General features: G+C 45.0%; 1 protein-coding gene across 1 annotated transcript; it reads right to left on the reverse strand.

The window, feature by feature from the left end:
* Positions 1-11,881: 11,881 nt before the first annotated feature.
* Positions 11,882-115,562, reverse strand: CLIC5 (chloride intracellular channel 5; the record flags this gene model as incomplete). The annotated part of the gene is made up of 6 exons (XM_079713171.1): positions 11,882-12,049; positions 19,747-19,931; positions 47,611-47,717; positions 55,735-55,860; positions 59,665-59,774; positions 115,500-115,562. 6 exons carry the CDS (start codon positions 115,560-115,562, stop codon positions 11,882-11,884), a joined length of 759 nt encoding a protein of 252 aa, XP_079569297.1.
* Between the last annotated feature and the right edge of the window lie 15,902 nt (positions 115,563-131,464).

The following is a 131,464-nucleotide window of genomic DNA, read 5'->3' on the forward strand; positions in this document are numbered from 1 at the left end:
GAACAGTTTCCAAGATATGTTAAACAATATATTTTTAAATTTTAGCTGCTTCAGGGTTTCCCATACTATGTGTTACTTGGTTGACACTTCTACCTGGTGTTCAACCCACACCAATTTTCTTTGCTTGGGATATGAACATGTCACATCCCTGCCTTTCAGATCAAAGATGACTATTTTTTGTTCTGGTATGTCTTCCTCACCTCTAAGACTTGATACCAGTCTTTTGGGTTGAAATCCTAGCTCCTACTGGCTTGTGAACACAAGCAACTTAACTGCTGTGGGCCTCAGATTCCCCATCCGTCAAAAAAAAAAAAAAAATAGAATACATTACAGGAATGCTGTAAGAAATTGCAATAACTATTTAGCACATAAGGACCCAAGGGTAAGCATTTTTCAAGATGGTGGCTGTTACCATCATTAATATTCCTTGGGATGTGGCCATCGGAAGTGTAGACAGGAGGGACCACACCCTGGTTTTGTACCAGGGTAGGCAAGGCTTTGTGTGTCATGGCCAAGGCTGTTCCAGAGGAAGTCTAGCATTTGGCTAGTCTTTTTGGCCACAGTAGCCTTGGGCCTGTATCTCAGAGAAGCAGCTACTAATAATAGTTCAGAATTCAATATTCTCTGGGTGCAACTGGGGCTTTTTTTTTTTTTTTGCTTATACGGTGCATTCAGAGCCCCTCTTAGGGAAGCTTATTCTCATCTTTTAAGCATGAATTGTATCTAGTGGCTCCTCCCCACCCCCGCAAGATGCCTCTTGTTGGCTTCTGTTGCCCTAGGTCCATTAGTCCTATTTGTGTTTGAGTCTCTGTTTATAACAATGTCTTTCAGAAGAGGAAGTGAGGATGCCGATGTTGTCTTTCTTCACTTTTACAGAGTTAAAAAGAAAAAGAACTGCCTCTCTTCTGTCTCTCCGTTTCATCTCCCAGGGCAGCTCTGGGTCAATTGGTCTCACTGATTTTCTAGTAGGCTTTCTGCCTTGATGCACTGACCAGGGTCTTTTATTATTGACTTTGGAGCTCCTTGTAAGGTACTCCAAAAAAGCATTTTAAAATAGTGTCTAGTGGGCAATTTACATTTTAACTGCTCCTTTCACTACCCCTCACAACACCCTCACGTAGTTCCCTTTTCTAGAATTAAATAACCACATCATAGCTTTTGGGCTCCATGTCTCTTTTAGATGTTGAACTTGGCCCTGTTATGGTCTTTATTTATATAGTGGTTCAGTTAGAGTCTCATGCTTGTTCCCATTCCTCATCTTTCTCCTAGAATGTGATGGGTGTGAAAGGAAAGACTGAAAACCACCGTTTTCCAAAAGTCCTTTGGTTCCGGGTGAATGTCAAGTGTCTTTTCCCCATTCATTAATCTAGGATTTAAGGTCGAAGATCTGTCTGTCTCTTGGGTTTTATTTTAGATGTCACAGTACTTTGGACACCATTACCCTAGAAATACAGACCTGGATTTCAGGTTCTCTCTCGTCACTTTCCTACCACACTTTTACAAATCCCAGTGGGGGACCTGCCAACTTGCCATTTTCCCTTCTCTTTACTTTATCCACACTCATCTTCCCTAAGGGTGAGCCCAACCTTATTCTGAAGGTCAAAAGCTCAATGGATGGTGAGAATTTCTTGTGGAAATTTCTAGAGAAAATAACACTTCACAAGCCCAATACTAATGTTTCCAAGGCTGTAAGCCAGCGAGGACCCCCTGTCTTTCCCCACCACCAACACACAAATACACCTTCCCATATTATGTTCCCAATACCCTGAAGACGATACTGGCAGGGTGTACATACACTTGGCTTAATCTTATGTGGCCTCAAGTAAGGATGTGTTTTTTATTTTTTAATTTTCTTTTGTTTAAAGGAGGAATTCTACATTTTTTCCCCTTCTACTTTAAAACTATACCAAGAAGTCACAAGGGTATCAGCAACTTCCTCAAGAAACAGTTTATACTCAAATCATTCCATGATATGGCAGCCTCATGGGTATATGTAGCAACTGAATTACAGAGGAAGAAATGAGCACAGTTTCTTGTGCTCTCCAAGAGAGAGAAAACCTAAAGTCAGTAAAGAAAATGGAATTGTGCACTTGGGAGAGATCTTCAACAAGTAGACAAATAGATAGCAGTCAGATATATTTCACTTCTCAAATTGAGAAGAATTGAAAAATAATACAACCCAATACTGGCAATGATGTGAAAATATAAGCACTCATATTCTTCTGGTGAGAGAATAAGTTGGAACAATCTGGAGGCAAAGTTAGCAATAGTATATTTCAGGAGCCTTAAAATCTGCATGCCTTTTGATTTGGCAATTCCACCTCCAGAAATCTATTCCAAGGAAAAAATAGAGGTAACAGAGAATCTCGCCAACTGGAACTTCATTATAGCATTGATTATAAGAGTAATAAATTAGTAATACCCTAAGGACCAAGTAATAGGGAATTGGTTAAATGGATTATGATACATAAGAATGATGTCATAGATGAAAAGGGGCTTGGAAAGATGTTCTTGATATATAAGCAAGAAAAAAAACATTAGAAAAACAGTATAAAGAGTGTTAGCTGACAATTACACTCCCCCCCCCAAAAAAAACCCCAAACCAAACTAAACCAAAACAAAACAAAAAACACACTAGAAAAACTTGATTAAGAAAAGCTAAGTTTATTAGATTTATTTCAATAAAGAAGAATACAGAGTCTTAGCAGTAGAGCAGAAAGGGGAAGCTGCAGGAGGAGATTTACAGGGCTTTATGCCAGAGCTGAGTTATTGATTATAAGGTGGGTCTTACCAGGTGGGGAACTGGTGGGGATTGAACGATTTATGACATAACAGCTTTGGATTGATGGACACAGTAAGGTACTGTCTTGAAACAAACATTGTTGAGCAAACTGTTGATCTTGATAAGTAAACAAGTATTTTCTGGAGCAAATAGCAGGTTATTTGTGCCTAGTCCTGGTATAGTTTGGTGCAGAAACAAGAATATATGTTTTGCTCATAATTGTTTACCATAGAGACAAGAAAGTACTTTGATTTCAGTTGTCAATAATAGCTCTTTTGTTAAAAAAATTGTTTATATTTATATTTCAATCTCACTAGAAAATGCCTAGAAAGATAATTATGTGTAAATTAAATGTGGTTACCTCCTGGTGGAGGGGTTACAAGTATTCTTTTAGTTTCTTCTTTTTTGCTAGGTTGTATTTTCTAAGTTTTCTCTAATGAACATATATTCAGAAAAAAAAAGATGCATTCGTTTAACTCATATTGAGCCAGATAATGGCAGGACTATAGCATCCATAGTCACTCTCATTTCAAAACTTCGAATCCATTTCTAAGTACACCAAATCGAGCAGAATTTTGTGGCCAACTTGGGAAACTGGCTAGATCATTACCTAATCACAACCATGCGATTCAATGTGCATTAGACAGCTTTTCACCTTTTCAGACAGATAAGCACTGTACAGACTGTATTAGAAGGGTCCATTCTTCACATGTATAATGAAAGCATACTTAACAAACACAGACATGCATTTCTGTCCTGGACTCTGTTATCATTCTACTTTCAGAATTACGATACAGTGGGGATCAGAGACTCCAGGGAAGAGAGGGGTAAGATCCAAGGTGAACCAGAAGTCTTGAATACTGTCTCACGACTCTCCAATCAACCACTGATAAATATTTTTGAGCATCTGATATTTGCTGAGTGTTGGACAGGTGAGGCATGGCACAAAAATTGGATAACCTACGTTCCAGTCCTTAAAGGAGCTTAGTTTTTCATTGGGGAAGGGGCTATGAGGAGTGATTGACACACAGGGAACAATTCCAAGTAGCTGCAAAATGGCATATAACCACAGGTGGATCAGGACTTGATTCTATGCTGGTCTCTATTATGACATCTGTATTATGCTTCTTGTGTGGTCTAGACTCCAAGTCCTATACAAATTCACTGGTTTGAAGGTTTGGGACATTGAGATATTCTAGTTAAAGACGGATTAAACTCAAATTTTAAAAAATATCCTTTCTTTATATTGAAAACCTTTCCAAAACTTGAGTCTGCTTTACTTTCTGCATAAATAACTGTAGCTCAGTGAACCTAATTGCAGGGCCCACAGTCATTCTCATTGCATCTAGATGTAGATTTCATTCAGTGTAGATGAGAAAGATAGGAGGCTGATGTGGATGTGAACTAACTCCAAAATAGCCTGAAATTTACTTTAAAAGACACCCCCCAACACACACACACACACACACACACACACACACACATTCCTAGTATCCATGTGTTTTCTGGTGATCATCTCTTTCCATTAAAGACTACAGTGAGACCTTCCAACAGATTGAAGATTCCAATTGGCCAAAATGTCATTCCACTTGAAATAACCCTTTATTATTCATAAATACTCTGCATCAGGGATTTCATCATCTCATAGGCAAGAGGCCTTAATAACCCCTGGGGGAAACTGAGACTCAGAAAGGGACTTTATTCCAAGTCACATAGTAACTAAGTGATGGACCTACGATTAATATCCTGATCTCCTTGTTTTTAATCCTCAGCCTCCTACCTCTCTAGTCTGATACGCCATGCCTTTCCCCACAAGGCAAAACTTACTGGGGACTCTGGCGATCTTAAGCTACTAGACATAAGAGTAAAAACGACACGGCTCACAACACCTTTGAGTATATGAGATGCTCCCATCTCCAAGTCCACCTTTTGGAAGCTTCTCTGGAACAAGGCACAGTTCTCCTCAATGCCAAGCACAGTGATTGCCACTTGCATGCCCCTTGGTTTTGTCATAGCATAGGGAAGGAAACGAGATGCAGAGAGATGAAGACCCATGTTCCCAGACCTTGGTCAGCCTGTAGAACAGACCCTCTGCATGCAAACAATAGAAACACAGAACACCTCCTGGGTGAACAAACTGATGATCTAACTGGCTATTAACAGCAACAACAAACTTGGCTAATATACCACTTAGGATGTTTTGGCCACTCATAATAATAAACAAATAAGCAATAAACATCCTCAAACAGTCTAGGATGTATTACAGGACAGGAAGTGCAGAGGTAGAACCAGTCTCAAGATTTGACATTTCAGCGGCTCAGGGTCCCATCAAGGACCCAGGCTCTCTCCACTCTTGTTGCATTTTGCAGTGTATTAGTGCCTTTGCCTGAGGCTTGCCCCTCATGGTCTCCAGAGGGTGGCAGCACTTCCAGACCTCACATCCACATTCCAAGGGAGCACCAGAGGCAGTGACTTAGGGAGTCACTTTCTGAAAAACAAGGAAATCTTTCTCAGCGGTTCCTGAACAAACCTCCCCTCAGAACACTGGGTGAAACTTGATCAAGGGTCCACTCTGAAACCAACCACAGCCAGGAGGACAGGCTCAGACCATTCATGATTCACCCCTGAACCTGGGGCTGGAACCATTCTCACCTGAGTCACAGGAGGGTGGGGAGAGAGTGGGCAGGTGGGGAGAAGGGAGGAATGGGGAAGTGGACTCCGACCCCATCAGAGATCGCCAGAGGAAGATAGGGGTGGTCGGGATGGAGAGATGACCACCAGCAGTATCTGCTCTGAGCTGCCGGCTGCCTCTCCCACCAGGACTTATTCCCTGAGTCAAGGGTCTGATCTCTTCCAAGGGATGAGAAGCTGTTCTGACAGAGCACGGGGAGCACAGAGGACTGCCAGGACCTTTTCACCTTTCAGCAGTGTGACTGCTCACAGAGGTCCTCCTCAGGTGCTACATTGACTACAGGTAAATTCTTTTTTTTTTTAATTTTATTTTAATAAATTAATTAATTTATTTTTTGGCTGCGTTGGGTCTTCGTTGCTGTGTGTGTGGGCTTTCTCTAGTTGCGGCAAGCAGGGGCTACTCTTCATTGTGGTGCAAGGGCTTCTCATTGCGGTGGTTTCTCTTGTTGCGGAGCACAGGCTCTAGGCACGCAGGCTTCAGTAGGTGTGGCTAGTGGGCTCTAGAGTGCAGGCTCAGTAGTTGTGGCACACGGGCTTAGTTGCTCCGTGGCATGTGGGATCTTCCCAGACCAGGGCTTGAACCCATGTCCCCTGCATTGGCAGGCGGATTCTTAACCACTGAGCCACCAGGGAAGCCCCTACAGGTAAATTCTTACTGAGGATTCTGGGGACCTTAATCCAGACTCAGTGACATGATGCTAAGGGCGGGAATTTCAGGCCAGGAAAGCTGATAGGGCGAGGCCACCGAGGGCCAAGAGAGAGCTTTGGGTGCAGATAGACCAGTCTTTTAAGGTGTTCCTTAAATCGCACCTACACTGTCACTGCTGGCCCACCCCCAGGTACAATACACATAGGAAATTGAAATAAGACCCATGAAGGAACATCAGTATATTTTTTTCACCTGGGCCATGTACCATGATAGATTTTTAGCCTTGTTAAAATAAAAATCTGTTTTTGGATGGCTGAGTCACAAGCTTTTTGCTTTTCTTTCTGTTCTTCTTCCTCCTTTTTTTTTCTTTTCTTTTTTAAATTGAAGTATAGTTGATTTACAATGTCGTGTTAGTTTCAGGTGTACAGCACAGTGCTTCAGTTTTATATATATATATATATATATATATATATTCATTCTTTTCCAGATTCTTTTCCCTTATAGGTTATGACAAAATACTGAGTATAGTTCTCTGTGCTATAGAGTAGGTCCTTGTTGGTTATCTATTTTATAAACAGTAGTGTGTATCTGTTAATCCCATCCTCCTAATTTATCCCACCCCCCCTACCCCTTTGGTAATCATAAATTTGTTTTCTATGTCTCTGGGTCTATTTCTGTTTTGTAAATAAGTTCATTTGTATCTTTTATTTTTCAGATTCTACATAGAAGCGATATCGTATGATATTTGTCTTTGTCTAGCTTACTTCACTCAGTATGATAATCTTTCGGTCCATCCATGTTGCTGCAAATGGCATTATTTCATTCCTTTTATTACTTTTTTTTTTTTTTTGGCTGCACCGTGGGGCTTGCGGGATCTTAGTTCTCCAACCGGGGACTGAACCCAGGGCCTCGGCAGTGAAAGCGCCAAATCCTAACCACTGTACCACCAGGGAATTCCCTATTTCATTCTTTTTTATTGCTGTGTAATTTTTATTCGCTTTTGATTTTTAAGAAGAATGAACATATTTTCTTTTATAATGGGAAAATAAAATAACGTTTGGGAAAAAAGAGGTATTTCATACACATTTCAAACAGCATAGGAAATCCCCACCTCCAGTAAGAAGTCTGATGATCGCCTTTGTATTATTTGAAAATAAACCAACTTTATTTGAATCAGTCAATATCAATCAAGACTGGAAAACAAATTTATAACTGGTTCAGATTCATGAGGAAGACACTCAGTAGTATCTTCATTAAAAGGCATTTTACATTATTAAGGCTTGAAAGCAAGACCTATTATTTTATCACCACAGTTAAAGGTCTTGAGAAAATCAAGTTACCATCATTGGGAGTGTCTTTATAAAATGATATGTTTGATCTTTTATAAAAGCTAGGCTTCTTTTGCTAAATTAGTTAGCTCTCCAGCTTATAAAATGGGATAGGCAGGTGGTCAGGAAAGATAGACAAATTCAAACATCAGCTGGATATTTTATATTTTAAATATATGCATAGTCAATATTGCAAAATCTCTAATTATACATAAATACCTTAGACAACTGTATCCTTTAAATTGCATTTTGCCAAAAAACAGATTGCTTTTATAGAAACACAGATTAGCCCAAACCCTACAATGAGGCAATTTTTAATTTTATTTTTGGTTGCAGAGGGTAGCATTGGATCCATTTCCTTGAGTAACATTAAGTAAGATTACGCACACTTTGGATCATATCTAATTATGAAATGAAAGTATCCTGAAACTAAACTGGGAGGAGAATATTGACAAAGGGAGAGGAAGATGCATTCATAGGAGGGCACGTGTCGTTTGGATTAAATGCCAAGAGCAGCGGATAGAAGATAATGGGCCTTGTGTGCTAGAAGGGCCCCAAAGCCAATGATGTGATCTCTTCTGTCCTAACATCAGAACCAGGATGCTTCACAGGCACACTCCTTTCTCTAATGCTTTAGGTTCTTTTTAATGTTACATAAAAAACAAGAAAGTGATCCCTTGTGAATCATCGAGCTTAGTTTTAACCATGAGTTAATGCTTCATCTTTCCAAGGAGGAAGACACCAGCATCTTGATTTCCTCTGCTGTTGAACTGGCTCCTGGGTCAGTGGAAATTGGAGCCACAGACATACCTACTGGATGTCGGCTGTCCCTAGACCAACTTAAATTCAGACAGACTCTCCCTGTTTCCTCCGGATGGAAAACTTCCTAGGTAGACTTGCACTTTCCTGACTCTGCCTCCCTTTTCATTCTATTTGTCCAGACCTTGCTGATTTCTAAGACTCTTAGATCCTCAGGGTCCCTTCTGGGCGTGACGCATTTTGCAACAATTCTAAGATGCTTGGTCTTGTCTTTCTGCAGAGTGGCCACTGGGCACCAGGTGTTGTGAGCTTCAATTATTTCATTCAGTGCTAGAAAATTCAGCCCAGGAAACCTCACTCTTGCCATGGCCCCTTTCTAATGAAAAGATCAAACTCCTCAATGGCCCCACCAGCACGAGAAGTGAACGCTGAAGATAGTGCCATTTCCTAGGAAGCTGAAACTGGTTTGAGATCCTGTGGTCCAATAACCCAGTGGAGTGTGGGTTTCACTTTTCAACTCATGAGCTTGGTGCCAGGTAGTTGTATCCTTGTTCAAAACAAGACAGCCATACTCATGCCTGTGATTCTGAATTGTCAGGTGATGAGGGCGTGCAATAGAAGGAACTCTGCTCTGGACCAATCCAGATTTTACTGACCCAGCTCATCTTTCATAGCTATTAAAATCTTATCCCATACCCTCTTGGGGACACTTGAGAGGCAGGCAGGACTGAGAAGATGGGTAAATTCAACACAGTCATTCTGAGTATGATTCTTATTTCTCCCCCACTATGCTACTCCACCAAAAAAGCCACAGTGATGTGAAAGTCGAAGGAGAGAATTAAATCCAGAGTAAAACAGGATCTTAACCCAAATAAATCCCCTTTCAGCGTCACTGAAATGCTTTCTGAGGCATCAATATGCATTCCAGAACAGTGACAAAGGTCACCTCCCATCTTAACACTCTGGAGTTCAGGGTCAAAGTGCAGACCATCAATACTCCCTGAGTTGGTTCTGGGGACACCTAAGGACCTCTCCACACTGTTGCTGGGAGATGATAAGCTGTGTACGTGACAAGGTCATGGCCAAAACCCGGGGAGGCTGAAAGATCTGGAGAAAAATCTCTTTGGAAAAAAATAATCATAAGGCAGTATTATTATGCTTTAAAAATATTCTGATAAATCTGGTCATAGACATTAAAGCTTTAAATCAATAGTCAGTTGCATCACATGATAATCTCCTGTTGCAATAAAAAGATAGTCCTGGATTGAGTACCAGGAAGCGCCGTCCATCTGTAACTCCTCTCCCTCTTCTAAGTGGTTACGATGGATCATATAACTGTCCCAACCTCACCCCTGTGCCTTAATATTGTTATTTATATAAAACTAAGTCAACCACAGAAAGAACATCTAGAACCAACAATGCTGATTTGGTTTGGCTTGTTTGTTTTTAAAGGCTGTGTTTAAAGACTCACCAGTTGCTGAATTCTGAATATCAAAGCAGAGTCTTGGTGTGCAAAAACTCCCCTGGGGGAGCTACTCCACTTGAGCTCCTCCTGTTTTCTCTGTCGCCGGTTGGCTATGCTTCTCGGATGTGCTTTAAGAAGAGCGCCTCCCTGGGTCTCAGGAAAGTAAATTGCCTCTTAGATCATCAAGCCTGTGCTGTGACATTGAGGGAAGGATCTCTGGGACAACAGGATTTCACACTACTTAAAAGGCCTTTGGGATCATTCAAGCTTTCACCTCCCAGGAGGCCAGTTTGGGGTTTTTCCCTACAGTCAAAAGGACTGTTTCCTTACCAGTTCTTTTCAAACATCTCCAGGGACAAAATTACCAGGGAGTCTGTGGAAAGGTTCCCTTAGAGGTGAAAATGCATCAATTCCTTCTGCTTTTTGAAAGGTCTCAGGCTTATAGGATGTCTTGCTGAGAAACGTCGTCTTCCTCCCTGGGCTAAAGGAGACCGTCCTGCTGCTTCTCCTTGGCTCTGATCAGGGGTCTCTTTTATCTCCAGAGATCCCTGGAGGCAGGTAGGTCCGGGGATGGCTTGGGTTAGAATCTGGTGATGTTTCTACAGGAAGGCCCTGTGCCGTCCTGCCCTCACTGAGCAGTGAGCCAAGTCCTGGGGCTTTCGGGCACTTGGGAGCCTCTCTCTCCACCAACAGGCAGCACAGAAGGAAGGATTGTTGGAGGTGAGGGTCGGTGGCGGGTGGACTTTCTCCCAGGGTGTTCACAGGAAGAGGGAGCTGATGACTAGCTCATTTTTCTTTGGTTCCTCTGCACAGGTCCCCGTGCTCAAGCAGGGTGAGATTTTAAGGAGGTGAAATTCAAGGAGAATGACTACAGAGCGAAATATTAGCTAAAAAATTTCTTCTTTTTCATCTGGCAGTTGAGTCAGATGGTAGGAAAATTTACCCAGATGTGTATGTACTTTCTGTTCGAGTTTAAACCACATGGTTTCCCAATCAGAAAGGCCCATGAACTTTATTCCTAAGGCTCCGTGATCAAGCCACCTCCTAAATGTATTCTCACCCATCAGAGGCTACAGTTGATTCAGAGAGCACCCGGCTCAGCAGACTCACATCCAGGAACAATTTGAAGAGACCGGACAGTCATTTTTGGCCAATTCTTGGATTTTTGTTATAAGGTGTGTAGTTACATGACATCACCAGTTCAAGACTTAGTTAGATCATAAGAGAGAAGACCTATCTAAAAGATTCCCGGGAAACATTGAGCCTCCTAAAGAACTTTTCTGATCTTCACCCATCCCTCCACCCCCGACTCCCATCTGCTTTCTCAGAGACCAAAATTCACTCGTGGATAAACACAGTCAAACCCAGGCATGTAATCTCCAATGAAACCACTCCTGTAAGCAAGCAAACCCCATGGCTGGTAGACCCCTTGGGCCTTTTGGCATTAACACTGTTCCCCTCCCCTCCCCTTCCCAGTCACCCCAGCTTGGAATTACATGCCAATTTCCCTTCCTGGCAAGGCCTGGACAGATAAAAATGGAGATCAGCATCAAGCCAGGTACTTGATAGCATCAGACTGTGCCTGGCACTGCAGCGAACTGAGACTGTGTCTGAAATAGTTTTCCAATCTGGTCTTCAGTGCCCGAAGTGACAGGAGTGCCAGAAAGTGCTGAGTGACTGGAGGTGTGTCTGCCGGATGCCCAAATCCACACCTGCTCCATTCTTTCCATTCACTCTCTGTCTCCCCCTAACAAAGCACTGCATCTCTTTCTAATGAGAACTAAGATGGCGTTTGGCCTTGGCCTTGGAGTTACTGACAAAGAGGTGAGTGGATGAGGACCGGGTGTTGCACGTGTCTAACGCAGCCTAGGAGATATTTTGATATTGGCAAAAGGGGCCAGTGACAATCCCACAGACGGGTTCGTTCTCCCGCACCGACCCCAAATACACTGAACCCAGCCCAGGCCTGAAAGGCTGAGAGCTTGACCGTTTCTCTCATTTCTGCTTGCAGATTCCTGCCTGATCAGATGGGGATGGTGCCGACCTTCATCAAAGACAGCAGGCTGGGGTTCCAATGATGCCAGCAAGATGTGGCCTGATAAAAACAGAAGTTTCTGGAGGTGACGTGGAAAAGGAGTCCGTGAAGCTGGAGTCCTTGGGGAGATGGTGAGTCTTTCTGCAGCAGTGATGGGGCAAGACGGCCAAGTTCAGGATCGGCTGAGGCGCTTGGCCACATCCGCATAGGCCAACTCAATCTCACTGTCGGCCGCGCAGGTGTTGGTGAACTCGTCCCGGGCGTAGGCATTCTTAAGGTACCGCCACAAGCCCGTCATCTCAGCCGGGAAATCGTAGTTGCGGTATTTCTTGGCCACAGTCTACAACAGAGATGGCAGGATGGAGATGGTGTTAAAGCATGAAACAAACCACTGGGAAGGTGTTAGTGGTGTGACCGAGTGTGTGCACAGCGGGAAGACCCTCCATGCATCCTAAGGGGCCAGCAGCAAGATGCTTGTCATGCAAGGTGGCAGTGCTGCCTTTTTAATGCAATTTTGTTTATTTTATTTTATTTATTTTATATTTTATTTATTTTTATTTTATTGTATTTTCTCAAGCAAATATAATTTGCCCTTTGACTTAGTAATTCTGCTTCCAGGGATTTTTTTCCTTAGGAAATACCATGGGTGTACAAGAAGATTTAGCTACACACATAGGGCCGTAGGACTATTTGGAATAGCAAAAAATGGTATCCAACACAAATGTCCAACAACACGTGAATGGATAAATAAGTTATCATACATATCTGGAGAGCCATGAAAAATGATGCTGCAGAGGAAATCCCAGTGACTTGGAAAACGCTTCAAGAGAGGCCATGAAGTTTCAAGTGTAGTATAAGGCATTTGGAGAAATATGTAGGATGACTAGAAGTGTATACACCAATCTATTACCCGTGGTTATGTCTGCTTGACAGAATTATAGACAACCTTTTTTTTTCTTTTTTCCCTATCCACTTTGTTTTACTCAGCATCCTTATTTACAGAAGAGAATACAAAGCATAAAACGTAAGTTAGGTATAGGAATGTATCTGTAGGTTCAGGGTATGTGGGAGTGAACAGACAGTGATTTCCGTTCTCTCCTTAGTTTACCACACTCGGGGCTGTGGACTTGGGCCTCTGGGGAAGTGGTGTTTGTGTTGAGAGACACAGTAGCATAGTGGTTAAAGCGTGGGCTCTGGATCCCAGCTGACTGGATCTGCAATCCTGACCCCACTGCTTGACAGCTGTGTGACCTTGGACTAGTTACTTAACTTCTCTGAGCCCCAAATTCTTTTCCTCTAAAATGGAGGTAATAAGACGAGCTACCTTGGAGTAATAAATCAGTTAATACACATAAAATGATTGGGGGTGTGGGGGGGCTGGCTCATACTAAGTGCTCAAGAAAGATTACCTGTTGTCAGAATTCACTGAGACCCACCTTTTGCCCATTGCATGCATTCCTCCCTAGGTAGGGGCTGCGTGGTCTCTTTAATAAGGTCTCTCTAGCCAGGGAGGGCTTCAAAGACGTGAGACCCGTGAGTCACAGGGGGTCTCACACTCAGAAGGGCCCTGCTCTTGGTTTAACACTCTGCTGTCAACATCTGGAAACTGAAGACTTTTTTAACAGGCACCCTTTTAGTTTCGCTGGGCACTGGGACCTGCACATTGGCTAGTCTTGCCTCTACCCCTCGGGAACTGGGGAGGAGAGAGCAAAGAGTAGCCTCTCTCCTGCAGCACTGACTTCTGACTCCTTTCCTTGCTTTCTTTTTAAACAGGTCACCAGATCACTGGCCCAGGGATCCTCCCACTCAGGGGACCCCCCAGACCAGCCACTCCGGGCTTTCATCTTCATCTGGGCGCCAGTGCTGTGCAGGATTCCCCAGAAAGCAGTTCTGAGTGAGGGACACCGATGACCTATTGTATGAACAGCTCAGTTGCGTAGACACGACCACGTTCCAGGGAGGATGCATTTCCCCGCTCCGATCTCCTACATGGGTTTTGAACTTCCATTACGGCCCTAAGCTCTATTCTACTCCGAATCACAGACAGTTCATAATCTCCCTCTCTTCCCTAGCTCGTGAGCAGTATGAGGACAGGAACCGCAGCTTCTTCATTTCTGTCCCCCTTGATAACCTCAATAATGCTGCTGATAAGAGTAACAACAATAGCAAACATCTATTCCCTCCGCACTCTGCACCGGGCACTGCCTTAAGCACTTGGCAAGCTACTGAAATCTCTAAATAACTCTACAAGGAAGAGTGTGTTATATTCCCATTTTACAGATGAGAAAAATAAGGCAGAGAGAGGTTAAACAAGCAGGGAGGGATTCAATAAAAAGTTGTATTTAATCTTTACCATCTTGTTATCCGAACATCAGACAGAGTGCCTCTAGTGTCAAACGTATATGACCACTTAACTTTAAAGCTTGCAGATCCTTTGCCATGAGCAAACTGGAGTCACAAGAGATTCAGTGGTTGATACAATGTTACACAGGAAAATAATTCAACCAGGATCTGTTATCTATAATTTTCTATTAATCACTAATATTTATTACAGTCTCTGCTGTCTAATCCAATTCTTTCCACTTTGCCACTCAGCCTTATGTAAATGATAAAGGAAGAGCTCTACTCAGAATCTCTCCTGTGCCAATGATTCAGCTACTGTTGCTTTATCTCCAGACCTACCGGTGTAGCTGTACCGGCTTCTTGGTGATGCTGGGACTGGGACTGCAAACCTTACCTCTGCTTTGCCGGCAACTCCCCTGAGGCTCTAACAGGGGATGCTAGACAGAGGCTTCGAGACTGGAGGAGGGAGCAGGGACTGGCCCCTTCCTGTGGGTTTCCTGTTCCTATGAGAGTCTCCTTTTCTCCAGTAGCAGCAGCTGAATCCAGTTTGCCATTCTGCAAACGCTCACAGGACCCGTGTCCTCACACCAGCTCAGAGAGGCCGGCACACAGCAGTGAGCCCCCCACTGAGCTTGTGTCCCAGCCCCACGGGCCTCTCTGAACTCAGCCCTCAGCCCCAGCTAAGCGGCACCCCACCCCGGAGGTCCAAGGTGTAGCTCTGTGGGATCCCTCACGGAGTTCAAGGTTTTTTGTTTTTTGTTTTTAATTTATTTTGTTTAAGTGTAGTTGATTTACAATGTCGTGTTGATTTCTGCTGTGACTCAGTTATACATATATATTACAGCAAAGTGACTCAGTTATACATATATATTACACATTCTTTTTCATATTCTTTTCCATTATGGTTTATCCCAGGATATTGAATAAAGTTCCCTGTGCTGTACAGTAGGACCTTGTTGCTTATGCAGTCTATGTACACTAGTTTGCATTTGTTCATCCCAAACTCCCAGTCCGTCCCTCCCCCACCCCTGCCCTTGGCAACCACATGTCTGTTCTCTCTGTCTGTGACTCTGTTTCATAGATAAGTTCATTTGGGTCATAGTTTAGATTCCACATATAAGGGATATCATATGGTATTTGTCTTTCTCTTTCTGACTTGCTTCACTTAGTATGATCATCTCTAGATCCATCCATATTGCTGCAAATGGCATTGTTTCATTCTTTTTTATGGCTGAGTAGTATTCCATTGCATATATAGATGTACATATATGTATACATGCATATATATATATATATATTACATCTTCTTATCCATTCATCTGTCAATGGACATTTAGGTTGTTTCCATGTGTTGGCTATTGTATAGTTCAAGTTTGGATCATTCCACCCTCTTCCCTCTGCCCTGATGCCCTGAAGGAGGGACCTCAAGGAACATTTTGGCTTCCTAGTTCTCAGTACTTAGTACTTCTTCATATGAAATTATCTCAGTTAAAATAACTGGTTTGGGGTGGTCACTACAGAAGCCACCTGGCACTGTGTGTCTAGCGTAGGTGTGGCTGATAACACAGGTGATGGAATCAGGGTCCTTCGACAGAGCCCTCTGCTCACTGAAAGACGGCGGCTCCTTGGGTTTGCTCGCGAACCTTTAGAAAAGGTTGTCTTGGGTAATGAGAAAATCCATGCAGGGGTGGAGGCTCCACCAAGGGAAGCAGCTGGAAATTGCCAGAATGAACGAAAAAGGCCCACACAATGTAAAGTGATGCAGCCCCTGTGGAAAACAGTATGAAGTTTTCGCAAAAAAACTAGAAATAGAATTACCATATGATCCAGTAATTCCATTCCTGTTTATACCCTAAAATAACGAGAACTGTATTTCAAAAAGATACATGCACTCCAGTGTTCATAGCAGCACTCTTTACAGTAGCCAAGATATGGAAGCAACCCAAGTGCCCATCAACAGATGAATGGATAAAGAAGATGGGGTCGGGCTTCCCTGGTGGCGCAGTGGTTGAGAGTCTGCCTGCCGATGCAGGGGACACGGGTTCGTGCCCCAGTCCGGGAAGATCCCACATGCCGCGGAGTGGCTGGGCCCATGAGCCATGGCTGCTGAGCCTGCGTGTCCGGAGCCTGTGCTCCGCAACAGGAGAGGCCACAGCAGTGAGAGGCCCACGTATTGGAAAAAAAAACAAAAAAAAACAAAGAAGATGTGGTCTATATGCAATGGAATATTACTCAGCCTTAAAAAAGAATGAAATAATGCTATTTGCAGCAACATGGATGGCCTTGGAGGGCATTATGCTAAATGGAAGAAGTCACACAGAGAGAGACAAATAATGCATGTTATCATTTATATGTGGAATCTAAAAAAGAAAACAAACTAGTGAAGCTAACAGAAACCGATTCATAGATACAGAGAACAGACTAGTGGTTACCAGAGGGAAGGAGCAAAATAGGGGGTAGGAGATCAAGAGGCACAAACTACTATGTATAAAGTAAGCTACAAAGATGTACAATATGGGGAATATAGCCAGTATTTTATAGTTAACTATAAGTGGAGTATAACCTTTAAAAATCATGAATCACTATGTTGTACACCTGTAACTTATATTGTACATGAACTATACTTCAGTTTAAAAAATGGAAAAAAAAAAAAACAGAAAGAAGAAGGCCCACAATAAGGTCAAGGCATAGATCAAAAAATATTTTTCAAAATTATAAACTGATCCATGGGGCAGCCTCAAGTCTCTACATGCTGGAATGTATTTTCAAGCTTTTAAAGGATATATATAATATGAGCTTGAAAACGGCAGAGATGCAACTTATGAATATATATTTGTATTTATATATATAGCTCCCTTCCTGTTTGCTTCAGCAGCAGAACAGGTCCCTGTGCCACTAGAGGGTCCAGGGGCTGAGGGTCCCAGGGGCAGCCACAAGAGTCCTGTGTGTCCCTCCCTGCCTGGATCCGCGCACCATGACCTTGGCCAGAGCTGGTTCTTTCCTCACACGTTGACTTGTGTGGGGAGATGAGAATAGAAGGCAGCCAGGCAATGAAAGTTCAAACCAGGCTGTCCGTGAGCAGCGGGGCCAGAGCAACTCAGCCCCCAAGGATGCAGACACACTGAAGGAGAGCCAATGAAACAGAGAGGGAGAGGATGCGCACGGCAGAAGCTCTGACGTCCGCAGGAACGTCCATGCTCATGTTCTGAATTTGCTTTCATATGAAAACAGTTAGCTCCCCCAGCCCGGATTAAGTCTCGGCGTCTGAAGCCAAAATGGAGGTCTGACTTGGCTTCCCCTTCGCGCTTTCCACACCTTAGAGGTTTGCCAGGGCTCTGGGATCTGATAAGCTGGATCAGCAGAAATCCAAGAAGACGGGAGGTGAGGCCCAGCCTTTGTCCCCTCGCAGGCCATCCTCCCTCTGATCCCCAGCTCCTCCAAGTAAATGACACACTGCACTTCATCCCAGGACAGGAGTGTAACTTAGTCGTCCAGGGCTGGAAGGGACTGGAGAAACCAGAGGATGAAGCACGGGGCCTGGAAGATCCATTTGTTCACCTGATCAGACACATGCTTCTTGAGTGGGTGGTCAACCCACGTGTGAGTGAGAGGAGGAGGGACGGAAGTGAGGGGGAGAGGCGAGAAGGAATGTAATCCACATCTCTTCTTTTGGGCATGAGAGAAAGGATTCCCCAGAAGAGTAAAAGGCCTGGCCCAACTCCTGCTGCCAGTTGGTGGCCCCCACGGGACCAGAACTTGGGTCTCCGGACTTCTAGAACGGGTTTCTTTCCATTACCTCACTCTGACAGTGTGACTGATAGAATCAGATCACCCCTAATGGTGCCACTGGTTCCTCAGGAAATGAGAATAAAAGATGTTTTGGAGGTGGGGTGGGCATGCAGTAATTAATAACTTCAAAGGCATAGCTTGGCTGGACCTACCAGTGACCACTGGCTTGGCCCAAACCCAAAGTGTCTTCCTACTAATAGACTGAATTTGCTCTGCCCATCAGCCCCAGCAAGCAGGATGCTCTCCCAGCCTCCAGCCCTGATGTGTCCCACAGGAGCACTGGTGGGTGCACAGCTAACATTTCAACTCAAGCTGGCATGTGCTCTGATTGGAGGGCTCTGATTTCCAGCTCAGGACATCAGCTGAAAACCAGTAGGCAGATATCCAGCTGATAAATGATTGAATCTGGTTCTCCTTAGTGACAGGTGGAAAGAAACTGGGGATCACACGCTAGGTGATCAAATGGTCCATCAATGAGTATTTATTAAAGGGCCACCATGTACCCACCATCGTGCTTGGAGAAGACCTGTCCTCACAGAGCTTTTTGTCTGAGACAATAAGATATTAGCACATGTAAAAGTAGAGAGCAGTCTAGCTCTACGATCACACTGTAATTTTCTCTGGTCTGGTGAGGGTCAGAAAAGCATGGGATAGAAAACAAACTTATGGTTACCAATGGGGATAGTTGAGGAGCAAGGGGTGGAGATAAATTAGGAGTTTGGGATTAACATGTACACACTACTACATATAACATAGATAGACCACAGCAGTATAGCACAGGGAACTATAGTCAATATCTCGTCATAACCTATAATGGAAAAGAATCCGAAAAAGAATCTATATATAACTGAATCACTTTGCTGAACACCTGAAACTAACACAACATTGTAAATCAACTAGACTCCAAGAAAGATGATGTTAAAACAAACAAATAAAATGGTTAAAAAAATAAAAATGAAAAAAAGGATGTGAGAAGAAGTATTAGTGTAGAGAAATGTGGGAGACACAACTGCTGTCTTCAAACGAGATGAAGAAAGCAGCCTTGTTTCATGCTGCTCCAGAGAACCAAGGGGAGCAGGGAGGCATGTCTGGACTCCATGTAAAGAAGGATGGTTTAATAACTGGAACCGTCCAAAATGGTAGGGCTGGCTCGGTAGGCAGAGGGCTCTTGGTCATCAGAAACGTGCAGTCACAGCTGCACAGAAGCCTGTCACAGACACACAGGAAGGGGTCCGCTTTGGGGTGCGAGATGAGGGTGACCTCAGAATCTCCCCTTTCTTTCCAATTCTCAGGTCCTAAGGCTGGGATAGGAAGGGATTACCCTGCAGGTTAACCGTGATCAGTAAGTGCAGCAGTAGCAAGAAAATGCTGTCACGTCTTGCAGCCTCCAGTTCTTCAACTGGTAGATGAGGAAGATGCCTGCCTGCCCCAGAGAGTGGCTACAGGGAATCAGAAGGTGCATCTGCCCACAAAGAAAAACATGCATATGAGGCCACGCTTAATAGAGATGTCGGGGTGGAGGTGTGGCCCGTGAAAACCCATGAGGAAGAGGTAAGGAAGAGGCCTGTGGAGTGACAGGACTATATATAACTATATATAACAGGACCATAATAGCAACTATTATCTATTGAGCCCTTACAATATGGCAGGCACTTTCAGGCCACACTTAGTCTCCCAACAGCCCTAAATAATATATGCCTATGTGACAGGTGTAACCTGGAGCTCAGAGAGGCTATACAGCCAGCACGCAGCGGAGGCTGACTTGGGGTCCCGGTTCGCGTGACTTCCGAGCTCTGACTCTCCATCAGCAGGCGGCACTGTCCTCGCCTCACCTCCATAGGTGACCCGGGCCCTTTGACGGAGCTGGATCTGGGGAGCACCTGCGGATAGATAGAGCGTTTTTACCTTGACCACATGGAGCTTGGGCAGCAGGTTGCAGTCGGCCAGGGTCAGCTCGTCGCCATCCAGGAACTTGCGCCGGGAGCCCTTGTCTTCATCCCCGCGAGTGTTGGAGTCGATCTCCTCCGGCAGAGGGGTGTTCAGGTAGTCATCCAGTTTCTTCAGTGCCTTGGTCAGGCCTCGCTCTAGGGCTGGCGTGGAACAGCAAAAGAAGTGTCTTTAGTCAACCTTCCTGCCGCTGGATACAGCCACGGGGTCTTCAGAGCAAAGGAGCTTATCCAGAATCCTGTCCCCCTCATCATAGTGGCTTCCCCCACACTACAGAGTACCTGACAGCCAGGTACACGCTGCCATAGAAGAGTATTAAACAGCCTGAAAAAGCAAACCTTAACCAAACAATAAACATTTGCTAATCCTTTTTTTTGGGAAAAGATCATATAAATACAGAAATACAACCATCAGGATATCTATCAAAGCTTGTACAGTACTCCTCTCCAACAGATGCAATAATAATTGTCAGTTTTCATTTTCTTCTTTTGCTCATCTAAATTTTGCCGATATTCTGCAATTAACCCGCATACTAATTTTGTAGAAAGAAAGAACTATTAAATAAGTAAATAACAACTGCATAGAGGTCCTAGGAAAGAGATAGTCACCAGATTTGAGGGCAGCCTTAGCTATGGCTAACCCAACCTCAGAAGGAGAGGTGTGAAGGCTTCCAGGAAGACGTGACATAGGACAGTGAGCACCCGTGTCTGGGGCTCCCCCCAGGGAACCAGTGGGTATCAAGGAGGCATCCCTGACTTTAATCTAGAGGGGTTGTTCTAAAAATCAGAGCGGTCCAAAATGGGACGCCCAACGCACCGGGCAGCAGGCTCCACCAGAAACGTGCAACCTGCCTTCGTGGAAACCTGTCATGGATACAGCTCAAAGAGTGAAAATCCGAGGGAAGACAATGTGGCAGAAGATTTTTCCAGTCTTGCCCCAGTGATTATCTATCAAAGAATTCATGTACGTATAAGAACAGAACAAAATACTCAAAAGAGCAGCTATAGAAAATCACTATCACTCAGAGTCATTCCACCCGAAATCTCGCCGACCATTCCAGTCAGAGAACCCTAATCTAGAAACTGTCCACCTGACCGCTGGAGGAGATGGCTGGCCAGGTCATTGGCCAATGCACCTGTCATCAGCCCACCCCCCAATGACTGTTTTTTCCAGACTCTGGTTTAGAGAATGACACCGAGATGATGGGAATCAGTCTGGATGTTAATTTCAGCAGCTAAAAGGAGGGAGCTGCCTCTGGAGGAAGAGCCCAGAGGACTGTGCTCTTGCTCAGATTTTCCCCAAATGTGCCTTCTGTTAGCTCCGCCTCCTCACATAACCCGTGTTTGTCTTTTCATAGAAAGACTTTGTCTGAGACAATGAAACGACACCAGCCCACGATACATCAACTGAACGCTTACTGGAACATGTGAAAACAGGCTGGAGGTTGGATGTGGTTTCTCAACACTTCCTTCTCCCTGGCATTTGAACTTGGACTTCATCATCTGCTTTGTGTTTCCAGTTTGGGAGAATAGAGTGAGCGGGGCTGGGAAAAAATGCTTGTGTTCCCCTTAGTAATTGTCTAGACTGGGATGGGACTGCAAGCCTATTCAAGAGCACCAGCAGAGGGCGCCAACAATACTTCTTAGCACCCCAGCTCAGCCCCACTGAAGCAGCTGTGATTTATATCGGGTCTGTTTGCTTCCACAAATCCCGCTACCCTTTCAGTGATGGAGATGATGACAAAATCTTGATTCTAATGGAGAAAGGAAAACTCAGATAGAATGCCTGCTGAAATTTGATGAGCTGATATCATCCGAGGGAAAGAGACATTGATGGGATACGAGACATTGCAGGTTCTAACTCCAAATGCCCCCCAGACACCTGAGCAGGTCCCTGCCCGAGTGCCCAGTCTTGGAAACGTGAAATTTGGTAAGAGAGGCCTAGAACAGCAACTGAAGCTCTTTGGGAGGATAGCTCTGGAGAAATTTCAACTATCGCTCCAGCCGTCTCTTAAGGTGGAAGGGTAAAGTTTGGCAATCAGCAGGGTCATTGCCTTAGGTCACAACTACGACATGCCATGTAACATACCAAGTCAGGATGTTCTGAGGACATCTTCTGAGTGTCAGTGGCATCACTCGTGTTTGTGCATTTTTGATCAGGAACGTGAAGGCCAGAGTTGGCGATAATCACGGTAGAGAAAAGAGGAGACGAGGCAGCAGGGAAGGGCCCATGTGACAGAGCTAACCCTGTGTTTAAATTTTGACCCCTCCCAGGGTGAATTTACTGTGATGCTGCTGAGGCTTACACTCCAAGGCCTTGAACTTGACTTTTCAAATTCCCTATTTATTGTATTGGCTTCCGATTCCACAAATCCTGGAAATGACCCTGATCCTGGCACTTATAAAGTGTGACCGTGGGCAAGTTCCTCAATCTCTCTGAGCATCGCTTTCCTCATTTCAACTGCAGGATTAAACATCCCTAACTCTCGGGCTTCCCTGGTGGCGCAGTGGTTGAGAGTCCGCCTGCCGATGCAGGGGACACGGGTTCGTGCCCCGGTCCGCGAAGATCCCACATGCCACGGAGCGGCTGGGCCCGTGAGCCATGGCTGCTGAGCCTGCGTGTCTGGAGCCTGTGCTCAGCAACGGGAGAGGCCACAGCAGTGAGAGGCCCGCGTACCAAAAAAAAAAAAAAAAAAAAATCCCTAACTCTCATAAGGCCACTGGGAGGATTAACTCAGCCAATGCAGGGAAAGCGCGTCACGCAGTGCCTGGCTCCTATTAGGACATCAGTTAATGACACTTACTGCCATTGTGTTACCAAACGTGGCAGTCATCCTGCTCTCTGTCCCTCACCCCACACTCTTGGTCAGTATATTCCTCAAAAAATCCAAGGTACGGCAGAGCACGAGAGATTCTAAGCTCCGATTCTGAAGCCCAGTCCCTAGAGGAGGAAATTCAATGGCCTGCAGCTTGGCTTCTCTTACTGACTGAATGTCCAGCCACAGTCCTGTCCCTTACCCTCCCTCGGGATCCTTCTCGGTGACAAGCTGTGCTGAGAGGCAGGGCCAGAGGGAGATAGACGTGCCTGTGTGCTGACACACTGCTGTGTTGTTGAATGACAAAGACCAGCACCAATACATTCTCTGCTGGTTCTTTCCCCCCTACCTGCCAACTCATTCATTCTTCTGACCCCCCGGCTCAATCTGGCATCCATAGAATTTAATGATCTCTTTTGGCTAATGGTACCCAGGTCATGAAACCGTTGCTGTTAAACTTTCTGCTCTGCTGAGAGTGAAGGGGATGTGAAAGAAACCAGAACGACAAGAAGATGTTAATTCCTTCTGTGTTGGCATTTGAAACCCTCCCTCCTAAAGACTTCCTCTGAGTAGCAGGACGGCGTTGGGTGGGGGGTGGGGTGGGGGAAACCTCAGAGAGCAGCAAGCAAGCCTGAGGCCAGGGGACCCCGAGACCCGGGACCACTAACGTCCCAGGCACTTGATGGATCCCCAGTCCTTGAACTGCTGTCTTCCCCTTTCCACCCCACCCTTCCCGTAAAGGTTTATTCCGTACCACACACAAACACACTGGGTAAAATATGTGATGAGGAAACAAGGGGAATAGTTCATAAATATTCTCAGCCATATGCAAACAATCTCAAATTTATTTTTCTCTTTTTTAAGGAGGGAAAAAAAAAATCCACCCATTCCATGATCACTTCCAGATTCACTGAGGTTGATATTACATAAGACCCAATATTGTTTTCTCTTGGTAGAGAAATAATGACTTGGAAACGGCAATTTGAGCTAAGAAAATAATATACTCTTACCCGGGCATGGAGGCTGAATGGGGACCAGGGAGCCAAGACCCAGCCTCCAACAAGCTCTTGCAAGCAGGGCTCAGCCCTGGTTTGCTGGCATGCTTTGTGCAGCGGGGATATCAAGCAGCAAAGAGCCATGCAGACCCCTGGGGGCTCAAAATTCACTTGGAGCTGAGCGATGTCACAGGTGGCCTTTGAAAGGACAGGAGCAGCCCTGGGGGCCCAGGTTGCTATGTTCTCAGTTTCTCGTATGTTATTTTTCTCTGGCACGTGAACTTGCAGACAGATAAGAACCAGGGGTCCACCTCTGATCAGGGTCCGCGGCCTGGATGGGGGTCTGTTCACCTCCCCCGTGGAGAAGGAGATGGTGGGGAAGGGAGCCTACCCCAGAGCGGGCACCCTGTCCGCTGCTGTGTTCCTTTCCCTGCTTGAATCCTGTTCCTCAGCACTGGCACGAAATACACTTACTGATGTTCTGAAGTGGACCAGGGGTGTTTACGCCACTGATCATTTAAATACACAACGAAGCTATTGAGATGAGAGTTATTATTCATCCCCATTGAACAGATAAAGACATTGAGTCTTAGTCCCATCCAAGGCACACAGGCCTGTGCCAGCAGGCTGTTCAAATGACTCCTGGGACGTACCATGAAAAACGTACCTTGTTTTTTGTGTTTTTTTTTTGTTTTTTTTGTTTTTGTGGTACGCGGGCCTCTCACTGCTGTGGCCTCTCCCGTTGTGGAGCACAGGCTCCAGACGCGCAGGCTCAGCGGCCATGGCTCACGGGCCCAGCGGCTCCGCGGCATGAGGGATCCTCCCGGACCGGGGCACGAACCTGAGTCCCCTGCATCGGCAGGCGGACTCTCAACCACTGCGCCACCAGGGAAGCCCCCCCTTGTTTTGTTTTTAACCGCTTTGCTCTTCCTGACAAGCTCCCAATGCGTGGGTTATGGGAAAACAACAACTTTAATTTAGTCCATTCTGGATTAGAATCTAGTTGATGTAATAATCTACATAGTCCCTCTAGGGAATTCTCAGTCTCTTTTGCATAAAAATGCTCAGTTACTCAGAGAACCTGCTCTCCCCTGCACTTCCCCCTGAGTAAATGGGGAGTGGGTAGGTGAGGAGGACCCTGGGACCTCCTGGCACTGGGGAGATGGGAATCCTGAGGTCTGTCGGGTGGGCGGCTTGGGGAGGCTACCACAGGGGTTCTGTCTCTTCTCAGCGATGCTGACCCTCCACATCCTTCCAGAGTAACCGTGGGGATGTTGACCCTTGGGTGGTGGTCAGAGGTGGGATGCTGCTTGCCTTTGTCCAAAACTTTGATTGGGAAGAATACCCAAGCAAAGCATCCCATGGGGCTCCCCAGACACGTCTCTAGTTCCCTTTCTCCCTGCCTCTCTCTCCTCCTTCATCCCCAAAACCCCTGTTTCAGTTTCCTACGTCAAAGATTCCATCAACCACAGAGCAGCTATCCTCCCTGTGAGCTGAGTCCTCCAGGCCTGGTTCCTGATATGCTAAAATTGAGAGAAAAAGGCATCTAGGACATTTTAAGACAATAGCTTGGCTTGCAAGGCTACTGTCTTGTTGAAAATGCTATTTTGAATATCAGAAGCTAAATATTAAAGTCTTTTTTCTTTCTTAGAATTCCTTCTATAGAAACCCTCATCTCTCATGGAGTTGATGGAGGCATAGGACAGATTAGAGTTAGGTACTCAGGAAAATATTTTCAAAATAGTAATCCTATCCTACGAGTTAAAAGCAAAAGGAGGAGTTAAAACCAGGGCTGCTGGATTCTAAAACTTAAACTTCTTCTACTCTGCAAGGCCATGTCTGGATGCTGAGGACCGGCCCACTCACTGTTCCTTGGGGGTCCACCCAGCCTGCCATCTTCCTTCCATACTGCAGACCTTTCTCACGTATCCCTTTCCTCTGACAAGAGTGTGGCTGTCAGGATACCATTCCTCATGTCCTAGCTTCCAGCTATTTGATAACATATTTGTACTCTGCTATTAATGGGTTGATTTTAGCTATAATCCGTGGTGCTCTCAGTAACCATGATTGGCTCTAGAAGGAGTGATCTATGAACAGAGAGCCCACCAGGGCCCTTTACATCATTCCTCAGTAACAAATAGCAACTCTGCCTGTACTCGGGGCCAGTGCTGTCCCATTGCCTCAGGTGATAGCAAAACATCTGGGTGAAGAAAGAAATCCATTTGGGTTTTGCCTATGAAGGAAGAAATATCTAGATATTGAGAAATACCTGGCTGACTGAATGAAGTTTTTATTTTCATCTTCTCATGTGAGACCATGTCAATATAAAGGATGCAAAAACAATAAATGCTGCTGTGGTTTGAGGGAGACCACAACAGAGATGTTTCTGGCCATCACATATCCTTGGAGGGAAAATACAAAGATGGCCTCACCTTGTTGATATTCGATAGCTTTAAGCATGAATGAAAATGTGATGGGAACAAAAAAGAAAATCAAATAGTCAGAATTTACTATCACTTCTTCCTCACCTTTTGGAGAAAGAAGGCTTTCTTTAGAAACCAAGAGAGGTCAAATTGTTCTTCCGTGAGATGCCCAGGGCCAAAGATCCAGGAGACAGGAGGGGGGCGGGGGCAGCAGAAAGGCCCAGGAGAGTTATGGGAGGCGGGGGAAGAGAAGCGGTGGGCCAGGTGAGCAGAAACGTAGATGCTGTCATAAAGAATACAGTTTTGAGGAGAGAAAAAGGTGTTCTAAGGGCATATCTAGGACTTTCAGCTTTGTGACGGGCAGTGTAATTTCCTCTCACTAAACATCCTCTGTAAAGATCTGAATTCCTCTTCCAGGTTTTGGAATTAGAGTCATGTAGCTTTTCTCTGTTGCAAGAGTCCTTAAAGAGAGGAAGGTGGCCCAGTTATATTTGGGTTACATGAGTATGAATGACCACATAGAGGGAAAATTATGAAGCAGGTAGAAACTGGGGGCCACACCCACTCTGATTCACAGTGACCCTTCTAGAACACAAAGCAGGTAAGGGGTGGCTGATCCCCACGGTCCCTTCACTCTTAAAGCAGTGTCTCTGCCGGGTCCTTAGACCCCAGTGAGGCAGAAATGGTAGCAGGGTTGTAGGAGATGGGAATGGCTTTCCTTCTGGTTTGGTGGGCCCTTCTCTGCTGTGCCTGGGTCCTCTGGCTATGTTGGCATATCACTGGTATCATCAGGGAAGGGACGGAGAGAGCCTGGGTCGGGGGTGTCACACAGCCCTGGACTAGGCTGCCAGAGAAGGCCTGTGATAACAGCCATGATACCAGGCAAGGTGGTCCAGAGCTCCGGTGTTCAGGAGACCTGGGTTTGAATCCTACCACTGGCCCTACAGAGTCCGGTGGGACTTAATGAAACATCATTGTTATTATACTAATTATTATCATTATTATGGCTGTAGAATGTAAGTTTGAGGATGGAGCAAGGACAGAGTGGGTAAAAGATGAGAGCAAGAGATAAACTCAAGGCAGAAGCTGGCTGTCTGAAGTGAGGCTTATCCCATCACTCCAGAACTTTGCAGGTCCAAGGAGAATCGAGGGAGCTCAGAGGGTGAAGCCCACTCCTGCATTCCCCAACATGCTCGGGACCCCAAGTCTCCTGGAATCATCTCTTTGGGTTGAGCGTTTTTCTCTCTGGGCTATTTGGGTGTGTCAAATATTCTTGGTTTGATGGTTTGGAGAATTCACGTCCACTTTGGCATCAGACCAGGAATGGAGGATGCTGTCAAATGGACTCTGTCTGTGACGGGCTCATATGTGGGAAGCAGTCCCCGGGTCCCCATTTCTAGGCACTGGTGAAAACAGGAAAGGCAGAAAAACAGTGGTTTATGAGAAAGCAGAAAGCGGTGACAATTTCAGCAGACCCCCCCCCCGCAGTGTTCCCTTGTGTGGCGTCACCTGGTCTTGAGAAGAGTCTGCAGCTCATGCTGCCATGAGTATTATTCCCTCCATTCTAGAAGGGATTTTGGCCTTGAACGAGAAGGATTTTAAATGGCAAATTCTTGTGGTTCTTCCAATAAGAGCCCAGTAGATAATTCTCTACTCCCAAGGCAGGATTCAACTCTGACAACTATGGTGGATTGGGATCTAGGACATCGTTGGATGCCTCCTTATCCCCCTTTCGTGGAGAGAATCATCGAGTGAATGGGGCACTCTCTGACAGATTTCCAAAGAATTCCAAAGGATTTTCCTTGAGGAAGAGACAGATCCTCTGCATAGCTTCCTCCTCAAGCCCTGTAGGGCATCATTGTGAATAATCATCTTACTTATACAGCTCCACAAATCAACTTCATATTTGCCCTTTGTTCAGAAGTATTATTCCCAACAACAACAAACAACGATAACAAAGATTTTTCTTTAAGAAAGATGAGTCTTTGGCAATTATCTGGCTGTGTTTAAAACACCAGCGTGGTAAAGAATTTAGGACAATCCAACATGCCTTTCATAAGCTATGATTTTAAAGTATGAGGGGAGGTATGGATCACATAGACAATTCCAGATTCAGATAATTTGCTAAATCTCCTAAAAGCCACAGTAAATTTGAAGAGAAAGATTATCACTTAGCTCTTCACATGTAGGTTTCCTTTTGTGGACACAGTCTGTACCATGTAAACGCCCCAAATGTTTATTTATGAACAGGAGGAGAAAGAGACAGAGAGACACTGAATGCAGCCAGCTAAAGAGGAAAATGCAGAAACTCACCAGGGAGGGTAAAAACTAGCTGGAGCCGCCAGGAGGGAATGTGGTCCCCATTAGGGAGCCTGGCCCCGACTTTTGTGACGGGGAGGTGGCGCCCCCTACTGGCTGAAGGAGATTCAAAAAAAAAACAAAAACACAAAAAAAAACTCTTCTGCAACTTCCACAGCGAACACGTATGTGTGTTTTCTATTAGGCTTTCCAGAAACTCATAAATGGTTGTAAAACCCATTGTGCTAATAGGAAGAGCGACATAAATGCTGACTAAAGCTATTAATGTTGGTTGTAGTTTATGCAGCGGACTGAATCAGGCTGAAAACTGGGAGTTTTTTTACAGTGATTTTCCAACAGGTTATTTTTAAGTATCAGGCCATAGATTAGCTGGAGTGCTGATGTTCAAACATTTGGAAGGAGCTGGTCAAGGGAGATTCTGACTTCCTCAGTCATCTGTTCCAGCGTTTAGACCTAGAGACTTTCATTCTCAACTCTCAACCCTTCCAAACAGGCTGAAATGATTTAACCACATTCTGCCTTGCTTCATCCTCAAATGGCCACATCTTTTATGTAAGAGCTATTAACAGCTTTAAAAACGGCCACCCTGCTGTCACAGCTCTGTATTTAAATGATTACTGGTTCTAGTCGTTTTGTGATTATAAATTCCTTTCCAGTTGGCCCGTTCTTTCATTTGTTAAACGGGTATCTATGGAGCGCCCTCTATGGGCCAGGTTTGGGACTCCTAGCTCCCCACGGATTGCTGAGTTAGGACTCTAGAGGTGAAACTGGGAGGGTTGGGTACATATAGCGAAACATACGTGGTAGTTGTTCAATCAGTATTTGTTGTTTTATGAGTTGATTTGATCCCAGTTTCCGAAATGACCTACCTACTCTTGTTCAAAAACTCCATACCACATGCATTTTCAATAATGAACTGTATTAAATGTAGACTGTGCCCAGATCAAGTGCACAGACCATGGGACCAGCTGCTTGGGTTGAGATCCCAGCTCTGCCACATACTACCTTAACCTCTGGTGTCTCAGTTTCCTCATGTGCAAAATAGACATCATAGCACAGCACACCTTTTAAGAGGGCCGTGAATAATGCCTGCAGAGGGCTTGGGACAGCGCCTGGTCGTTATGTGTAGTGTGTGATGATGCTGGTGTATAAGGATCAAAGCTACAAAACAGCTAATAAATTCTTAGAGTTGCGAGGAAAAGGACTGCTTGATAAATATTGTGCTTGACTGGTCGTCTGCCTCGAGGAAGTCACCCCGGATGAATAAGGCAGAGTCTTTTTTTCGTGTGTTCAGCTGGTCCTTTCACTCTGACTCTGCTGCCGTGACCACAGTCCCACCAGAGTGGACCTTTGTCCTAACAGTCATGCAATGAGGCAAACTTAGAGGCTAAGATGAGCGGGGGTTGGGGGTGACCGACACTTTTGCAGAATTTCCCAGATAGGCCACAATTACACCCGCCCCCTCCCTTGCTCAGAGCAGATCTCTGGGTGCCCGCTCTTGCCCCCCCATGGATTACAGTCTGGGGGGGGGAAACTCTCCACTGTGTATTATAACTTTTACTAAACAGCTTTTGCTATGTGAGTCTTGTATCTTCTAAAGTTTGAAGTAAGAGTACTGCAGATTAAGTGTGCAATTTTATATTTCTGTTGCCTAAAATCTAGGTGGGGTAATGATTCAGAATTGGTCAACCCCAAGGGAGAATTTGAAATAGTATGCCTTTTTTTGGCATGGTTAGCTGAGATACTTTCACTGCAGTTTTTTTAAAAAATCATACTAAATTGAAAGTGAATTATATGCAAGAATTCACTCTTACCTTCTTTGTTACCAAGAGAACCCAGATTTTTTCAGAGTAGCAACATGCTGGGTCACAAATACTTATTTTCCCAGACTCCCAGACTAGAGGAGGCCAAATGATCAAGTTCTTGCCAATGAAATGTTAAGTGGAAATTGATGGATACGCTTCTGGGAAAGAAAAGACAAGATATAGCTGGCAGTGCCTGAACTCAGATGTAATGTCTGGAAGTGGAGGAACTATCTTGTGACATGAGAATGGGAGTCACACACTCAAGATGGAGAATCAGGTGCTCTAAGGAGCTGGATCCATGACTTCTTGAAGAACTACAACTGCATGGAATTCTCTCTTCTCTGGACTTCTTGTGATGTGAGAAAAACAAACTCCTATTAAGAAGTAAACGTTTATAAAGATAAAGAATAAAATACCTAGGAATAAACCTACCTAGGGAGACAAAAGACCTGTATGCAGAAAACTATAAGACACTAAAGAAATTAAAGATGATACCAACAGATGGAGAGATATACCATGTTCTTGGATTGGAAGAATCAATATTGTGAAAATGACTATACTACCCAAAGCAATCTACACATTCAATGCAATCCCTGTCAAATTACCAATGGCATTTTTTATGGAACTAGAACAAATAATCTTAAAATTTGTATGGAGACACAAAAGACCCCGAATAGCCAAAGCAGTCTTGAGGGAAAAAAACGGAGCTGGAGGAATCAGACTCCCTGACTTCAGACTATACTACAAAGCTACAGTAATCAAGACAATATGGTACTGGCACAAAAACAGAAACATAGATCAATGGAACAAGATAGAAAGCCCAGAGATAAACCCACGCACCTATGGTCAACTAATCTATGACAAAGGAGGCAAAGATATAAAATGGAGAAAAGACAGTCTCTTCAGTAAGTGGTGCTGGGAAAACTGGACAGCTACATGTAAAAGAATGATATTAGAACACTCCCTAACACCATACACAAAAATAAACTCAAAATGGATTCGAGACCTAAATGTAGGACCGGACATTATAAAACTCTTAGAGGAAAACATAGGAAGAACACTCTTTGACATAAATCACAGCAAGATCTTTTTTGATCCACCTCCTAGAGTACTGGAAATAAAAGCAAAAATAAACAAATGGGACCTAATGAAACTTCAAAGCTTTTGCACAGCAAAGGAAACCATAAACAAGACAAAACGACAGCCCTCAGAATGGGAGAAAATATTTGCAAATGAATCAACAGACAAAGGATTAATCTCCAAAATATATAAACAGCTCATGCAGCTCAATATTAAAGAAACAAACAACCCAATCAAAAAATGGGCAGAAGACCTAAATAGACATTTCTCCAAAGAAGACATACAGATGGCCAAGAAGCACATGAAAAGCTGCTCAACATCACTAATTATTAGAGAAATGCAAATCAAAACTACAATGAGGTATCACCTCAAAACAGTTAGAATGGGCATCATCAGAAAATCTACAAACAACAAATGCTGGAGAGGGTGTGGAGAAAAGGGAACCCTCTTGCACTATTGGTGGGAATGTAAACTGATACAGCCACTATGGAGAAAAGTATGGTGGTTCTATGAAAAACTAAAAATAGAATTACCATATGATCCAGCAATCCCACTACTGGGCATATACCCAGAGAAAACCATAATTCAAAAAAACACATGCACCCCAATGTTCATTGCAGCACTATTTACAATAGCCAGGTCATGGAAGCAACCTAAATGCCCATCAACAGATGAATGGATAAAGAAGATATGGTACATATATACAATGGAATATTACTCAGCCATAAAAAGGAATGAAATTGAGTCATTTGTTGAGACGTGGATGGATCTAGAGACTGTCATACAGAGTGAAGTAAGTTAGAAAGAGAAAAACAAATATCGCATATTAATGCATGTATGTGGAACCTAGAAAAATGGTACAGATGAACCAGTTTGCAGGGCAGAAGTTGAGACACAGATGTAGAGAACAAACGTATGGACACCAAGGGGGGAAAACGGTGGGGGCCTGGGGATGGTGGTGTGCTGAATTGGGCGATTGGGATTGACATGTATACACTGATGTGTAGAAAATTGATGACTAATAAGAACCTGCTGTATAAAAAATAATAATAATAAATTTTAAAAAAGAAGTAAACATTTATAAAGAGTGCTTAGAGCAGGGCATGGCACATAGTACTGATAAAATGCTACATAGGTTTGCTAAGTAAAATTAAATAAATATGTGCTTTAGGTTCTGTGATCAGGTTTGTATCATATGCAGCCAAACACAACCTTTGCCAGTACCCATAGATATTGCCAATATTTCATTATTACATTATAATGCTAGCACCTTGGGCAGTGTCTGGTACTGACTACGTATTTGTTGAAAGACTGAGCTATTCAGTGGGGTTTGAGGAAAGATGAGAGGCCCTAAAATGTAACTCCATGTCTCCCTATGTTTATGCAACAGGCTTCCTGTCCTTAGAGGACCTAGGATGGCTCCTTTCTTTGTGTGCTGAGAGCCCTTGGTTTCTGGGGGATGGATGCAGGGATTCCATTTGTTTGGCCTGGCATGCCCTCTTGCAGGGTCATCAGAGCCAAATGAGATGCAAAGGCCATCACCAATCTGCAGCCCCCTGCCAAGTGACGCAAGCAGTATGGAGGCCAGGGCCAGACCTGGGCAGAGTGTTGAGGAAGCTTGCTTTGAGGTCTCCACCATGGAAACAAAACATGGGTAACTGTCAGTGCAAACGCCAGCAGGCATGTGACCATCAGAGTTAGAGCTGGGCGGGGTGGGGGGGTGGGGGGATGCTGAGAAATCATTGGGTGGGACCCTCTTCCCTGGAATATTCAGGAATGGAAGGCGTTCTGGACATGCGCACAGAGAAACGCATTTCTTACTATAATCCAGATCATTAAATGCTTCTTCAACTAGGAGTTCCTAGAAAAATAATTTGACCCCTGGCTTCTGGCTGGAAGAACACTAGAATTTAGTCTTGGGTGCTTACTTTCCCCGCTCTTGGTGATGTTTCACCTTTAACACCGAATATAATGTTCCTTGAATGTAGTTATAAAAATGAGGGTGACAAGAAAAATACCATTTAAGCCAACACCACCACCCACACTGACAGTCTTCGTGGGGGGAACTGTTCAGATTTTTACACTTTTATTGATTTTTTTTTTTTTTGCGGTACGCGGGCCTCTCACTGCTGTGGCCTCTCCCATTGCTGAGCACAGGCTCCAGACGCACAGGCTCAGCGGCCATGGCTCATGGGCCCAGCCGCTCCGTGGCATGTGGGATCCTCCCGGACTGGGGCACGAACCCATGTCCCCTGCATCGGCAGGCGGATTCTCAACCACTGCGCCACCAGGGAAGCCCTACTGATTGGTTTTAAATGAGGTTTTTCTTTTTCTTTTCCTACCATGATACTGGATTTAATATAACAGAGGTTATATAAGCATGACATGTTCTCAGCTGAGAGACAGTTCTAGCAATAGAGTATCATAAAATTTAAAAGGAGACTGGGAAGTGTCAGGGGTAACCAAGAGAATGGAAGGGGCTGTACAGTGGGACAGGCTTAAAGGTGAGTGCAGGACAGGCTGGAACAGGAAACATCCTGGAGGAAATGCTCCTGACATGGGTGAAGCAGGGTCAGCCCTTCCATCCTCTCTCAGTAAATGAGCAGAGAGGGTTGGGGCATCTTGAGGTGTTTGGGATATGGTTCGTTCATTCATTTAGCAAATGTTTATTGAGCACCTGTTCTGGGCTAGATGATGAGCTGGGCTCTGGGGATGAGGATGATGAACGAGACCCTACTTCCCAAAGCTCCGTCCTGGACCAGCAGCATCAGGACCACCTGGGGGCCCTCAGGCCCCACCCTAGACCCATCAATATCTGCATTGTCACAAGACCCCTGGGGGATTCAAATGTACGTTCAAGTTGGATAATGGTCTGGATCACAAGGCAGAGTGAAGTGCCACTAGAGCCTTAAGTCCTGAACTTATGTGTCTCTTTAGTTCATGAGGCTTCTCAGGCTGAACTCACCAATAGGCCAGAGGTGGGTTGGGATGCCTTCCAGAAAGACAGTTCTAGAGCAGGGTTTTAAAGAAAGCTAGAGGTTTTAAAGTCAATATTCTGTGTAGCAACTTTGTTTTTCAATAAATTATCCTCAGGACTTCCCTGGTGGTCCAGCCAGTGGTAAAGAATCTGCCTTCCAATGCAGGGGAAGCGGGTTCCATCCTTGGTAGGGAACTAAGATCCCATATGCCGCAGGGCAACTAAGCTTGCATGCCACAACTACTGAGCTCGGGCGCCTCAACGAGAGAACCCGCATGCTGCAAAACTACAGAGCCCACGCTCTCTGGAACCCACGCAACACAACTACAGAGCCCAGACGCTCTGGAGCTTGCGCACTACAACTAGAGACAAGCCTGCACGCCACAACGAAAGATCCCTCATGCCTCAACAAAGATCCTGTGTGCCGCAACTAAGACCCGACGCAGCCAAAAAGATAAAGAAAATAATAAAAAAAGAAGGAAGAAAATAAAATATTTTAAATAAGTGAATAAATAAATAATCCTCTCTAAGTTGCTGATAAATACCAGACTGGATTTAACCCCTGGTTTCAATTCTTATGTTTTAGTATTACTAGTTTGTTAGCAAAAGAGTTTAAAAGTTGAGAAATGCCTGGTTTGCCCTGCGTCCATCTCTGGCTCCATCATGTCTTCTGAACAGTTTATCCACGCTTCAGCTTTCCTCGTGTGAAATGGAGAGAATGTTGCCCATCCTGCCTGGATAAGATCGCGACAGATTTGACAAGGAGGATTCATAATTGGGGTGAATCTGAAGTTTTGGTTAGAAGGTTCAACCCACTACCTGGATTTCACATCTTGTCATTTTCAGCCCCAGCTCCACCACAAATGGGGAACCCAATTCTCCGTGCTCATTTCCCCAGAGCCATTCTCCACCGAGAGTCAACAGAGAAGAGGGGGACTTTTCCCTCAAAGCTACATTCTAATCACAGATGAGGGACTATGAGTGCAGTCACCGTATAAACCAACTACAGCCCTCCAGACCGGTACGGGCACAACGACATGTAGACACCTGCACCCACACGCATCCCACGCTTCTGTGGTCTGAACACCATGGGGCTTAATGGCAAAGCTACCCCATCATGTCCTGGCACTAATACAACTTCACACGCAAGCACTTTTTTTTTTTCAGATTAATTGATCGATGACCCTGTTTATTTAAAGAGCTATGTAATGGCCTCAGCTGGCACATAGAAACATCAGAACACACACTAGCTGTTTGTGTGTGTGTATGTCTGCATTGGAAGGGGAGAGAGAGAGAAAGGTAGAGATTGAGTTCCCACGTACAGACTGTATAAGAGTCTGTATCTGTTGCACAGGATAAAGTAACGGTAGCCCGAGGTGCAAGAGTACTGAACTCGTGTTCGAATTAGTCATTTAATGTTCCTTATTCCCCAGGCCTTGATCCGAGGCCAGGCCAGGCGAGGCGAGCTCGTTCTGGTCAGACGGCGGGAAATTCCAGCACGTGGAATGGTGTTGGTGGTCTCAGCTCTGCTGCCGGGAGCCCACACAGCTAACGGCGGCTCTCTCCACTAATGAATGCGCCCACCCACGCAGGACCCTGCTTGCCATCCCCCTTCCCCCTCCTCCCTCCCCAGGCCCGCCGCCTTCAACAGCCCAATGCCACCAACCGCCTTCCTGAAGACTTCATTTCAGGAGCAACATCTGTGAAATTAGACATGGCCAGCAACGGCCTTGATCGTAAACCAAATCAAAGACCCTCTGGAGGGATGCTCTGGGCAACCACTGGTAGGTGCCAAAAGGAATGGTTCGACCCTTCCCCTCCCTCCGGCTCTTAGCCTCAAGGACCCTCCGTGGGTGTGAAGACAGCCGAGCACCTCTGCAGGGCGCTCCATACCTCAGAGGTGGGTCCCCCCGAGCCTAGGTTATTTTTCTTCGTAAGACTGTTAATCAAAGCAAAACGGTAACCCAACAAACAAACAAACAAAATACCCCAAGTTGGCCCTGGGCACGCAAGGGTGGCCAAGGAAGGCAGCCTGAAGGGCTCCTTTATGACTAGAGGCGTTTTTGAAATGAGACAGCAGTGGCTGCTTTGTGAGGAAGTGGGAAGACAGTCCCCCTCGTTACCCTCCGCACTGTGGTAGTCCAGGGACCACCCCGGAGATGCCCTCGTGATAACAGCCTGGGCTCGGGCCTCCTTCCAGGGAACCCGTTGTCCCGAGCTGGACACAGCTATCTTCCTCCAAAAGAAAACGTTGGGGTTTCTTATAGAATAGATCTGGAAGCCCACGCCACCTCAGGACCTCTGTCTCTGAGCAGCGCGATTACAGCACACGTTCCTTCCCCTTTTGACATATTGCCTTAGCTTTCATCTCTGAGCATGAGGCTGAATAAGGGAGGGTCGTGCCCATCCCCTTGGGAAGGCCTGGCCTCCAGCCTGGGCCCACCGTGACCTGGGGCTGAGGGCAGGAGGGAGGAAGAGGTGAAGGAAGGAAGTTCCTGGGATGGAAACGGTTGGCTTGGAATAATAAATGCACACACTGGCTTCTGAACGCGGCTTGCCACATCCTGGGGAATCTGGAGAAACGCTCCACCACTGCCCCCCACAGAAGTTGGCTTTCACGAGGCTTCAGGAAAAAGCACAGGGGGCTTTGATAGTAAGGGGCTTGTTAGTTCTGGGCTAACGGCCCTCCCAGGCCGCTCTGACTCCTTTCAAATACTTTCCTATTTTAGGTCAAGGAAGTTCATAAAAGCAAAGACTGGAGGTGATGGAGTGGGGAGAGGCAAGGGAGAAAGAAGTAGTTGATGGAGGACAGATTATCACCAGGCAGCCAGCGACCTCTGGAGGATCCATCAGGCCTGGGACACATGCCTCACCCTGGGTGCAGGGGACAGAGAAAGCAAGATGGCTTCGAGCCCCCGAAGGAGACCTGGCCTCTTCTGGAACTCCCAACAAAAGCTCAGGATAACCGAGTCCCTGAACGCAGAAGATGCTTAAAAGTCCATAGGTTTCCTTACACTAAAACATGATGAGCTGTCCCTCACGCTGATTCCTCCACCTGCCAGAAGAGGGCAGCACATACTTCTACATTACCGGGAAAGCTGGACTGCCCAGTCCAAAGGGTGGGTACCATGGAACCTGGGGCAGGATTCATGAAATGAATAGCAGAAGCAGTAATAGCCATCACCTATTGGTGCCTACTGGCTGAAGTGCTTTAATGTATTCATTCGTTTAATTAACATGACAATGCAAAAAAGGACACTATTATAGTCTCTATACTAGAGATGAGGAGGATGAGAGGCATAGAAATTAAGAGAATCTGCTATTGTAGCCCTGGACTGCCTAAGGCAGAGCTCAGCAAATTATAGTCCAAGGGCCAAATCCAGCCTACTGCCTATTTTTGCACTGCCCTGAAGCTACGAATGGTTTTTACATTTTTGGATGGTTGAAAAAAAGTCAAAAGAGAATAATACTTTGTGATCCCTGAAAATGTTGTGAAATTCAAATTTCAGTGCCATAAATGAAGTTGTATCGGAGCACAGCCACACCCATTGGTTTACATATTGTCCGTGGCCACTTTATTCTTCCAGCAGCAGAGTTGAGCAGTGGCGACATCCTGCAGAGCCTGAAAAGTCTAAAAGTTTGCCAAACCCTGAGCTAAGAGATAAGCACTACTTGTTTCCAGGCAGGAGAGACAAAGGGATATGGGGTTAGGACAGCCATCCCAGAGGGATCTGGAAGCAGTATTGACCTCAATTTGCTTTCCTTCCAACAGGGTAGCTCAAGGTCAAGCAGAAGGGAGGGTTTGACATTTCATGCTTAGCCTCTAGGAAGTAACGGAATGTTAGACTTAAAAAGGGCTATGGGAATTGCCTTCCATATTTCATTGAGACTAAGATGCACATTTTTTCACATTTGACATCTTCGAAATCAGACTGCGTCTTACCATGAAAATCTTAGAGTTTAAGTGAAAGCATTTTTGTTTACTTGAAGGCACTTTTTGTTTCTTAGTGGTACTTAAAATAAGTGTCTTATAATAGTCGACCACTTAGGTTAGGCAAAGGTCCAACCTCTGAAGGTCCAGTCTCTTTTTGTACCCTTCCATTGACGGGACCCTCTCTTCTTTAGTTAGTGGCCCATTCTGCAGATTTAATTGTAAACTTCTTAATATTGAGCTGAAGTCTTGTGATCCTCAATTTTCTATACATCCAATGGGGATTGTCTTGTTTAATATATGTACTTAAGGGGTCTTACAGATCTTATTAAAAGGGAGTGAGGGGCTGTGCTAGGGAAGAGGCACTTTGACGCAGGGGCAAGCATGTGCAGAGCTGGACGCAGGAGGAATCTGTGTGTTGGTCTGATGGAGCCAGGCAGGCTGCGGTCAGGGGTGAGCTCATGCAGACATGAGCCTTGGAGAACATGGCAGGGAAAGAAAGATTGCCAGTGCTACAGGCAGATTGTTTTTCTACTAGCATCCGCCCGGAGCATGGCCCACTTCGGGGGGCACCTCTTAGAAGAGAAGACAGGAGTGATTTGAAGATTCGGGCCTGAATGGAGGAGGGAGACAAGGAAGGAGTAAGGAATTCAGCTGTGGCTGGTTTGCTCAAGCTGCCTTTCCTGAGGGCTCCGGGAGATGCTGGGGGCGAGAGAGGCAGGATGAGAGTAATTGATATTGTGTTGATAACCATGATGTAGGCCTTCAGTCACATGTCCATCTGGAGAGAATGACCAGCCCAATGATGAGATGAGCTCACCGAGGTTTCTAGATACCCTGAGGGTCTTCTTCAGGATACCTGGCTGTGACTATCAATTTTCTCAGAATAAACCCAGGGCGCCTGCTACCTGCTTCCAGGTCCCAGGAAGTGAAGCTGCTGACACAAGCCTCAGGAAGGGAGGAAACCTTGATCCTTATTTGGAAACAGAACCAAGACTGCTCAGAGAAGCTCATGGCTAATGGACACTCATTTGTCTGGTCAAGGATGTGGGGCCAGGAGGTGGCAGGAAATGTGATGCACTTGCCTTCCCCCCCACAGTGGCAGCCAGGTGTGGATTTGGACTGGGGACCAAAAAGCCAGGTGCTTTTCATTTGGAGACATATGTCCTGGATTTTCTGGGACAGTACTGATTTCTTATAATTTGATTATTTTCAATGAAGGCAATTTGTTAGACATGCGATTTTTCAGTTTGAAAAATATGGCCACTGCACTTACAACTAATAAAGGTCAACAGCTAGAGAGACAATTCAGTGCAAGCATGGGACACTAAATACATAGCACTGGGGCCAGCACATCACGGGTGTCCAAGGAAGGGGCTTTAGGACTTTATTTAGGAAGTTAGAAGTATCTTACTAGGGCAAATATTTTAGCAGGAGTATGTTAGGATATCCCAGTGTCTTCCATAGCTAGAAAGGGGGATATCTTTGCAAACACAGCACAGGGGGCCATCAGTCATAATAAAAAGAGACAGGCATGATCCAGCAATTCCACTTCTGGGTATTTATCCAAAGAAACAAAAACACTAACTTAAAAAGATATCTACACTCCCACGTATACTGCAGCATGATTTACAATAGCCAAGACACGGACACAACCTAGGTGTCCATCAGTGGATGAATGGATAAAGAAAATGTGATATATATGTGTATACACACACACGCTGGAATATTATTCAGCCATAAAAGGAGGAAATCCTGTCATGTGCAACAACATGGATGGACCTAGAGGGCATTATGCTAAGTGAAATGAGTCAGAGAAAGACAAATACTGTATGATCTCACTTATATGTGGAATCTAAAAACAAAACAAACAAAAAACAGAGCTCACAGATAACAGGGAACAGATTGGTGGTTGCCTAAGGCAGGGGTTGGGGAGCAAGCAAAATGGGTGAAGGTGGTCTAAAGCTATAAACTTCCAGTTATAAAATAAATAAGCCCTGGGAATGTAATGTACAACATGGCGACTCTAGCTAATAATACACCGTATTGCATATTTGAAAGTTGCTAAAAGAGTAGATCTTAAAAGTTCTCATCACAAGAAAAAAATTTTGTAACTGTGTGTAGTGATGGATGTTAACTAGACTTATGGTGGTGACCATTTTGCAATGAATACAAATATTGAATGATTATGTTGTCTACCTGAAACTAATACAAGGTTATGTGTCAATTAAAAAAAAGGGAGGGGGGCTTCCCTGGTGGCGCAGTGGTTGGGAGTCCGCCTGCCGATGCAGGGGACACGGGTTCGTGCCCCGGTCCGGGAAGATCCCACATGCCGCGGAGCGGCTGGGCCCGTGAGCCATGGCCGCTGAGCCTGCGCATCCGGAGCCTGTGCTCCGCAACGGGAGAGGCCACAACAGTGAGAGGCTCTCGTACTGCAAAAAAAAGGGGGGGGAGGGGGAGGGCTAAATTGGGAGTTCAGGATTAACAAGGACACACTACTATATATAAAATAGATAACCAGGACCTACAGGGAACTATATTCAACGTCTTGTAATAACCTACAATGGAAAAGAATCTGAAAAAGAATAGATATATATATATATGAATCACTTTGCTGTACACCAGACACTAACACAATATTGTAAATCAACTATACTAAAAATAAATTAATAAATAAACTAATTAATTAGTTAATTAATTAATTAAATGCCTGTTGGATTTAGCCCCACGTGCACCACTGATGACACTTACGAAGGTTGGTCTAGGCCATCCCTGATTGGGTTGCATGGAAACTGAATAAATGGAGATACAGAGTGTGGATTTAAGAATCTGTCTATGGGGGACTTCCCTGGTTGTCCACTGGTTAAGACTTCACCATCCAGTGCAGGGGGTGAGGGTTTGATCCCTGTTCGAAGAGCTAAGATCCACATGCCTCGTGGCCAAAAAACCAAAACAGAAAACAGAAGGGGGGCTTCCCTGGTGGCGCAGTGGTTGAGAGTCCGCCTGCCAATGCAGGGGACACGGGTTCGTGCCCCGGTCCGGGAAGATCCCACATGCCGCCGAGCGGCTAGGCCCGTGAGCCATGGCCGCTGAGCCTGTGCGTCCGGAGCCTGTGCTCCGCAACGGGAGAGGCCACAACAGTGAGAGGCCCGCGTACCGCCAAAAAAAAAAAAAAAAAAAAAGAAAACAGAAGGAATATTGTAACAAATTCAATAAACACTTTAAAATTCGTCCACATCAAAGAAAAAAAAACTTAAAAAGAAACTTAAAAAAAAAAGACTCTGTCTATGAAGGAGATTAAAAAAGACAGAGAGAGAAACAGGCCTAGGCAGGAAAAAGAAGAACATGGATGTCAGGTGTAGTGAGGACTGAAGAGGAGACGGACGGGGAGGGGTGCAGCCACAGGGCGGGGTGAAGACGGAGAAGTCATACTGGCATGAAGTCAGTGGGCCTGGGCTCCAAGAGAACAGGAAGGGGAGTCACAGGAGGAAATGGACAAAGAAGATGACAATAACAGCTCCTCTATGACTACGACTCAAGCCCCAGTTCAGGAATACTCGTCATTCTCCTGGGAGGCTGGTTTGCTTTCATCTTGACCAGGGTCTCGTGGTCTGCCGTCTGCATTCAGCACAGGGGCTCTGGGAGCTGCCTTTCCTGTCTTGCTCGCCCTGAGCTCATTTTATGACCCGCCTTGTTTCTCTTTCTCACCTCCTTCTAGGGTATGTTGCTTTGCAGAGCTTTACGTGTCCCTGTGGGTGGCTATAAAGACGTTCTGGGACAAGTGGAGTATACATTTTAAAATTAGAAAGAAAGCCCCCAAGACGGGCGCATACAGAGGCGGAAATAAGAGAGAAAGCCAGACTTGAGGGGGGATGAGATGAGGGAATTTCGAGGGAGCATTGAAAGACCAAAGTCATCCGAATTGGGAAAAACACCACTTAGCACAGAAATAGGTGGTACAGGCAGCCTATGTCAGATGTGTGAAAAAGGAATATGTAAATGTAGGAAGGAAAAGCCACGAGGCTGCATATGATCTATGGATTAGATACAAACAGAGGGGTTAGGGACTTTTTAGACCTCTTGGCAGGGGAAGAGAGCCCCGTGGACATGGGCTTGTGCAAAGGATAAAGGAATGGTGATGGAAAATGGGGGAAAGTACATGAGAATGAGACACAAGCCAAAAATGAGATGGTCACGTGGGCAGGGATATTAACTATATCTAGGGACACGTGATAGGGCTGGAGGAATTAAAAAAGGACTTTTAAAATAGCGAATAAGAATAGAGAACTAGGGGCTTCCCTGGTGGCACAGTGGTTGAGAGTCCGCCTGCCGATGCAGGGGACATGGGTTCATGCCCCGGTCTGGGAAGATCCCACATGCCGCGGAGCGGCTGGGCCCGTGAGCCATGGCCACTGAGCCTGTGCGTCCGGAGCTTGTGCTCCGCAACGGGAGAGGCCACAACAGTGAGAGGCCCGCATACCACAAAAAAAAAAAAAAATAGAGAACTAAAAACACACATGAGATCCATTTGTTAACTGCCTGGACCCTGCAGTATGTACAAAAAGTGAAATAAACCAGTAGAATGGATAGGATTGAAGCAGAAGGAAAAAGAGAGGTGGGGGAAAAGAAAGTAAAGTATAGTAATTTATGCGCAGATTAGAATAAATAGCTAAAATGAGTTTCTTGAAAGCCGAGGGGTTTGGCAGAGGTTTTTAAGAGTCTGTTCAAACAGCAGCTTGAGGGTAAAAAATGCAAAATACAAGATGGATATTCAGAGAGAAAAGCCGAGGTCCTCTTACAAGACGACAGAGAAGAGTGGGAGTGACAGGGTAAAGCAGGGTGTCAAAGAAACCCCTCGAGGGAAGGGATACACCAAACTGACATCCCAGTGGGCAGAGCGCTGAGCAAGTTGTGGGGCTGGGAAGCGAGAGGAGCCGGAACTGCTGAGTCTGGGGGCTGCTGCCTGGTCTTGGGTCGCCTGGGGTCTGTGTGTCATGGTGGCATCTCTGAGGAAGGTGAACGGAGAAGTGCCAGGATGGGTACTCGCAGAGAGAGAGGGAGGACATTAGAGATGGGGCCACCAGCATGGCTGAAAGTGGCCTCTGCCAGGCAGAGGTAGGATGCAGGGCAGAGCTGAGCACGGCTAACTCCAAGCTTGTCACCGGACATGCCAAAGGTGGGATGGATGATGCTCGCGCCCTCCCCACCATCCTTCTGCTTCAGAATTCTATAAACCTTCAAGACTCAACAAATGACAAAACCTTTCCTTGTAAGATTGAAACACGAATGAGCGGGGCCCAGGGCAGGGACTCCTGCAGCCAATTCTAAATGCAGGGCTGCTCTCTCCCATCTCCAAGACGCCCTTCCTCGGGCCATGTGGTTTCTTGGTCTCTCGCTGCACCTCCGAGTTCCAAGGGAGAAGGGCCTGTGCTCCTGGGTCAGCCTGACTCTCCCGTTGAGTAGGGTCTGAGTTATGGGCTGATGCAGACGAGAGAAGCAGTCGGAGAAGGATGCCTGAGGACAACTCCAGAAAGCTGAACACAGAAGGCAAAGCTGGGCGTCCCTGGTGGCGCAGCAGTTGAGAGTCCGCCTGCCAATGCAGGGGACACGGGTTCGTGCCCCGGTCCGGGAAGATCCCACATGCCGCGGAGCGGCTGGGCCCGTGAGCCATGGCCGCTGAGCCTGCGTGTCCGGAGCCTGTGCTCCGCAACGGGAGAGGCCACAACAGTGAGAGGCCTGCGTACCCCACCCCAAAAAAAAAAAAAAAAAGGCAAAGCCTCCCATGACCTGGGCAGTGTCTTATATCATAGATCGATCTTTTCCGTAAAGTTTTTCTTCCTCATCTTCACGACCCCCCGACCCCCTGCCCCCTTCCTCACTTGCTACTGCTTCTTTATCTTCCTCCCTGGCTCCGCTTCCTCAGACCCTTCTGACCCCACAGCTGTGGGTGGTCCTTGGGTGTCATCCCTAGAACTCTTCTCACTCACGAACTCCCTCGGGTATCAAAAGTCCACAGATATTCAAGTCCGTTTTATAAAGTGGCACAGGACAGTCAGCCCTCTGAATCTGCAGATTCCACATCCATGGACCAAGGGAGCAACTGTATACTTTGGAGAGGAGGAAAATGCACCAAGAAAATGGGAAACAAAATTAAACAAGTAGAAAAGAGAGACTAAATGAGTGGAAGATTTGGAAGTGCTGGTTAGGGGTCAAAAAGTAAGAGCTGAAGCAGCAGTTTCTGATGCCAGTATTCGTGTTTGTCTCATGTTTGCTCTAGTAATAATCAAAGTTAACATTTGAAAAGCATTTATGATGTGTCAGGCAGTGTGCTAAAAGATTTACATGCATTAACTTATAAATAAATGACTCTGCATGACAGACCTTGGCTATGCTATTAATGGCCTTATTTGTCAGATTGATGAAATTGAAAGCATTATGAAGTATGTTTTACAGATGCAGAAACGGAGGCTCAAGAGAGAAGCCTCTCAGGCAAAGTGGTACAGCTGTAAGTGGCAGATCTGGGACTCAAACCCAGGTCAGTAACTGCATGTTTGTATGTTTCACGGGCCCCTGTGGATGGTTAGTTTATAGAGGACAATGATGTTGTCTCATTTGTCTTGGCAAGTCCAGAACACAGCCCGGTGCCTGGCACACAAGAACCACCCTTTATACATTAGCTCAGACTTGGATCCACTTCGTGTAATCTGTATTTGTTGAATGAATAAATGAATGACTGAACGTCCTAACTAACGGACAACTCCCTTGGGGGCTAGCTGTGGATGGCTCCTCCAGGATGGGGCCTTGAGTTCCAGTAGCTGGGGTCTTTTTTGAGGATTTGTGAACAACAGGGAAATGTTGAATGGTGGTTTCTGTAGCCACCACGGGAGTGGAGAACTGATCCATCATGTAGAACCAGGTCACAGTGTGGGGTGTTTTCACGCTTTGTTGTTGAAAGGGCAGAAAAGGACCAAGAAGACAGTCAGTGTGTTGGGGGGCTGGGTGGAGGGTGCTGGGGTATAAGGTGGAGAGAGGGCTCTGCTCAAGAGAAAAAAAAAATGAAAACACAAAAGGGACAGTCTGAAGAAAGGACGTTGGAAAAACAAACGCAGAGCTGAAGATGCAGACGGCTGTCAGGGGAAGCCTGGGGGCTGAGGTTGATGCCCTTGCAGAGACCTGTGAGTACAGAGCTCGGACAAAGCAGAGACAGGGTGTGGATGGTCTCCCGGGCCAGCGGCTGGGTGGGGTGGGGCCATGGTGCCAGCTCTCGAAGCCCAGCGCGAGAGGGATGCTGCTCTCTGCGCAAGGACGGGCCCACCAGAGCTCCGGGTGCTGGGTGGCTGAGCCTAAGAACTTGTGGAGCCAGCTGACCAGCTGACCAGCTGACCAGGACTGAGGGTGTGGGCTTGGGGAAGAAAAGTGAAGGGGGCGGGAGGGGAAGCTATAGTCACACTGAAGGAAGAACTTGGTGTCTTGTTAAAAGGCAGGAGAGAACAGCACAGAGGACTGTGATCTGGGGGACAGGCAACTGGGGACAAGAGAAACACTGGTGCTTTGAAATGTGCAAATGAGGTTTAGGGGAGAAGGAGTCACAAGTGCAAGACCCATCACAGAGAAAAACAGGGTGAAACAGAAGAAGCGGAAACAATGAAAATTGGAGAGTGCTCAGTTTATGAGATTGATACAGGATGTTCAGTGGTTGCTTTGGCTTTGGGGGCAGGAGAACTGTAAATACGGCTCATATGTAAATACCACTCAGGACCTGAGAAGTCTGGAAGACTCGGCTAAGACAATCTGTCTGCTGGCGCTTCAACGACTATGAAGGAAGATATTTGCGGCTGAAAGGACGCTGGATGTGGAATCTGAAAATTGGAGTTGAGAGCCAGCTTAGCCCCTGGGGGTGAGGACAAGCCACTGTCGTCCCAGTGCTTCTGCGTCTGCAGCAGGGCAAGGGCAGGGGCTGCCTTTCACCCGATCGATGGCTGTGAGGGCTGCATTAGCCACCCAGGGCTCCCACCACAAAGGACCACAAACCGGGTGGCTTAAAACAACAGAAATCTCTCCTCTCCCAGTTCTGGAGACCAGAAATCCAAGTCAAGGTGTCACAGGGCTACGTACCCTCCCAAGGCTCTGGGGGGATGCTTCCTTGCCCCTTTCAGCTTCTGGTGGCCCCAAGCGGTCCTTGGCTTGTGGCTGCAGCACTGTAAGCCCTGCTCTGTCTTCACGTGCCCCCACCTCCATCTCTGTGTGTCCTCTTTTCTTCTTCTAAGGACACCAGTCACTGGATTTAGGGACCACACGAAATCAGTATCATCTCATCTCGAGACCATTACCTAATTACATCTGCAAAGACTCGATTTCCAAATAACAGGATCCAGGTCCACAGCAGCTGTTCCTGAATCATTTACTTCCCACCACACCACTGTTCCTGCCAAAAGTTCATCCTGGCTGCCTTGCCTGGTCACTTTGGTCCAAAGAGATGCCTTTCTCTTCTGAGCTCCTGCAGCAGTTAGCTCCAAGGGGGTCCAAACAAATGGACCACCTTGTTTCAGGATCCATTGTGTGTTCATGTGATATACATTCAGTTCCTGGTTCATTCATGAAGACTCAAGAAGTGCTGTTCAGCCAATCACCATTCATTCACTCACTCATTCATGAAGTGTTCGTGAGGCCCTTGCTCTGCACTGGGCTCCATCCTCCTATTCGGAGGGCAAGCAAACTTCCTCATCCTTCTTCCTTCTCCTCACAGGAACTAACACGGTTCTAAAGTTACACATGCTCAATGTGACAGTTCTATTCAAATTGCTTCAGCTCATGCTTAAAGGACCAAGTCAAGTGAGGGACTAAAAGTGCTATCCGCTTAAATGAGGAGCTCAAACCCCTCTGAGAAGGCACCACAAGAGAACCAAGTCCGAGTTCTATGGCCAATGCTAGAAATTAAGGGCCGGGTGGAGGATGAGCCGGGCTTGGAGAAGAGGCTTCCCAGCACCTTCTGCGCTTGCCGTTGGGGGGAATGCAGAGGGCCGGGCTCTGCCTTGAGCATTTACCACCATGGTGACTGCCCTGTCCCACCATGGGCTCTGGTCAACCCCCTGAGAAGTCTTTCAGGGACCAGAAGGAAGCTGCAATGTGTCGTTCCAAACAGGACTTCCTGTGAGCGCAGCAGGGTCATGAACTGGGGACAAACAGACAGTAGTACGGCCGAGGCAGGACCCCGTGTGCAGTGTATCATGATGTGGACTAAGGCAGGCTCAGAACACAAACTGCATCTCTCCTCCAATTCCACAGTAAGGCTCACTGGCCGTTTCTCCTGCACTGGCCAGAAAGCAAGATCTACCACCCACTCTCCTGCATCAAGGGGGCCTCAGGGTGAGTGAATAAAAGCACTGATTCCAGGTGCTTCTCTGGTCTGAGTGTCTGAAGATGCCCTGGGCAGGGGACAGTGCCACCAGGAGCTCTGGGTAGAAGGGAACCACTTACCAGCGTTGTTCTGCTGCTTTGTGTTTTTGATGTAGGCGGAGAACTTGGAGAAGATGTCGATGCCCGCTGTGTTGGATTCCCGGTGCTTCGCAGCCAGTTTGGGGTACCTGGAATGCAAGACCAGTGTTCTAGGGTCAGTGAGAACTCGGAGGTCCTTTAAGGGAGAGCCCCTTCCCACCACCTCACGATGAGTTTCTAGCAGGAAACACTCTTGTTTCTAGCAGGATCTACAAATCTTTTGGGGTTTTTCCATCCCATCCTCTAGGGAGCGTGGGCACTTGCATCTCTGGTTCAATGATAGAGGAAACTAGAGTCCAGTGAGGTGTGGAGAACTGCCCAGGAATGCAGTCTGTGGGCAGAGAAGCACAACACCACTCAGAGGGTCCAGGGTGTGTTCTCTTCCTGGGACCACCAACAATAATGCAGCAATGCCCAGGCCTTAGTCAAAATTCTCAATGAGTTCTCCTCTGCATCAGGTGGGGTCCCAGACTTTTCCCAACCCATGTTAAAATAACTATCCACTGCCAGGCCTGCGATTATAATCCTAGCTGCATGGAGCTAATTCTGGGGGCAAGGAGGTGCTAGGCACCTTGGCACTGAGGCCTCGAAATCATCTCTTGAAAGGAATGCTACCCATGGTCCCCTTCTGAAATATTCTTCTCATTTGTGTGCAGGAATAAGATGCAGAAACTACCAGGCTACGTCAGTGGGACAAGCATTTACAATTGTTTTATTTCCAGGCGTGGAGATATATTTGCAATGACCCAGTGCCTCTCCCTCACGCATTCTTCCATTTTGAAGCCAGAAGAGTATAAGTGGCAAACTGGGGTTAGGGCTCTTTCCTACTGGCCTTGAGGCCAAATGAGGCAAACTTGCTTTGACCCCACTGGCACCATCAAAACAAGCCATTCTAATTTTCAAAAAATATTATTTCACAAACATTTTACATGGATGGCCAGGCAAGGGTGGAAGGAGAGGGGGGACAATTGCTTGGTCATCATTATCACCAAGTATGTGGACCTTTGTGATCTCTGGGTGAATAGTGTGAACTGCGAACTATTTGGCTACTTTATATGTTTAAAATGCAAAATCGTTGTTGTTGTTGTTGTTGTTGTTGTTTTTGGTTTAATGTTTTAAATAACTTGAACCAAAATGCCTGTAACAAGTATTTGTGTTCTTTCATTTTTTGGCTTCTCCACTGACCATTAGCTAGGACCGCCCACTCTTGGGCCATATTAGGTGGCTGTTAAATTTCAGATACTGCCATTGGACGAGTCCACGGAAAGTCACTGGGTCCAGTCCTCTGGCAAGAGTCAGATACAGAGGCATTATCGTCCTCATTTTATGGAGAAGCAACTGGAGACCAGAGAGGTTAAATGGCTATTTGAGGGCTCATGGGAAATAAATAGTGGAGGAACCCTGAGAACCCAGTTTTTGGGCACTGAAGCAGTGACCCTTCTCCAATATCAGCAAAAGCTAACTTGTACTGTGTCCACTACGTGCCAGACACTGTTCTAACCCCTTCGCAGTTTCATCATTTACTCCTCACAATTTCATTGGTATTGTCATTAGCCTCATTTCCCACAGAAGACAAACGAGACACACAGAAGCTAAGCAATGCATCCAAGTTCACGTGGCCAGGTGGCAGACCCAGGAGCCCAACCCAGGCAGTTTCACTCTGGAAGCCCAGATCTTAAGTTCCGTGTCTTGTGGCCTCTCACCGACTCTGCTGTTTACCCTCCAAGCTCCCAAACACCCTCTGGAGCTGGGCTGAGCACCATGGAGGAACTCCCCTCAACCACCAGGAGGGGGCGCTCTGCACAGGTTCTGCACACATATTTTCCTGAATACCCTGGGAATCATCCATTCATCTGCTCTGACTTGGGGTATAAAGCAATTGTTCCTGCAGGATGCTAGGTTAATCTTCCAAGACAAGGGAATTTAGGATCATCCATCCCTATTTTGGCTTTCTCACATAGAATTAGGCATGCTCTTAAAATGGAATGTCTTAAATTATTTTAATATATACCAAGTGCTCCTTGTTTTTGCTTGATAAGGTAATCATACAAAGAGAGAAGAGCCTAGATAATACATTTTTCCTTTGGGTTTGTTGGGGTTTGTTTAATTTATGCCATCATTTGATCAGACTTCCACTAATCTGACCATTTCTTCATGGCCGGTGTGGGCCAAACATGATTGGGTGGTAGCAAATCCAAGACAGGTGAAAAAAGGGCCATGTGCTCAGGGAGACCATGCGAGTGTCATCCTGTTTTCTAAGCACTATGACTCATTGAGATGTGACTTTATAGCATAGTGTCCCACTTGAAGACTGTCCTTGTGGGAAGTGTGTCTTCAAATATTAATCTTACGGAGTTTCGTAACTAGATTTGGGGCAGCTACTGTGCAGGATGTTAAGTGCTTTTATTTTAGCTCCATATTTACACTGCATTTTAAATATGCAAATAAGTGGGTTCCAAGGTACATTTTGTTTCTCTAAAAGGCTAACAAATAGTACTTCATTTATAGAAACATCTTTGAAATAAGATTGTGATGTCATCTGGTGACAATCAAAGAGATGGGCAATTTCTCTAACTCAAGGGTGAGTAAATGATGGCCTATGGGCCACATCCAGCTCAACATTTGTTTATGTACCTCCCATGTGCTAAGAATACTTTGTATACTTTTAAATAATTGAAAAAAAATCAAAAGAAGTATATTATTTTGTGACATGTGAAAATAATATGAAATTCAAGTTTCAGCATTCACAAATAGAACACAGCCACATCCATTTACTTACATATTGTCCATGGCTGCTTTTACTCTAGTAAAGACTCTATGGCCACAAAGTCAAAAATGCTCCCTGGTTCTTTCCAGGAAAGTTGGCCAACCCCTGCTCTCAATAATGAAAAATTCTCCCCACTCTGTTTTCAAGATATCTTATTTCAAATGCATTCATTTTAGATATGCACTTAAGCTTCATTCTGGGAAGTAAAACAGTTGGCCACTCATCAAAACAATTTTTTTGGGTAAATAGTAGCAAAAAAAAATAAGATATGATTGCAGATGGAAATGCTCTGATTGGCTTAGAGTCCCAAAAGACGTCTCACTGACTAACCATAGGCCACCACGCCCCTGAACAGAAGGACTCTATGCAACTAAACCAACATGCAGTAAGCACCTACCAGGGGCCAAGCCCTGTCCCTGGCCTTGGGGATACACTGGAGAAAAAGAGAAACAGTCATCTTGTCCTCATGGGGTGACCTCTGCTGATTCCAGGGGCTCTTCTGGCAGCCTGAGTGTTGACCCCCCATTTTCAAATAAGCTGAAAAGTGGAAGGATGTCCCCTCTCTCCATTCTCTGTTATTCCTGCTTCCTCACCTCACCAAACCCTCACTGGAGAAGCAGATTAATGCTTCTGACTTTTCTGCTCCTGAACTGTGAGCTTGCCTTGTCTTGTCCCTGCTACTTAAACAAATGATCCTTGGAGGTGGATGGGGTCTGGCTTATTCATAAAAAGACAACCACTGGGATCTGTGGATTTAAGACCTAAGCTCACCAGTCGTTTTTATGATTACACCTGGGAGACGGTCACCAAAGAGGCACTGACCTCTCTAGCTCTTCAAGCTGCCATATAATGAGCTCTGACTCTACGTCAGGTGCTAGGTTAAGCAGTATCATCTTCAATAATAGTCGTTCAAGATCAACATGACGTCATCAGTTTATAGATGTGAGAATTAAAGATCAGAGAGGGAATGAATAATTTATCTGCAGCAGAGACCACACATGCTCATTAAATACCCATGTGCCTCTCTGCATTTCCCTGCCCCTCCCTCTCAGATAAGTTGGGGTCATGTGACTGGATTCTGACAAATAGTATGGGAGGAGAAGTGATGTAACCACTCATAACCCTGGGCTTTAAAAATATTTTGCATCACCCCTCTCCTCCCTCTTTCCCTGCTGAAGGAGTCTTGGAAGAAATGTATTTCAAAGGCTACAGAATGGAAGAGGGTCACACTACCCACTCAGACTCTGCATGAGTGAGAAATAAACCTGTATTCTGTTAAGCTACTGAGATTTTGTGGTCAATTTGTTACTTCGGTGTAGCACAACCTGGTGGTTCAGGTTAGAACCCAAGGTATTCTGACTCCAAAGCCCATACAGTAAGTTCCCTACATACGAACCTTCAAGCTGCAAACTTTCAAAGATGCAAACGTGCATTCGCATGTCCAATCATGTAAGTTAGTTCACATGTCTGGCATACACTGTCACGTGCATGCATCCTCTACAAGTCGTTGTGCTTTTGTGTACTTTACTGTATAGTATTGTATAGAGTACAGTAGTACAGTATCTTTATTGCAAGCCCCAGATGTCCGGAAGCAGGCATAAAAGCAGCAGTGATGTAGCTGGTACCGTTAAGAAGCACCAGCTGTTGTGCTGTACTACTGTACTTTCCAAGGTACTGTACTGTAAGATTAAAAATGTTTTCTTTATTTTTTGTGTTTGTTTTTTATGTATTATTTGTGTGAAAAGTGTTATAAACCTATTACAGAACAGTACTATATAGCCGATTGTGTTAGCTGGGTACCTAGGCTAACTTTGTTGGACTTATGAACAAATTGGACTTAGGAACACGCTCTCAGAACAGAACTCATCCATATGTAGGGGACTTACTGTACTTTCAGCCACTATGCCATCCTGTCCTTGGTACTGAGGCTGCTTCTCCACCTCCCAGAGGATCAGAAGAAACTTCGTGATTTTTACTATCATGAAATATCCATAAACATTTCTTAAAATAATGAATTCAAAGTGTCTTCCAATTCTGGTATGGCTCTGAGCACTGTTAATACTCGCGTGATAGTTGACTGACTAAATGACAAGACATGTAACTAGACTTTATCCGTTCACTCCCCTGAATTTTTACCACTGTTTATTTCAAACCGCAACCAGCTCTGGGAAAGCACTTTGAAAAATTCGTGGAATCATAGAACTTCTGCTGAAAGGCATCTTAGAGACTATGTAGTTTCAGAGATGATGGAATGGGGGAGGGTCTGAGAGGGCACGAGGCTTGGCCAAGTTCATACAACAAGCGCTGTGTAGAAAGGTGGCCAGACTTTGGTCTCCTGACTCTCACTTCTGGATCCCATTAACTCGGGCCATTCCACAAGGATGAGGATGAAAGGTAAAGGCAGCATGTCAACAATAATCCCGACGCTTCCCTGTGGAGCATTAACTGGGTCAGTCTAAGGAGAAGGATGGAAGTTCGTCTCATTTGGAAACTTCTTGAGACTTCCTAGATTCCTCACTTTGACACCAAATGCTTTGTGGAACCAAATGTGATCTTTTAAAAAGATTGCTGGAGTGTTTGTATGTGGGTTTTTTCCTTTAAAAAATAAAGCTAAGGGGAAAAAGGCTCCCACAATTTCTTGGCTCTCTGGCAGCTTTTACAAACAGCAGTGTGATGAGAAACACATGCCGACCAGCGTTTGTGGAACAGAAATGGGGGTTTTGCTGCCCCCTAGAGAACCAGAAGGCCAGGCTGCCCTCCTCCTGGGGCCTCTGGACATGGGCCACCTGACCGACCTCCCAGCTAGAGTTGGTGGGAAGCCAGCCGAGGCGGGTGGCTTTGCTGTGGGCAGAACAGCCGGTCTCCCTTTGCAGGGCTGAAGCACAGGTTTGCTGACATTTCCTGGGAGATAATTATGGCACCTGCCCCAGTCTGATCCATACAAAGGCATCTAAAGGACACTCCTGGGGGCTCTGAAATGGTTGATGGTCTCATTACTAGGGTCCCACCTTGGTGCCCTTCTGGAGTTGTGCATTTTAAGAGTGTTGAGGTTCTGCTACCGTGGCGTGGCGGACCGTAGGGTCACTGACACATCAGGAATGGACTTAGTAAAACCTCCTACACACATTGCAGTCCAGAGGGACCTGGACCAGATGAAGCAGAGCTCAGGACAGGTGGAGAGAGAAGTGAAGAGGCAGCGTCTATGTCCTGCACAGCTTAGCCTGATTCGGATCATGGAAATTTTCCAGAATCTGATGATATGGTGATGAATCTGATCATGGCCCTCCTCTGGAAGAATCTACCTGAACACATGGGCATACAATTCTGGGGGGGGGGGTCTCATGGGCCCCCTTGGTCCTGTTGGGGATGTAGATTAGAGAGCCCTGAGTTAGAGAAACAGCCCCCCAAAGGCACCGCTGGACGGGGATTGAGGGAGCCTGGTTAAGATGGGCGTGAAGGGTCATCCTTTCACAGGGGAGGGAATGGAGGCCGAGAGCAAGAAAGGGACTGGTTCGAGGGGTCACATTGCATCACTGGCAGATCCAGGAGTGGACCCCAGGCCTCCAGGCCCAGCCCAGCCCAACCCTGCACGCCTCCACCCACCAGGCTGGCTATCCAGCCTCTGCATTGTTTCAGTTTCCCATTCCCTACTGGCCTTGATGGAAGCAAGGACTCCTGCGTGCAGGTATTACTTCTAGAAGAGAAAATGTTCATCGTTCACTTTCCCCTCTGGATCTCCCAGGCAAAGTCCAAACCCTATTTAGTTATTGAAAACAGCATTCATTTTCAGCTGTTGGATTCCAAACCAGAGCCAGCAATGAGGTTGAGTCCCAAGGGAGGAAGAAGGAGCCTGAGCCCCTTGGGGGTCTTTTCAGCAAGTGGCTGGCCTGGTGTTACGGGAGGGGCTGCCCAGCTGATTTAATCAATGCATTTATTTTAAAGTCTATTGGACTTGAGGCAATTTTCCACACTCAGTATGGAGGTAAACTGTCCTAATGTGGATGACTGGGAATACATTTTTAGGAAGAATGTATAAAAGGTTGAGACTTAATTAGATCACGACTGGGAATTCTGATTTAACAGTGATTTGCTAGATGTGTGACCTTGGGCAAGTTACTTAACCTCTCCAATCCTCAGTTTCCCCAGCTATCAAATTAGGATAACGATAGCACCTACCTTTAAAGGCCCACTAAGTGAGGGCTATATAAATATCAATTAAAAAATAAAACTTTAGGAAGGGATATGGGAACAGATGTATATGTATAACTGATTCACCTTGTTATAAAGCAGAAACTAACACACCATTGTGAAGCAATTATACTTCAATAAAGTTGTAAAAAATAAATAAATAAAAAATAAAGTATACAATTTGATTAAAAAAATAAAAAATAAAACTTTAAAATAAATGCAAGATGGTCATTTATATAGTCAATCCCACTTATTTTACCTACTAAGTATGTCTTAAAATCCTTCCTAACCCTCTCCCCCCATTTCAGTGTCACTGCCTTAGCCCAGCCCTCCAGTCTACCTTACCCGGAATGTCACCAGTTGGCTCCCTCCTAGTTGATTTCTAGGAGCTTTTCCTCCTCTGCCCTCCCCATCTTCCCCCATCCCCCAAAGTAAGCCTGAAAACGGATTCTCCAACACTTTTGCTTAAAGCTTTTCAGTGACTATCCTACAGGATAAAGTCTGTGCACACCTTAACTCTATATGTAATATTATTGTTCCAGTTTTTTTTAAAAAGGTGATTGTTTGAATCCCTGATTTCAGTAGAGTACAATGAACTAGTCTAGCTTCCAGAAGCTTTTAGAATTCACCTCTGTTCTCTTCACTCCTCTTTCCCATCAGGAGCAGCCTATCTACCGGACAAGAACCCGCAGCCCTCTGGTCTCTCCTCTCCCTGAGCTTGTTTTCAGAAGAGGAACTGCTTTCAGTCCGTGTTTTTCATGTTTACTTATGGGCTCCGACCTGACAGGGTCAGATTTATGACTATTATTCATACCTTGGTGTGGTTTTAAGTCATGGGATTACCTCTCTCCTGGCTGACTTTTCACTTCGTCGGCCTTTCAGTTCTTGCTTTGCAATGAGGGAGCCTTGGCCTTCACTCAGGCTGAGGGACCTGGTGTTAAGGGGCATCAACTCTTGGGGTTGGACTTCGTGGAGCAGGTTTGAGACTGGCATCCCTTTGGGGGTGGGGAGGGCCATGCGGGACTCTCTCTTTGCAAAGAGGGTCCTGGGCTCTGGATTGATGAGGCTCCTTTGGAAATCTCCCCCAGGATCTAGAAAAGCACAAGGACGCCCCTCCCTGTCATTAGCTCCAGAAACAAGCAGCTCATTACTTTTCGGGGGTCAAAGTCTCCTCCAGGAATTCCTCGATCTTATTGACGTCCGTCTTCACGTCCCCGTTGAAGGTCAGGAAGGGCGGATGGGTGCCAGGGGCGAGGTTGTGCAGGTCGGCTGGCTTTCTGTGGAGAGAGCAAGGTGCAGGGGTGGCTTACACCAGGGTGCTTCACGGACAGGGAAGCCCAGGGTGCACTGTCCATTAGACGCCCGTGGGCAAAAAACAGACCCAGTGTGAGGCGTAGGGCAGAGGAGGTTGGAGAGATTCTGGAAGGATGTGGTGTGACACAGGATATCCAACCGGTGGAGTTCAGTGAGAGAGGAGCAAGTCGGGATGGACTTCGAAAAAGCAGTGTGATCACAGGTGAATATCTAAGCTACAACCAAGCTTCTGATACCCAGGGAGGAAGTCGGGCTTTGCTTTCCAAAGGTCCTTCACCCATTAGCTTTACAAAAATGCACGAGGCAGAATCCCAAACTTTAAATATTCATGAATTCAGTCAGGCTTTTACACTAAGAACGAGCTTCCCTGTTCTTTAAGGTTTGAGCAATGGGAAGGAAGTGACCTTGTGTTTGACGTGGGTCCCTATTCACGTCCAAGGCTGAGCTTCTGGGCTCCCCACAGCCGGTCAGAATGGAGGTGCAGAGATGGAGCAAAGCGAGGGGAAGACGGGCTGGCGGACGGATGGAGGGAAGTGGGCAGGGAGAAGGCTGCACAGAAGACAGAGGGAGGAAGAGGAGAAATAATGATGGAAGCTTCCCCGGGCAGGGCTGGACCTTCAGTCACCCCAAGTGCTCCCTCTGAGAATGCCACACTCCCTGTGGGAGGCAAGCATGGAAAACATTAGATGGAGGACCCGAAAAGGAGTAAACAACGGGGAAGAGGAGTCTGTAATGAAACGCATTCCTGGCATAATCAGCTTGGGAGGGGAAGAGAAGAATTTCAATTAAGGGGCCCCTCCCACATCCTTGCACAACACGCAGACTCTCCAGCTGCCTTCTGTGGCCCTTGGAGCTCCTCAGACAATTGACACTGAAAGCATTTCTAAAATCTCATTTCCTTAGTCCCTGTGTTTACTTTGTCAGTGTTCTTCCCTTCAGACATTCTTTACCTTCTCCTCCTGTTTTTGAAAGCTCACCCAAGGCAGCAATGCTTGGGCTCTCAGCAGCGAGGGAAAATCTATACTGATTTTATTTTTCAGCAATGACTTCTCTGGGGCTTAAAGATCCAGAAATGATTAAGGATGATTTTTTTTTTTCTGGGACTCAAGAGAACAATGGGCTCTGGAGTCTGGCATCCTTGGGAAGTACTGCCCGGACCGCTGTCGCTCAGCTGACGTTGCCAATGGACGCTGGTCAGGGGTGGCCCCCTCTCTTTGTTGACCCTCTTCTGTAGTTATGAAATTATGTAATTAGAACTTAATTACATATTGCCAAGTCTAACTTACAGATTATTTAATGTATATCAGTTCTCCTTCCCTGCCTGGATTGCCAGCTCCATGAGGGCAGGATGATGCTAACAGGAGCTGACATGTGCGGTGTTCTTGCTAGAAGCCAGCACAACACAATGCAAGTGGTCCATGGCCTGCCCCATCAGATCCTCACAATAACTCTAGAAACAAGGCATAACTTTTATCCCCATTGTACAGGTAAGGCAATGGGCTCAGAAAAGAGAAGATTCCAGGTCACTCCACCAATACATGGTGGTGCCAGGATAAGAAATTAGTTTTATTAGGAATTGCTAAACTTCACTGTATCATATATTTTAAAAATTCCTTAATTCATATACATATATATACATTAATTTTTTTTCAGTAAGAAATTCTCCTTATCTATAAAACTGGAGTCGTGATACTTGTCTGGCCCACTTCAAAGGGTGTTGGCAGGATCAGATGTGATAACAGCTGGGAAAGAGCCTTGTAAGGATCTAAGGAATGCTGGGATGGTTCCCTCTCCCATGCTGATCCCCAGCCAAATACAAGTCTACTTTCACAGATGATACTCCAAAGACCTCCTATTCTCCACTGAAGGAAGCCAATCTTTCCAACTGTATGAAAGTCTGCTCTCTGTAGGTGTCACAGACAATATCTGCATTTCGTGTGTGTTTTTATTCATTTGACAGAAATTGGTCAGGGCCCCGAATGAATCAATTGGCTGCTATGGCAGATACAAAGAAACTTAAAACATGATCTCGACTTGCCCTTTAGGAATTGAAGGTCTGAGGCAAATGACCAAACAAACTTCATAACTGATGTGTCCTGAAGAACGTGGCATTTGAACCAAGAAGATCGGGTTTTTAGTGGCAGCCCCTCCAATTCCAGATGGGCACCTTGGACAAGTCATTTAAATGTGTCTGTCTTGGTTTCCTCATATAGAACGAAGAAATAAGATCTCCTTCACAGGGTTACACTTTATGTGATTTTTTATGGGAAAGCATGCACTGGTTGTAAAGCAACGGGATTGTAGATATCGTAAACTGGTGAGATGCAAAATGGACCATAGATGCTGGGTGAGTCTGGAGGGAGGCTGAGGGATAGATTTGCCTGAGAGTGGTGGGGGGGAGGGGGAAGCTTCCCAGGGGAGGGGGTTGCTTCTGGGGGCTGGGCACCATCTCTCCATTCAGGAAAGACAGAGAGCCTCTGTGAGACAGAGGAAGCATCCCAGGCAATGGCTGGAGGCCAGAGGGACAAGGACAGCAGAAGGTGGTCCAGCCTGTCAGAGGCAGATAGGTCCTAGGAGACAATGTTGGGAAGAACGGAGGCAAAGACAAAGGAGGGCTGCAGAGGCATTTATGCTGCGGGCAATGGGAAATGTCAGGAGGTTTTCTGAGTAGGGAGAGCCACATGATTACAGGATTATTTTAGGAAGAATATCCTTATGATAATATAAAGGATGGATCAGAGAGGGACAGAGAGAAACCAGAAGGATGAAGACCAGTTTGAAGAACAGAGAAACAGTCCAGCTGCCAGTGGTGGGACCCACACCATGTATGGGCTTTGGGAATGGACAAGAGAGCCTGGAAGTAAGAGACAGCATGGTGAGAGAATGCCCTGGGCTTGGCGACTGATGGACAATGGGGGTGGCAAGAGAAGGGAGCTGGAAACGTTTCAGTGCCTAGAAAAATGGAAGAACAAAGGAATTCAGGAGGGGACCCCAATTCAAAGGGAAAATGAAGGTACATTTTTGACACACAGATTTTAAAGCGATAACAGAAAATGCAAGTGGAAATATCTAGAAGAGAGCAGGGCTCTGGGTATGGAATAATTGACATAAAGGTGACAGGGAGAGTATGCTAAGCTCACTGGGGGAAAGCTGTGGCAGGTGACAAAGGCCCAGGGAGTGAGCCTGAGCCAGTCCGCATTTAAAGGACAGGCGGAGGAGAGGAAAGAGAAGAAAGATGGAAACTGTGTGGCTTGTGATGGTGAACAATGCCCGTATTTTTAACAGCCATTAAAACTGCACTTTAAAAGCAGAACACTAGTAACTCTCCATCCCAGTCTTTAATCCAGAGCTCTCACACTAAGGAGTTCTAAAGATGGGAACATAGTGGGAGAAATGGTCCAGATCCCGGCTCCTTGGAAACTCAACGTCTCACACCTGAAGTCCGGCTGGGGTCCCCTAGGTTGGGGGCACTAGTAGAACCCGAATGGCTCACTCCCAGATTTTTAGATGCTGCGCCCATCTCTGTTCTGTGCCAGACACTCTCAGTCGAGATACCCATTGTCCATTCCCTCCTTCTTCCTTGCTAATCGGGACTTGCTCTGTTCCAAGGGCGTTGCTCGCTTTTGCAGCCTCCCTTGTGACTAGGGCTCTGGCCAACAAGGTGTGAGCAGGGGGCTGCTGGGAGCCTCGAGGTTTTCGTCCCCCCCCATGGGAGATTCTCTCTCTCTGCAGAGAAACATATTGCTCATGAATGCAGCATCCTTTACCTTTTCAGATCCACAGTGGTGACATTGAACACAACTCCTTTCAGCCAGAGGATCATAAAGAGGCGCTGAGAGAAGGGACAGTTGCCGATGCTTTCCCCATCGATTCCAGCCTAGAAAGAAGAGCGCCAGAGTCCTGAGTTAGCTTGTGCACATTAGCAAGAAGAAATGTAGGATTATAACAGCCAGACACCAGTCTGAGCAGAACCTAAAGTCCATGCCCCAGCCTTACTTTAAAGTTGCCCTCTAAGATTTATCCTTGTCTTCTTGATGTTTATGCAAGGTGACACCTGGCACAGGGTAAGGGCTCGAGAAACACGTGCAGAACTGAATGTGAGTTTCCAGCATGGTGATTAGGGAGAGTCATAACTTTCTGAAACCATCGAACCCTTTTGCATCTCAGGGTAAAAAAGAGACCTTCAGGGCTTCCCTGGTGGCGCAGTGGTTGAGAGTCCGCCTGCCAATGCAGGGGACACGGGTTTGTGCCCCGGTCCGGGAAGATCCCACATGCCGCAGACAGGCTGGGCCCATGAGCCATGGCCGCTGAGCCTGTGTATCCGGAGCCTGTGCTCCGCAACAGGAGAGGCCACAACAGTGAGATGCCCGCGTACCGCAAAAAAAAAAAAAAAAAAAAGAGACCTTCAGCATCACATAGTCTAACACAAATGATGTCGGACCAACTTCTATACTCCTGGGTAATCATCCTGTCTATGCTTGAATATCTCCACTCACCGGCAATATATATCTCTCAAATCAGTCCATTCTGAGGACAGTTCTATTTCTAACCAGTTCTAACCAAAGAAATGCTTTTCTTTGGTTATACCTCGCCAAAGTATGTTCCCCTGTAGTTTATCTTCTACCCTTTGGTCCTTACTCCCTGAAGACATCATGAGTATAGACCCTCAGATTTTGACCCTATCTCTTTCTATCTTGTCAGCAGGCTCAAGACTTTAATCAATGTCCCACTTAGTTCTGACTACTGCTTGACCTAGTGTCAATAAACCATTCATTTGTTAAATTATCCTTTTGCTCAACGAATACATATTGACCATGTACAAGGCACTGGAAGAAATTACACAGGGGATTCAAAACTGCATTTACTCAGGAGCTTATGGCCTCCTGTGGGCTGGGCTGGGGGATGAGATGGGAACACATAGGAAACCATGACAGGTAGCATTATTGAAGACCTGTACACTTCTGCTCTCCACATTTCCCCCTTCTCAGTACCCTCCTCAAAACAGCAGACTTTATTTTATTTTTTTGTCTGAAAGGCAGGTCTATCTTTACCTCTGAGTAGGCTGCAGAGATGTGAATTTGATAAAGAATACCCTTTCAGAAACATACGAACAAAAAGTTTGGAAAACTGATCTCTGTGTAATTTTTTTTCCAGTGAGTGGTTTATTGGCCCCAAAATGGTACTTGGAGGGAGAAATCACCCATTCATTCTAGTTTGCTGTTGGCTCCCCTGGAAACCGTGGTGGCATCAGGACCAGGCTCCACTAACAGGGAGGGTTCAAAGAGGGAAGGCCCCCCAGCCTTGCTTGCAAAGCTGCCAGCAATCCAACCAACATCCTGGAATGGGGGCTTACTAAGATTTTCTTTTTCTGAAAGAGAAGGAGAAAAAAACTACCCTCCAAGCTCAGCACATTATTTTTCCCCTCGAGGTTTGTTTGCTGTGGGGTTTGGGTGGGAAGGCAGGTTTGTGTCCTTATTTCTACCTGGCCCATCGCTCCCAGCAGAGGCTCAGGTTTATAATGGAAAACTGGCGCCTTCGACAGTATTGCTTGTAGGTAATTGCTATGAAATTACAGTTATTTTACCTCTCTCTTAACTCCACCCAGAGCCCCATCCTGATTCGGTTCTCACTTTCCTTAGTGCTGGAGACAGACCCACCCTGAGTGTTTCAGACACCACGGCTAGGTTATAGAAAATCAGAAAGGTGGAGGGCAACAGGGCGGGGGCCACCCCTGCCCACAGGGCTAAAGTTACTGATAAAGCCACACTCAGACAGGTGACTATGAATTTAATAATAGCTCATTGCAAAACTTGAGTTGATGACATCAGTTCCCTAAGACTTTCTTTCCCAAGAAGCACTCATCTGACAGCTTCCTGGTCCTTTAAGACATCCTGACAAAGGAACTTTTCCCCAGGGCCGGTTATGGTGTAAGAGACAAGTGGAGAATTAAAAAACAAAAACAAAAAACAAAAGCCAGCCGCATAGCACAGGGAGATCAGCTGGGCGCTTTGTGACCGCCTGGAGGGGTGGGATAGGGAGGGTGGGAGGGAGGGAGATGAAAGAGGGAAGAGATATGGGAACATATGTATATGTATAACTGATTCACTTTGTTATAAAGCAGAAACTAACACACCATTGTAAAGCAATTATACTCCAATAAAGATGTAAAAAAATAAAATAAAAAGCCACAGTCCACACACTCTCATCTGTTTTACCTCCGGGGGTGGAGGTGGTCATAAGGGGATTGAAGGAGATACTACTGAATTATTGGAATTCTTATTAGCTGGACCAAAAATTCATATAATAATGTTAATAATGTCAACGAATGTCTATATAGCCAGGCACTGTTCGAGGTGCTTTACGTATATTATTAACGCATTTATTCCTCGTGCGAAACCTGTGTAGTGAGATAGTGTCACCATTTTACAGATGTGGAAGCTGAGGGGAAATTACAGAGAGGGGAAATCACTGGTCTGAGGATCCCTGGAATGAACCCAGGCCACCTGGCTCCAGATCCTGAGCTCTTAACTGCCATGCACAGACTCCACCCTGAGGGCCCAGCCCAGATGGCATGTTCACCCAAGGTCACAGAGCAGGAGGCGCGGGTGCTGGATGTGCGTGATGCATCCCAGCCTTCAGTCCATGTGCCACAGCTCTGCGGGGGTGTACAGGCTGGTGGTTGTCACAGCTCCCCACATTTCCACTATTGTCTTATATTATGATTCTAGACCTAGTAGACAAAAATTGCCGCGAGACCAAGAGAAATAATATGCGAGGATTTTACGATTTACCCTTACTTCTTTGCATCTCTCCTGAAGCTCCCCATTCCCTTCCCTCTCCTTCCCTTTTCTTGCGCTAGGAACATTTAACATGAGATCTACCCTCTTAAGAAATGTTTCGGTGCACAATGCAGTATTGCTGGCCGTAGGTCCAGCGCTGTAAGCAGCTCTCTAGAGTTTCCTCACTTTGCTCACATGACACTGTATTCCCGTCATTAGTAACTCCCCCTCCACCTCCCCTTGCCCCTGGCAACCACCTTTCCACTCTTTGATTCTATGACTTTGGCTATGTTAGTTACTTCATATAACTGGAATCATGCAGTATTTGCCTTTCCGTGATTGACTTAATTCATTCACCATAATGTCCTCGAGATTTACCCATGTTGTTGCATATTTTAGAATTTCCTTCTTTTTTAAGGCTGCATAATATTCCACTGTGTGTGTATACCACAGTTTCTTTATCCATTCATCTGTCAATGGACATTCAGGCTCTTTTCATATCTTGGCTATTTAAATGGTGCTACAATGAACACAGGGGTGCTAAGATCTCTTCCAGATTCCAATTTCAATTATTTTAGCTAACTACCCAGAAGTTGGATTGCTGGATCATATGGTAGTTCTATTTTTTAATTTTTGAGGACCCTCCATACTGTTTTCCATAGTGGATGCACCACTTTGTATTTTCACCAACAGTGTGCAAGGGTTCTAATTTCTCCACATCCTCGCCAAGACTTGTTGTCATTTGTTTTTTCCAGAATGGCTACCTTGACAGGGGGGGGAGGTGAGATCTCATCATGGTTTTGACTTGCATTTCTCTCATGATTAGTGACATTGAGAATTTTTTCATATCCCTGTTGGCCATTTGTATGTCTTCTTTGGAGAAACATCTATTCAAGTCCTTAGCCATTTTTCAATTGGGTTATTAGGGTTTCTTTTTTTTTAACCACTGAGTTGTTTAGTCTCCTCTTTTCTTCCTTCACAACTCACCAGTTGCCCATGGAAACCATTTGCTAAACTCATGAGTTAAATGTGGTGAGCTTGTGGCAACCACTTAAAACATTATCCAAGAACTTGGTGGGGCTCAATGGGACCCCAGGTCCTGAAAAGTATGAGGGAAAATCCAGATGGGCTGTGGTCCAAAGAGGCTCTGAGCAATGTGGGCTGGGGACAGGCAAAAACATGGTGTACTGGGTTGAATAATGTTCCCCCCAAATTCATGTCCACACAGAACCTGTGTGTGTGACCTTATCTGGAAACAGAATCTTCACAGATGAAAGCAAGTAAACATGAGGTCACGCTGGATTTGGGTGGGCCCTAAACACAACTGGTGTCCTTATAAGAAGAAGGAAATTTGGACACAGATATAAAGGAGAAAGTCATAGGAAGAGAGATTGGAGTGATCTGTCTGCAGACCAGGGAACACTAAGGATGGCTGGCAGACCCCAGAGGCTAGAGGAGACAAAGAAAGGGTCTTCTCTAGAGATTTCAGAGAGAGCATGGCCCTCATGGTAACTTGATTTCCAACTTCCAGCCTCCAGCACTGTGAGAATACATTTTTGTTGTTATAAGCCACCCAGTTTATGGTCATTTATTTTGGCAGCACTGGGAAATGAAAGCAAACAGTGGGGTCAAAGGAGAATGGTGTACAGCTACTGGCAAACTTCCCAAGTTCACGGTTCTGCTTTGCCATGGGCCTCGTGTGCACACAACTGTCAGCCAGCTATGACCCCAAGGTACTGTCTGTTCCCTAGACATAGTAAATTTATTTACTATTAAGCGTATATATTATACTATACCTTGTTATACTATACGGTATTATATACTATATTATTTAAGTTGTAATAAAACATAAAATATTATACACTGTATAATATTACATACTATAATAGTGATAGCATGATGTAATTATATAGGTTGTATGATTATACTTTATACGTTGTATGCCAGCTAAGTCATATTATATGTTCTGAAATATTGCCTTCCACATAGTCTCTCCCCCATATGGTGAGTTTGGCTACCCCCAAAACACGACTATGTTTTATTCATGTTACCTTCAGCAGCAACAAGCACAGGTACCTGAAACTGAGTTGATAGTCAGTGCCTGTTAGAATGGATACATGTTGAGGGGAGGGTGATATTGCTCCACTTTTGTGGCTTGAGTATCCCAAAATTTTGATATTGGCCCTCTGAAGAGCATCCTGAGAAAAAAGCTTGGGTTGTAGAAGACATTATAGCAGGAGATCACGGTTCTAGACCCACCTCTGCCTGTAATTCACCATGTGACCCTGAGTCTCAGTCTTTGCACTTATAACTTCCCTCAGTGTTGTGAATTCAAGTGCCTAATGAAATTAAGCAGTTTAAGACAGCAGTTCTCAAACTCTTTGGTCTCAGAATCCTTTTATGCCTTTCATGATTGGTGAGAATCCCAAAGAGCTTTTGTTCATGTGGGTTGTAGCTATCGATATTTACTGTATTATAATTAAAGCTAAAAAATATTTCAAATATTTGTTTACTCATTCATTAAAATATAATACTAATAATAAACACATTACATGTTAACATAAATAATGTTTTAATTAAAGAAACCATATATTTAAAAAAAGAAATTTAGTAAGAAGAGTGGAATTGTTATATTTTTACAAAATCTTTAAAGTATGACTTAACAGAAGTTGGCTTCTGCATTCAGTCTTTTGCTACTTGGTTGAAGTATATGAAGAAAATCTGGCCTTACCCAGATATTTAGTTGGAAAAGGGAGGAGTAATTTAATAGCCTATTCAGATAATTGTGGGTATTTTTCTTTTATACCACACTTAAACTCAACAAGTGGTAGTTTCTTAAAAGTTAGTTGATAGGTGGAATTTGAAACCCTATCAATGAAATTCTTCTGTTCCACTAAAACCCATTCATCTGTCTCACACTTTGAATGGGTCTTGTACCCATGAATGATTTTGTCACTTCACAAATTCATCTTTTGGAAAATAGCATTTCACAGAGTTAAACAGATCTTCCAGATGGTGATACTTCTCTTTATACAGTAGCAAAATATCTCCTTCTGTAATAACACCACCAAGCTCATCAGAAAAGTTTAAGCAAAAAGAGGCTGTCAAGATCCTGGTGGCAAATACCTGTTTTCCAATATTCTCATTTTCTCTTGAAAGCTTGTCTTTTATCATTGACAATGAATACTGTCAGCTGTTAGTCTTGAAATGACAAGCTCATTTCCTTGACTTCCCAGGAAATGTCTGGCAAATAAATACCAAGTAGTAAAAACCATAGTTTTTCTGCTGGTTGTCTTTCAGGTAAAAACTGTTCTGCGAGAGAAACTTCTGGTCACAGCTCAATGGCGCAAGTGATTCTCCTGAGACAACTATTGTGCTTGGTAATGAGGCCAAAGAGCTGGATGTGCATTTCCCATTTCATCTGCCAGAATGTTTAAAAGACATGTACTTGTGAGTTGAGATTTAATTACATTAGATCATTTTTACTGCTTCACCAAGATCATTCACAAACGAGACTGGCTTTTTTTTTCCTGTCCATGCATGACTCCTCCGTTATACCACTGCCTCTATTTGCCCTAAAATGCCAGCAAATTTTACCCATAAAATAGCAACCCCAGGGAAAAATGATGACTTTGAAAATAGTTGTGACCTCTCAGCAACCCCCGAAAGGATCTCATGGACCCAGGAGTCCATGAACAACATTTGAGACCTGTTGGGATAAGATACCCCATGAACAGACCAGGTACATAGAGCTTCCTCTCCAGACAATAGAGTGAAGTTGATAATTGCCCCCAAGTCATTTGAGGGCACCAAGGTCCAGAAGAGGGAAGCATTATTCAGAAAGGATCCAAAAAGGAATAGCAGAATGGGGAGAGATGACACTGAAGCTTGACAGGTGTCGTGTCCCTTATCAATTTATTGTTTCCCAGCTCTGAAGGCACCCTTCGATAAATGCTGGGCGAGAAACAGTGGCAATTCCTCTCGGCATTTCTAAAGTGAGCGTGAAGGTAGGATTTCCCAGAAGAGAGGACTGGAGGGACCCTGCCGGAAGAAGGGGCTCTTCTGCTGCCTCTGGCATGGGCTGGGGGTCAGCAGTGAGCCTGGCCCCGCCCCAGCCCAGAATGTGACCTCTCCGGTTCCCTGCAGCCTCATCCTGCTGCTAGCCCTCTGGACACAGGAGGCAAAGCCTACATGTAGCCTGAGTAAGTCTGCCTGTGGCCAGGGTGTCCACACAGATCTGCCACTTACTCTGCAAGCCCCGTGTGGCCTGAAGCCCCCCGTTCCCGCCGGCACCTGGACCCCAGTGCACACTTATGCCCCCATTGCTGACCATCTGCTCCTGTCCTGAGTGCTGGAGGGTGGCTATTGCTTGCCCAGAGACTGCAAACCATCTCTGGCCTTGCCAGACCGGTGAACGTCTACGCTTTCTGCTGGGCTGACCACACTTCCCCTGTGAGAGTTGAAACCCTTCTAAGTTTGTCATCCCTTGGCTATTCTCCTTCAACTCTAGGGTACCATGTAGTGTCCTTATATGTAATGGTTACTCTTTTATCCTAGTTAACTATTGTTTTATGTTAAACTTCTGCTAAAATCACTGTGTGGTTTCTCTCTCCTGATTGGACCCAGACTATGACAGATGCTTAGATGTCAGATATTTCAAAATGGAAGATTTTTAGGCTATTTGTCTGATTCCTTTAAAAATCTCACACGGTTAAGTCCTAAATGAGGTACTAGAAGAAAGAAACCTGAATTTTCTCCAGAAAGTTAATTAAGTCACCATTTATGTCACATTACAACTTTTTGTTACTTTAGTCCATGAAAACTATCCTTGTGAAGACTCAAGTGATTAAAAATTTTTTTCAAGTTACAGATAAAAATTCTACAACAGTTGGACTAGAACTGACCTCAAGGATGATATGATCCAGCTCTTTCTTTTTACTGGGAAGGAAACAGGCCCAGAAAGTTTAGACGTTTTGCCCATGGTGGCACAGCCTGGTCCCATGGCAGAATCTGGGATATAATTTTTGTTTTTAATGCTGCGCCATGGCTTATAGGATCTCAGTTCCCCAACCAGGGACTGAACCTGGGCCATGGCAGTGAAAGCCCGGAATCCTAACCACTAGGCCACCAGGGAACTCCCAGGGATACAATTCTTGATTCCTAATTCCTAGCTTTTCTCTATGCCAGGCTGATTTTTCTCTTACAGAAAGAGTGTTGAAGTGACAGAGACCACAGGAAAAGGACTTTCTTTGGATATAAAGTGACTCATCTTTATAGCACTAAACTGATTCATATCACGTGGAAGAGAAAATTTTTCCTCAGAGTAGCGATATTTGGATTTGCCCACTTTCTCTTATTCATGTAAGTCAGATAATATTCCTTACTATGATTGTTTTTTAATACCAAATTATCTGCTGTTCCAATAATTTGGTTGGTCAGCCTCCCATGAACAGAGATGGGATTTGGGGCCGGTTGTGGTCTGCTTGAAGATGGCGAGTTCTACCCTTGAAGAAACAACATTCTTTTTCTCAGTAGTCACATACGGCTTAACTCACTGGGGTCACTCAGGCCTTATTTTCTTATTTTTCATTCAATAAGCAGTCAGGTAATAAGTATACATTTGAGGCTTCAGAGATTCTTAGCATTTTATCTGAAGCTGATTATAAAGGCTGAATCAGCTCTATGCAGAAGGCTGCCTATATAATGTCATATGAGGAATTTCAGGTGTATTCGTCAGGGTTCTCCAGAGAAATAGAACCAATAGGATTTGTGTGTGGATAGAGACAGAGATAGATAGAGATAGAGATAGATAGAGAGAAAGAGAGAGAAAGAAAGATATATATATGTATATATATATATATATATAGAGAGAGAGAGAATTGTCTCCACCCAATTGTGGAGGTTTGGTGAATCTAAAATCTCGTGGGCTATATCATCAAGTTGGAGACTCAGGGAAGAGTCACAGTTGAAGTCCAAAGGCAACCTGCTGGCAGAATTCCCTCTTCCTCCGACGTTGTCAGTTGTTTCTCTATTAAGGCCTTCAACTGACTGGATGAGGCTCACACACAGAACAGAAGGTCACTTTGCTTTCCTCAAAGGCTACTAATTTAAATGTGAATCTCAGCCAAATAAACACCTGCCTAGAAACAGTCAGCATAGTATTTGACCAAATATCTGGGCACCACAGCCTAGCCAGGTTGACACATAAAAATTAAACATCACACCAGATGAATTTAAAAATATTACCTGAGACAGGTAACCCATCAATTTAGTATGCGTCATCAACACCTCAGCTTGCCAGATGGTTTTATAAACAACTGAACATAGTTATGTAAATATCCCCTCCCAAAGGACCTCGTAGGCTCCATGCCCAGCAGGCTACTCAGCTCAAGTGTCTAAGAGAGCAGGGTCCAGTGGTACCTTGGACCCTGAGTTACCAGCCTGGTCCGATAGTGGCTTTTGGACCAAGGCTGCCTACAACTCAATGTGTTGCGTAATAGTACTGTGCTTGAGGCCTCTTGGGAGTGACCTTCAACCTACGCTGAGCTTTATGGCTTTCTGCACTGAATCGGTACTCATCCTCCTGTTCGTTCACACACCCTCAGAGAAAGAACTGCCCCCTCCAGCCCAACACCACACCCTAGCACCATGCCCCTTCCTTCCACTCCTACATGTTCTCCTCCCTATACTTTCATGTCCAAACTATTTGAATAGGTTACTGTGTCTCTCTTAAAATTCTTGCCAGTCTTGCTTCTACCTTAACACCCTCTTCTAAAGCGCTTCTCTTTCAGTCACTTTCTGGGACTAAGCAATTTCCCTTCCTTCCCTCCTTCCTTCCTTCCTTCCTTCCTTCCTTCCTTCCTTCCTTCTTCCCTCCCTCCTTCCCTTCCTTCTTCACTGACTTACCCTTACTTGACTCTGGTAGCTAGAACTTCTGATTATCTCTTCCTCTTAAAACTCAGCCCTCTGCTGCCTGCCTTGTCACCTGGTGCCTCTCCTGTGTCCCAGACTGGCTTCACACACATGCCATCTGTACGGATGCACGAGACCCTGAGCTCAGAAGGGCCTCACACTTGGCTTAAGGCTCTGTTGTTGCTGTCTCGAAATTCTTAATCATGTTTGAACAAAGGATCCCTCGCTTTCATTTTGCAGTGCGCCCCACCAGTTGCAGCCGGTCCTGCATGTGACTCTCCTGTCCATGTACTGACATCCTCCTCTTCCTGACCTTTGCCCTTTTCCCCCGCCACACTTCGTGCCCTTTTGAGAACTCACCTGCTCCTAAGAACAGGATTATCCTCCCCAAGACAGCAAGAACTCTGGCTTTTAGACCTATAAACATGCTATTTACCCGGAGCTTAAAAAAAAGGAAAAGGAAAGAAAGGGAACAAAGAAAAAGAAAAAAGTTGAAATGCTGCAGGGCTTGCTTGCTTTAAGTCTTCCTTGTTAGTTCCTTCTCCTTTCCTAGTGTTTTCACTCTAGTGTTATGTATTGTTCTAGAATTTGCTTCATTTCTATTAGATAGTTTTGCAGTTACTAGATACGTGAGGTTTTCTTATTAGTAAGTCAGACACTACTCCGTATTATTTTTTTTGATACCAAATGATCTGTCCTTCCAACCGTCTAGTTGGTAAGCCTTCCATTAGCATGGATGTGACTTGGTGACTTGTTTTATTTTGGTTCTTTATTTTATGAAACCCTAGGAACCCAGTAAGGGCTCAAGAAATGTAAATTTGATTGCTCTGATATGTCTTCCAAATGACTCCATCATGCTTAGCAAGGCAGAATGGCTCTCATTCATACCAAAAACCTGCACCAAGGCTTAGACGGTCCCAAGGTCCAAATCCTCTGCCCTTAAGTTTGACTCTTTTGCTGCAGTGGCCCCACGTGTAACATTTAAAAACTAAATTCCATTGCACTAGAGGCAGGCTTGTGTCCTTGACTTCACAGAGTTCAGTAGTACAGTGTAAAGGGCCTGGTGTAGAGCCGTGCAGACCTGGGTTCAAACTCCAGCCCTGATATCAACCAGCTGGATGTGGCAGATTTTATTTTCCCAAAGTGGCTACAGTACTATTTTCAGTCCCATATACTCTCCACTGGAAAAGCCTATATTTTCTTTCTTGAAATTGGGTGGACCTTTGTGGCAGCATAGATGAATAGAAGAATGTCACAGTGTGAGATCTGAGACCAGATCATTAAAGGTGATGCAGATTCTGCCCGGCCTTTTCTCTCATTTGGGGTGCTTACCCTTGGAACCCAGCCACCATGTTGTGAGGAAGCCCAGAGCCCATGAAGAGGCACTGTGTAGTGTTCTGGCTGATCCCCAGCTAAGTTCTCAGTTGACAGGTGCCCTCAACCACCACACATGAATGAGTGAGATTTCAGATGACTCTAGCCCCCAGCCTTTGAGCTGTCCCAAATGATACCTAGTGAAGTAAAATGAGTCATCCCCACTAAGCCCTGGCCAAACTGCAGGTTCACGAGCAAAATAAATGTTGTTGTTGCTTAAAGCCACTAAGTTTGGAGTGGTTTATTATCCAGCATATAACTCACATACACACTTAGCCTCAGGTTCCTTATCTACAAATTGGGGGCAAGAAACGTCTACCTTGCAGGGTTGTTCCACAACTAGATGATAATATGTACAAAACATATAGTTTTCGCTTTATAAATTTAGAGCTATTGTCATCATGAGCACAGAAGACAAACATTTAGGAAGAGCTAATTAAACATCCCTGATTGTGAAATGTTATGCCTTAGTAAAGAGACAGTAGATCTCTCTCTCTCTCTTTTTTTTTTTTTTAACATCTTTACTGGAGTATAATTGCTTTACAATGGTGTGTTAGTTTCTGCTTTATAACAAAGTGAATCAGTTATACATATACATATAATATCCCATAAATGTATAACTGATTCACTTTGATGGCACAAAAATTGAGCAATACCTCCATGTTCAGGGTTTTGTGTGTGGAGCAATACATTCAATGGAGAAAGTAAACACAGGAAGAACTATGGCCACTGTCCATTGGCCGGAGACGGGTGATCCTAAGCTAGGGCAGAATCCCATTGACCATGAAGGGGAAAAGGGAAAGTGATTCATATTTGGTGAGCTGTTGTTACAATGATGGGCACATGCACATCTGCTCTCCACAAGGCCATTGAGTTTCTATGCAGAGCAATGTTCTGCAACCAAACAAGGTTTTCAAGTAGTTCAGGAACCAGACTCAAAGGTCTGGAATTCAAGGAAGATGGATGGGTAAAGCTAAGGGATCAGGTCTGTGACAGATTCCTGGCAGTTTTATATTGAAGCCTAGTGGAAGCCTTTGTGTCCTCTGAATATCCGGGAACCTTTGCCACAAATATTTATGGGACCGACCGTCATGCTATTCTTTAGGCCTGATAATGGCTCTCTATGCTCGGATCAGGAGAACTGAAAGCTGGAATTCTTCCACCTCAGAAGTGCACCAAAGCACAGGAAACCAAAGAACGACACTAATCTACAGCCTCAAATAAACAGAACTCCTTCCCACATGGGTTTAATTTGAAGAAGACATCTTCTTACTTAAGCCTCTCCTGGAGAATACCAGTCCCTAATGGAGGAAACATGCCTTCCACTTAATTAAGCCGCTGTCAAAAGTTTTGCTTTCCTCCCTTGACATACTTTTTATTATTCAAGATGCTACAGAAATTAGTTCCAGCTTTTGATCATGAATCCATTCCCCCTACATTCATGGAATGAGCCTGCAATTCCTATAATCTTCATACCAAATGAGGGTATCTGATTCTCTGACAAAGAGAATGGTGTCTGGGATCCTGTGATAATGGAGATTCTGCAATTGTTCTTCATCCTGCCCTCTGCTCTGGTTGTCTGCGTTTTTTTGTTTTTTGTTTTGGTACGCGGGCCTCTCACTGCTGTGGCCTCTCCCGTTGCGGAGCACAGGCTCCGGACGTGCAGGCTCAGCGGCCATGGCTCACGGGCCCAGCCGCTCTATGGCATGTGGGATCTTCCCGGACCATGGCGCGAACCCGTGTCCCCTGCATCGGCAGGCGGACTCTCAACCACTGCGCCACCAGGGAAGCCCTGTCTGCAGTTTTTAATCGAGCATCTTAATATCACAAACTGGTCTGAAAAGACTTTAGAGAAATCACAAAATCTGTCACCGGGCCTCTCAGTTGGGTTCACTAAGCTCTCATCTATCCAAACCTCTCAAATATGAGAGATTAATAGCCTTGTGGCACTAAAATCAAATCTGAATCATGAGATTTACTAAATAGGGGGATGTAAATCCAGGACCCTATGGAACATTCTTTGCAAAATTCGTATTTTATAATATGTCAGTGCAGTAGGGCTTATAGAGCTTGAAAAGTCTATTCTAATGTTCATTTAATAATGCCATGTCCAGGTCCCATGGTCAGATATTCTGATTTATTTAATCTGGGGTAGGACTCAAGTGAGTTGTTTTTTTTTTTAAACTCTCAAAGTGATTCTAATGTTCAACAACGCCTGGCCATCTCTGACCCAGTGGTGCTCAAAATTGGGGATGGACAATAGAATCCCCTAAGGAGCATGATAAAAAAGAAAAGTGACGACAGAGCTCCCAGAGCCCACTCCAGACACAGGGAGGCCAGAGTCTCAGGAGACACTTGAGGTGCCCTCCGCTCTGTTTGTTCCCCATTTCCCTATCTAACCTGGAAACTCCTTCGGATCACAGCCCCCTTCTCCCCCCGACCCCACTTCTACTGCTGTTCCTCCCCACCATCAGTCCTTGCCCTGGAAGAAGTGCACCATTTTGAGTCGTTCAGGGAATGGAGGACACATTTTGGATGAGAACATTGGTAGAATCTCAAGTCAACACAGCCACCATGTCAGGAGCTTCACTCACAAACTGACGACTTCCTAGTTGCCCATCCACACAGAGCTCTGCAGGTGGGTCATCCCTGAAGGTGACAGCACTGTGACCAGGTCCAGAAATCCTACCCGCTTGGGCAAACTTCTCACATGGTCAGATGTGCTCAACCACTTTCCTCTCCCCAGGCACTATCTTCTACTATCCTCTAGCCAACGGTCGCAGGAAACTTCGCTGCTTCTGCAACGCAGGATTCCATCAAGTCCTATGTTCGGCTTTCCTGGCTGTGGGAGGCACTTAGGAGGCTTTAGCTCCACCCTCAACGATATGTAATCACCATGTGGGCAAGGTGGGTCCTTGCAGTGAGGGGGACAAACATCTTCACTAACGGCCTCCTCGGTGCAGAGCCCAGGAGGGTGGTGCTGAATGAGACCTGGTCATAAGTGGAGTGATAGAGCCTGGGTGGGGTGGGAGCAGGAAGGAGACCCCCTGAGACCTCAGGGAAGGTTTTGGGGCAGCAGAGGCTCCTTCAAGGCTCTACCTTCTCACAGCTTGCCTTGATAGGAGACTTGAAGGGTAAGAGGATTTGTTCAAGCAAAGTGGTGGGGAAGGACATCAGAGCAAAAGCAACCAAGTAAGAACAGGTCTGGAGGCTTGATTACACGATGCGAGGTGTGTCAGGAACCATGAGCAGGTACTCTTGTTCTTCGTGCTGTATCAGGAAAGCCCACACAGGAATTCTCCAGGTCCCTTTCTTCCTCCAGCTTGAGGATGCCAGCCCAACCACACGCCAAGCCACAAAGCAGTCAAAAGCCTATCTTCTGGGAACCACCTGTACCCTGGGTCTGCTATTCCTACCCTCACTAATCTCTAACCCCACCAGCCACCCTTGGCCGACATGGCATCTTTCCCGCTTTCCTTTCTCAAAGTCAACTCTGAAAGTATTCCCACTGAAGTGTGAATTCTGGACAACATCTCAACATTGATCGTGGACCAGATGTAAGCAGAGGGGATAAAGCTCCAGTGGTAGGTTTTCAGGCCTCTGGCAGGGGAGTGTGGAACCGGGAAAGGAGGAAGAAGGACTGCAGGAGCTTCCTGGAGTCTTGAAACAAGACACATGGGCTCTCACCTATCACATCCTATGTGAGAGCCAGTCAGTTCTTACCTGCAACTTACAAGGACAAGCATCTATAATGGGTGCCCAGGCCAAAGGGCAGCACTTCTTATTGCACAGCTGCTTTCATTTCCATTCAAAATTCTCTATTTAAAATCACTTCAGGGCTGGTTGGAAGGGTAAGACTTAAAAATAACACATTCCTTTCTAATTAATTTGAAAGTGGGAAACTATAGGCATATTAAGTGTTGCCTTTAATATGAGCACAGTGAATTTGGGATAGTTATGTTTTCCTATACGCTGTGCAATAAGGCCTTAGTCAGAATTTTTGGAGAAGCAGGATGGTCGGGTGAACTGAATGCCTTAGGTAGCCCTTTAAGCAAAAGAGCGTGTAACGAAAAGCAGAGGATCCAGTGTCCTGTGTTCTAGACCTAGTTTTGGCACAAAGAACTGTGTGATCTTGGGCAAGTAATTTCCCCCTCCCTGGGCCTTAGTTTTGTTATTTACAAAGTGGATGAATTAGAAGAGATGATGTTGAAAGATACTCTGAAATATTTCTAAAGTGTGACTGGGAGACGGTGAATATCACTGAATCGTTTATTTGCATTTACGAATTCTGATGGTGTACATGTGAAATTAACACAACATTGTAAATCAACTACAATGGACCTGCGGGGTAGCGGCCAGGACTGTAGGTTGGAGGGCAAATGAAGACATAAAGCAAGAAGCCTCTGTGACCACCTTCAGAGGCTCCTTCAAGGCTCTGCCTTCTCACAGCTTGCCTCTAACATCTCTCCATCGTATTCTCAGTACATCACCTTCAACAGCAGTTAAAGAAGCATCCCTCTGGGAAGGCTCCCCACACCCACCCTGATCCCTCAAGCTTCATCCAGCCCTCTTATGTTTCGGACCCAGCCAGCTGGAGGTCCAAAGACTTTAGATGACTGTCCAAGACACCGAAATCAGTGGGGGTGGAGTTTGCAGTAGAATGGAGATGGTTGAAATCTCAGTCGAAGTCATTAATGTAAGTAATTCAGCCATAACCACCAAAGCCATGAGAACTGAATCCTTTCACACGTCATCTTACAGACGTTCCTGCCAGTCCTCCCTTACCTGCCCTTTGATTCTCTTAAGAGCAAAATGTTGAAGACATCAAAAGAGAAGTTCTGATTACTGTAGGCCACAGATTCTCATCAAGGTTTATTCTGCTTTAATGTGGAGGATTCCCTCAGGGTAAAGACCAGAAGCCAGTCTCACACTGAAGTTCCTGATCCCCCAGGGGGCAGATAGGAGAACAGCTGGGTAGCTAAATCCCTCCTCTCCAGAGTTCTTCCTCCCCAGAGGTGATGGGGGAGGTTAAGGAGATAACACAAGTAAAATGCGAGGGCAGGGGCTGCAAGAGAGCAAGCACTCAATACGTCAGCTGTCATCATCGTCACTCTGCTTTCTGGACCACCTCTCCTTCCTCCTTCTCACACCCCCAGGTCACTAAAGGTCATGGGCCTGGAGGGTCTTCTCTGCCACCCTGCAAGACAGAAATATTCTACTAACCAAGTGCCTTCTGTCCCATGAGCCCACCCTACTCATTTCTTTCAAGCTCCTGCAGAGTTTACTGTAAAGTGTCATTCTGGATGATTCTATTTCCTGCTTCAGAGGGGGGCTTTTTACAAACAGCATCCCAGCTACAGACGCAGAAACTGAGCCAGGTTTTGCGTCAAGGAGACCTCCTTTCATTTTCTCTGCCTTTAAAAACTTCAGTCTGAGCTCGCTCCTGGCTGAGTTATATATTCAAGCTCAAGCCAAGCTATAATTGAAAAGAAGTCTGTCTTTTGTAATTCCCTAGGCCCAAAGGGAAAATGAAAAGCTTTCCCAAATGGCAGACTAAGGCAGGAAATGTTCTATTTATTGTACTCCCATTAAAAAAAAAAAACTGACCCTAGTAATTATGCCACACACACAATGGTCCAGGTCATCACCCAGGAAGCCACAACCTGAGATGGAGTCTGCGTTTCTCTCCAAAAAGGGAATCATTCCAAGACCTACCATATTTATTTATGTTTCACAAGTTCTACAGTTACAAGAGACAGATTGCCCACTCTGCTTTCTGCCTGGCCAGTGGGAGTCAGAAGAATTTTCGGGCTGGTCCCACATGTTCTGCAAGGTAAATATACCTTTGAGAAAGTCACTGCCTCAGTGTGGGCTTGTGCATCCTCGCCTATAAGATGAAAGGATGACTGGACAATGTCTAGCTCTGAATTCTCTGCTTCTCTCCATGCTCACTTGTTCAGCATTATTAATTGGGCACCAAGAAGTTAGAAATAACCCTTGCTTGTGAAGAACTATAATGCAAATTCTCCACTTCATAACTAGGAGAAAACACTGAAAGTGGCCATAATAAAGATAGAAAACTGCCCCAAATAACTCCAGAGTAAGTGAGGTACAGAAGTTTTCTCTTCTTTCCTTTCTTTTCCATTCCATTCCTTTCCTTTCCTTTTTTGCAGAAGTTTTCTTCTCCTCTACTGGATCTTTTCTGTACATCTCAGAATTTGGTGTGCTGCTTCTGGGTACCTCAAGTTCACAAGTACCACAAAACCCCTTGTTTTGGCTTCTGTACCCTAATACTGGGATTCACAGAGAGAATCCCTCAGATCAGCCATTTGGTAGAAGATGTGAAGACACATTTCCACCTCTAACAGAGATCACCCATGGAAGTGTATGTCACTGTAGATAGTCATCAAAGCATATCATTTGTATTTCCATTTAGTATGAAGGTACTGAGAAGAATTGTTGCACCTGTGTGTTAACAATTGTACTAATGCCATGTCCTCCACACCCCAACCCCCATCAAACAGAATCCACCCTTATAAGCCAGGACAAACCAAAGTCACAACAGCTTCCCTTTACTCCCAAAACCTATCTAAGGAAGGAAGCCTGCTATTGTTGGGCTATGTTTAGTCTAGAAGATGCTAAGCAATGGCCTGCAGGGATTAATAGCAAATAGTCTTCTAGATCTTTTACCTAATGTTTAGGATCAACCCCTCCCAATGATCTTTTGATGGAAGCTCAGAAACGACAAAGACTTTTCAACTTTGCTTCATCTCCCAACTATTGGAACAGGCTGCTGGAAGCATGATGAAGAAAATTCTGAGGTCTCAGCTAGATCAGTGGGCAAGAATGTCAGTGTCATTTGGTGATCACGTGCTTTATTGATCATGCTAACGTTAGATGGAATTCTGCAGACACTTCCACATGTACATTTGAAGAGGGAGAAGAAACAGGGCAAAGCCAAAAGAGGCAGCAGCATTTTCCTCTGTGTTCTCCCATTTGGCTCTTATCACATCTTGCTTGAACGGAATTTCTTTCTGCTAAGTCATAAAACAGACCCTGTTTTATTTTTCTCTTTTCAGTCCCGTGATATAGTTAAGGGCCAGATATAACACTCTAGCTGTTCAACATAGAGCTTACATGCAAAGACCACAGTCTTGGAGACATACGGTAGGGCTGAAGAGACCTTAGGAACAATAGAACGTGAGTAGAGTATAGGACTTTTGCTCTGTCATATTTGCAGTTCTGGAACTAGCTTTGAGCATGGCATTTCTTCTCTCAATTGTTTCTCCCAAAGGGGCATAAAAGATGGCTTGAACTGGCCTCAGAGCTCTCTCCCTCATCTGTCACTGGGGAAAAAAACAGTTGCCCGCCTGCTTCAAGTTCTCTGTGAAGTTCAAATGAGATGATGTACATGCAAGTGCCCTGCAAGGCAGGGGCACAAGAATAACGCTACGACCCCACATCTGGTCCTTCATCAGCAATTACAGCTAGACTATGATGCCCAACAGCTCGACAGTAGGGGAATGAACATGCACCCAGCCCTCCACTGAGTCCCAGTAAGAATGTCCGGTCTCTCCCACAGAATTCCCAGCAATGGCCCTGAAGAGAACAACTGTCTTCAAAGGAGGGAATTCTAGGCTGTCTACAGCCGTGCTACTCAAAGTTAGGTCCACGGACCAGCAGCAACAGCCTCCTCTAGGAGCTGGGTAGGTAGTAGATTCTCAGGCCCTACCCCAGACCAACTGAACACGAGTCTGCATTTTCAACAAGATCTCTAGGTGATTTATGCCTGTTAGCGTTGGGGAAGCCTGGTCTTCAGAACCTTTGGATGACAAAGGCCTCATAGAGCAACAATGCAAAGACATTCACGATCTGTGCACTAGGTCAGTGATGTCCAGCTTTTCTGTTTGATCTTAAAAGGTACATTTTTGCACATCTGGATTTGACATCACTCCTGTTTAGGGGAAAACAAAAAAATCTCTACTCTTGTACCTAGGAATCTGGTCCTACTGGGTTCTAGAAATGTGAGTGAATCTCAGCCAAATTTCCATACCTTGCGCACAGGAGGGGAGCCTGAATGCAAATAGCAATGGCAGCCTGGCGCTGAAAGCGAACACTGCAGCTGAAACTGGAGCCAGGGCTAAATTATTTATTGAAATTCCATGATGTGGCTTGTCCATCACAAGCCAGCAGAGCCTAGAGTCACTGAGCCTGTCCATCCCACGCAGGCCTGATCCCTGTGAAGCCCCCTGCCTCTTTGCCTGTGGGGACCAGTCGGATGTTGGACCCTCTCCTGAGAGGTTAAGTTATGGAAACCTGACAAGTCGTGGTTTGTGACCTGGGCTTTCTGAAGGTGTCACATCAGTGCCCATTGCTTGTGCAGTGCAGGCTTCCTGCCTGCCTGCAACCCCTGGGGCATAGAAAGCTTACACAGAGAGAGGCAGAAAAACAAGAAAGCCAGTACGTTGCAACATACTCTTAAAAAAATAAAATAAAATAAAAAATAAAACAAAACCAGAGAAACATTCTCTGCCTCAGGGTTTCTACTTATACAATGGAGAGAAAAGGTTTCTTGGCTAACCAACGTGCCAATGTTTATAAAACAAATTAACTTCTGTCGATAACTTGTCCTTTTATAATCAAGAATATTCGATCCCCAAAAACAAAATACTGTTAACAACATGTCCGTTGATAGCAGAATGGTTGATTACAGGACGATCCAGCCGTGTTTAATGCAATAGCATATGGCTAGTGAAAGGAATGAGTTGGAGTCTTAAGTCTTATCCTGGGATATCATGGTGGGGGGAAAAACACAAGTCACAAAGTGATGTGAGTAGTATGATCCCTTTTTATTTAAAAACAAAATGCTGTGTTACACGTGAACACACACACAGGGCTTCATTTTTAAGTTAAAAACATGTGTGTATGTATGTGGTGTGTGTGTGTGTGTGTGTGTGTGTGAGAGAGAGAGAGAGAGAGAGAGAGAGAGAGAGAGAGACAATAGATGGAGGGGAGTGGAGGGCAGTACTTAATACCAATAACATCAGCTTTTCTCCAGTAGGAGGCATTTGAGGGGTGGGGAAGGGAAAGTCTTCATATTTTCTTTATGTGGTTTATGTGGTTTCAGATAAGGAAATATCTGAAATCCTTGAGCCGGATATGTTTCAAAATTTTAAATATTTTGGCATGTAGAAAGGTAACAAGATGCATGTAACCTCATCCCATCCTCAGCAGGCTCTGGGCACCACCCTGTAATCAAGTCCATTCACATTTCTGCAGCACAAAGTGGGACACATAGAGGTAACAAATAGCCTCCAAAAATTTAGGTCAGTTTTGCCTTCAAATGAATTAGCCACAAATTTACAAAAGAACTTTCAGGTGTCAGGGCTTTTTGAATTTCAGGATTCTGGATCCATCTATCTCTTTAGGGTCTGATTTGCCACACTGATCGTGTATTTGTAATTTAAACCAATAGAATAAAATAAAAGGGAAGGGACAAAAGAGAAAGGAAAAATAAAGGAGAACCCCCTTTGATGTACCCTTGGGTACTTGCACTTGTGCCTCCAAAGGGCTCTGACTTAGAACTTGAGAGTGATCCCATGGACGCAGGTTTGGTGAAACACATGCAGAGAGTGGGTTTGTGCATTTGAGACATTAGCAAATTCAAGCCCGCTGGACTGCTGTGTAGCAGATACAGGAGAACACAAAAGAAGATGAAAGAAATAGTTTTAACAAAACAGAAAAAGTAACTTAGGTGCTAGGGAGTAACCAGCTACTAAGATTTGGTTCCTGTTATTCAATGTGCAACTGAAACCAAAGCATCTGTGTCAAAGTTAAAATGCACATTGTGTGAGGTCAACAGGGAGAAGCCAGCATACGTATCCATGGCAGCCCCGGTGCACCATCAACTTGTTCAGTGATGGTCTCAGATTCTCACTGGGGCAGGTAAGCTTTTGCTTTTTGTGGGTCTCCATCAATCTAGACATTTCTTTTAAAAATATAAATAGTTATGCTGTTGATCTTTAAAATATCTTCAAAGGTGCCAAGTGTCCAATTATGCCAAATCACAAAGAACAAGACAGTATTTTTTTTTTTTTTTTTTTTTTTTTTTTGTGGTATGCGGGCCTCTCACTGTTGTGGCCTCTCCCGTTGCAGAGCACAGGCTCCGGACACGCAGGCTCAGCGGCCATGGCTCGTGGGCCCAGCCGCTCCGCGGCATGTGGGATCTTCCCGGACCAGGGCACGAACCCGTGTCCCCTGCATCGGCAGGCAGACTCTCAACCACTGCGCCACCAGGGAAGCCCCAAGACAGTATTTTAACTGTCAGTCTCCAAGCTGTAAGTCCTGGATAACTTAAGCCAGGGCAGTTGGAGCCTTTGTTTCTCTTACTGTGAAATGGGGGTTAGTACCATTCACCAAGCTCACCTGGAAGGTAATCAGTAAAATTGAAAGGTGTTTAAAAGCCTTTGGATTAATACATGTTGTAAGTTATAAATGACCTATCTCTCTACATTATGGAGGTGAAGGATCAGGGCCAGAATGTCCCAAAGGGAATACAAATGATCAGTGGTGGTGAAATCACTGGACCAGGAATCAGAGATCCTAGGTATGGTCGAGATGCTCCCCTAAAACCGGGAGCTGCTTTCATACCTGGATCTCTGACACCTGCCCTGTCCATCTTTCAGAGTGACAACAAAGGTCAAATGAGACCATGCAAATGGGAAGGACTCTGATCACTGGAAGTGGTTCCAGCTTCCAGCTACCTATAAAAAGATGAATATAATAGTAATAATAATAAAGTTATATATAAGGCAGAATGGAATAAATGGTAAATACAGTCCCACCAATGTGTTCTACGTATCCAGGGGAGCAGTGTTTACTTCTGGGTGGGAGATTAAGAAAGTGTCCTTTCATTTTCACCATCTCCTACGGATTTATTTTTTTGTCTGCTTGCTTGTTAAATGTGTAGGTTGTCCAGCCATCCCAGCTTGCCTGAGACACAGGGGATTTCAGAGCCTTCAGGGTTTAAAACTGGGAAAGTCCCTGGCAAACTGGAATGAGTTGCTAACACTATATAGGCACATTTCTACTTTCAAAATAGGATTTAAAGGGACATTTAAACATAGATGCTCAATTTAAGAAATTCATTCATACAAAGCCTACGTGTAGACAGAGTTCATTCACTTCAAAGCAGCTTAGAAATTTCAAATAATCCTTTCTTAGCACTTTTGGCCCATCATCCTGCAATTTTATCCTTCATAGGATCAAATCTAGTGATTCTCAGTATTAAGATTGGGAGTTTGGGATTGACACGTACACACTGCTATATTTAAAATAGATAAACAACAAGGACCTACTGTATAGCATAGGGAACTCTGCTCAATATTCTAGTAAGCTAAATGGAAAAAGAACTTGAAAAAGAATAGATACATGTATATGTATAAGTGAATCACTTTGCTAAACACTTGAAACTAACACAACATTGTTAATCAACTATACTCCAATATAAAATAAAAAAGTAAAAGATTAAAAAAAAATCATTCCAGACTTTGTTTAAGTGGGTGATGGACATTGTAGTGGCTCAGACCTATGAGTTTTCCTAAAATAACTAGAAGAGATAAAAGACAGCTAGTCAGGAAAACAGCAATAACAGATGGGTATTGTTGATTCTCTCGAGAGGTGGATTTTTTGAGTGCGCCATGTGTATGTGAGGTGCATATTGTATTGCCGTATTCGCTTGACTTTTGACTGAATGGGCAGTGTAGTTCAGACAGATCTGTCCACATATCAAAAGAGGAAGTTACTTCCTTTCAGAGCTTTCTGCTTTGCAAGGAAGCTGTGTTTAAGCTATGTGATGATTGATAATACATATTTGTAATAAATATTTATTTTAAATAAATAGATTGGGTAATTGCTTTTATTCTACCCTTGAATAACAGGGATTATAGCAACGTCTCCATTCTTCATTTTTGACCCTGTGGCCTTTTGGATTTTGCATCCCTCTTTTCTATGACAGCCCTTCAGGCTTCAGAAAAACCTCATTTTTATCAAATGCCACTGCAAGCTTTACAGACAGGCATATTGTAATTGTTATCACTCCATGCAAACTATAATGAATCAAAATGACTATGTGACTCTTTTGGAGAGATTATCTTTTTGCTGTCATGCCAGCAAACTCTCCCAGATCTGTAGTCCAGCTGACTTTCCTGTCATCTGTAAAATTAAAAATAACAGACATATATACTAGAATGTTCTAAGTTGTTTCCTTGGCCCTTTGGAGCCCATATTCAGAACCCTCCGATGACCTTTCACTGATAACAGGATAAAGTCCAGCTCTGTAGGCTGCCTCTCAGGGGGTCCCACTCTCTCTTCCCAGTTTTAGCAATAGTCCCCTTTCAGGACCCCTTCCCTTACCTCCTCACTCCTCCAGGCAAACCGCTTGCCCACCACCTCTGTTGGAACTTGATTTGCTATAGTTGTACTGTTATCTGTACCCTTTCTCTCTTCTGGATTGCATTTTCCCTACGTTTCCATTTTCAAATACCAACCCCGATCCGACCAACCCTGGAAAGCTTTTTATGCCCACTCCTAATAGAATTATTTTGTGAACAGTTCATTTCATTCATTCACTAGACACATATTAGGCATCAACAATGTATTGTGTACTGTTCTAGGGACAAGGGATACCCAGTAAGTCTCCACTCAGCATCTCTCCCTATGACTTGCTACAGCGCTGATGTTCTCTGGAAGATGCAGAACATGAGAAGGCAAAATACAACAGTATGTAAGCTCCTGAGCTTTGGAATCTTACTGGCCTTTGCCACTTACTAATTTTGTAATCTTGGGCAAGTTTCCTGGCCTTGGTTTGTTCATCTGTAAAGTGGGAATGCAATGTGGTACACACCTCATAAAGTTGTGGTGAGGATTCAATGAGATAGTTCATGTAAGCATTTAGGGATAGTTTGTGGTACAAACTAAGAGCTCAATAAACGTTATTTACATTACATTCTTCTAGCTGGTCTGATTCGCCCATCCATATCGTCTGTGTCTGTGATGCCTTCTTTTCTCTCTGTACCTTTCACACAGAGAAACAGGGCTGGGCCTTGTCTTCACTGTATGATAAAATACTCCTCTCTCCCACTGGGGATTGGTTAATAAGGGGTCATTGGAAGTTTTCAAATAAAAATATAAATGGGAGTTCTTAAATATTTTAAACATGTTAATGAAAGACTATTACTTAAACATGTTAATGAAAGGAATTCTAGAAAGTATTTATTCAACAGTATTTTTTGAAAACTTTTAGAACAGTGGTCCTCAAACTTTAGCATACCTCAGAGTTATCTGGAAGGCTTGTTAAAAACAATAGGTTTGGGGTGGAGCCCAAGAATTTGCATTTCTAACAAATGCCCAGGGTACGCTTCCTGGTATAAGATCCACACTTTGAGAACCTCTGTGCTGGTGCCAGAGAGAGAAAACAATTCAGCCTTCCGAAAAAGTCACCAGCCAAGGTCTGAGGAAAACGCACAGCAGAGTGGGACGAACCCTGGACTCAGACAACCCAAAGTCTAGCTCTGGTTCCATCCTTCATTGGAATATGACCTTGGACGAGTCATTTACCTCCTTTGAGCCTTGGTTTCCTTATTCGTAGAGTTAGGATAAGAATATTCCCTTTATACCTCACAGTGCTATTAGGACCCGGGACAAATATAATGTATTATATGTACGGACTGGAGATCAACTTAAGAGTCATAGGAAACACAAATAACACATGTTGGTGAGGATGTGGAGAAAAGGGAAGCCTTGTACACTGTTGGTGGAAATGTAAATTGGTGCAGCCATTGTGGAAAACAGTATGGAGTTTCCTCAAAAAACTAAAAATTGGGCTTCCCTGGTGGCGCAGTGGTTGAGAGTCCGCCTGCCGATGCAGGGGACATGGGTTCATGCCCTGGTCTGGGAAGATCCCACATGCCGCAGAGTGGCTGGGCCCGTGTGCCATGGCCGCTGAGCCTGCGTGTCCGGAGCCTGTGCTCCGCAACGGGAGAGGCTGCAACAGTGAGAGGCCCGCGTACTGCAAAAAAAAACCTAAAAAACTAAAAATAGAATTACCATGTGATCCAGCAACCCCATTCCTGGGAAAAAATAAAAACACTAATTCGAAAAGATATATGCACTTCAATGTTCATAGCAGCATTACTTACAATCACCAAGATACGGAAGCAACCTAAGTGTCCATCAAAAGATGAATGGCTAAAGAAGATGTGGTATATATATACAATGGAATACTACTCAGATATAAAGAAGAATGAAATTTTGCCATTTGCAAAAACTTGGATGGACTTGGAGGGCATTATGCTAAGTGAAATAGGTCAGAGAGAGAAAGACAAATACTGTATGACATCCCTTATATGTGGAATCTAAAAAATACAACGAACTAGTGAATATAACAAAAAAGAAGCCGACTCAAAGATATACAAGACAAACTAATGGTTACCAGTGTGGAGAGGGAAAGGGGGAGGGGCAACGTAGGGGTGGGGCAGTGGGAGGTACAAACTACTGGGTATAAGATAGGCTACAAGGATGTACTTACTGTACAACATGGGAAATATAGCCAGTATCTTGAGGGGCCATATCTTCCCCCTTTCCCAGTCCAAAACGACCCCTTGAGTGGAAGAGATACCCTCTAAGCAGGTTGCATTCTTTCCCAGTTCACTGAAGTATTATTTAGTATCTCAAAGACCCAACTCCCTGAATAGATTCCTCAGTAACTCAAAACCTTAAAGCAGCCTTGAATCAAGAGCCCCTCTGGAAAAGGACATTTAGGGAAGGTGCACCCAGGGCTGCAAGCAATCCGTCTACCCCTCGGCCTTCTGCCTCGTCTGGAATCACCTTGCACTGCCAATAGTTAAACACTTATACTAAGATTAACACCTGTGAAAATCACTCTCACTAAATTACATTTTAATGTCATGGCCTCAAGCCTTTGCCAGCGGTCACTAGAAGAAATCATCATACAAAGCTTTCTACTGCATTTATTGTTTTTAAAAAGTTGATGACATTATTAAATTCTTCAGTGTTTCCCCACACACAACACATAAAACATCATTTGAGAAATGACCTTAAGACCTAGTGCCACATATAAAAAGACACTTAATGTTCAGGGGAAATGCAAGTGATATAATGCTGTGAATAAAGCATCCTGCTAAATGTATAGGCTATACGATCCCATATTTAAAAAAAAAAAGATTGAAAGAAAGAAACCAAAATGCTATTAGAAATTATCTTTGGGTGGTAGATTGTGAGAGATGATCTATATATTTATCTGTTCCCAATTTTCTTCAAAGAGCATGAATTACTTTTATAAATAGAAAAAAATTATTTTTCGAGGTAATGCAGTGGTAGGGAATTTTATTTAGATGGCTTCGTTCACTCTCAAAAAGAGAATTCTATAACTGATTTTGTTTTCTTTCCTCCCCTTGCCTTCCAAGAAGCTCAAAATCATATTTGAAACACACTCTCAATAGCTATGCTCACCTTGATCGTAGGTTCTTAGCATCCTTATTTTCATTTTCTATTTTCTTGCAACTTCCTTCTATAAGCTTTTACTTATTAGACAAGTAGAACCTTCTTGTCCTATATAATTTCTGAAATTTCTAAACACTCTGGAGTGGAAAAAAATGCAATAGGGAGCCACATCAAGCGAAACATTTAATCCAACAAGTTAAATAATGCAGCTTCTAAACACCTGTTCCTTAAAGGCTTATGTTTACAACCAGAGAGAATTTGAAGCAGTGGGTAAATCTGAGTCAATGTTTTTGATTGTCAGAGGCCACAAAGTGTGTAACATTCATCTTCTGTACGCAGGTGATATCGGATGGGGTACAATGAGGGCTCCTCTGACCGTGGACTCTGCGGGGCTGCACCTCGCTATGGCTGTTCAGTTTTGATGGCGTCAGCCAAGAGGACCACTCTGAAGGAAGACCTGCTGTCTGATGGAACACAGAGGGCAGTCAAGGGTGACCCTGAGACTTTGCTCTAGGAACCTGGGGGATGGCAAAGCCAACATGAGGGAGCCTGGCTTTGGGGGAAAGTTCAGATGGGAGATGAGGTGGCCGCACAACAAGCAGTTTGGAACAATGAACAAACACCAGACCACAAACCCAGTAGGGGCTCTTGTTCTTGTGCCAGCCCCACCCTATCCATTTGGGTGGCTTGGGAGAAGTCCCTCCTGCCCCCGCCTGGGATTCAATTTCCTTATGAGTTGAACTAGTTCATCTCTAAGGCTTTTCCGGTTCTTTTGGTGGATGAGTCTATGACATTATATCCATATAAGCTCACGAGAGACTGCGCACGTGGAGATGCAGACTTGGATCCACTCTGTTTGTCTCAGATTGCCTGGCTGCGTAGATGAGTGGTTTTAATAAGAGACATTTAAGAAGGTAATGATTAGCTTTCAGCGCTGACTGGCATTTTTCTCTCTCATTTATCTCAGTCTAAATGACAAGCCATTGGAGTTGGGAAGAACTGAAAAGAATAATGATATATCCAGAAACGGAATAGCCTTGGTAAAAGATGAGAAATAATTCAAGGATAAGGTGAATAACTGAGGCTGGTTGCCTAATTTTATGGGCTGTCCAGGGAAAAGCCTGCACATTCTAGGACAGGGAGAAACATGGAAAAGCAATAAAAGAGAGGAGCTGAGCATCCTTATGGCATATATTCGGTGACAACCCATAATTCTCAATAAATCTGCTAAATCCTCAGACCTCTACCCAGGGCCTCTCTCACAGCCTGATCGCACCTGATGGAAAGTTCCTGCAGCAGCGCAGAAAGGGAGGAGCAAAGGGAATCACTGGGTAAGGCTTTACCGGCATTCTTACTGGGAAGCTGTAAAAAGCCAGACCTTCGGGAAGGGGTGTGTGCAGTCACGCACCGAGCCACCGAAGTGTCACTGAAAGAGTAATGTCCCTCCTACCCTCCTGAGTGGGGGTTGGGCTGGTGCATGAAGTCAAGACAGGAAATGTTCTTGCACAGTACGTGGTCCTGTTGCTTTCATCACAGCCTGCTGGGCAGGTGACAGTGGCATCCCCCAGAGCCCAGCTGGGGTCACACTGCTCCCCTACTCAGCTCTCCACAGGGAATTATGGGATTACGGGGCGGAGGGAGGGTGAAGAGCCACATGGAAGAGTTAGGTGTGGACCAGCTGGGACCAAAAGGCAACAAGTAGGTCAAGGTGGGTTGAGGGCACGTCTGATTTGAAAGAGAACACAAATAACCATTCATTCACTCATTCATTCATTGTAATTTATGCATACATGCATTCATTCACCAAACATTTCCTCAGCCCCTAAGAAGGGCTAAGCCCTGAGTTCGGGGCTAAAATATAGTCTTTCCCAGATAGCTCTGTACCTTCCTCCCCCTTCTAAATTAGCCCCTACTTATTCCCTCCATAGCACCTTATATATATATTTAAAAAATTTTTTTATTGAAGTACAGCTGATGTATATAACATCATGTAAATTACAGGTGTACAATATAGTGATGCACAATTTTAAAGGTTGTACTCTATTTATAGGAGGAAGAGGGGAGAGGGAAATATGAGGGTGGGGGATTAAGAGGTACAAACTATTAGGTATAAAATAAGCTACAAGGATATTTTGTACAACAGGGGCAATATAGCAAATATTTTACAATAACTATAAATGGAACATAACTTTTTATTTCTTTATGGCCTGTCTCATCCACTAGAATATAAGCCTCATGAAGGCCAGGACCCTGTCTACTTTGCTCACTGCTGTACTCTGGTACCTAGAACAGTGCCAGGCACATAGCAGGCCCTCAAAAAACTGTTTTTTGAAGGAATGACTCACAGAGATGAACAGACCTTGGTCCTTCGAGAAGAGATTCTAAGAGACTGTGGAAAAGCATGTAGTGAGGCAGAAAACGAAAGGGAAAACCAGCACAGAAACTGAATTCCACCACTCTCTCCAAATTTAAAAAGGTACTTGGCATCAAAAAACAAAACATCAGAGGAATCATCAATGCATAGGTTCCTTGTGTTTGAGATGAAAGGGTTGAGCAGAATTAAGTCTGCAGTACTTTCTAGGCCTCCTGGTCTGTGATTCTACTGTCTTCATCTAGATGATGCCAGCACTCTTTCACATGGCCCAGGCCATCCTTAGACCCACTGTGCTCGAGTGGAAAGGACACTGGCAGAAATCAGAAGGCCTCTATCAATAAAATGGGGATGATGGCATTTGGACTAAGTGCCCCCCCACAACAGTTTTTTTTTTGTTTTTTTGTGTTTTTTTTTTGTGGTACACGGGCCTCTCACTGCTGTGGCCTCTCCCGTTGCAGAGCACAGGCTCCGGATGCGCAGGCTCAGCGGCCATGGCTCACAGGCCCAGCCTCTCCGCGGCATGTGGGATCTTCCCGGACCAGGGCACGGACCCACGTCCCCTGCATCGGCAGGTGGACTCTCAACCACTGCACCACCAGGGAAGCCCCCAACAGTTTTGTTTTGAAGGACACATTAGATAATGTAGTGCCTGTGCTCCATAAACTGTGACATCACATGTAGACAATCACAATTTGACTGTCACCAAGATGCCTTCCCCTGGGACTCACTGCAGGCAGAGGCCTTTGCTAGCGCTGGTTACTCACAAAATGGGGTTCTCGTGGACTTTTAAGGAAAAAAAATCATGAGGAGCTGAGTGCCTTTGTTTACAGCCATCGCTCAAAACCACTCATGACGAATTCATTGAGTTTCCCATGATACTTTGTTTTCAAGGGTGAGAAGACCAGGATGCAGGAAATCCTTTCCGTCTGCAAACGCTCACTGAGCAGCTCTGGGTCAGGCACTGTCCTAATACAAGGGCAATAAGGTTAATAATCATCATCCTTGACCCCACGACTGCCTCAAGGGCAGACAGAACATTCAGTCTTTGGTACCATTGGACAAAGCCACCCAAAGGATGAAGAGCACCGGCTGGGAGTCAGGAAACCCAGCTTCCAGTCTCATCTTGGCCCATGAGTAGCTGTGTGACCTCAGGCAAGTACAAATCCTGCTCAGCATCAATTTTGATGAAAGGACTTTGTTGCCTTAGAGGGCAGTGGTATCTGCAATTGGAAAAGGTAGGCATGAATTGAAGGTTTTGGACCATGTTGTCTCTGGAGTTCCAGTGTTCTGTGGAGGTGCCTCAGGGCCCCTTGGGGTTGGGGGGAAGGGGAGTCAGAGCTCCCCTCCTTTTACCTTTTTTATATATGAGGTTCCATCTATGATTTAGTGAACTCCAAAAAAGTGGAATCCAAAAAAGAATTCCTTGCCACCAGGAAATACTTGAAAAATACTTGAAGCTGCGAGGTCCTTTCTGATTTTTAGAGCTGAGATTTCCCCTCTGCTCATTCATTGGGTAGAGAACCTCATAAGGATGCAGCCTCCTCTACAATCCACAGGTATTGTGGCCAGTAGCTCAAGCATGGATGGCATCACTTGACTGCTTAGATTACAAAGAGACAGTAACTGTGACCTTGCCCAACATAAGGAGGCTTGTGCAGGGACAGACGACCTGGAGCCATATTGTTTGTGCACAATTTCAGAACAGCATTAACGTGAGTCATTTTCCATGAACTACTCATATGTATCAGTGGCAGTTGTGTCTTACTTGAAAGTCAGTGTAGCTCCAGTGATGCCATGAAACTGGAGACCTGATACTCTTCCACTGGCAGCCAGTGGAAGATGCTGAGAATAGCAACATGAGTGGTACTGTGGACTTCACCCAAGCATTTGACCCCATTAACCTAGCTGGTATGTGGGAAGCTCTGCAAAAAGTTTGCTTCCTAAAGACATTTACTAACATCGTTTCTCACTCTACAAAACCTGTCCTGATAATGCCCCTGCCACACATGTCCTTCTCAATTCAACATTTAGCACGATCTTCTGCTGCCCTTTGAAGTTAGATACCTGTGGGTGTCCGTATCCACATTTACCTCTTCTGCTGAACTGCAGTCTCCATTGGAGAAAGGAACATGATGTATACATCTCTATATTCTCTGCAGTGTTTATTGTTTATTGATTTTAGCTGATGGTAAAAGTTGGTCAGAGAGGGACTTACAGAATACATTTTTTTTGTTTTTTGATAATCACAACACTAAGGTTTTAAAGGGGTTTCTTATTCTTCTTGGGCTGCTATACAAAAGACCATAGACTGAGTGGCTTAAACAATAAAAACTTGTTTCTCATAGTTCTGGAGGTTGAGAAGCCCAAGATTAAGATGCCAGCTCATATGGTTCCTGGTGAGGGCTCTTTTCCTGGCTTGTAGATGGCCGTCTTCTGACTGTGTCCTTACACAGTGGAGAGACCTCTCTCTTTCTCATTTTGTAAGGCCACTAGTCCTATGGGACCTGGGACCCACCCTTATGACCTCATTCACCATAATTACCTCCTAACAGCCCTATCTCCAAATACAGTCACGTTGTGGGGTTAGGGCTTCAACATATGAATTGAGGGGGGGCACAATTCAGTTCACAGCATTCCACTCCTAGCCCCCCGAAATACATGTCCTTCTCACATGAGAAATATATTCATTCCACCCCAATGGCTCCAAAAGTCTTAACTCTTTGCAGCATCAACTCTGAAGTCTAAAGTCCAAAGTCTCATCTAAATATTATCTAAATCAGATATGGGCGAGACTCCAGGTATGATTCATCCTAAGGCAAAATTTCTCTTCAGCTGTGAATCTGTGAAACCAAACAAGTTATGTGCTTTCAAAACACAATCATGGGACAGGCATAGGATAGACATTCCCATTCCAAAAAGGGAGAAATACAAAAGAAGAAAGGATGATGGGTCCCAAGCAAGTCCCAAATCTAGCAAAGCAAATTCAGCTAGATCTCGTGTCAAGAATAAACCTCTTTAGCTTGATGTCCTGCTTTTCAAACCCACTGGGGCTGCAGTCTTGCCCCCACAGCTCTGGGAAGCCTCCCTCCCAAGGCTCTGCAGGGCGATTTTACCACAGCAGCTCTGGTTGGAGGCTGTCTGACCTGCGATGACTTGGGGAGAAACCTTAAAGGCCAGTCTCAGTCCACAGGGCCCTGGCTGTGAATTCAGAGGTAGCATCATGAACCTCCTACCCACCTGGGTAGAACTGCTTTGCAGTCTGGAGGTGCTGATGTGCATGGGGGACTTGGTCTGCCTTCCTAGGCTGCACTTGACATCCATTTGAATTTGTTTCATTCCGTCAAAATGTCGGGAGGAAGAGGGTATGTAATTATGATTGGCTTTAACTCTGAATACTCTCCCTGCCCCCATGGATGTTTTCCAGGTGGCATTTTACATGAACTGTGTCCCCACTCCTGACTGTCATCATAAGACCTCAGAGACCCCCTTCCAGGTTCTCTTACACGTAGCCCCCATCATCCTGCTAAAGCTGTATTGTTCTGTAAATATCCTAATTCCCAATACTACCTCTGTAAAGAAGGAATAATTTTGGCTGACAAAAGTCAGGGCTACTTTGAAATTTTGGAAAAAAGTATTACGGAAAATACCCCAGTTAAGATGTAGATCAATGGAAGTAGTTTTCTAGAGTCACCACCTTTCTGTGCCTAACATCACTGCTGGACCAGTATCTCGGGTGCTGCCTTCACAACATCACATTCACAAAGTCAATAAACATGTAAATCAGGTACATAGTATAACCTGAATGGGAAAATGAGAAAGGCCCATCTTTCTCTCTACAAGGATTCTCAGCTTTGGCTCTGTTTTGTAAATGAGGGATATTAAAATACACAAAAAAATAGCTTGAGCAAGCTAGGCATCCCATTAAAGGTACCCAAATCCCCCAAGGATCCCCCAGGGCAAGTCACACTGGCCTCCAGGATGGGAACCAGTAGCAAAGTACCAGACCTGGTCTAGTGTTTTGAGGATTTTCACCAATAGGATGATGGCTGAATTCTGGGGTCAACTCTTGGGTGTTTCTGTGGGTCCAGGATGGGATTTATTTCACATCCATAAGCTTTCTTCAATGACATCTCCCCCCATATATCCATCTGTGCTCATGAGAGGGGAGTGGATGGGGAACTTGGCAGTTAATGCCTAGGCAGGAGACCCAGCTCTTCCTCGTACGCACTGTGTGACCTTGGCCAAGACACAGAGCCTCTCCCTGAAACCTTCCCCCATCTGGAAATTAGGGACATGGAAACAGAGTTGTTAGGACAATTCCATGATATAATTATGCAAGTATTCTTTATAGGCTGCAGTCTGTTTTACAAACAAAAGGGATGATGAAGATAAGCGAGACCAGGTAGATTCTTTGCACTCCTGTAAAAACCTCACCTTTTCTGCCATTGCAGGTGGCAGTGATAGAGACCAGTGTTGACCAGTGTTGGACCATTATTTTTTAAAGTGGTTTCCATTCATGCTTAAGTTACCAGTTTCCATTCCAGCAAATGGGTCAGTGAGTTACAGAGTTGGCTAAAAATATAACTGTCTAAAGTAGACAAAAAGAAACCTCCATCTTGACTTTTGTTTCCATTTGAGCTGGCCCATAAGTGTCCGATGGAATGAACTGTGATAGACAGATGGTGGGTTTAACATCCCACTCCCAACAACTGTATGTGGAAGGTCACAGAACCTCCCTGAGCCTGCAGAGGGGTTTCCTGGTAGAGAAAATTTGGATAACAACATTTACACTGCAGAATGTTTATAAGAGAATATATGCAAAAAAAAAAAAAAATCCTGTCACATAGTAAGGGTTTCCTTCCTCTCTCAGAAAACAGATTCATGCCAACTCCAAGGTCTTAGATGTGAGCTCATCTAAGCTTGGGAAAAAATATAAATAAAGTTGGTGAGCATCTAGCAAGGTCAAAGTAAAACCCGAGTTTCCAATGCAATAGTGTCCTCTGAGTATGTGAGACTGTCAACTCCCTTAAGAGGCCCATAAGTTTTTGGGTGGTTGGCTTGATGTATGACACACCTAAATTCAAGACCAGGTTCTGCCCCTTAGAGCTGTACGACTTTGGGAAAGGGACTGGATCTCTAAACCTCAGTTTCCTTTCCTATGAAATGGGCCCATATCAATTCCTTCCTCATGCAGCTGTGATGATATGAGAAGATGGTGTATATGAAGTGCTGGGCTGTATTATTATTTGTAGAGGAAAGTAAGCTCAACCTACTTGTGACAGACCCTAAGGTGACAGCCCCATGACCCCTGCCTCCTGGTATCTATGCTCTTGTATAATCCCCTCCCTTGAGTGTGGATGGGATCTAGGACGTGTTTCTAGCCAACAGAATACACTAAAGGTGAAGGGATTTTGCAGGTGTAATCAAGGCTCCAAATTCGTCAAACATAAGTTAATCAAAAGAGACTCCTAAGCAGACCTCACTTAATCAGGAGAAAGCTCATGAAAGAGAGGCTCTCCTGCTGGCCTTGGAGAAGCAGGCTGCTGTGATGTGAACCGCCCACATGGAGGCCATGTGGTAGGGAAATCTGAGGAGCCTCAAGGGGCTGGGGGTTTCAGTCCTATTTCTGTCAACCCCTGTAAAGGCTTGGGAAGGACTCTGAGCTCCACGGGAGATGCAGAGAAGAGGACCCAGCAAAGCAGTCAGACTCCTGGTCCACAGAAACTCTGATATAAGAAATGCATTGGTTTAAAGAAGATGTGGTACATATATTCAATGGAATATTATTCAGCCATAAAAAGGATAGTAATCTGTAGAGACATGCATGGACCTAGAGACTGTCATACAGAGTGAAGTAAGTCAGAAAGAGAAAAACAAATATCGCATATTAACGCACATATGTGGAATCTAGAAAAATGGTACAGATGAACCAATTTGCATGGCAGAAATAGAGACACAGATGTAGAGAACAAACGTATGGACGCCAAGGGGGAAAAGCAGGGGAGGAGGGTGGGATGAATTGGGAGATTGGGATTGACATATATACATAATATGTATAAAATAGGTAACTAATAAGAACCTGCTGTATAAAAAAATAAAATAAAATTCAAAAAAAAAAAAGAAATGTATTGGTTTAAATCACTACGTTTGTGGTAACTTGTTACCCGGCAGTAGAAAACGAATACACCATTGCTTCTGGAAATCACTTGTAGAGACAGGCTTGGATGGAAGGAGCACAGGGTTTTACTTTTATCCATCTACAGAATTGTTGGGTATAGGGATGAAGGAAAGGAAAGGAAGCTTCCCCAGACACATCGGTCCCTTTTTCAAGGACTGTGCCTGGTGTGACCACTGGGAAGACTTCAGCACTCTGGAACCTCACCAGGCCCTTGCCACCCCAGTCATGCCCAGGTCTCCATGAGGCTGCCCAGTGGCCACCTGGCTCTGGTTTGCTGACCTGCCCTATAAAGTTGGGTTAGTCTCTTATTCTCAGCTGTGTGTGTGGGGGGGTGTCTTAGTTTCCACATCTGAAAAATGGGTATAATTATATGAATTTTGCTCAGTTCAGAAGGCTGTTGTAAGGATAACATAAAGTAATCACTGTGGAAATAGATTTTGTAAAATTAAAATAAAAAAGAGTGGCAGCAATCGTTCTTCTGAAGAGGGGGGGTGGGCAATCTCTGGCCCCTTAAAGGGCGGGCTTCTAATGGAACCTAGAAACAGCCACTGCTCTCACCCACAGGGGAGAGTCAGGGTCAATAGCTCTGAGGTCTCAGTAACTCAAAGCTAAGTAGAGATAGTAGCTGTAAATTGTTCAGGAAATTTTTAAAAATTAGTCTTTAATTTCATGTTATTGATTTTATATATTCCACCAACTCCCCCAAAAAGTTTTGAGGGCACTCAAAATCAAAACAAGCTATGATCATAACAAAAATAATTAACAAAAATAATAATTCCAAACTCCTCTTCCTCATATTCAGGAACCATCATGACTTGGTCACAAACAGAGCAGATATTCAGGCCACTTGTTCAAGAACTGAAGTATCTGCACTGGTTGGTCAGCCACTGCTGTACAGCACCTCCCCACCCCCCCACACCCCATTCAGGACCCCCCTGATTCCCCAGCATCCAGCACAAATGGATTAATGGCAGACATGGCATGGGGCAACCCAGACCTTGCCCCAGCGCTGTAACTGATGCTAAACGTTAGAGCATCTATTATCTAGACAACCAAGCTGTCTAAGTGTAGCTCTTACTCATCCCCTGGGCATAACCAAATGGGTTTCTCACTGGAGGCTCCCACACCCACCCCGTGCCCTACACTCTCGTGCTCTGTCATATTTCAGCTGCTGCCTCTGCGTGGAATGTCTTCTCTACTTCCCACTGCTCTCTGCCTGGAATCAAGTCTTCTCCACACGCCACTGCTCTCTGCATATATATAGGAATATATATAGGAGTATGGCTCTGAGATACCGAGTGCTGGCAGCCACCTCTCTAAGCCTCAGTGTCCCCATCCATAAAGTGGGACTTCTAAGAGGACCTACAGTGCAGGTGATGCCTGAGCACAGTTCTAGGTGCAAAGAGGTAGAGTGTGGCCTGCTCGTATCACCAGCCCTACTCTTCCCAAGGCTTCTCCTCTAATGCAGGCATCCATGCAGCCTTCCTCCAGCCCCTCAGCCTGAAGTGGCAGCTCCCTGCTCTGAACTCTACAACCGTCTCCATCGGCCTTCCACCTGGCTCTGGCTCCTTCCATCTCCCAGCGTCAGGCAGGTGTGGAAGTGGTCTCCCCCTCCAGTCTGATCAAGAACAGACACCCTGATTCATTTTGTCATTGCTAAGCCCAGCGTGGTGACCCCCTGGGATGCTGAAAGCGCTCAGTGAAGCTTTGTTGACATAAGATGAAATGCCGAGATAAGTGTCTATTGAAGGAGTAAAGGCCAGAAAGCTTTCAATAAGAAATGCCATGGAGCTCTGTAGACAGGAGAGCAGCACAGGGTCATGGACAAAGCCAAAGACTAAGGACAGTCCAGCACTACTGAGCACTTACTAAGGGCCAGGCACTGTCCGAAGCACTTGGCATACTTGAATTCACGTAATCCTCCCAACAGCCCTGTGAGGAGGTCCTGAAATTGTGGACCATCTGCTGCACACCTCACAGGCAGCGAGCTCACTGTGGGCAGGGACCGTGCCCTTCATCTCCTGCCCTGTCTCGACACAGAGCGGCGGCTCACCAGCCAAAGGCAGGCATGTTCCCTTCCACCATCCTGGGCGCCTCCCTTCCCCGCCCCCGCTTCAGGGTCCTGTGTCGTGATGCACCTCCCCCACCCGTACTCCACATCTGACTTCGGATGCTTCACTCACACTAAAGTACGATAACCTTTGAAGTCTCCAGGGGGAGGTGGCACCATTTGGGAAAATGCAGGAGTTTTTCTTTGTGTCCCTGCAATCACACCTATTTTAATCATACGTAAAGCTAGTACCGCAAATCCATATTCTATGAACCAAGAAAGAGGGTGCAGGAGCCAGAAGGATGCAGGAGAGTCTGTGTGAATCAGAAGGGGGTTTCTTTAAAGCAACACAATCCTGAGCCGGTTTCTAAGAAGGTAAAGGGGAGAGAAGAAGGAGAAGAGCATTTTAAGCAAAGAACAGGGTGCATCGGGGGCCGAGGCTGTCATGCGAAAGTCTGGCATTAAGGCAACAGTAAATACAGATTTGTTCCCATACCGGAGTTCCTGGGTGGAGCACAGGGGCTTGTATTTTTCAGAAGCTCCCTGAAAAGGTTCCGATGTGCAGTCATTTGAGGAGTTAACGGAATAAACCAGGGATGCCCAACTCTGGTTGCATTTGGAACCCTCCGGAGAGCTTGTAAGAAATGCTGAAGCTTGAGCCCCAGCCACAGAGATTCTGATTTAATTGGTCCAGAGCGGGGCCAGGCACTGGCATTTGTTGAGGCCTCCCAGGTGCTTTCTAAGGAGGGTTGGGAATACAGCATCAGGGTAACAGGCGGGGATGAGTATGAACAGAGGGTCAGGATAATGGCAAAGGAGCTTAATGAGATAGAGTGTGAGGAATTCAGCATGGACACTTGACAGCCTGGTCAAATACGAGTATTAATTGAAACTGTTTTTAATAAGATCTTTAAAATTTTGACTTTTATGGATTTTGCATATACCACCTATTTCCAAAAAGGTATGATCATAGCAAAAAATACTTAACAAGAGGCCTCAGAATAAGGTGGATAAAGCGTAGTGATGGAAGAGAAAATTTCATCCAGAGCTCCAGAGGATGTGAGGTAAGCCCCTTCCCCTGTCTCGGGCTATTCAAGTCATCAGCCATCCTTCAGCAGCATCTGGGGTGCTCACACCTATAAGTTCCATCCCTCACCCTCACCCTGCCTTGGGTCCCTGACCCAGGGCCCTTGTCCTCCATCTTTTCACGTCCCATGGGAGACACTGCAACTCCACCCACTGAGGAGGTGCTTGGCAGGTGACTGGTGAAATGAATTGTTGACCCAGCTCATTCTTAACAGGCAGCCTTTCCAGAGAATGACAGGAATATGGATTATCTGCGTTTGGAGACTGTATGCCGTGTTAACTGAAGTGTTTGCAATTTAAAAGGAGAATGGCAGTTCATGAAAAATCATGAAAGTGAATGCAAATCCTTAGTTGCAGAAAGTGTCAGAAAGAACACAGAATTCAGTCCTGCCCCTGCCACCAATTCAAATTTCTAGGTGAATCTGTTATAGCATGTGTTATCCCTGATAGGCACACATGTATGCATGGTATACATATGGATGCCCACATCCATGTGTATTTATGTGTCAGTCCATCTGCTCTATATCAGTGTTTCTCAACTCTTTTTTTCATTATCACCTCTTCTAAGGAGACTTTTTAGACATTCTTTCCCTCATTAACTCCCCATGAAAATTTAATACCACACATATACTGTCTATCTGTTTATGTGCTGTGTGTGTATTTGTGCCTTATATAAAAGCAGAGTAAGATGGTTCACCCCTCAAGAACAAATTTTATCCCCTTGGGGAGATACTGCCCCCGTTGAGAATGTGTGGCCTATACGTTCATCTGTGCACACGTGCAAACACACACACACACATGCACACCACTAGCCAGCTAGCTAGCGGGCTCCTGGGAGAGAGACCTGCAAAGCATGTTGAGCTCTTAGAGGGGAGGCTCCCCACTTATCACAGCCAAACCAGAGAGCAGCCCTGGTCCAGTGGTTCTTGTAGGAAACAGACACCAGCAATTAGAAAACCGGGGAACTCTAGCCAGTTCTGAAGCTCACTGGGCATGACCTGGTTTCCGGGTCTTCAGAGTTGGGAGAGATTTTATAGGCCACACAAGCAGAAGACATTTAATTGTTTATAAAAAGAAAATACCAAAATTCTAATTTTTGCATTGCCCTTGCAAACCACTACATTCAAATGCCTATTTTAAAGTAAGCGAACAAAACACATTTTGGACAAAAAGAACCATCAGCATATTTATCATTTTATAGATCTGGTCATCAGGGTAGGCAAGATTTTATTGCACAGTCAACCAGTCAATCTCTGAAAAACTCATTATCTGTCAAATGTTTAGTTCTGTGCAAAGACTTGCAGGCGGTGTGGAAGTAAAGGTCAATGTCTTCAAATGTCTTACAGCCCAATTTTGTTGTAACTTAAGCCAGGTATAATATCTGAGGGGTAAGGAGGCTCTCGGGAATTATTGTAACCTGTTCCCACCCAGTGAAAAGGCTTTACTTTGGTGGTACTAAAGGGGGTGAGGAGGGAGGAGAAAAAACTCACAGTGTGATTTGCTGGACCGCAGTCTTTCCCCCAGTGAGTCAGACGCTCCACATTCATAGCAAGAACTACATGGGATCCTGGATCTACATTTCTGTCAGTCTCCAATAAAATCACCCCAAAGAATTTACTGAAGTTATAAAAGAAATATTTGGTGTTAAATATCCTAATAGGACAGTCTAAGCACTCAAACCAGGTATAATTAATATCGTAGGATCAGTAAGACTTAAAAGAAGATTCTGTTGTACAATTTTTTCTAAGGAAATACTGATAAGGTAGCAAACCACAGGATTCACTCTAGCTCATTTAAGCAGAAAAGGAAATGGGCTAGAAAGTCAATTTCTGGCTTCTGCCTTGAAGAAGCGGGGCCTAAAAGAAGAATGTTCAAATGGTGCTGGGTCACAACAAAGTTGGACAAATGGCCCCTATAAGTGTCACTATTGAAATCAGTTGAAAATACTTTCCAAAATATAAACATATGAATAGTGAGCAAAAGTACCCTTTATTATTACTTTGTTGGCATTCAAAAGAACCAATTTCCTGCCAGATCATTGTATCTGAGACTGCTGAAAAGAAAAGACCTTGAATTTGAGGAAAAAAAGGCATACACAGACATACACACAGACACACACAGATGCACAGACACACACACACAGACACATGCAGACACACATTCAGACACATACAGATACACACAGAGACATACACAGACACACACACACAAACACACATAATGAAACTGGCCAATGCAAAAGTTAATCAAAATAAGTCAACAGTAGCCAGAGACCATAAGTGGATTCCATGAATTTATATAATTTGAATTGAAGCCAGGATCTAACAGACCCAGGAATGTAGTTCCATCTATTTCATAGTTGAAGAATTCCCCAGAGAGGCCAAGTGTCTTGGTCAAGGGCCCAGGGGAGTCAAGGACATAAACCACTCCAAGTGCTTACTGTTAGGAATGTTTGCCTTATAAGACAACATTCTCCTTTCTCAGAAAATCTACCTCTTGCAGCAGATGTATGAGGCCTCACAGATTGGCTTGCCTGTTTGAATCGCTTACCTATCTCATGTGGGTGCAAAACTGGTTGAGAAATGCAGTCATTATTGTATTTTTACCCAGTGACGTTCTTGGACAGACCCCGAGGCGACTCTCCATCGCCAGGTGGCTGTGTCCCAGCACACAGGTGTCAGGGCACTGCCCAGAGAAGCAGCATGTGTCAGCAGCACTGGGCTTCGTGGAAGGCAGGCCAAGCAGAAAACGTCAAGGGGATCATTTGACAGAACAACACCCCAAGTGCAGGGCATGAGAGAAAAATCATGCTGGCAGGAGGGGGGAATGAGTTCTGTTCACACACTGCTCTCCCACACAAGGACCTGAGTCCACAGCCACAGAAACCTTTTCCTGGGTCTGGTAACAAAGTCTAGAGCCTCAGTTTCCGTGAATATTTCATCCCATGTAGAATAGGAATATTACTAATTTGGATTCACCCAGGAACATTCTCTAAGAAATTCAGAATGCTTCATCTTACAGCTCCACTCTGGGGTGGCCAGACCTCAGTGCTTAGTGGCAAGGACAGTGACAGGTGAGTACAGGCACCTCCACAGAAGGCAGCCCCTCCAACCTCAGCACATGACAGCAAAGGCTAAGACCTTTGCTCTGGGTAACACACCACGGTCAGTTCCTTTCCGTGTCAGCTGGGCCCCTTGGTCAGGGGTCAGCCCAACACCTGTTTTTGTAAATAAAGTTTTATTAGAACACAAGCATGCCCATCATCTATGTATTGTCTATGGCTGCTTTCTTGCTACAGCAACAGAGTTTGGTAGCTGTGACAGAGACTGTGTGGACTTCAAGGCCGAAAATATTTACTATGTGACCCTTTATAGAAAAAGTTTGCTGACCTCAATCTAGGTTATGGGAGCACGAAGACTCCTCACCAAGTAGATGGTAAACTGCTTGAGAGGGTCCTTTTGGACTCTCCCACCAGGCCTCCCACAATGCTCAGTACACAGTTGAACCCATCCAAGAATCAACTTGTGAGCTGAAAGGGACCTCAGATATCATTTCATCCAACCCTCTTATTTTAGAGATGAAGAAACTCAAACGACCAGTCCAAAATCCTAGAGTGGCAGGAAGCAATAGCAAACAGCAACTTTCCTGAATTCCATTGTATTGCTATGTTCCCCAGTAAATATTCATTAAATCAGGAATAAATGCAAAGATACATATGGATGTATATAGCGATATCATTAGTTGAGCATATGGTATATACCAAACACCATATGAATATAGGCATTTTAGTCTTGGACCTCAAACCTTGGGAGAAGAGTGTACACATAAAAAGTTTATATGTATATTATATATGATATATAATATAAATATGATCATATATGTATGCATGTGTGTGTGTGTGTATAAAGCAATAATAAAATGATGGTGCACATGTTCCCTTGTAGGAAACAGCCAGCCATGAGGAAAGGCTCCATCTGATCTGTGACTTCAAAGTAACCATGTCAGTTGGATACTGTCCTCCTTGTTTGAACCCAACAAAAGGAAATCAGCACGAGCCCAGGGGGCACAACCATGGCCCGAGTGACAGCTGTCTTCCATCCCTGGCCTCTTTTCCCAGATCCTTGTAGACCATCCTCCCCCCACATTACAAGTCCTTCGTCATCGAGGGGCATCTGATAACCGCTCCTTTGCCCTCCTTGGCTGATGTCTGATCACACATCGGGAGGTACGCCTTCACCCCAAAGTGTTAACCCGCCAGACCTTCCCTCCAAGGACCCTTTATCTCCACTCTGGAATGAAACACCCTTGATAATGTAGTTCTTGGCACACAAGTCAAAAAATGTTTTCTGAAGAGCATCAGGCCGAGATAGGCTCCAATTGCCCTTTACGATGACCTAAACTGGGAGCGGGGCCAGAGGGATAGGCCTTGGGCTTCCTCCAGGGGTGCCCTTGCTCTCCTGGTCAAGAGCAGCACCCAGGGTCCTGATGGGGTGGAGAACAGGAGGCCCTTCACCACCTGCTCCTCCAGGTCCTGCCCTGGCATCAGGTCTGTTGCAGGGAGAGGTGGATGGCCTCATCCCCCTTCTTTGCCCCAGCTTAGCCGGGAGTATCCCCTCACTCCCTGCCCCTGAACTGAACCCCAAACCCTTATCTGTCCATGCCACAAAGCTCAGCTCAGTGCCTTCCTAATACCAGGTCCCCTTGCTTCCAGCTCCCACAGCCTTGTATGTGCCCTTGGGTCCCAATCCTCCTGCATATCCAGTGGCTGCCCTGCCCACCCCTCCACCTCAGACTGCAAATTCTGCCTGGGCCCGACTGTGTCTGCCTTGTGTACCTTATTCCCTTCCAGACCAGGGGCTGGACACCTGGTCGACCTCAGGCAACAGCTGCCACGTGGAAGAGTGCATTGCAAGCACGTTTGACTTTAATTTTGTTATTTTTCATCACTAACATATGTTACAAGATGTGGTTTTGTAGTCAGTCAGACCTAGGTTTGAATCCTAACTCTACTACTTTCCATGGGACCCCAAGTTAAGCTCTAACTTTTCCACGCCCTAGATTTCCCATCTGTAAATCAGTCACAAGGTACCCACCCCATGGCATGTCTGCCTCAGGGATACTGAATGAAGTGGAGTGGCGAGCACAATGTCTAGGGCATAGGAGATGCTCAAAAAATTGAATTTATTATAAAAGCCTCCCACCGCTTTGCTACCTTTGACTATGTCATGTGTCTCAGAATGATTCAGAAAGGGCCTAGCATCTGTGAGGCTGGGCCCCCATAGAGTGAACCACAGCCAATAGCTCTATTCTCCCTGCTGACTTCAGTCTGCTGTGTGGCAATATAATAGCCTACCCTCTCTGGGCCTCAACATCCTCTTAACAAAAGCACCATCAAGCTCCTCAGAAGCTGCTGGAATCCCGTGAGGACTCAATAGAATCCACTGAATTCCAGAAGTAACACTTAAATTTATTTTGATGTATTATTTTTCACCTTTAGAGGGCCCTGGCAAATCGTCTGTAATTATTTTTATTGTAGGACTCTACCGTACCTCTTTAAATGAGTCTAGTTCTTAGCAATGGAGAGGGGCCGAGTAACTGGAATACACACAGGTTTCCTTCAAGCCAAGGGTTCCATCCTTGCAAAGATGAGTTTCAAAGCTTACCCTAGAATCCTGAGGCACCTTGGCCAATGGCCATCTCTTGGCAAGGGGATGGGGTCTGCTCTGGGTAGCTACCCCCAGATCGCACAGCAAACATGACCTCTACTCCTGGTCTGAAAGATAGCAAGCTCAGTACACAAGCTGTTCTCCTCGTCTCTCTCTGCCCCTCCTTCGGATCCTCTTCCTCCTGCATCCTGACCTGATAAAGCAATCCCAGCCAACGAACGTGGCAGCAGGGGCTACAGTGTCCAGGTATAGCCCATCCTGGGTAACACTCACGTTTTAAAAAGGACCTCTGGGGGACGGGCCTTAAAGCAAAGAGGTTGAGCAAAGGGTGGGAACTGATTGACATCAAAGTGTGGGAATTGATGGACAGTGGTAGGGAAATAGGAAGAAGACTTGAGAACAGGTGGGTCTCTAGGTGGCTCTACCTTCCATGTCTGGTCATCGCCTGGTCTGCCTAAGTGTAGCGATCTGACTTGGCCTTGGACTATTTGTTGTCACCTATGGAGAACTAAGGAAAGGTGAAGCCTTGGGCACCCCCCTCTAGCTGGCCATTTAAAAAAATGTCTCTTGACTCAGCACGACAACTTTCTCTTCACACAGCTGGGAGGGTCTGGGTGCAATGAGAAAGCAGAGAGCACAGATCCCATTGCCTGGGGATGGGGGCCAAAGCCTAGCTCTACCGTGTCCTAGCTCTGTGGCCTTGGACAGTAGACTTGGTCTCTCTGAGCTTCACTTTCCTCATCTGTAACTTGGGAGTAATAATAGGACCCACCCATAGAATTCAAGGAGCTAAATAAGCAAGGCATTCAGAACAGCACAGAGCCATGGTTATTATTATTCAGTTTCCAAACGTATTCTCTGACTTCTGAAAGTGCAGAGACACTCATGGGACCAAAGAGGACTGGGGAATGAGGGTTGATTTTTCTACTTCATAAGTCAAGTCAGCTCCCCTCTGTTTATCTCACCTTATTTCCCCTGACATCCCCCCCACCCATCAATTCCCGACATTTTCCACTTCAAGCACATTATATTCCGGGGATAGGGGTGAACAGCTGTGCAGAAAACACAAGCCCATGACTGTTTTTTAACTCCAAAGGCCATGGAGCAGGTTCTAAAGTCAAGGGTCAATATTTAAGAGGATTGGAATATAATGTACATTGAGGTGACCTGGGAGCAGCTGGAAGACCCGCTGCCCCTCAGATTTCTCTCCAGTGCGTGTCACGGTCCTTCACATTCCCACTGTTAGACTCACTTCTCTGGGTTCAGGGTATCCACATGGGCCCTTGTTAAGTCATGGGCAGTGTTCCCATAATGGACTGTGCATCAGAATCCCTGGGGCACTAGTTAATTACAGATGCCTGGGACCTCCTCCCCACAAGACTCTGACTCATAAGTGTGTGCCGGCATTTGTAAAGCGTCCCAGGTAGATCGTGTGATCATGCGAGGCTGGGACACCCTGTGCTGGTTGAGATCACTCAGGTCTGGGGTCAGGATCTCCAGGTTTCTCCCTCAGCTTGTGCAGAAGAAACCAAAGAACAGGCCCCAGAAAGTCATCTTGTCTGTCCTGAGGATTAAACCTCTTCCTTCCTCCAAGGGACTGTGTGAGGATAAAATCAGATGAGACTTGAAAATGCTTCCGAAACTGTACGGACACATAAGGAACCGTTTTAAGGGAGTATAGGAAATCAGGCTGGGAAAGGGAATGCAGGCCTGGTTAGAGTGTCCTCAATGTCAGGTAGAAGCAGGGGAACTTGATCTAGCAGGTAGAGGAGTGGCTACGACAAAGCGAGTATTCCAGGAAGATTAAGCTCATGGTATCAAACATGGCAGACAGAAGAAGAGAGAGGCTGTTGGCAGGATGCCGTCCTAGGGAGTGATGAGATGACACAGTGGTAGGAAACAAGGAAATAAATCATTTCTACGGTAGAGACTGGTTTGTTGTTTGTCAAACCTGCTTCCGCTTTTCCTGAAAACACAGCTCAATGACACTTGAGTTCTGGACTATGGAAAGAGGCTAGAAGTGACTTGGCCACTTTCAGGCAGGGACCATGCACACTTTCCATGTGGTCCTCCACCTCTTCCCCATGATGCTCCATCCTTCCCCCTGTGCTGGTCGAATGCACAGTCCAGCAGAGGACTTGGCAGCCTTAGGGAGTGGCAGGACCACAGGGCAGATGGAGCCAGAAGAAGGAAGATCGTTCACCAAACCCTCCACTGAGCTATTGTGGGAACAAGGTGATGGGTGCATACTGACCAATACAATGCCCTACACTTAAACAATGAAAACTCTAGTTTATGAAAGGAGTTCATGTTTCTGACTTTATTTGACCCTTATAATAATCCCACCAGACAGATAACACCTCTGATGTGCTCCTAAAGTACTCCAAGGAGAAGAGGTCATGTAACCTTCCGCACGTGGCATCCTTCTCTCCCGAAAGCCCTGTGGTCCAGCCCTGCTCAGAACCCTTTATCTCCACAGGAAAAATCTGAGGCATTTGTGATAAAGGACCACAGACATATGGCTCCTTTGGTTTCCAAGGCAAAAAAACAAAGACAGAGTGGATGCTAGATTTTATGATATAACTACAAAACGCCACAGAATCCAAATGTGAAAATGAATAAAAGGCAGGTGAGATTGCCCCTCCCTGCAACCACCTACCTGCTGTGTTTCCTGGGTCTCTGCTCCCTGTCAAACACAGGTGGGCAGTGAGGGGAGAAGAGCCTTGGGCTGAGTCAAGAAGTCTTTATCTGCTGTCATGCCAACCTCCCAAACTGAGTTTTTAAGCAACAGTAACTGGGACGTGGTTTTCACTTCCTCTGCGTTCTAGGTAATGGGTTTGCAGTTGGCGTCCATTCACTACAAACCCTCCCCTCCTTCACCTTTTGTGTTATCTCCAGTCTGATACTTGAGTCTTCCCCGCTTACCCTAGAATAATGATAAACTGAAGTGGAAAACATCACCTTGAGCTCCGTAGAGGTTGGTATAGGGTATAGGGTAACCAGCACCAAACTTCTACACACCACAGCCTGGGGGTCACCCAAGACACAGTGTGATGAACTCCACTTCAGAATACCTCTCCTTAGATACAAAGGGGCCAGGCGCACCACGTTCAGATTATTAAGTACCTTCCTCGCTTTTAAAATATAATTGCCCCACAAGCAGGAGGTAACACATGGGATCTTCTGCATTTTAAATAAAAGCCCAAATTGCTCAGTTTGCCTCACGATCCGACCCAGACTTATATATCTGTCTGCCTTCCCCGCATCCCTTCACACGCTTTGCCAAAGAACAGTAGAATGCTTAGTTCTTCTAGACGCTTCCTGACACTTCTTGCCTCTACAAGCCATCGTCCATACGATGGTTTCCTCTGTCTGGGACATCATGTTTGTTTCCTACCGCTCTGCTTCTTCATCACCTTTGCTAAATCCTCCTGGGCCTCATTCCTCATTTAGGAAATGGACATTTCCTAAAGCACAGTCCTTACCTCTTTACCCCTTCTCCAAGCTCCCTTGTCCGAACCCATGCCTTCAACGGTGGTAGGAAGGTAACACAAGTTCAAATCCACACCCCTAGCCTGACCTTTATCTCATTGTTAGCTCTGGTTTTGAAGCACTCCAATGGCCATCTGCCCTCAACTAGTCTGCCATCACCTCAAACAGAACAGTTCTAAAACCAGAAGATTAGTCTCATTACCAACAACTCCCTTCCTCGCGGCTCTATTTCTATTCTAGATCCGTAGGGTTTCCAGTTAAAAAGGAACCATAACGCTGAAGCTCAATTCATTCATCTAGACTCAATCCATTTACAACAGCTTGGACAATAGTGGTCAAGCCCATCAATTGCATCACCATTCCAGACCTGGAAACCAGTCTCTCCAGAGGTGAACTGACCATGAATCTAGACTTGGGCCTCCCTCCTGTGTTTGCACAGGCTTCTTCCAAGGCCTGTGCTCATTCTGTACCCACATCACTCCTCCCCAGCAGGCCCCTCCTTTCAGCCCCAGCTTGGGCTCAGGGTGGCCTCCCCGCAGCAAACACTGGAGGAGCCTCCTCCCCGGCCTCTGCTGCAAGGCTCTCCTTCTTCATAATCCCCGTGAACACAGTCATAAGAGCAAAGGCAAAAACAGCAGCAGCTCACGTGTCATCTCGCTTCTCTTCCTCAAACCCACAGAGCAGGTAACCGGAAATGTTAGACTGTGAATTTATCTGACAAGAGGGGGTCAGCTCAGATGACTTCTAAGAGGCTTTTCCCAATCAGAAATTCTATGATTTTATGATTGTGGAGCCCATCTTACAGAAGAGGAAGCTTGGCCTTAAAGAAAGCCACACCACCACTATGTAGCAAAGCCAGACCTGGAATCCAGGTTTTCTTGCTTTTAATTCATTAATCTTCCCACCACATCGTGCAAAATAGCACAGGAACCATTCTAACGAAGCAGGGACCAGATCAAGCTCCTACCCTGGGTAGAACCCTCTGGTAACTTCCCATTACTTACCAGGGGGCAAAACCCACTTACCTGCCATTCAAAACCCCTTCCCACTGCTATGTTTCTATCTTATTTCCAACTGTGGCCCTCCATATACCACTCCCTTCAGCCAACCTTGTAGACCCACTGGGCCCCGCACATCCTCGTCTCCATACTGTTTCTGGACCTGACATGGTTGCCCACTCCTAGTGACTCTCATCACTCTTCAGAGCACAAATCAGGCCCCACCTCCCCGCAGACTAGACCTGGAGACCTCATTTGAGCCACATGGGTCCCTTCATCGGCTCCCCTCATTTCATTTCCTACCACTCACGGGGCTTGATGTTGGCATTTTTACTCTTCAGCTGCAAGTTCATGGGCTGCTGAGACCCCATCTTCTTTGATCTCCCCTCCCTGATTTCAGCTTTCACTGAGCCTGGCACAGAGTAGGTGGCTCCATAAACATGTTTGTTAATTGGTTAACTGATTGATGGATTGTTTTTAATCTCTTAACGCCCTACATTTCTTATCTGACTACTATTTCCTTCATGCCCAGCTTTTTAAATTACTTGTCACTCCTATATCATAAAAAAATTACAAAGGAAGAAAAGCAAGTGTAAAAGAAAGGTCAAAAGCATTCCTTTCCTCCCTTTTCTGGTTTATTTAGGGTCAATCTAGGGTGATTCATGCTAATAAGCATATTTGCCTCAGCCTCCTCCATCCCAAGAAATGCACGCTTCCAGCGGGGAGTCGACTTTCTCTTGCCCTTTGGATCCTCCACTGGGTAGGTTCAACCCTATTTATCCATGATCTAGGCCAGTGGTTCTCAATCTTGGATGAATCCCAGGATCACCCAGGGGTAGATGCCTGGGACTCACCCTCACCTCCTGAATGCGAATCTCTGGGAACAGGGCTGGGCAAGTCCATATGAAAAAGCTTTGCAGTGACTTTTTCATGCCCCAAAGGTTGTGCGCCAGTGGCCTAGCCATTGTTCACCATGAGTGCTGCAATAAACATAACTCAAAGAACCTTCCCGTGCTAACAGAGCTAGAGGGGACTTTGTTTTAGAGGTTAAAAACTCCATTTCTTTTTACCAGAAAGAATTCATTTTAGTTCTGACAGCAGATTATCTATCTTATTTACCCTTAAAGCCCTTCACATCTCAGAACTAAGATACTCCTTGAATAAATATATGAGTGTGCAAAGTAGCTTCTCACTCAGGGAGCTGGCAGAGACACTTCCTTGGTAGTTGGAACTGACCCCTCACAAGCAGCGTCAGATCTAAGATGCCCCGGGGTGGAGACACACCTTCAGGAAGCCCATGCTTTAAACACTTCGCATCTTCACTATTTCTGGTCTTCCAGCTTCGATGAAAAAGACAACTGAGAATGTCTCCTGGGTAACAGATTTTAAAGGTACCAGATATTGAGAGTCTATTATGTTTTTCCTATAGTCCAGATAGATAATACATGTAAATGTGTGTGTGTGTTTTCTAGGAGAGTAACCATGGCTAGGCCGAGCTTGAAGTTTGCAAGCAAGTGAGAAAATCTGCATAGAGATCCCAGGGGTTCTCTTGGAACTAAGGGACCTGGACTCCAGAGCCTTCTCCTCATTGAAGGGTCAAAGTTGTAGCACCTATGGATGAGCCTGGCAGGCCCCACCTGGAATCCAGTGACAAGAAGGGGATAAAACCCCGGAAGTATCATCCCCATGGAGCTGAAAGGGGAGGGGCACCCCCAGTGGTTTGATGCATCCTGGTCCAGCCCCTCGAGCTATGTGGGAGCAACTACAGGAGGAATCAACATCCCTTGAGTTGGAAGAATCCACCCATTGGTCAGAGATCTACACTGTCCCTGTGGTTACATTACTTCAAACAGTGGCCTGTGGGGGATTCCAGCTTCTGAAGCAGCAGCCCTGTGGGAGGCGATCAGATCCAGAGACAGCTGCCCTGTGCTCGGGCTCCCAGCGGCCTTTGTCCCGGCTCCAGCAACGAGGCAGCAGAACATAGGACTGAATGTCTGACTTCTGGGACACATCAAGGAAGGGACAGGCAAAGGCTTGGCTTCTCACTTTTTGGGCTATACTGGGCCTGCAGAGGAGGCTTTACTTAGACCCCAGATTCTACACAGCTCATTCAGTACTCACACCCACCCCAGGAAATAGGTATTGCCATTATCAGTACTGCACTGGTAAGAAAACTGGGGCCCAGAGAGGTCAAGCAGCCTGTCCTAGCTCACACAGCAGATGACCCTCAGTCTGATACCAAAAACTGCACTTTTCTACTATACCTCCTGTCACCACTCACATGGGCCCAGCATCTGGAATCTCAAAAGGAACCAAGAATGGAAAGCTTTTGACCTGACCATCTAAATTGATGGGCTCTTTGCCCTGGGTGGAGAGAGCCACCAAACACCCAGAGAAACAGCGCAAGTCGGCAGGGAGGCAGGACCTGACACCACTGGCTGTGGGCTTTAGCATCTTGAGACCCTCAGTCCTCACTCCCACCACCTGCCAGGGAACCTGGGACGTATATGAGTCACCCTTTGACATTAGCACTCCCATGAATGTGTTACCAGGTAAGGATGCACTCGCTGACACAGCAGGGCAGAGGAATTGGTGTATTGGATTATTGACCAAAGATCAAAACCAGGAGGTAGTGGGAAAGAAACACAGTGGCATAATGTGATCAAAGGAACTTCAAAACCTGATAAACCCATGCTTGGGCAGGTGACCAGGCAGCCAGTGGGCAGCTGGGGTCTGAGAGGCAACACAAAAAGATTTGATCCTGTCTGTTCTGGAAGTCAGATGACCACACCACGGGTCACCATGTCTTGACTTGTGCCCTGCACCACTGTCAAGAGACTTTCGGATCACTCAGTAAATGAAAAGACTAGCCATTTCCATCAGACAAACAGCAGGACTCCATTCTGTTTCCCCCAGGCTGAATTGATGATTATTTACTAGACCGACCCCATGCACGGATTGTTCTGGAGTCCTGCAGATAGGGCTTTATAGTCCGTCAGCATCTGTTCCCGGAGCACCGGTTGGCTGCAAGCTCTCTATCAACAATGCTCCTGATCGGGATGATCACGATGCCCAGAGGCTGTTAGAAGTTCTAGACATTCATCTGCACTAACAAGGCCGCCTAGTTCAGCTGTGGCAAAGCTGACTGCCTCGGGACCCGCCTCTGATGAGGACTCAGTGGCTCTCCACCAGAGCTGCACGCCGAAGTCACCTGGGGGTGTGGTAAAAATACCACTTCTGGGTCCCACCCACAGAAACTCTGCTGTAATTGACCTGGGGAGCAGCCTGGCATCAGGAGTTTTAAAATCTCCCCCAAATGATTTGAATATGTAGCCAAAGTTGAGAACCACTGGCTTCTGTTGAAACTCACAGCCTTGGCCCCAAGAGACACTTGTTGCCAACTGGTGCACCATCATCACTTCACTTGGGTGGCTTTCTACCTCCGGGGTCTAGGGGTGGGACTGGGGGTGAGGGAGTCGATACAGATGGAGATCTAACTATGCAGCACATCCTGTGTTTGTCTTCCCAAATCACTTTCTGTTTTGCTTTTATTTCCGTGCTCTTTTTTCTTTCAATAAACCACACTCACTGCCACTATCAACTCTAACCTGTTGTCCTCCCTTTGTGATCAAAGTCCCAGCTGTGTATGATCTCATTTATTCTCAAAATAGCCCTGCGAGTGAGGAATCAGCCAGGCCATTGTTCTCTAAGGCAAATCAGGGACCTGCAGATCAAGAAAGGTTGTATCTGCCACGGAACTCATATCCTTATCGAAGTCAATGTGTTCATGGCAATTTCCAATTTACAAAATGCTTTCCTCTATTTGTTCCTGTGGCATCCTCACAGCCCGTCTGTGGGGGAGGTATTTTCATAACCAGGGTGGCCACACATCCTGCACAACATCGGTGACACCTGTTGTCCCAGCCTAACCATTGGTAGCACCTCCTTTCTCTCTCAGAAGTGTCTTGGTTTGGACAATTCAAGATATGGGCACCTTATTTGTAACCACCCTCTTGTTTTAAGAGGGGTGTATTGAGACTCATACACTTGTTCATACACTCTGAACTTGCTCAGAGTCACTCGACAAATGAGGGGCAGAGACAAGATCTGAATCCAGGTCTCTGGCTCCTCTTCCCGATCCACATCAGTTGGGAAATGAGAATCAGAGCTGACCTCCTCAAACCTCTGTGATCTCTTAAACATCCCTGTTAGAATGTTCCCTGGACGGGAGAGACTTGGAGTACAGAGCAGGGCTGGGCAGGAGCTTTGACAGCGTTTTATGCCCACGTTAGAATGGACTAGTAAGTTGCCAGGAAGGATCATCTTGGAAAAGCTTGAAAGCCTGACTTGGCAAAAGAAGGTGCAAGACCTGACATATGGGTGTTTGCAAAAGAGTAAGAAATGTAGAGTCTCAACTGCTAGCTGAGGACTGGGTCTGAATGCTATTTACTGCCATCTACTTCTGGGCATTTCTCATACGCTCCCTGAGCACCTGAGTTATTCAACCATAAAACGGGACAAATCATCATCCTCAGTTCCTGAGGTTGTTACAGGGAGAGCAAACGGCCGCTTGCCAAGTGCTCTGACAGCATCGCGTCTCAAGAGGTCCCTGGGAGCCACATTTATTTGTTTACATCACTTTTCCTGAGTGAACCAAGGCTCCCGAACAAGGAAGCTGGGGATCTGATGAGATAAGGTATTTGAATGCGCTCCCTAAGTCCTAAAACGCTACCATTTAGTATTATTATTAGCAGCGGCAGTAGTAACAGATGATTATCAATTGATGTGGCACAGAATCGTATGTCCTTGAAACTCTGGATTATGGAGGTTTTGAATGACACACCCAGGAGACAGGCCAGGTTTGGCGGCAAGGGTCCCTTCATGGAAGTGTTGAAGATGACATCACAAGTCTTACTGGGTGAGGCAAGCCTGCCTGGGAGGCTTTCTAGAAACCAACCCGCTGGGCCTGCAGAAATTACCTCAGATACCTGACCCCGTCAACGAGAAGGACTTTCTTCTGATGGGAATCATACAGCTAAGAGACACGGCAAACTATGGAAATGCCTGATTCTATAAATCAGGACATTGCTTCTCTAACACAAAACCATTCAAAGCCTGGGCAGTGTCTTTATTTTCACAATTTTTGTCAGCCTTTACTTGTCCCTGTAAATGATAACTACTAACCAGAAGCTCAAAAGGGGGGTGGGGGAATCAAAAGAGCTTTCCTATCTGATTTTTTTGTTCCCTCATCATTCTGGTTTCTGCGCTGACCAAGAAGGTCTGCCTGGCTCTCATGGGTTCCTTTCCTTTAGGGAAAAAAAAGCAAATGACAACACAGGTACTTTAGAATTCTTGCAGGCACTGAGGGCAGCGAAGTGAGCTTTCTATACAAATGGAGAAACCCTCCAAGCTGCCAACATGAAATTCAGAAGGCGCAGGTAGAATGGTCTTCTCACCTAGGAGGGGGCAAAGGGCTCCTTTGGCTCTAAAAGAGTCAATTTGTGTTTCAAATATCTTTCAGGAACTTGACACCGTGAAACTACCTGCTCCCAAGGAATCTGAGAAAGTCCTAGAATAGCTTTCCTCAAGAAGAACAGCAAGACTCCTTGCTCTGTAAAAGCTCTCCGTATTCACTCCCTAGACCGCAGCCTTGGACGCTGGGGGTCAGGGCAGACCTGCCGGGCCCTGGGTCCAACACTGCCCAGCCTGGGAGGACATGACCTCTTTCATTACCTGGTCTGCCAGAGAGCCTGGAAATCCTCCCAGAGGGGTCCCAGAAACCAAATGAGGGAGACAGAAGCCTCATTTTGGGGGAGAGAAACAGGTTGAGGAAAGTAAGTCTCACTAAAAAACAAATGTAATATCTATGGATAATTTTGAAAAATAACTCTCCAAAATGAAAAAATCCAACAAAGCTTCGTGGTAGGCTGGGCCAACTGAGACTGAGCAATTTCCAAGTGTAAATTCCACAACTGGTTTCTTATTTTTTAGGTGTCAAAAGGTACCAAAAACCAAAAGGTCATATAGATCTTATACTTTCTGTGAAACTCTATTTGTTTAATTAGTTTGTATTAGATAGAGATCCTTTGGCCAAAACAAATTTAAAAGACGTGTATATGCCCCATCCTTGGGGAATATATATGCCTTTTAAATTCAGCCAGGAGGCCCCTGACAGGCACCAAGTTCTCTTCCCTTCTCAGTTACATGTATATGCCTAGGGAAACTGCATTCTGAGGGTTTTTTCCCTTTTGTGAAAGGTCTCAGCGCTCAGGCAGCCAGCCGACGCCCCCTCCCCCAAGTTCTGGCGACTCTGCACCGCCCCGGAGGCAACTTCCCTGCGCCTCAGGTTTCCCGGCTTCTGCTGCACGAAGACCTATCAAATGTTTCTTTCTTATTACGCTCGAGGACCGGGAGAAGCTGCCTCGGCCTCCATCCTTCCCCCCTCCAGGTTGCAAAGGAAGTGCAGCAGGTTTGGATGTTAGCCCGTTTCTGCCCAGGGAGCAAGGCAACTTAATTTAATTTTTTCCCCTATGCCCCTTCCTCCCAGTCCGCCCCAGGTTACCCTTAGCCTTTTCTGCTACAACCCCGCAGAAGCATAATTATGACAATTACAATAATGTGGGCGAGTGTAGTGTTTGGTTTCTGCTTTGCGGGTCACAGAGCAAGAAAACGTCTTTGTTTCCTTTTGCTGTTCTTTTAATAGCTCTGAGTAAAAGAGAAAAGGGGGATTTTAAGAAATGTTATTTTTGCTTTGCCAAAGGTCATATTACTAGTAATGCTTTCTTTTCTCCCTCTTCCTTCCCCTCCCCCCCCCCCCAATTTTAGAAGAAAGCTTCAGGGGTCCAGCCAGGTTCCTGCCATCTCCCTGCACCTGGAGATGCCCTTCAGGACAGGCCAAAATCGCGCCGGGGTAGGGTGACGGCTGGTCCTGCGGCGGGTTTGACAAACTGCCTGGCAGACTTTCCGAGAAGACAGCCACCTGCCAGACTGCACCTGACTCCATCCCTCCAGGGAGCCCCGAAGCAACAGAAAGGCCACCCAAGGGACCGTCAGGGCTGGGCTGTGCTCCCTGGGGAAGGTCCGCGTCCCAGAGCGCTCGGCGCCCGGGCACGTGAGCCGCGAGCCTGGCTGGAGGCGCGGCAGGTGCTGCGGCGGCGGGACGCCGACCTACCTTCACGAAGAGTTCGATCTCGGGGTCCCTGTCGTCCCCGTTAGCTGTCGCCGCGTCCGTCATGCCGTCGGCGTCCGGGGCCAGCGTCCCGGGCCGGGGAGGCGCCACCTCTGCGGCGCCCGGGCCAGCGCTCCAGCTCCTGCCGCTGCTGCTGCCCGGCTGGGCCCCCTGCGGAGAGAGTTTATTTCCTTTAATCTATTTCTCCAGCCGGTGACAGCGGTGCCTGAGAGATCGGTGTCCCGGGCGATCGCACGGAAAGGAGAGAAGCCAGGAGGGGACAGGGGGCGGCGAGGGAGAAAGGTGGACTCAGGGATGGCCGGCAGGTCCTGAGAGCAACAAGTGCCGCGCGCTGAGAGGTGTCACCGGATCCGCGCCCGGCAGCGATCCCGCGGTCGCCGCCCGCGCCCAAAATAGCCGGCGCCGCGGGGCGGGGTCAGCCCGGGCGGGCGGGAGGGGCTCCCCGCGAGCGGGGCCCCCGCCCGCACCCCAGGCCCTGCGGGGCGCGCGCAGACCGGCCGGGCGGCACCGCCACCCGGGTAGGAGGATGCCCTGGGAAAGGTAAAAGGGGATGGGAGTGGGGGGGTGGAGAGGATGAGAGAAGAGAAGAGAAGAGAAGAGAGAGAAAGGGAAGATGGCTTTAAGCTTTACGTTCATTAACGAAGCATCAGCTCCTCCAAGTTACTCTCCTAGCAGCGATACCCACGAGGAAAGCCCCTTCTTGCCTTAGGGATGCTCAGAGTGGGGAGGGGCTGCGGGTAGCGCGGAAGAGAACGGAAGGACCCTGAAAACCATGCATTCACCATCCTCGTGCTGGATCAATAGAGTAGGGTTGGGGGCAGGGGGAGGCAGGGATGGGCAGGGGGTGATGTGTAAGGTAGAGAGAGAGGTGTGCTAGCCCAGTCAGGTGCAGCCAGATCCAAGATCCTGTCCTTTAACCTTCTGGGCTGGTTTTCTTCCTCTTTCTTTCATTTTGTCTTTTGCATTCCCTTCTTTTTTCTTTTCTATTCTTATTTTACTTCTTTTCTCTCTCCCTCTTTTTTTTTGGTTTGTTTTTTGTTTGTTTGTTTGTTTAGTAAAGGATAATACACGCATGGGGAAAAATGCATATATTGTAAGTGGACAGTTAGATAAGTTTTCACAAGCTGAACCCATCCATGAAACCAGCACCAGATGACGATGTAAAATGTTAGCCAGCTGCCCAGAAGCTCATTCTGATCTCTCTAGCTCTCCTCCCTCTCCATGGCTCTCACCCACCTGGGGTGAGACTTGTAACAGCACAGGGTAGTTTTGCCTGGAATCTTATAATAAACGTAGTATATACTCCTCCGTGTCTGGCTTCCTTTGCTCACCAGTACGTTGGTGAGATTCATCCATTCTGCTGTGTGTAGTTCCAAACCACCCATTTTTATTGCCGTAATTTATTTATCCATTCTTTTGTTGATGGACATTTGCATAGTTTCCAGTTAATGACTACCATGGGGCTGCTATGAACATTCTATAAAAATCCTTTCACGATACGTGGACACTTCTCTGTTGGCTATATACTCAGGAATGGAATTGCTTGGTTCTAGAGTATTAGAATGTTCTTGAATAAACATTGCCATGGGGCTTCCCTGGTGGCTCAGTGGTTGAGAGTCCACCTGCCGATGCAGGGGACACGGGTTCGTGCCCCAGTCCGGGAAGATCCCACATGCCACGGAGCAGCTAGGCCCGTGAGCCATGGCCGCTGGGCCTGCGCGTCCGGAGCTTGTGCTCCGCAACGGGAGAGGCCACAACAGTGAGAGGCCCGCGTATCACAAAGAAAAAAAAAAACATTGCCAGATAGTTTTCCGAAGTGGCTGTACCAATTTACATTCCCACCCTCCATTTCTTTTAAAAACAGGTGCTAAGTCTTTTGCACCTGGAATCTGGTCAACTTCAATTTGTGTTCTTTGCCTTCTCTTTAGCTGCTCTTGTCTGTGGTCTTTCTTGCCTTACAAATATATATTTGTTCCACAGCTTTCTAAGAAAAAGAATTAATCACTTAATAAAAATAAGTAACAGTACTTATTAGGTACCAGGCAAAAAAATGCTAAGCACTCTACATGTCTTAACTTATTTAATCTTTACAGATAGTGTTAGTATCCCAATTTTACAAGTGGGGAAAGTGAGGCATAGAGTTATTTAAGTAACTTGCCCCTAGTCATTCAGCTAGGAAATGGTGGAATCAGGATTTGAACTCAGACAGACTAAGCCCATGCTATTTTTTTTTTTTTTTTTTTTTTTTTTTTGCGGTACGCGGGCCTCTCACTGTTGTGGCCTCTCCCGTTGCAGAGCACAGGCTCCAGACGCACAGGCTCAGCGGCCATGGCTCACGGGCCCAGCCGCTCCGCCACATGTGGGATCTTCCCGGATCGGGGCACGAACCCGTGTCCCCTGCATCGGCAGGCAGACTCTCAACCACTGCGCCATCAGGGAAGCCCTAAGCCCATGCTTTTAACCACTCTACTAACTGCCTCTCTCAAACTTCAGGCACACTGGGTAAGGCACTTTGGGGAAACAAAGGCACTGCCCTGGTCTTAATGTAGATTAAAATCTATTTCAGGAGAATAGTCCCATGAGAAGAAGACTAAGGCTGCCACACATGGCAGATGGAGGGGCTACATAAGTCAGCATGTAGAGAGATTATTCATCACAGTTGGAGTGGCCGGAAAGAAAGACCTCATAGAGCAGAAGGCACTACAGGTGAACCTTCCTAAATAGGCATCTGACAGGCAGATAAAATGGCAAGGTATCCTGACCGCCCTTTATGGCAGGCTGTTTCCCCATAAACTCCAAGTGCAAATGTCTCCTATTCACTGAAGAAAACAGTCACCAAGCCTAACGTGCAGCCCTCATGGTACACTATAGCTTCATCAAGGTGAGGCTTAATTGCTCGCCTCCTCCTTGGTTTCGGGCTTACATCACCAAAGCCTTTAGAGAAGCAGTCACCTTCATAGCTGTACATTCCAAGCCAATGACCGCATACTCTGGGAAGGACAAGGTTACGGAGGGAGACTGTTACGTTCCCTGCATGCCACACAGACTCATCACTTTCCTGCTCTGGACAGTGGACAATATTCACAATAGCAATGTGAAAGAGGTAAATAAAATTATATGCTAAAGTGCCTTTGAGAGTTTTTTTTTTTTTTTTGAATAAAAGATGCTTTACACATGTGATTATTTTCTTGGCTATGAGCTAAACAATGTGTGGTATGACCTCTACTTTCCCTAATCCCAAACCTAGCAGAGTTAGCTTTTATTTCATCTTCTCCAAAGATCTACCACTTACTGAAAAAAAGAACAGTTCCCTTTTAATTTCTAGATAATACCTCCCATTTGGACATCTTTGCAGATAACTGATAGTTTTGATCGTATAAACTTTCATTTTGCAAAAAAAAAATTTCTTCTTTGGTTATAAAATATTTCTGTGCATATTTCTAGTTTTTAATTCCACATTCTATTTTAGTTCATGATAAAAAAGACCTCATTTTGTACCCTTTCATGTCAAAGCATAATTGGTTAAGCAATTCTAGCTTTCTTCAGAGAAAAACACTTCCCTGATCATATAGACTGTACTTCTAATAATCATAGTTTCACAAACTTGTTGCAAGTTTTGGATAAATCCTTATTAGGAAAGCACTTCAAAAACATATTCAATGCTCACTTTAGCAGCACATATACTAAAATTAGAACAATACGGCAAAGATTAGAATTGCCCCAATGAAAGGATGACATGTACATCTGTGCAACACCCATATTTTTGTATGATCGTTGAAATAAGAAATTATAACATATGTGATTGGATTTTCAATATATTCAGATTTAATGATATGACTTAAAGGGTGAAGGCAAAGGAATTTGTATAGCTGTAATGTTTCTATACTTTACTTGAAGTGGTGACCTATGAACTCTAAGCAGATCGAGAAAAGTTAGGTATGTATATGGTAACCACTCCTAAACAACAGCTATAAAAGTTACACAAAGAGATATAGTTTAAAAAACCCAATATGTAAATTAAAATGTAATGACAAGAAATATTCAAATAATCTAAAAGGGGGAAAAAGAGAGCAAACAGAAAACTAATAATAAAATGGCACATTACAGAATCTCACTTCAAACATAATGATATAGATAAAGTAAAAAGATGGGGAAAAATGCCATGCAAATGCTAATCAAAAGAAAACTAGTCACCATATTAACACCAAACAAAATAGACTCCAGAAAAAGGAAATCATCATGAATAAAGAGACGGGTATTACATAATGATAAAAGAGTCAACTCATCAAGAAGCTATAACAACCCTAAATGTGTATGTACCTAATAACAGAGCTACAACATACATGAAGCAAAAGTGATAGAACTGAAAGAAGAAAAAGGCAAATATGCAATTACATTTGGAGACTACAGCACTCCTTTGTTAGAAATTAATAGCACAAGAAGACAAATCAGCAAGAGTATAGAAGACATAAGTAATACTATCAAACAATTTGATCTAATAAACATTTATACAATATCCCACCCAAACAACAGAATACACACTATTTGCAAGTACACACAGAACATTCACCAAAATAGACACACGGAACATTCACCAAAATAGACCAAAATAGACCATATTCTGGGTTACACAATAAACCTTATTATTTTAAAAGAATGAAATCATATAACATATATTCTCTGACCATAACAGAATCAATTAGACCAATAATAAAGATATATGGAAAACCCCTAGATGTTTGGCAATTAAGCAATACAGTTTAAGAAATTCACTTGCTAACAAAGAGGCCTCAACGATAATTAGAAAATATTTTGAACTAAATACAGATGAACATAGAACATACCGAAATTTGTGAGATGCAGCTAATGCAGCACCTAGGAAGAAGTTTATACGTAAAGTGTTCTTTTTAGGAAAGAATAAAGGTCTCAAATCAATAATCTGAGCTTCCACCTTAAAAAAATTAGAAAAAGAATAGCCAGCTAAACACAAAGCAAGAAGAAGGAGCAAAATAATAAATATAAGCACAGAAATTAATGAAATTGAAAGAAAGATAAAACAATGGAGAAGATCAATGAAAGCAGAAACTGGTTCTTGTAAAGCATCAATAAAATTAATAAACTTCTAGCTATATTTACAAGCGAAAAAGAATATATTATCATGAAACAATGATGATCCTTATAAGGAAATTTTCCAAAAATGTTCCCCTTACACAGTACCAGAGTATATCATTTAGTTATAGGCTCTAACTTTTATGTACCTAATGGCATTTAGTTGAATCCGCTCATTCTGCCCAAGGGAGCTATTTATATAGGAATCAGGTTTGTTCAACCCTTACATTCTCTGCAGAGGATCTCTTGGAGAAGCTCAAGGGTTTCAGGTTCAAGCTGAGGAGACTGGCAGATTTTGATGACAGCTGCAGAAGCAGCAGTCATATTGTGTCTCTGTAGGAGGATCAAGTGAGGGTAGACACAGAGAGATGAGTGCTTCCACCTGCACGAGGTCACAGGTCGGGCCCTGAGGAGCATGGGGTGGGTTGCTAATTCTATTCCTTCATAAACTAATGTGCTCTTGGACGTCCTCAACATCGCCAGTGATCTTTGTCCTCGCAGCAATCTGCCTACTTGTGCTCAGCAAAGGGAGAGGCCAGGGAGTAGCCTGGACTGAAGCCAAGAGTCCTTGTCAACAACTGTCACTCATCCCACTGATTCACTCATTACTCCACTAGAGTTTTGGGGATGCCATGCTCTTTCTAGAACCCTCTGAGAACATGCAGTGTGCATATCACTTCCTGACAATGAGCAGATTTAGCTCCTGCATTATTTCTTCATGGAATTCCTTCATGGATTGAGTCATGTCTTTCTCACAAGAGTGAAAGCTCCTTGAGGAGAGGAATCTAGTTTTATGTCTCTTTGGCACAACCCACAGAATGTAATGGCCCCTGGCTATAAACTTGCAAACAAACTGATAATATTCCCAGTACAGTGTACATGCTCATTAAATAATGGTTGATGGAATCAGTTAATAAATAGATAACTGGCACCTATTTTATTCACAGCCTCTTCTTCCTCTTGGACTTCTGTACTCATATCTCTCAAAGGCTGATATTAGTGAAATGGACATTACAGTGTGAAGTCTTTACAAGTATTCTAGCTTTGAACTGAAACATAGGAAAGCATTCTGTAACAAAAATAATAGTTAATATTTACTAAGAGGCCACCATGTGTGGGAACTCTGAATCTCTTATTAGCTTGCTTCATCTTCATAATAACCCAAGGCAGGTACCATTAGTCTCATTTTGCAAATGAGGAAGCTAAGACTTAAAGAGGTTAAGTAACTTGCCCAAGGTCACATAGATAAGTATAAATAACACAGCTGGTATTCTGACCCAAGTCTCTCCATCATTAAAGCCTATTTTCATAACCACCAAGATTTACTGTGTATGTGAAGTAGGATGTGGCTGGACGAGGTTGAGATGCTGATAGAGATTTAGAAATTGCTTATTGAATTGGTAGGATCAGTGAATGGCTGGTCTTAGATAAGGAGTGACTGGATTTGGGGACTCTGGAACCCTAAGAGACACCCAGAGATAAGCTGAAAAAAGAAATCGGGACCAAGAAGTAGCACATCAAAAATAAAAAATGGGCTTCCCTGGTGGTGCAGTGGTTGAGAGTCCACCTGCCAATGCAGGGGACACGGGTTCGTGCCCCGGTCTGGGAAGATCCCACATGCCGCGGAGGGGCTGGACCCGTGAGCCATGGCCGCTGAGCCTGCGCGTCCGGAGCCTGTGCTCCGCAATGGGAGAGGCCACAACAGTGAGAGGCCCGCGTACCGCAAAAAATAAATAAATAAATAAATAAATAAAATTTTAAAAAATAAAAAATAAAAAATACCCAGCCCCTAGAGAAAGGAAAACCCCAGGAGACAAAAGGCAAGAGAAAAGTGATCTCAGGTCATGTTCTAATGCATCACCATGCATTTTTGACAGGGTTTACTACTCTGGTGATTGTCCTCACTTAATGGCAAAGCTCATACTTCAGTCACAGCAAGATCACATAAAAACACAACTATTGGGCTTCCCTGGTGGCGCAGTCGTTGGGAGTCCGCCTGCCGATGCAGGGGACACAGGTTCGTGCCCCGGTCCGGGAAGATCCCACGTACCGCGGAGCGGCTGGGCCCGTGAGCCATGGCCACTGAGCCTGTGCGTCCGGAGCCTGTGCTCCGCAACGGGGAGGCCACAACAGTGAGAAGCCCGCGTAGTGCAAAAAAAAAAAAAACACAACTATTACACAAATGCACTTAAAAAACCTTGGTCCAAGGTAAATACATGTAACAAAATTCCAAAACAACTGTTGACCCATATTACTCTTACCCACACATCTGATTTTATTTTGGCCAACAGGTTCATTTTGCCAATTGACCAGAGACAGCCTTTAATAACTCAAAAAAGGGTGTGCTGTTAAAGAGAGTGAGGGTTGGAGAAGAAGCAAGGTGAGGGACACTGGGGATGGAAAGTCAGCATCTATACAAGTGGGAGCAGAATATAGAATGTTTTGAGGGAAGTGGGCAAATGTCCATTACCAAACAGATTACAGTTCTGAAAGGAAAAGTTAGGTGTTGTTATAATGATTGACAACTAGAATCCATTCTTTTTGTTAAAGGGGCCCCTAATTTTCCTTAAGATTCTACACCTCCTCCATTCACAGCCTGTTAGCTTCAAGTGGAGTTTCAGGGGAGGGTAGGTGACTCGTGTTGGCCAGTGGGAGCCTCTGAATCCCTCTGAGCACAGTGATTTGTTCAAAATGGACACATGATCAACTTGGATCCAATGAGATCCAATTCTGGGAATTTTGTCAGAAAAGAGAGAATTTTTTGAGACAATTTTTCCTTCTGCTGGACTTACGGAGAAACTAGGATATGATCCTGGAGCTGCTTGCACTATCTTGTCACAGCTAAGATGGAGTCTCACTGAGAGTAAAGCCAACAGAGAGAAAACAAGGGCCAAGAGTTGGAGAGAGGAAGACCATGTTCTGTGAGGGACTGGACCTCTTTGTGCCTAGAATTTCCTATCCTGATGGTCAGTAAAATTTCTTTTTGGCTCAGACCATCTTCAGTTGGGTTTTCTGATGTTTGCAACTAGAGATTTATATCCATAGCAGTTAGAACCTGCATAGACTAAAGAGGGTCATGGGCAAGAGATGGTCCATATGACAGAAATAAGATCTCAGCAACAGAATGATGCACTTTAAAAAAGAGGCCACATCCTGAGATGAATAAAAAGTATTACTTTTAAAGGTCTAGTCCTCATAAAAACACTATGTAGTCTTCTCAGGCTCATAAGCTAAGATATAAGATGAAAATAAAAATATGTTCAGAAATTGACAAAGTTACAGAGAAAAGTCCTATGTGTAGATTGAAGGTGATCATAGATAGCTACAGAATAAAATAACAAATTCATAAAACAATGTCTCCAGGAATTGATTTTTTTTGAATGTCTTGCAATACAGTGAAAAGAACACCGGGCTTAGATCCTGAAGCTCCAAATTGAAGACTTGGCTCCTGCCGTTTTCTAGCCCTGTAACCTAGTCATCCAACCCCTCTAAGTCTCAGTTTCTTTATCTGTAAAATGGGGATAACTGTACCTTGCCTCAAGTTTATGTAAAGTTTAAATAATTCTATTTATGAATATACATAAAGCAGCCAACATACTGACTGACCCGTAAACAAAAGACAAAAGAGCTCTTTTCCCCAAAATGTATATAAGGCAGCATTGCATTTCACAGGCAGTTTCTCACTTAATCCCTCACTTCAACCCTACACACAAGGTAGCTACTAACAATACTCTATTTCGCAGATGAGGAAACTGACACACACAAATTAGTCAGTAAGCATAGCTAACCACAGAGCTCTAGAGCTGGGGTTTGAATCGGGTCTGTTTGACTCCCTAGTGTCTACTTTTAATGACCTCAATAAATAAGCACTATTTAATATTATTTTATTATTATATTTAAATTCGTAGAAAAGTGAGAGAAAGAGAGACAGAGAGAGAGAAAGGAAGTAAACACCCGGTTTGGAAGTGAAAGCTCAAGATCAGCTACTGGAACATTCAAAAAGCAATGCTCCCAGGTGAAGAGTGGAATTTGTACCCTGTAATTACCCTGACCATGCTTGATGGCCTTCATCCTTTATCTTTATCTGACTGTCTGCCTGCCATCGTATCAGCTCTTTAAGCTACATAAGAAATTATTTCCTGACAGGCATAGTATATTATTTAGAAAATTACAAGTTCCTTCTTGGAAATGGGCAGAATTGATCTAACTGAATTGTTATTATTATTTTTTAAATAATCTATCCTAAAAGTGGGAGCAGCAGTATAAGTCTGTTCCTCTCTTAGAATTCTAGGAACATATCTGTATTTGAGTCTTTCTTCCTTTCCATATATTTCCTTGTATCTCTCTCTCTCTCTACTTTAGGAACCCAGAGAAATAGAACATTACATTTCTGTGCATTATTACCTGGTCATAGCCAGGCAGATACAGAAGAAATTTATTTCTTCAGCACAGTAATAAGTGGTTCTCTTTAATCTATATTCAAGGAGGAAGATTTGATTCTATTTTTGTCATATATTTTCACCAACTGTGCAATCTTTTACAAGCTGCCAGGAAGATTAACCCTACTCCCACAAAGCTTGGACAGAAAAATCAGAGAATATTACCTTGAATTGCTTCAGTTTTCTTCTTCCAGGGAGAAGGCAGAAAGCACTTCAAATACCTCACTTTGGTTAAATTCAGCAAACATGGTCAGCTGTTCTGTGCCAGGCACTATGCTCAATGCTAGGGATAAATTTATGAATAAGATCCAGCCACTGTCCCAAGGAACTCACAGTGCCTGAAATAAGTGTGTGTGTGTGTGTGTGTGTGTGTGTGTGTGTGTGTGTGTGTGGTAGGGGGGGTGCTCCCATTCCTCAGCCCTTCTAGTTGAGTAGATACAATGTGGTTTTAGGAACACAGAATCAAAATAGATCTGATAGTATTGAGAAAAGATGCTCATTACCTACATTTTTGTAACCAGATAGCACTTGAAACTATACCAGCTGCCTCATGAATGAGTCCTCTTCCACTGAGACTTCCATGGCCAGTGTTACTTTCACATTCCTTTATCTACTGAGTACCTATTATATACCAAATACTCTTGGAAACACTGGATGTACCTTGGGGAAAAAAAACCATTGTGCATGGCCCTTGCCTGGTGGGTCTTGCAATTCATTGCAGGAGATAGAACAAACATGTAAACAAATAAATAGATGTATAGTTATAAAATTGCTCAATATTATCTGGGAATCTGGATTACAATGCTAAAGAGTCACAGTGAGGAATGAGGGAACCTCCTTTGTAGGGTGTTCCTGAGGAAGACCTCTCAGGGGAGGTGACATTGAAGCCCAGATCTGAATGATAAAAAGGGGCCAGTCACTTGAAGACTGAAGGGAAGAGAGAAAGGAACAGCATGAGTGAGGGCCCCTGAGGTAGATAGAACAAAGCATTTTACGTTGAAGAACTGAAAGTCTAGCTTGAAATCTTCCATGATATCCCTATGTGACTTTGCGGGGTCACATTTTCACCTTTTCTTATTTCGTTACGTTATACCACCTTTGTAATTTCAGTACATTATTGGAATTGTTGGAGAAAATCTGCCTGGAGGTTTTCATTCAATGAAAAAGTTCCAGCCTGAAGAAATAATGACAGCTCCACTGAATGTATATTGAGTTTGCAGCCAATACACTTTCTGTATTGCTCTGTAATGATGCGTAATTTCCTCAGTTAAATACACTTTGGAAAAGTTTGCAATGCACCCCCATACAAAAGGTAGACATTAGTCTAAGACTCCTTTGCAATATCTGTTTTTCACCTCAAGATCTCTCTCACTTGGTTTGGTTCATTGGCTGCATCTAGACCAGGCTAGGACATCGACGGGGGAGGGGGGTGGGTGGGATGGTAAACCCACTTCCAAAGGCTGATATTTTATCTAAGTGACTTTATGTTTAAAAAATGGATTGAAACTCATTCAATTACAGTGGAACTAATTCTTTTTTACCTTGCTCTTTTGGAATCTTGTAAACCCAACCGTTGTCACTTTTTCTCAGTCATAAAGTTAAGCCCCCAAATGAATAGAGCTGAATATGGACTCAGTCACTGATCTTCCGTCCACATAGCACAGGGTAATTGCATCACTAGACACCAGACTTAATGCCCTTAATGGAGCCTCCCAATGTTTAAGGCCCAAAGGGACAAACGCTGACCTAAGCTCTGCCTTCCTCTCCACACCCGGCTCCCCACAGGAAGTCATCAAATTAAAGGGCAGAGGGATGCAAAACAGCCACGCCAAAGTGGTCTGGCTGAGTTCATCAGACAAGGCCAACTCTTCTGTTCCTTCCCTCTGGTTGTAGGGCTGCTGTGCACCCAGCCTAGTGGATGTTCTCCACTCAGCACCCCTCACCCCTATCTCTTTGAAGCTGCTCGCCCTGCAGTAAATAAGGCTGAAGGGGGTCCTCTCTGAATGATAAATATTACTGACCCTCTGCATGCACCTGTCACAAATGAAGACAAAATATCAGAACAACAAAAAAGGAAGGCGCTTGCTTGCACTGTATGCGTGCAGGACTTACTCCCGTTTATCGATGTCTGAAGATCTGTTTATGTTCCTCTCTCCTCTAGTAAGCTGTAGGGGCCTAAAAGGCATACAGCATCCATTCTCTCTCTCTCTGTTTGTCTCTAGGTTTACTAAAAAATTGAGCAGTGAGTACAGAGTTTCCGTGAACACCCTGTCCCCACTCTTGCACAGCTTCCCCACGATCAGCATCCTGCACCAGATCAGTGCATTTGTTACAATCAGAGACGCTACACTGACCGTCGTTATCACCCAAAGCCCACACTGACATTAGGGTGCACTCCTGAGGTTATATATTCCATTGGTTTTGACCAGTGTATGATGGATGACATGCATCCACCATTGCAGTATCTTACAGAGTCGTCTCACTGCCCTAAACATCCTCCGTACTCCACCGATTCATCCCTCTCTTCCCCTAGCCTCTGGGAACCACTGATGTTTTCACTGTCTCCATCATTTTGCATTTCCCAGAATGTCATATAGTTGGAATCATGCAATATGTAGCCTTTGAAGACGGGCTTCTTTCACTGAGCCTTATGCATTTAAGGCTCCTCCATGTCTTTTCATGGCATTCATTCTCTTTTTCACTAGCAGTGAGCACAGAGCCTCACACAGAGGAGGTACTTGACTGGCATTTGTTGAGTAAATGGGTTGATAAAGGAGCAAACGAATGAGTGTAGTTCTTGGAGTTCCTCTGATGACTGCTGATGGAGGCCTGGTCAGTGCAGGCTTTCTGCCGGGCATCTTCAGACAATAAGAATGTTTGCATGGGTCCTCCAAAAATATTTCTCATTGTATCATACCAGCAGTCATGAAAAGTAGGAGAACAGGTATTGTTCTTATTATCCCCATTTTAACAAGATCAGAAAACTCAGATTCAGAGAGGTAAAATAACTCATCCAAATTCCCTGTGCTGGAGAGCAGCAGAGCCAGCACTGGCCTCTGGAACTCTCTGATGTACTCTGATGTCTTTATCCTATACAGAGTCTCCCCTGAAGCCAGGCTCTTGGTCATTCAAACTAGCAAATAGTAAACAAGAAACTAATTCATGCTGAGATCGTGACAGGTGAGGGCCACCCAATCCCAATCTTGTTATTCAGGGGAGCACATCTTCTCACAAAAAAAGAGAACCCCAATTTTCCTTTCACCACAAGCAAACTATTGTTGGGCTGTGGAATTGAGCTCTGGGGAAGGAAACTTGAACAAGGATCTATGAGCAGCTCATACTCATTCAACAGCAAAGAATGCACTGCTGGGCTTCCTCTGCTCGTGTTAGAGATCAAAAAGCTTCAAGGATCTAGGCCCAAATTCATTTCAGATCTGCAGTGTGATGGGCCATCAGGGGACAATGAACTTCTGGGAGTGATGTCTGGTTATGAGTGAGTTATGAATGAGGCTTATGCTGTGAAATCCAAGGCCATCTGGAGTTCCTTCATTCATTCCCAGATCTTAGCTGTTAGCCTTTATCTCGTCCCTGAGAGCCTCATGCTAATATATAACTGTGCTGTGTAAATCCCATGGGTATCCCAGTTTCCTCAAAGTCAACATTTCCAAAATACCACACAAATAATCCTCTCCTTATCCTGTATTTTCTTTCCCTGCCAGTGACATCATCATCTATCCAGTCACCCAAACCAGAAACCAAGCCCATATTTTTGTTTGATTCCTCCATCATCCCAAATCCAATTAGTCACCAAGTCCCTACTCTCAAATCTCTCCACTTTCCATTTGCATTGACACGGCTGCATTGCCTCCTGCCTAAACAGTCATAGAACATTCCTAACTGCCCTCCACCTCAGCCACTCATCTTGCCCTTAAGTCCACCCTCCACCCGGTGGCCAGAGTAAGCCATCTACAAACCTAAATGTCCGTTGACAGAGGAATGGATGAAGAAGATGTGGTACACAGATACAACGGGTTACTACTCAGCCATAAAAAAGAATGAAATAACACCATTTGCAGCAACGTCGATGGACCTAGAGATTATCATACTAAGTGAAGTAAGTCAGACAAAGACAAATATCATATGATGTCACTTATATGTGGAATCTAAAAAAATGATACAAATGAACTTATTTACAAAATAGAAACAGACTCAGAAAACAAACTTAAGGTTACCAAAGGGGAAAGGTGGGGGAGGGTTAAATTAGGAGGTTGGCATTAACCTCTTATAACTACATATACAATAGATAATCAACCAGGACTTACTGTAAAGCATAGAGAACTCTACTCAGTACTCTGTAATAACCTATGAGAAAAGAAACTGAGAAAGAATAGATATATGTATAACTAAACCACCTTGCTATACACGTGAAACTAACATAACACTGTAAATCAAATATACTCCAATATAAATAACAATTTTTTAAAAAAGCACATTGGGTCACATCAGCCCTTGCTCAAAACTCCAGTGGCTCAGTGTGGACCATGATGTGACAGGTTGTGACCTGCCTGCCCAACTGGACTCATCTGGCTTCAGGCCCTAAAGATTCTGGGAAGCCTATGACAGTTGATTTCCTATATACACACCCTGCTGTTTCCTATCTCTGTGTTTTTGTTCCCTTTCCTTGAGATACTTTTGCACGTTTCCTCACCCAGCAAACTCTTTCTCATCCTTAAACTCATGCTTCCATAACCCATTACGCAAATGTCTCTTCTTGTTCCACTACATTGAAATTATTTGTTTATGTATCTGTTGCCCTCTAGAGCTAAGATCTTCGAGTACAGGAGGCATCTACTCATCCCTTTACTTTAACCACGTTTTGTATTGTACTCATCACTTTACACATCGACAGCCCCAACAAATTTTCAAGCTTTGAGAAAGCAGGGTGATGTTTCTTATCTTTGTTTCCCCTCATGCCCAACACATGGTATATGTTTGGCTCTATCTGTCCACATCTACTCATTTGTTCAACAAATCCTTATTAAGGTCCTATTTTCTTCCTGTTCTTTGCAGAATATAAGATGTTACTCCAGTTCTTAAAGGTCTTACACACTAAATAATATAAGCAGTGCTTTTTAATACTGAGTTGGTGGTTCTGATATCTTGATTAATTGGGAAATGGCTGCCTTGCCCCTCAGCCTCTCCATGACATTTACTCTTTCCAACACAAGACTATTCACTCTTTGCCAACAGATGCCATAGTGAAAATAAGAAAACACGATGTGTGAAAACACAAAGGTGAGCCTTGACTCTGGGTAAAAGATATGAACAGTTAGTTCGCAAAAACAGGAAGTCGTGGACTAATTAATATTAGTCATGTTAATGAAAAGGCATACCACTTAGCTAAGAAACTGAAATTGCACCAATGAACAATTTTTCTCACTTATTTAGTTCGTAAAAATTTTTAAAGATTCATGATAAAAATTGTGGGTAAATATGCAATATGGGTAGGGAGTGTAAATTGGTACCTCTTTTTGGAGGGCCTGTTATCCATCAAATTTGAAGACAAATTTGGGTCATATGAAGACCCAACAGGTCCGCTGATAGGAAATTCTTACGTGAGCAAAGAGTGTAGATTCAAAGATGTTCACTGCATCATTGTTTGAAATAAGGAAAAATTGGAAGTGAACTAAATGTCCACCAGAAGGAGACTGAGTACATTTTGGTGCGTCCACATAATGAAGGCTATCACAGGAAAGACATAGAAAGATATCCAGGATATATTGTTAAATAAAAAAGGATAACAAATTGTGGAAAAGTGCATGCCTTTATTTTGTTTGTTTATTTTGTTTTTGTAAAATACATGTCATTCTACACAATTACACATATTGTTTGGAAGGCTATACACAAAACTCTAGTGATTATTTCAGAACAGTGGGATGAGGGAGGGAGAAATTTTTTATTTTCACTTTTTACAATTTTTGCTTTGTATGTTGCTGGAAAAATTTTTTTCAGGCATGTCAGGAGACTGTCAGAGCTTCCTCGGGCGATGTGGGTCCCCCACTGCTGCAAAGTCAATCACGTTTGTCTTTGGGAAGCCAATTCCCTCTTCTACGGACTTGCCCTGGATTCAGGACCCTCGTCCCCCACAGACATCCTCACACTCGGAAGATCCTATTTTCATCTGGAGACCCTCCCACTGCCCTTGTTCGTACATCTGCAGGCAGCACAGAGGAAATTAGCCAATGGCTCAGTCCCGTCACATCTGCATTTACAAAGGACAATGCAGGTTGATGGCCATAAATAGCACAAAAGCCAGCCTTTCAAGAAGGGCGTGGGGCCAGCAGAGTTTCCTAGGACAGTCCGTTCCTGAATCACTCAGGGAGCATCTTAAAAATGGGC

The sequence above is a fragment of the Hyperoodon ampullatus genome (assembly GCF_949752795.1).
Source record: "Hyperoodon ampullatus genome assembly, chromosome: 10".
Classification (NCBI taxonomy): domain Eukaryota; kingdom Metazoa; phylum Chordata; class Mammalia; order Artiodactyla; family Ziphiidae; genus Hyperoodon; species Hyperoodon ampullatus.